Here is a 134,270-nt window from a genome sequence, read left to right on the forward strand (position 1 = left end):
ACGTGAGGGAGAACAGAGCCTGCAACCGAGCCTGCAAAGGGTTTTGGGAAGTAAAATTAACTACAGAAGGATTAGACAAAAATCAATCCAGAGGGCTTGAAAACCTTGAAACATGTTATCAGCCTGGCTTCTTCTTGAAGTCCCCATTATATCTGAAGGCCTGTTCTTTATCTTGAAGTCCTAAGAGGCAAGGACAAGAGCTTAGCTGAAAGGCAACAATCCCTTCACCCCATTCAGGAGTACCTTACATCCCCCACACTCATCCTACTGCTATAGGGAAGATATGGACACCCCATTCTTGGCTGTTGCAATTACTCATAAAAAATAAGTCTCCTACTTGCATAGGTGGGCTTATCCAGACGTCGCAAACCTATCAGCACTGAGCCTTCCTCCCTGCTTTGTCGGAGAGGCTGACTCCTAAGTAGATCATTTCACTCAACACAATTTTGTCCTTTTCTGGGCCATTTCTATGATGGCAGTCCAACCTGAGCAGCTCTCATCTCCTCTACTGCACTTAAAGCCAAGCAGGATATATGGGCAGCTGCTCTGTGCTGTTCTTTTTTGGGTGCTTCTTCAATGCAATTCTAACCATGATCAAGTGTGCAGGCAGAACCAAAGTTGAAAGCATAGAAAACCCAGAAAAAACATCCAATTGCATAAAACAAGCTGGAGAAGTGATAGCAGCAACGATATGGTGGCAAGAAGACTTAGGGAAAGCTGAAGGAACAGCACCACCATCGCGAGAGAAACCATTAGCCCCCATCCTCACCTTAGAGCAAGTCCATTACTTATGCACTTATGCACTCCTTGACATTTATCTCAATATTTCATTTTGTGACAAGAAACTCCACCACTCCTGCATGAAAGCCAGTCTGCAGCGAGGGTGCTGGCGACCTCGGAAGCGATCTCTTGTGAAGCAGCAGTCATCTGCCTGCAACTCAGCCTCGGGGCTTGCTGTCATGAATATGTGTCCGTAGGCACTTTGAAATCCACCCTGAGCTCTTGGGTGTGATGGAAAAATGTTCTCTGTGGTCAATATTTTCACGGGAGCCAATGCCAGCTGCAGACCCCAGGATTAGTCCTCCGTACATAAGGCCTCCAGGTAGACTGAAGCGGAACTGGGGAATCTGCTGCAGCTGAGGGACAGCTGGTGTGTTAGATGCCTACATGCAAAGGGGGTCCTCGACTTCAGTGATTTCATCATGAATCTCCCCTCCTTTCCTGGGAGCAACAGCTCCACCAACACCCTGAAGACACCGGTCCTGGGGGCAGCTGGGCTGCAGTCACCAGACCCAAGCCAAGAAGGCAGCAGACCAGACGGAGGCTAATATTACTCTTCCCAGAGGTTCAGTAGGTCACTGCTTCATCTGCTTCAATTGTTTATATTGGCTACTTGTATGAATGCTGGGGAAAAAAAAAAAGAAAAAAGGGCATTATGGGACTTCTGTTCTTTAATTCCAAAAAGAAATCAAACATGTCTAGACTGCTGCATGCATGTGGCTTTCTTCCAGGCTTCTCCCACCTGGAGCAATAAGCAGGCTGGAAACTCTCCACAAAAGAGTTTTCAACACCCATTTTAAAATGCTCTCACTCTGTGCACACTAGCCAGTACCGACCAGCCAAATCCTATTCGGAGGCAACGTCAGATAGGGAAGGTGCTTTCAGGCGCAGGTTGCAGAAAGCCTTGGTGGTTTCCTTGCTCCGTTTCCACACAGGGAGACTGAGGAACCAGCTAGCAGCTCGCCCAGGGCTGGGGCACAGGCACAGGCATCGCGCGGGGACGTGGCCGCCTGCTCTCCTGCAGGGAGGCTGTGGGAGCAGCACCCACAGACCCACCCCACTGCAGCACACACTGCCCCCCCAGCCACAGATCTGTCCCCAGGGACTCACCCCTGCATCAGACCACGGGAAACAGGGCTGCAGTTCAGGCGGAGGTGGGGGGGGGGGTTGTTGTTGTTGTTATCTGGTGAACTTGAAATTGCTGCTGACAAGACATGTCAGAGCTAGTTGTGAAGAAAACATTTTCCCTGTATCTAGGAAACCTCCCCAGCTTAGGCTTAATTCACATCAGCTCACCGAGGAGCCGTGATGGCAGAGGTGGGGGAGGACCAGCAGCTGGGGAACTGGTGTCCTGCCTTGGCAGCCTCTCCAGTCCATCCTCTTTGGTAAGAGTTTCAGACTTCGGTAAGTCTGAAAGCTGGGGAGATAGGAGGGTTGTGGGAAACAGGTAGCAGAAGGGACAAGGGAATTGCCATGCTGACTGAAGCCTGAGGACTACCTCACCTGGCAGCAGCCCCAGCAAGGCAGTTCAGAGGGAAGAGGAGAACCACGTGGTCAGGCAGACATGATGAGACTGTCACATAACTTAAGTCAGTCCTGACCTTTTGTGAGGTTTCCTGCATCTCACAACAGTGAAGCTCAATCTACCATGACCTATGTTGTGTTCAGTCTTCTTCCCAAGGTTACCAATCCCAGACTTTTCATTGTTCCCTCCTGTATTGAAGGCAAGGTCCTTCTTAACCCAGCGCTGTAGACATTTGTCCAGCAGAGGCTGAGGTGAGACACCAAAGTACCTGCATAACCAGTCAGAGATGGGAACAGCCATAGGAGCTGGCTCTGGAAAGCCCCAGGGCCCCTTTCCCTCCCTTTTCTTAGCAGATCTCCAGAGCTACCTTTGACTGGTTTCCCTGCATGTCCTCACTCACAAAGCTTTGATGCTTTGCCATCATCACCATCATCCAGCCTTTCCAGAGCTATCAGGGATATGGTTAGTGTGTTTAGCCTGGTGTGGAGAAGAGGGCTAGGGAAACAGGCAGGGGCCTTCACACTTCTCCAGTCCAAAAATGTCCAGATCATGTAACTTTCTGGACATGATGCCAAAGACAAATATTTGAGAGAGGTTTTGAGAGACCTGCGCCCACAATGGTGAAGAGCTTCTGGACTCAGACAGCAAGTTTGGTCCCTGTTTGAAATATTGCTTTGTGCTGATGGAATTTTACTACACAGCAGTGGTGTGTAAGTAAGTCTAGATCATCAGATGGGAATCCTTCTGAAGCTGTAAATCTTGAAATAAACAGAGAGTTGAGGTCAGACTAGGTCAGTTCCCCAGGCCTGGGGACTACAAAATAAGAGCCCCCTGCTCAGGAAGGGGGTGCTGAGCCCATCTGCTGGCAGCGTGCCCTGCCTGACCCTGTGGGGAGCTGCGGTTGGTCTGCACAGCAGAGGGCCCTGGCCCTGCAGGTAGGTTGGGCAGCCCTAGTCCTGCACATACACTTTATAGAATCACAGAATCATAGAACCATTTTGGTTGGAAGAGACCCTCAAGGTTATCAAGTCCAACCATTAACCTAACACTGTCACTAAAACATGTCCCTAAGAACCTCATCTACATGTATTTTAAACATCTCCAGGAATGAATTATGGACCTGCTAGCAGCTTTTCGCAAGGAATGAAGGTAGATGAGATCTCTATTTGCTGGGTTTTGGATCTTTGTTCTTGACTGCATCCACTTCAGACGGGTGAGAGAGGGGTTTGAACCATGCCCATGTTCTGTGCCCAGGGTCCACCTCCACAAGACAAGGACCACCCCTGCCTGCTTCACCACAAACCCTGTTTTAATGTCCCCAGGCTCAACCCTTGGCCAGCAAGGTTTTATCTCCCAAGAGAGTCTGTGTGCTCCAGCCTGAGCGCAGAGCCCTTCACCCCTCGGCTGGCTGCGGTGGGCGCTGGGGGGTGAGGGGGGCTGCCCGCACACGGGTCAGCACCTGCCCAAACGCTGACATAATGGTCAGGGAACAAGAGCTGCTGCTGCCAGGCTGCCAAGGGAAGGAAAGGACCATCACTGCTCACCCGGCATCGTGCAGGGGCTGGTGTGGCGCGTGCTGGCTCCACTCCTCCTGCCACCGATCTGCCACGCTGCTGGTCTGCATCCTCCCACCCTTGAATTCTGGAGCTGCTTAAAAGCACAAGCAGCCACCTCTCTGCAGGCCCCAGCCAGATCTCTACTGTGGGGCAGCCAGGAGCCATCCTCCCCAGCTACCTGTGACCTCGGTGGTGCAAGAGCTGCCCTGCCACAGGTCCCTGCTGCTCTGGGGGTGTCACCTACCCCCAGGGCCAGTGTCTTCCTAAACACCAGGCGAGGCTGGCCAGGGCAGGAGGGAGGGGAGCCCTTTCTCCCCCATGGGCTGCTCATGCCTGAGCTTTTCCTTTTACAGCAGGGCCAGCTCTCTGCTGGGACAGAGACCAACCCCATTTAGCAGCAATGGGGATCTCTGACACAGGAGGAAGACACAGGCCACAGATGGGCTGTGCGGGACCAGACGTTTTCCATCTGGTGGAGCTGACAGCTCTTAGGCAGATGGATAACACTGTGGTTATACAGACATGCTATGTCCAATCAGCTAGTCATATATAATTCAAGATGTATGTGGTGACATGCTTCAAGCCCTGCACAAGAATCCAAGATATGTATGAGATTACCAAGTATTTACTTTGACTAGTTACCCCAGCCCATTGCCTCGGGGGATCCTCGTGCTCAGCACCAGCCACATCCCTCCATCCAGCATCGCCCCTCCACCACTGTGATTTTCCACAGCTAGCAACAACCTGGACAGAACAAGGCAAGGAGCAAGTAATTATCATCATCATCTCAAAATTATTTCTTTGGGAAGCTGAGTAATTTAATCAGATACTTCTCTCTTCATCTACCAACTACCCAGGCCTAGCACACTGCTTTCTTCACCAGCAGGACATTGTCTTGTTAACATTACATGAGTTATAAAAGGATGATGAGTGATACCTATAATTTTATTCCATTTCCTGCATGGAAAAAAAAATAATTAGATTTAGTTAAGAAACAAAGAACAACTGAGATAGATATTATTCATCACTGAGTGCTCCACTGGGAAATGTTACAGAGCTAAGGAGAGAAAGCTGGGCCCCAGAGTCAGCTCTTTGAGTTTAAAGTAATAAAATTTCTCCGGGACCATTCATAGATCTCTCACTAATGCTAATTCAGCCTCTTCCTCTGTTTATGCAATGAAGGATTCTCTGACTGATTAAATCAGCTCCCCCATCATACTTTTCATGAGAAGGGAACTTAAATCAGCTCGATTTGCTGAAGGTAGTGAAGTATCACCTTAAACACAATCCAAGTTTTTGGAGAAAAATCCTCACTTTTCACAGATGAACTGATAACAAAGGACTGTTCAGTGAATTAGGTTACTATATTTCAAAGAGCTTGAATGCTACTGTGCAAGTATAACACAGAACAGATTCTGCAGTCAAGATATCTATATATCCCATCCTTCCTCAGCCTGTCACCATATAGAACTGGATGCCTCCACGGGTTATTCTCCATAGAGCTGAGTTGACAGGTTTGAAAACGACAATTAAAGATTGGACTAACAAGGAACAGCATGGTCTCAGTACAGGGCTCCAAGGGGGCCCCCAGAGACGGGATTTGATGATAAGATCCAATTTGCAATATTACCCCTCTGTTTCCCATCTCCTCGTCTGGTCATCGTTTAGCACTGGTGAAACTCTTGTTGCCCTCTCGCAGGGTGCTGCCAGCACAGCTGGCTCCAGCTGCACGCTCTGCAGAGCACGGGCTGAGCAGCATGAGGGGTGGGGGAACAGCAGGGAAAAACTGCAAAAGAGAAGAGGCATAACCCCCCTTAGTAAGGAAATGGGCTGAGAGGGGCTGTTGTCTTTGTAATGCAAGGCAAACACGGCTTTCTTATTCACCTGGGAAGCATCCAACGGGACCAGCCAGCTGCAGTGCCTTAGGAATGGCTCATGTGGGTTTAAAGTGGCTTCTGCTGGATGCATGCAGCCTTTTTACTTGAAATGACATGTGAAATGCTTTTTCAGGAGTTCCTCTCTCTGCTTGACTCACCAGCACCTCAGGCAGGTGCAGGTTCACCTCTGCCGAGCGTTATGCGTTGCACCATTAACTTCCAGCAGGAAATTGGGCTGTTTAATACAAGATTTACAGGGACGAATGTCTGTACTGCTAACACCTCTGTGGTACAGCCACAGAAGAGTCAGCATCACACAGGCACCCAGCCACAGCGCTGCAAGGAAACTTTTCCTTCTGTGAGAAACCCCCAGGTTTGACTTGTGCCACAGCAGACAAGGTGATCAACAGCACGCCAACTAGACATACAAGTCGCTGAAACTGCTCAGAGTCTGGTTTTATCTGATTATCCCAAAAAATGTTAGGAAAAGGTAACATCAAGTTGCTTGTTTTGTACCCCCAAGTGATAAAAAGTCCTGCTTTTCTGGCTCTGTCCTTCCCACACCCAAGTCCCCAAGGTCTGCCTTTCCCCTTCCCATGCTTATTCCAGTCATGACTTGAGATCCGTATTTTATGTCTCCCACTTCCCACACCAGCTCGTCCCCAGCCCCACACCACTTTGCTAAGGGGAGGAGACCCCTGTGGGCTGTCGGCACAGTGAGGCAGGTGCATTTGTCCCCGCAAAGTCAGAAGATAGGGTGAAGTGAGGCGTGGTGTTCCATATCCAGCTACCAGCAGCTGGGGCCGTCTCAGGACTCGCACATTTCCTCTTGCAGACGCCTGCTAAGAAGCCAGCACAAGTGGTAGGTGAGCGCAAAGAGAAAAAGCCTCGTGATTTATCTTTTGTCTAACAGCTGTTCTTTTGTCGAGAAATAGGCCCAGGTTTGGCCTAAATGAGCACTTATCTGGTCCATGATTAACAAGCAACACTGAGGTTCTTCAACATCAAAGATGCTTTCTTTTGCCTGCATCAGCCCTATTTTCATTTCACTGGTCCTGCCCAGCCTACCAGGAGGCTGCTCCCATTTGTGCTGCCTTGAGAGTCACCACTGCATTGTACAAACTAGCTATTTAATCTTTGACAGGCCAAGCCTTCCAAATATAGGATCCTTTTATTAGGTCCAGGATGTAAAGGATCAGGGCTCCCGCACCCTGTGAGACAGCTTGCAAGCGCAGTAGTAAAGCTTTTCCATATGCTTCGGTTTAGCGTGTGAGGACGGCTCTGCTCTCATTGCTGCAAACAGGCAGCAGCTTCGGGGTTTCACCAATACTGCCAGAGCAAGCAAGTTTAAACCGTGTGTGTGCGTAAATGTATAGCCATATATCTTCATAAAATATAAACATATGCGGGCAAATGAAAACTAATTGAGTCACTTGAATAGGTAGAACTTTTTTTTCACTTTTTCTTTCCCTGAGGAGGGCTGAGGGCTTGTGCTGTGCTCAAGTCCCTCACGTTAGGCACTGTCCTGGGGGTCAGCAAGGACACAGCTCCTGGTGCAGAGCCTCATGCACGGTCAGTCCCTCCACCCTGCTCTCAGCATCCAGCCCCACACCCTGGCAGTGACCTGAAACCTGGCCTGGCTGGGAGGGCGAGGGCCCCACCTGGGCAGCCTTGTGAGATATAATGGGATCTACGTGTGGCGGTGGCCATCATCTGAGGACCAGAACTAGCAAGACCAAACCTTTGCAAGGCTGAGCCTGGCTTCTGATGGCACCTCTGGGTCTTCAGCGCTGGTTCACCGCCCCAGTGCCATTTTCTCAGGTGATGCTCTTGGGTTGTTAAGCATCTGTGTCTAAGTGGTATGTAGAAATACCCAAGTGTTTTGCTCAGTTCTCATATGGACCCATGAATACCCAGATGGTCTGTGGGGTGCTCCAGGCAATAGAGCCTGATCCAGGGTGGGCTGCTGGGCATGACAGAGCCCCATCCTTTTCACTGTGTACCTTGTCTGTGGCAATACAGGCTGCAAAGTACATAGTTATGCTTGTGTGTGTTGCTAAATTATTAATAAAGATATTAATAAAGGTATCAATAATAAAGATATCAGAAATAAAGATATCAGAAGCTATTTCAGGCCCTGCTGTCAATTAAAAGTGTCTCTAGTGATTCCATGCTTGGGGTTAATGTTGGAAACCTACTTCTAAGCCAACACTGAACACACTGAATGTATGTTGTTCCGCTTTAGTAGATAATGCCTGGATGTTTCAGCACTAAAAACACCCCTCTGGAGGCTCAAGCGTTATGGCAACTTCTATATTTATCAACGGAACTTGAAGTCTCATAGAATACGCTTAGCTCAACACAGGCCATTTTCTATGCCATTTTCTATCAGTTTACACTATTAATTAGCCACAATGATATTTTCTTGCTACTTTTTTAGCTCTTGTCCCATATCAAACCTTCCAGCATTCCGATAGCGCTGAAAGCAAGCCGACAGGACTGGAATGAGGTCATCCTGCTTCCACGGCTGCTTCCCAGTCCCCTAGATATCCCCTGAACTCCAAGCCTTATTAACAAAACCCCTCCTACATTAGCACCGCAGAGACGTCTCTGTGGGCTTAGTTGAAAAATCCTGATTGCAAACTATCTGCTGCTCACTGGTGTTCCTGCGGCAGGGGCATCTCACCCAGGGATGCTGCCCACTCTGCATTACTGCAAACAAACTGCACTTTCAGCTAATCCTGGGCAAACAACAGGTTCCTTCTGATCTGGATTTAATGGAACGCTCCTTTTGGCCCTTTATTATTTTTTTTTTTTCCTTAGGACCTTTGTGTCTCTCGTAACTTGGCCACATTTCCTCATTTCTAATTCATATTTACTGCAGTGAACTTCCCCTTCTCACTGTTTGCCAATTATAAACACGTACTTTATTACTGCATTTGCTGTCCCTGAACCTAAGCTCATTTGCAAACCACCACCAACCAACTCTCTTGGTGTGGCTTTTGGACTTTCGAGGAAAACGTCCTACAACTGTTTTAAGTCAGGGCTGGAGGGAAAGAAGCCACAGCTACATTATATCCTGCCACTGGCAGCAGTGAAGTGGGATTCTCACATCCTGAAATGAAAAGCAAGAGCATCATTTCGAGTGGTCTTGGCGAGGGAGGGGAATGGAGTTCTAGTGACTATCTTCCCCTCCTTCCCCAGTAAATCACCCCTCAGCAGGGCAACACTTCCCAGTGATGGTGGGAGGCAGAGCACCCCCCTTCCAGCCTGGCTCCCACCAAATGCTCCTGCTGCTCCTCCTGGGGTTTTCACAGAAAGGTTTGGGTTGGAAGGGCCGTCTGGAGATGGTCTAGTTCCTTGTGAGCGCACAAACACGCTAACCCAGGAGAAACCTCTCAGTTTTCCACCAGCTTTGGAAGGTGAACCAGTTCCCAGGGGAAGCCCAAGAGTGCAGGGCAGTGAGCCCCTCCCCAGAGAAGATGATTCCCTTCTGCAGCAGTTCCGTGCTAACAGATCTCAGCTGCTCATGAAACCATTCTTTATTTCCAGCTGTCCACATGAAATCCTTTCTTTTAGGCAGCACAACTGTTGTAGAGTAAGATCACCTGAGGATTTAATTTGTTTAAACTTCACAAATGTAATCAGCTCAGCAATACACTCACTTTAAGTTCTGTAATAATTTTAATCTGGCAAGAGTAAGGCTAAAGTAGATTTGCCCTTGGGCTGGAAACAAACACTGACTTTGGAAACTACAGGATAAAATTATAGAAACATCAAAGGTATTTTAGGTCCAGCAGCAGGAGACCTCAAGATGTGTCACTCAGACTGAAACCTTCCAATGTTTGTGCAGATTTTCAACTTAAGAGCATAGCGAAGTGATTAACGAGCCATTACTCCTGCTGTCTGCTGCAATTTGTGTATCTCTAGCAAGGCGATCTACTGTCCCAACATGTTCTTTAACTGCTGGGAAGCTGGGCCACAGAAGATCTGTATCGCTCACATCTATATCATTAGTGGAAGGAATGAGAAAATACGCCCTCCCTGGCCAAATACATGGAAGATGAAAGATGAAGAGCCCTCGTGTTGGGTGACAAACTGCAAACGTTTTGACTTTAAAAGTATGTGAAAGTAGATAAAAATCTCCATCTAAGGCTTCAAATTGCTCTCACTGCCGCTCAGACAGATTATTCTAGACGGTCAGCCATTTAGGAATTCAAAACATTGCTACAGACTTTCCCAGCTTAAAAATAAGCCTTCCACATCATCAGAAACATGTATGAGCTAAAAAAAGCTTCTTAATGGAAAGACTAGAGATCTGCCCCATAGGACATAGTGAATCAATTCCCAGCTCTCGTGTTACAGAGACACAAAGGACGGCTGCTGCTGTCGCTGTGGGCAGGTAAGTGCATAGTCCGGCTCAGCCAGCGTGTGGGGAAGGCAAACCTGAGGAATAGAGTGTTTAGAGAGGGCTTACAAACAGCTCCAAGCACGTACTTCCTTACTTTCTAAGCCTGTTAAAGCCCAGATCATCTTTCTTTTCTTTCCCTCCAAAGCTTAGATAGGTGGGAAGCAGAGTTTCCTTGTGCTTTGGAGAAAAATGTATTTGAAAATATAATCCAAGTCAGGAAGTGCCAGATCAGCTGTAATACACTGGAAATGTCATTGAAGCAAAGAGCATGGCAACAGCTTGAATTGGAGGCAGTTTCATTTTTACTTTCTGGGCACCCAACACAGCAAGTGTGTCTAGATCCCAGAGGGAATTACAAGGTACAGGGCTCCTTGAGGAGATGTAGAAACCTCAGGAAGGGAAGAATGAGTTAGTAGAGACTCTTTCCTTGGAGTTCTCTGTTCCCCCGCCAAGGATCCATTAGTTTTCATTAATTATTTTAACAGGCTGCATAAAGATCACCCTGAAATGAAGACCGAAAACTTCCTTCCAGTCTCCGAAGGCAAACATCAACTGAAAAAATGAAGTGCTTTCCTCCAGGGATCTTTCTTCAGCAAGTCCCCAGTGCTCTGATGCTAAACCAGGCAGCTGTACAACAAAAGAGACAGAATTGGCTGATCCAAAATCAGGGACAAGCTTGCTGCTAACAACCACTTGTCTCATCCTGTGCCGGCCGCAGCCCGAAGCAGTGATCCCTGCAGGGTCCCTGTGGCACATCCGCAGTGTGCAGTGACGCACGGCTGGGTCTGCTCGGTGACCTCCAGTTGCCCAGGCCCAGGTGTGAGAAGTCACTTCTGTTAACATGCTGCTTGGGCTTGCAGAAACCAGCTGTAGAAGCAGGTGATGGACTTTTATTCAGAACCTAATTGGTATTTAGGGTGTGGATGTTTTTCTGTTTGCTTGTTTTAAATACATTTCAACTTCTTTGCCCTTCCCTGACAGAATTCAGTTCTGAAGATCATGCTGTTTCTCCTTCTGCCATACATCCACATTTTTAAAAGTTCAAAAATGTATCTCATGAGTATTTAACATTAAATGCTGCGCTAAAGCCAAAGCTCTTTGAAAACATGGATCAGGCTTTCCCTGAAGCAAGTTTTGTTTCAGAGAAGCAGAACTTGACCTTTTTAGTCTTTGTTCTAGAAGCAGGACACTTACACACAAGACTTTCCCAAAGAACATATGGTGTGAACATTTTGAAGTGACCAGAATGCAAACCCTGTAAGTACGTAGCAGCTGGTGGTTTCAGATGTTAATACTGCTAAAAGTAACCATGGTTTGTGAAGTAAAATGCTGCAGACCACTGCTCATAGTAATGTGGTCCCAGGGGTAGATTCTACCTAGAAACAAGCAACTCCCATAGCATCTGATCATGAAAGTACTAGGTATATGTCTAGAGGCATTGTATGGCTGTGAAGGATCTGGTCCCCACCAAAAGTTCAAATTCAGGTGGTTTTTTTTGCCTATTTGTAGGAACGTACAAAATGTTTTCGCTCATTCACACCACCTATTTCCAAAAAGCCAGTGTGCAAATGGCAGCTTCAGCAAAGGGGTGACTCTAATCAGTTCTAAAAGCAACAACAAAGCCAAGCTACATCTGTGCAGCAGCTCCTGTGCCGCGTAGGTGGTGGCCAATACTCGAGACTAGAACTGAACAGAAGAATATTCATGAGATAGAAAAGCTGAGCCTGCCAGCCATAGCCCAGAATAAACAGCTCACTGGCTTGGGCACTCATTTAGGAAGGTGGTATTAAATGTCTACAGGGAAATAATACAAAAAAATAATACACACCCTGCCCGATTTGGAAAGGACAATTCTCCCATGTTCAAGAAAAACAGGATGCATACAAGGCTGGGCCAGCATCTCCCTCTTGCTCTCTGGACCAAAGAAGATCACATGAGGTGGGGAAGGGAAAAAGAGAATCCTCTGGTCTTCTCTTAGCGAACTATAAACCAACAGAGAGAGGCTCAAGGGCTAGCTCCAATATTTGGGGAACTGGCTCCATTTCCTTTCCCCTTTTTTTGCATTTCAGACAAAAGAACAAAGCCCACTCCTGAATAATGCATTAGGCTGATGCTCAGGTTGCTCAGGATGCTACAGTGAAAGGCAGGAGACCCAGGTCCTTGACCTGAGTCAGGCAGAGTACAAACATCAAATTCAGATTATTTCCTATGACAAGAAAACGCACTGACATACCTCTTGAGATTTCACTGCTTTTGAGCTGCAGAACTACTGAAGAAACCTTTGGCAAACACAGCACCTGCCACAACCTCTTAAGTTTGTGCACTGGGTCGTAACCCCTCTAAAGAATTGCCATTTTCTAAGTCGATGTTTGAAACAGTTCTTGTTCATGCTGGTACAGCATTAGCTGGGATAATAAGGGCACCCCGACACAGCTGCAGGAGCCTGCTGTGTTTTATAAATTATGTGCTAAAATAAGCTTATTTAAAAAATTCCTGAAGACCTATGTGCATATGCACACAGTAATTCAGTTGTTGCAGCTATTTGCTTTGCTCCTTGCTACTCCACAGAGCCTGCGGCATAGCACTGAGCTTCCCAGGTACAGCAAAGACATTTGGAGAATCCGAGTGGGTGAAAATAAGAGAAAGCATCAGGTATAAAGGGTCATCTCTCCACAGCACTGACTGTAAAAAGAGATGAAAGCTCACTAACATGGAGCATTTTAACTCAATGAAGAAATAACAAAGATCCTGACTTGCTCTTGTCCACTAACAGCAAAGTATATTATAACTGCAAATGAAAGCATCCAAGGCCGTAGTAATATGAAGCCACATCTGTTTCTGCTGGCTGCAGTAAGAGATGTCTGTCAGTTCACTAGGATGTGACAATGCAGTAAAGTACAAGACCTGAGAAGCAGACCTAGCTGCACTTATTTCCTTGAAATTTCACTTTATGAAGAGTGATTCTGCAGCTACCAGGTGACATGGCTTTATAAACAGAAATCAGGTCCAAGTTTCAATCACTAAAAGAGTGGTTCTATTATGACACTTACAGGTAAAAAAATCCACTGCAATTTTTTGAGAAGATTCTGAAATAAGCTGTCCTCAATTATTCCTCCAGCTGGGACAGGCTGGATTTCAGAACACATTGCAATTGACTGGTACACCCATGGTCAAAACCCCGTGCTCTTCCCAAGGCAGCTGTATCCTCCTGTACGCGCTTTGCCTGTGAGAGCCACGCAACAGCAAAGCGTCATCTCCACTGGCCGACTCACCTCAGGGAAGACTCGCCAGCTTTGGTAAGAGGATCACTTGAGAGCTAAGAAACCCCAGCAGGACTTTGGGTGATAGATCTCATATCCTCCTGTGTCTTTGAAAGCAGTTAGCACCCCAGCCCAGAGAAGCTTGCCTGCTTCAGAGGAAAAGACAACTTTGTCTCAGTTAAGATGCTAAACATATTGGTTTGGTGTTAATGCTTTAAACAGAGAAAGCTGAAATGCTCAAATATGTAGCTTGTGAGATTATAGGAACATCAAAAAGTATTTCTTTAATGTCTCTGTCCAAAGCGTTATGAAGACACATCAGGGAGAGTTTTTCTTTCGTGCTGATAAGGTTTGCTGGAGATGAACTGTACAACCTGGCCCAGCAAAGGCCTGGCCAGCAATGATCCCGAACACACAGCAACACTGGGATCATGTGGCCCAGGGCGCTGCCCACACATTGTGGGGGCAGAAGCCTCATGGAGGGGAGCGCCAGCGGATGCACGGGATTGATGACAAGCAAAGCAACCCACCAAGAGCAGCTCCTGGCATTGCTGGCTGCCTGCAGCAGATATGCTGCTGCTTGCTTCTTTTTTATTTTGGTCTTTTCCAGATAATGTAGCTGCCTGGTGCTGGAAACATTTATTCACGTGAGAAGGTGAACCCACTGATTTAGAAGCTATGGTTCTGTGCAGGGAAACTTCCTGTGAACAAAAGGTTAAGATCACAGCCCACCTTTCTCCTCTTGCTTGACAGACACTAGAAATAACAAGCATACAGACAGCACGGGAGCAAACCTTTCTGCCTAGAGCCTGCAGAGAGCATTAACATCAACCCCAGGATCTTTTATTCTGCTTTTGGAAACAAACAAAAGAACCAGAAAGTGAGACCACAAGGCATTTGAGAAAATACTGAGAAAAGATGGCCATGTCAAAGGAGAGTGGATATGCTCATTCACCAGCAATCCAGGCTTTCTTCAGAAGAGGGCTGAAGAAGTCACAGCTGAGAAAATATTTACAATGTAAAGAACTCTTAAAAAATAAAATAAATTAAATAAAATAAAGTAAGTAGTTTAGACTCAGCAACCTCAAGATTTTGGCTAAAAAATCAGCATTTACAATAAGTTGTTTACACAACCAAGGAGAACACTCCTATAGTGATCTTGATCACAGTGGTCTAAAATCAGATCAGTACAGAACAATTTTTTCAATAAGGTAACAATGTATCAGCTTGTTCTTATGCCCCTTTCACTTGTGTTTGAAAACATCCCTTTCCATTTTAGCCATCTTACACACTTTTGAAATACTACATCATCTCTTATTCCATAAGTTCTCACTTAGCAAAGCTGACCAAGCGTGGGCAAACAGCGTATGGAACCAGTAATTTTAAGAAAATTTTTCAGCTTGTGTTCTTCACTCTCCCTCCCATCATCCCTCCCGCAGTGCTCCTTGCTTCTTTACTTTCATCAAGTTTTAACAGGGCATCTTGCTCCTTCTCCCAGGTACCATATAGCTGTGCATATAATTACTGTGACAGCAGTGCTCTATAGCAGCGTACTGCCAGAATCACATCGAAAGCAAAAATCTCCTACGGTTTAACATAATCTAGCCCTTCCTCATCACAGGGCTTGAAAGCCTGTGACAATTACTGGCGTCAAAAGAAGCCTCTTTTTCCGTTGTCAGCACCGCAAGGCACAAACACATAGCTTTCCTGTCCTTTATAAGTGTTTATTTTCCTTTCACGAACTGACTTCTCCTTTCTTGTTGTGAGGGAAGCCAAGTGCAATTCTGCCAATTCCAGCATGCCAGAACTGAGAGGACTCACTAGATACTCCATTAAAACCGGAGCCAGGCAAGAGAGGATGCCGTCCACCTGAACAGTCGCCAGTTCGTGGCAGCCAGAGCACGTGCCAGCTCGAGTTCCGCCTGCCAAGCTCAGAGTCCCAGCATCCCCACACATGGGGACATTTCTCGGAAGCTCTCCCATGCACACGGAACACCTGTGAATCCATCTACTCATCTGCAGTTTTAAACATTTGCAGCACTGTGGTAGAAAATCAACCCAAATCGCCAACGACAACCTATTTTGAGCTTTGGGCCAAGAAAACTGCTAAAAATGCAGTTTTCAGACTTTACTAAGTGTTGCTGTTAATATGCATTAGTTGCATTATCCATTCTTCTGCTATTTTTTCTTTGGCCTATTGCGTCCCGTAAGTAAGTACAAAGGGGAAGGGGAGGGCACAGTCAAGATATATCCCAACACTAAGAGCCATATTCTTAATAAATAATAACAATAATAATCTTAATGTCGTAAGCTCACAGAAAGGCATGTTTCAATGCCCGATTTTTAATAGCCCTTGGTCAGAGTGAGGTCTACAGCGTAACACCTTCCTCCTGCCAAACAATCACATTTTAGTATAGTGGTAATACTGTGTTATTCAGTTATTTCCTTTAAAAAAAAAACCTCAGAAACTTGAATGTCACCATGGGAACAGTCTAAAGTTGATTTTGGAAGTAGGCTCATTTCCTATAGCTTTTCTGTTGGCATAAAAATAATGTCACTCAATTGTATTAGAAGCAAATGCGTTATGAAGTATCATCTCTAAAGGTACCATTAGTTCTGAAAATATCCTAATAGTTGCATTTCTTTAGTTTCTGAAGCAGAATAAAGGATCCAGAAAGGTTTTTTTCCCTGTTTTTCTCAACAAGAAACACATCCCAAGCTACCACCAGTGTGACCTAATTCAATCATTCTTCAGCCTGAAATGTGTAATAAGTGTCAGTATGGAAAAATTCCTTCTTAGAAGAACAATTAAAACTTAAAGGAGTCATCCTGCTTGGCTGGCTGAACAAAAGACACATGTTCACACAAGAATAATTCAGTCAACCGTCTTAATAAGGATTTACTTTCAACAGAACCTTGTATGGGTACACTAGACTCAGTCTCATTAAGAAGTTGGATTTTTATACAACACGAACCATTGGCAAACTAAAACAGACCCACTGAAGAACGGAATGGAGAATCAAACGCAATGTTTCAGACCCAAGCTCTATGTGCCTTTAATACTTTCCTTTCTTTTTTTTTTTTTTGAGAGTGCACACTATGACATACATTTGCATTTATCATGTTTTTAACTTCTTTTCTAAGGATGAACTCTCTGAATCCGCATCTTCCAGCTCCGCTCTGTGTCTTTTTAGTCCTCCAAAAGATTGAGTACTCTCAGTGCCTGCACGATACAAGTCGGCAGTATCCTCCCTTGTGCTCACATCGTAGCTGTTGGAGTCCACTTCTGACAGGCAGCAGTCTTTGTGCAAGCTCACACCCATCTGTACAAGGCTGCCTTTATCGGCATTTGAGTGCACCTGTAGTCCTTGTGTCACAGTCTCCTGCTCTCCAAAACTCTGTCCATTGTTGAAGCATGAAGGGCGAAGATGCAAGTGGCCATTATTGTGGTTAATGCAGGCGGTATCAAGGCTCCTCTCCTCACTGTCATCAGCCTGGGTTTTGGAGCAGTGACCTGACGTGCTACGGATGGCAACAGTGGAGAATGGAGGGACCAGTGAGTGATGGCTTGAGGCTGGTTGACAGTTCTGACTATTTTTCTGTTCCACCAGTCCTGCAGTCTGAATGCATGGTTCTTCAGTACAACTACTTAGCCCTTTGCACTTAGCTTTTCCATTTAGCTTTTTAGCCTCAAAGGAATGCTCTATACCTCCAATGCTAGTGTCTTCAGATGTGTTTTCTTGACCCTCCATCCGCCGCTGATTGTCACATTCATGAATTTGACCATTCCTAGAATTTTCTATTGAGCCACATTCTTTCAAAGTTTCTTTGTTGTGGCTTTCGGTAGAAAGAGCTGGGGAGCCCTGAGGAACTACTGAACTCAAGCTCCTAGCGTCGTCCTTATTTAGCAAGTGTGCTGTACTGTCCCTTCCACTAGTTCCTGGTTTCCCTTCATCATTCTCCCCATCTTCTCTGGAGGACTCGCCATCTTTATTAGCTGAATATGATATGTAAGAATAATGAAGCCATTTGTATGCTTTGTAAATCTTTCTCTCCACTGATTCACTGTCAGAACAAGGAGACGTCCTTTCTTTGAGAACTTCTTTGTTGGCTGAACTCCTTTCTGGTGAAGAAGCTGGAGAAGAAGACAGATCATCTACTTTGATCTGGGGGTAATCATAGATATCCTCACCTATGTAGTGAGTGACATTCTCCGTGTTAGTACTAGTCCTTTCCTCCTTTTGCACCTTCTGTCGACGCCTCAGTGTATTGCGTTGCCTCATAGATGTGCGTCGTTCATTCAACTCCTCTTCATCTTCTGTACTGCTGCTGCTGCTGGAACTGCTGGATTCGTTCTCCTCTGGACTTGGGGACCGTGGCCGTGGGAACAGGTCTGTTTCTAGTTCTGCCTCGCAGGTATTGTCATCAGAATCAGACTCATTGGAAAGGGCCAGGAGACGTTTATCTTGATACTTTCTCAGTGCAGAGAGCCTCTGTTGACGGGAAGCCACGTCTTCTCTGGCTGAGGGGGATTCGGTTGACCTTAAGGCCCTTAAGTTATAGGCAGTTTCATCAGATTCTTCAGCCACATGGGGTGGTGGGGAGTGATGCAAAGAGGCAGAGGACTCGGACTCGCTGTAAGCAGAGCGTTCACTGACGCCTGCGTGGAGCTGCAGGATTGTACTCTCACTGAGGTCACTGTCTGAGTCAGAACTCCAGCCCTCAATCTCCCGGCGCACCAGAGAGTCAAAAAAGGCCATCATCCGTGGATCTTCCTGGACTGACTGGTTGGCATAATCGTGGGACAAACCACTACCACTATTCAACACAAGACTGATGTACTCTTCATGAGTGTAGAGGCAACGCGAATCATCCTCAATCCTGCCATCCAGATCCCCTGTGCAATCAGGCTGTTTGTAAGGACTCCAGATCTGTAATGAAAAAAGAATACGTATGTCTTTGAGTTCATAAACGACTACAAGTGTTCGAAATAGAACCGTAGTACACACACCCAACACAACTGCAAGTTGCAAATAGTTTTTATTAACTGTCACCCCTCAGACCCATACTTACAAGTATTCCAGAGATGTGGGTTTTTTTCCTCCCCCTTCGCAAGCTTTTTTTCCTGCATCTACTTCACCTATGCAGAAGTTAAAAGCTCTCACACTGCAGATTATCCCTCATTTCAATATTTCAGTGTGTAATAATTTCTCCCAAATTGCAGGGCTCTATTTTTATGTAATAGGGGATGCTTACTCACTAATGGTAAGAATAGTTTGTTGCCTACAATACAGCCTTAGCACTAATGAAGGCACTTGTTTCCCAGGAAACTGGAGTTGCTTGTGCCAGCGATGAAAAGTATCAGTCACAGCTGATGAGCAGGCAGGGAGCTGAAGGCATGGAGGGGAGCAGCAGGCCTGCACTACTCCCTTCAGGGAACAGTCCTGAAGGAAAGAAAGCATTCAGCATCCAAGATACAGCAGCAGTTTTAGTTAGTGGGGAAAGGCAAAAAAGAGTTCTACTGAAAACTACTTTTGATGTGGAGAGAAGTAGTAACCCTGCAAAGTGTAATGATATAAGCAATAGCAACAGCCTTGACTGTGCTATCCAATCTAGCCTTCCCTCAGCTTTCCTGGTGTGGAAGGGAAAAAAAAGCCCCAAAGAAGATCCACCAATGTCCCTAAGAAACTGGCAATCCATAGCAAACATAATAGTTGGATCTCCTCACCTTTCTCAGTTATACTCGCAGATTCAGGGGCAATATGATCATGGCACTCATTGGACAACCACTATCACTTTATTCTAGATTGATGGTTAATGGAATGCACACCACTTACTGTAAGCAGAGCCACTATGTAGCTTATCCACAATACTGCCTTAACTTTCTGCTTATAAAATGTCTCATTTCAGTCATGCTTTGTTTTTACCATGCTAATGAACTCAGGGAAGAAAATTCTATGCCAGCTCTCTATACCAGATTGGCCTTTTGGGATAGACTTTGGCAAACACATCTAACTCTTCTCCCAATAGAATTCAGTCAAGTTTTGTTCCAAGTAGACAAAATCACTATCAAAACGCATGTTTTGCCTGGGTAAATGGGATAATCAGTACTCATCTCACAGATGTGTAGTTAACACATGCAACATAATCTGATAGTACTATGACAAACACTATAAAAAAATCCCACAAGACTGCCAGCAATTCTGTATTCACAGAGATTTTCAACAGTGTGCAGTAAGAGCTTGCACCTTTAATATTGGAAGTAAACCAAAATAAATTATTATTTGAAGTGAAACAAAATAAATTAATTACTAGTACCTGTTCAGCACAGCCAAATTTAAGATGTACAGGTAACCTTTATTCTGGAATTCTCCCAAACCTGAAGGCCTTTACTTTGCATCTTCTGTAATTTATGGTTTGTATTTAAGGAGCACAAACCTTAGTGTAATGCTTCATACTCTACACCTGGACAGGCAGGCTGGCATGACCCTTCCTCAAACAATCTTAACAGTGTTAGATTGATTAATAGATTTATAATTTTTTTTAAGCAAGAGAATCAGAAAACTCTTAGATTCTGTATGAACCAATATAAATGGAGGAGAGGTAGTCTGCTCTGAAGTTTCTCCAGGAAGGTCTGTTTTATAAAGAAAAGTCATCTAAAAAGGTACAAAAAGTGTGTACAGAGAGATTTCATATCCTTGTTTGTGCTACCAGGTCCTTCTGCTCACTCTGCAGGCATCAGAGAAAATACAGCAATGTAAATATGGAAAAGATAGCTACAAAGAGTTGATAGCGAGGCTTTTCCCTTTCTGAGACAGACTTGCTCACAGAGAAAGAGTAAGTAATCAAGAGAAGTCAAGGGAATTCAGGATGAAAACCTGTTTGTGCAGGATCAGATGTCCCTGGAGATTGATAGCCCCGCTTCTTAGACATTTGCTATGAGAGAGTGTGAGGGCCTATCAGAGTCCCAGAAAGAAATCAGACTAAGAATCTATCCCCAGCAGAACTGGGAACTCTTTAAATTGGCAGCAACTGGTCCAGTGCTCTCTGTGGTGTCTGAAATGGGCTTCTGTGTAAATGGAATGCCTTTGCCTTTTTCTCATTCTCTGACTGATGCCATGTCAAGGAAGAATGTGAGCAAACTGGAGAAATCATCCCACTGAGGCAACAATCTATGAAGAAGTTCTTTCTCTGTTAGAGGATTAAGGAGCTGAACATTACTCACTGATGCCCCGAGTACAGATATAAAAACTGGAATGATAACAGAAAAGAGGAGTACAAAACTGGTTCTCTACTTCAGCTGAGATGCTTCAGAAAGCATCTTTAAATTGCTTGTATTCCATGGTGGCAAACCCCCAAATTTTAAAACAAAAAGGTACTTATGCCCATAGTGTGAGAATAATTAAAACCAGATCTATTAGATTATCTGATTAGGCAGAGGCAGCTAGCCACAATGACATTAATCTGTCACCATAGCAACATGGGCAAATAGACCTTGCTATCTTTGATATGCTGATGATTTTTAAACAAATGGGCCTTACAACAGTTGTGCTCAGTTACAGCATTCCATTTCCAATACAAAACAGTACTGATTTCTGTAAATCTTTATGCACTTTATCTATTTTATCTTTCTGGAACTATCTTCTAACTGCATAACTGATGGTGGCCCTCCTCTAAGCCCCACACATCAGAGGGAATGCCTCATTTTTTTTTCTGCAATGTAATTAATTTTTCTGGCAGCACATCCCAATGTCTCACACACTTAGCTGAGGAGAAAGTAGTATTTTTCTATTTTATATTGCTTTAGCCCTCATGGTGAATGCTTGTTGCAAATGATAATTTTAGTTCACAGCTGTGCTTTTCCACACAATTATATTGAGGTTCAGGTTTCTGAAATGGAGGGCAATGAGCAATTCATCTGGATTGATGCATCCAACATGCACTGTCTGGGGTCAAGGCTTCTAGTGTCCTTTATTAATGAGCTTGTTGAGTCTTATTTTAGGTTTCAGAAACCTCCTCACCTGAATATTCACACTCCCCTCCCCATCTTGGCCATTGTATTCTCAGTCCTAGCAGAAATCAAACCCTAAACCACTGAGCTACTGAAATACATTCTCGCAGGTGCTTTGCAACAAAGTAAAACAAAAGCAAAAAAAGCATAAAGACAAAGGTCAAAATCATTCTTGTGAAGACTATTCATTTCAGCAGGACTAGGTCTGAGAATAATTTGTATCTCATTTGCAATCTGCATTAAAATAGCAAGTGTGTTGGCAGAAGCACGTGGAATTATTGAATGGTTTGTCTGTATCATGCCTTGATGCTGGTGCTATCAGTTCCTTACTTCTCAAGTACTAAATTTAGGCTAGCTAGTCTAAAAATTAAAAGCTCAGACAACTACTTGCATCCACATCTTTAATTCATCACAGAGTTTCTATAATCGAGGGAATGGAATAGCAGCCAACCACAGTGACGTTATCTTCCGTGATTTAATTCCAGAAAGATTTTTGGAAGACACTTGAAGGACAGCAAAAGGAAGGACACTTTCTAAGGAACTGATTGAAACAAACAAACAAAACCCAACAAAACAAGAAAACAAAACCCACCAAGTACAATTTTTATTTATGGCTCTTCCTCTTGTAATCTCAACTTCGAACAAGTACATCAAGCATGTACATGGGGGAAAGAAAGCCATGCAAGGGAAGGGCATGTATTCCCAGATGATTTTAATGCAGTAAACAGTCCCTCAGAACTGCTGGTGTTGTTTTTAGTGCTTTGCCCTTCTGCTAGTGGCAGTTACAACCTCCAGCCTATCTGCAGAAGTAACTGGAATTAAGAAGAAACTACCATTGTCTGGTTACCTGCAAACTGCTAAGACAGTACCTTTAAAGAGTGAAGTGAGGCAGATCAGACAAGCTATGAGTCTTTAACCAATCTGATCTCCAAACAACGCACATTACAAGCTGAGACAAAATGACACACAACAAAAGGGTAAGAACTTCTGGCTCGTTAATAAACTTAATACATTAAACACCTTTCCCTTAATTTGTTTCTGGCTTGCAATGTTTGGGGAATTCAGTTTCTTCAAAGCAGTGACACGAGCTCCACTGCACATACTGTGACACAACAGGTGTTCTCTTCTAAGGAAGCATTCAAGCAGAGGTGTCTTTGAAAGAGTTACACAACCTGTGACTGAGGCCTTAATCGCACTAACCTTTTAATCACTAGGAAAAAAAAAAACAACTCCAAAAACTCCCAAACCTCAGCAGAAGTACACAAAAGCAACACAGGGGATTGTTTATACCAATGCTAATCCAACAGTCTAAGTACACTCATGCAGGAAGGATTCATAGGGTGAAGGGTCAGCAGATCTAAAACCCAAAAGGGAGAATTCAAGCCGCATGAATCAAGATCTGAAAGCAAAATATGCCTCTGGCAAAAGTGTTGTTAAAACAGTGGCAGTTCAACTGCTTGGAAATGGAAAAATTGGTGAGCTTCTAGGACTGCTCAGTGCATTTTTGTTCAAAGTCTGTATTTGACAGATTTGTGATCAAAACTGTTAAAAGGGCACGCACGAAATAAAAAAGTAGAAAAGCAAAGTAAAGTACCAGTGCAAGATGGAAGGAAAGCTGAACTACAATCAGAACTCAAATGCTGATAGTAGCTGTAATGCAAGTGATGAAGCTGGGCACTGGTCCAGTACCCAGGTTTTGGGCCAGTTCTGGTCCGTAAGTTTCAGACCACTAAAACATGGTAGCATAATCCTCAGCCTCCCTACCCTCAACCTCGCCTATTAGAAATGACAAAAAAGTTTCTGCCTTGCTCCCACAATACTAGCTATTTTTCCTTAAGGAAAGAAAGTTTCAGAACCTAACAAAGTTTGTTACCTCTTTCCATGGCACACAAAAAGGCACAAACTTTCTAAAAATACTGTACATTGTTAGGGGATTCAGAAAAGACATTTGTGGAAGGTATTAAGAGTCCTGTTTCCTCTGGAAGCTACAGAAAGGTATGTGGAATTGATTCAATGCGGAAATATGTACAAAAATTATAGAAGGGCTCCTGAGGCAGTATTTGGGCCAAAGTCAGCTAAGTCAGGCTATGCTAAGGCTCAGCAATACTCTTTTTTGAGAAATTTTTATTACATTTCAGCCCAAAGCATCAGAAGTCTTAAGAGATCATGTTACAGCTGTGGCCCAACTCATCCGAGAATGACTATTTGTGTGATACTTTGGTTATGTATGGAATGAAACTGGAAAAAAAAAAAAAGGCATTTTTCAAGGTACAAATCCAGGAATTTCTGATCTTGTCCCTTTTCTCTAAAACCTTAAAAACTGAAATGAAATTTCAAGTTGAAATGGTCAATTCAAAATTTGTATCAGTTTAGCCAGCAAATGAGACACACCTCTTTAGAGCAAAATAAGATAAGAAGACAGGATGTATGTGGAAAAGAATGATGCTGAGCAAAACAAAGCACTTCTTCCTGAAATACTGAAAGAATACATTTTCTGATAATTAGTCTTACCTTTATAATCTTTTCAACGCCAGAAGAACAGATCATGTAAGTGTGAGGATTAAAACGGACTTGGTTTACAATTGACCGATGACCTTTCAATACCATAAAAGCACCATTGACGACCCTGCCAATGCCACCTACGGGAAGAACAAGCACACACTGAAATGAATAATTAAATCTTCACATTGCTTTGATCATAATAATTTAAAGTCATGTTATATTTGAAAATGCGCTTCAGCTTTATTTTGCAATATTTTAAGGCCTATGTTGGCTAGAGAATTTCAATTTTATGAGCAATGCCCCTATGAAAAGCTGCAAGTTTGATGAAAAGCATCCTTCCTGCAAATTAAGACTTGGTAGGGTAGCTTTAGTTCAACTGTCTAAACAAACAATGAAGGTTTTTGATATAATATGACAAATATGTGAATAAGAACAACATACGTACCCAAATAAATCACCAGTACACCAGAGTGCTAAGGCATGACACTACTCACAGTTTGTAAATTTGAAGCAGAGAAAAATAAAGAGGTTGACTTTCTAAATAGCTATAGTATTTTTTAAATTTATTTTTTAAATCAGCAATCCATTACTGTCCCAGTTGACTCTAATCCAATGGGTAAGAACTTAAAGGAGGCAATCTTCAAGGCTCCTGAGTTACTACATTACAGTTTGACACTACAGCCTACCCTAGATTGGGATCTGTAACAACTCATATTTCTGTTAATCAAGCTCAAAGAGGGACCTGAAATAACACATTTAAACAGTGGGTTTTATAATGCTTTTTCACAAGGTTGGGAACTAGCTGAAGTGGAATGCTTTTGTGCTAATGGTAAAACTCAAAACAGAATCCAGACAACTTTTCTGCATTATCGTTGACTCTTAATAAGTCTATACATCAAAGCAAGAAACTGTCACACAGTAATTTTTTATATTTGTAGATTCACATAATTAAAACCATAAATTTGCTAAGAAGCATACCCCTGTATCTGAATAAACAAGTGTCAATCAACATGCTTTGATAACATCTTCAATAAAAGAAACCAAAACTCTTGAAAGAGAGGAAGTAAAAACTGAAAACCCGTTCAGAGGAAAACGGTCTTGCTATTTAAAATTTCAAAAGTCATAAACAAACCTTACAGTAAATTAAAGTAATTTCATTAGATTCTGTGCTACTTGTGTTAACACCGAACAAGTAAACTTTATGTTCTTGCTAAAGATGTTTCATGCTCAACAGGAGCTCTTTAAGCTGAAAGAGCTGCTGGTTTAAACCTTAAGCTCAATGTTGAAAAACTTGTCTTCTAAAACAGAGGGTCAGAGTTCTTCTGCAATACATGTTTCCTAAAGAAAAACTCGCATTAACACTCAGGAGCAGCAAGATAGAAGGGTCAAGGAGGAAAAAAAAAAGGCATTCCTGCATCACCTTCCATTTGTTAGGTTACATGACTGATACAGGACTGCAGCTAGTGAGCTTGTGTTCAGCCCTTCTCTTCTTCAAAAAATGTGCTCTATCCCTTCCAGTCATTATAACCACACTCTGGAGATCAGACTGATGGTGGACAAACCACAATAAAGATTTAGAAATGAGGAGTAATCCAACTCCTAAAAATCTGCAGACAACTCTTTTTACTGGAAACTGTTATTTTAGTACAAATCAATTTTTGCAGACCAAATTGCAGTCTTATGGCACTGTGGGATAGAAGATAACCTGCCTGAAGAAGGGAAAAGATGGCAAGTAACTCCAAGGACCAGAACAGACGGTCATTATAAAGACTTTGTATATAGAATGAAGGCTTGTTTAAAATCAAGAAAACTTGAAAGGGAGACTATCACTCCAGTTAACTTCTAAATATGTTCATTGAAAATGCACAGAGATTGAGCTACCTGGAATGGCTCTCCTATTTGGGTACACTTGTATTTTCTGTAAAGGTTTAGAGATAAGTTTTGCCTTCAACCATTGAAGCACGACTTCACCAGGGTAAGCAAAGATGACTGAAGTACCTGATGGAGAGCAAGTAAATTAAATGCCAAATTGGGCTCTTTTGATTTCCTTTGCCATTTTATGAGATTCCTCATATATTTTCATCCTGCTCACCCTACTAGACATTCTTGATCACATTCACGGCTGATGGCAACTTGCCCTACTCCCACAACATTCCTTCCCGCCAAATCACACTTGTCAATCCAATTGTATATATCAAGCCAACAGTAGATGGCTACATCAAGTCCAGTTCTCAATGTATTTATCTTGACCTAGCAGACAAATGTTCCAGGAAAGAGGGCCTCAGGAATGAAGAGACAATGTGCTTAGGAAATCTTTCCTAGTCTGTAAGTAATGTCTAAAACAAGCTTTAACTATCCATGGACTCTAGCTGCCTGGATTCAGTACAAACCAATAAATATGCTCTATGAAACACTTAGGAAAGAGTCAGAAATTAAGAGAGACAATGACCAAAGAAGGAATTATGATGGACACGAAATACAGATTTAGGGAGCCAATATCATGGGCTGCATTCCCAAGTTAGTCGTTGGCCATTTGTGGCACTGTCCACAGTGTGAATTAACCTGTGGTTATCTTCCTAGTAAAAAAGTGATAAGAGTTACTTAATGCCAGAACTGTCTTCTGACATTAAACTTTAAATGTTTATCAATACACTAAGAGCACGGGATGAAGAGTGCACAGCATGCCATGTGTGGAACACAGCTCTCCCTAGGCCATAGTCAGATTCAGACAGTGTGTGAAGCTCAGAAAGTCAGCTGTACCCTGGGCTGCATCAAAAGGACTGTGGTCAGCAGGTTGCGGGAGGTGATTCTGCCCCTCTGCTCTGCTCTGGTGAGACCCCAGCTGGAGTCCTGTGTCCAGCCCTGGAGCCCTCAGCACAGGGAAGACATGGACCTGTTGGAGAGGGGCCAGAGGAGGTCACAAAGATGATCAGAGGGCTGGAACAGCTCTGCTGTGAGGACAGGCTGAGAGATTTGGGGTTGTTCAGCCTGGAGAACAGAAGGCTCCGGGGAGACCTTATTGTGGCCTTTCAACTGAGCAGACTTACAAAAAAGACAGAGACATTTTACCAAGGCCTGTAATGACAGGAGAAGGGGCAACAGTATTTAGCTGAAAGAGCATAGATTTATATTGGATATAAGAAAGACATTTTTTACAATGAGGGTGGTGAGGCACTAGAACAGGTTGGCCAGAGAAGCTGTGGATGCCTCCTCCCTGGAACTCTCCAACATCACGCTGGACAGGGCTTTGAGCAACCTGATCTAGTTGAAGATGTCCCTGTCCTTGACAGGGGGGTTGGACTAGATGATCTTTAAAGGGTCCCTTCCAACCCAAACCATTCTGTGATTCTATGATTCTATGTAGGAACTCCAAAGCTTTCTGCTTTAATATCGAAGTTCTCTAAATCCCTTTTAAGCTGTGAATAGTAATATCAGAGGAAGCATAGCACTAGAACATACTTCACTCCTCTTAAAGTGAACTTCCCTACAAAGCCCCTTAAAACAACTGACTGCCCAATTAGAGGAAAAGTCCCCAAAGAGCAGATTACTGTAATCACAAATCCCAGCAGTCAGCTTCTACCTTGGTAGTACCATACGTTTTAACCATTTAAACCAAAAAGTATTGACTTCAGCAATAGACTCATGTTTGGACAGCCCCTTGCCTGATGCAATGTTAGTCTACCAACTCCTATGTACTTAAGCGATGCCTCTAAGTAAGCAGAGCGTTCTGCACCCTTATCTTGACAGTGGTCCCTTCATTTCATAGTGGCCCAGGAGAGTTGGTATCATATATCATGAGTATCTGTAGGTCAGACATATGTCTGTGTCCAGACTTGTCTGGAATCCCCTATGTCTCTCAGCAGAGGTTCAGCTGCAGCCACGCAGCTTCCAGCCATTTCACAGTGTGAGTTAAGTTTGGTCATGTCTGCTGGCAAAATAAAGTGTATCTGTACATTAAGTGGAGGTTGGCCATAAACTGCTGAAATTCCTAAGGCCATCTTCCTTTTTTTGCATGTAATAATTTTTATTTCTTTTTGCTGTCTTCACCTGAACTGGTATTTTTATTTGTATCATTACACCAGAATCAACCTCCGCTATCCCAACAAAACTCAAATTTTGTTTCTGAGGTTTGAAGGTTTTTTTGGGGGGATAGAGGTGTTGTTTGTTTGCTTTTGAATGTAGTGGCATGCACAGGTCCTGCAACTGGTTTAGCATGGCAGCTTTTATATTCTTAGTTACCACATGTATAAGTAGTCTTTGTACAGAAGCCATTAGCTTACAAACATTAATTATTTATATATATATATATCTATAAAGAGTCCTAAAGTCTTCAGAGGCTGATTATGCTGCTTTCAGAAGGTTTTTAACTTTCTAACCTCTAACTAGTGGAGGGAGAGGATGGTGATATACTAGTTGGTTTTGCAATAGTTTCCAAAAATTGCTATGCTTAATGACAGTTCTGAGCAGTGGTTTAGTGTTCTAGCTGTGCGGGTTGATGTTTTTTGGTCTGCTTTTATTTGATACACAAAGTGAAGTGTCAAGAAAATCTTTCTTCCTCTACAGTCTGCAAATAAGCGATCCAAAGAGGAGCAATACAAAGTCTCAGAAAATTCCTTAAATAACATCCTACTACAATTATCTGACCAGCCAGAAGAAATGAACTTATAAAAAGCTAAATCTGAAGTGTACATTTTAAAACAAATTTCCTCTACAAATGTTTGACAAGAATATCATGGCAGCACAAGGGACATCTACAGGCTCTGATACAGACAGAAGGAAGGAATAATGCAATGCTTTGCAGTAGTAGATGTCTCCTAAGTTGCCAAAGTAATTACTTCTTGGTTTGCTTTATTATTTTATGTTTTAAATATTATGCTAATGAAATCCCTGTTAATTATGGAGTTTTGTAAATATTTATGCAAACGACTTGACATTTCACATATTGAGAAGCTGCTGAATGGTACATACCAACACATTTAAAATAACGAAGGAGAGTGAGATATTTGGACAGCAATCTGACTTCCTGTGTAAGAGTTCCACAACACATAGCGGTGTTTAAAAAAACAAATAAACAAACAAAACCCATACAATAAAAAACCCCAAGAAGAATGAATTATTCAAAGGCTAAAGAAAAAAAGGGAAGTGATAGATTATTAGGAAAAGTGCCATAGGGCAGAAATCCTGTAAGAATGTAGAAGGGTCTCCAAACTAATGGAAGCTGCACTGTTCTAAACATTTAAAGAACTGTTGAAGCGCTAGAGAACTTGCTGGGATAAGGAACAATCCTCAACTGGCTCTGTAACAGAGGAATTAGATGACCTCATTAAGAAGAAGTCTCTTCTATCCAGGACACTGAAAAAGAAGTCCTGCTGGTTGTTCATATAAGGTAGAAAGACGTTCCACAGACTAAAGCATAACTTCATACAAGCCTTGTGAATTACTCAAAGTGCTGAAAACTCCTGAGAAGAACCAGATATTTGCAGCCGCTGGCAGTGTGCCATAGCATACCATTCCACCGGAGAACTTGGCACTACAGCAGAAAGCTACTTTAAAATTAATTTAGTTTTCATTAATAATAATCCCGGACACATTTAAACCACAGGCCACCACCCTGCATTTGAATCCCATGAGGTCATGATGCGCAAAAGGAAGAGAGATAGCATAGTTTGAAAAGCAAATGCACAGCACAATGAAAGCAAATACGCATAGCATATAGGGCCTCTGCCTTCAGTGCAGCAGATTATATTTAGACTCCTTAAAAAGTCTCTGGTCACTCACACACCTGTATTTGTTTCATACAGTGCATGTCAGCAGATGGCTTTGCTCCTCAGAGACCCCTCTCCAGAGAAGCGAGATTCAAACACAAGCGCTCTTGCCCTGAGGGCACAGGGCCATGCAGCATCCCTCCCAGTGGGATCAGGAATCTGATCAGCTTCGAGGTTTCTCAGCAGCACAGGCAAAACTGTCTTGGGTCACATCAAATATGGGGTGAGAACAGCAAGGCCAAGATCCTTTCACTTCCTGGTGTGGTTAAGAGAACACAGTTTGGAGGAAGCACCAGGAGACTGTGGCTTAGCACTTCTGCCACTACAAGAGAAAGCAAAAGGCAGTGTCTTCTCCTGAGAAAGCAGCTCCCACTCCATCTGCAGTCTGCTTCCTTTATCATTTTCAAACCCTCCCTCTACCTCCCTGGCCAGGTGAAAGGATCAGTGTGGCCTTACAGAGCTTTAGGTGAGCACAGGGAGCAATGGACTGGTGTCAGCACCTCCCTCAGGCAACCTGCTCATCCAGGCCCATCACCCACTTTGCAGAGCTTATGTCTAGAACTGGCCCCGTGGTGGTCTTACACTTCTGCAGATGTTCCAAAAGCTGAAGTAAAATTCGTATTTAAACACCTAAAGAAAATGCAGAAAGCTGTAGTGGTAATGGCTATTTTTGGATGCCTGTTTTCTTCCTTCTTTTTTTTTGGTGCTAAATATCTGCCACATCTATCTATGCCTTAACTATACCAACCCTCCCACTGCTGAACAACAATATGAAAGCTAAGAAAAAATTACTATAGAGATAAACTTTGGCACACCTTTTCTATTCTGTCTCCTCTCCCAGTCTGAGAGGGATTGCTGCTTCAATATGTTTAACGGCATAGGTTCAATGGTGTTTACAACATTATTGGAACCATGCGAATCACCACCACCAACTACGCTTTCTGAACATCAAGGGCATAAAATAAGTTAAATGATCACACAACTGACAGCTTTTTTTTTAAAATGGAGGTGTGAAAACTGTTTGACTGTGCATTTATTTTATACTGGTAGCTGCAAACATGTTCAATACAATAAAGTACAATTAGATGTTGCTGGGGGCTAAGGCTTCTCCAGCCTCTCCCAGTGCTCAGTGTTATCTTCAGCTTTCTAGTGCTAAATGAGATATTAGACATGCTAAGGGCAGTGAGAGAAACACTCATGGATGCTGAATCTTCTTCCGCTTGGATACTGCACTACAAACCACCCAACATTGCCTTGTTTTCTGATAGATGCCATCTACCCAGGACCTTTCAATGGGTTTCTCATATTACAATCCACATGACATGGACACCAGTCTAAATTCCACTCAATACAAGAACCTCTTCAACACTGCCCCACCACTTACTTGCTCTGATAAACAAACAACTGTTCTATAGCACACTGTGGTCAACACCAAAGGAAGAGACAAACTGAAGTGCTAAAAGTAAAACAGTTTAGATCCCAAGAACCCGACCTCAGAAAAAAATAAATTAAAAAAAAAATACAAACCTTCCAGGGCATGCTCCCCATTGGGCCAGACGACTTCCCCTCCCCGCCCACCCGCCTCAACTGGTATGTATATATTAGTATGTGCATGTATATAAAAATCTCTAAAAAATAGGTAAAGAAACACTTAGTTTTCTATTATGTATCTTCACTAATCAGCCTGGAACTTCGAGAGCTCAAACCACAAGCTGTTTCCAATGAGTTAACCCTGTCTGAGTGTTGTGAAAAGATCTGTTACTGAATACTTTGAGCCTAAAGAGATGTCTACATTTACAACGACCAATGAGGAGAAAAAAGGGGAATAAAAATTGCAACAGTTCCACTGGTGCAATTGGTTTAGTAACTGGGCCACAGTGACAGGGACTTTCTCGCTAGCAGTTACGAAGATGGAATTAAACAGATTTTGAAATGCAGTTTGCTGTTCTGATTTAGTGAAATTTTTCAGAAGTCTGGTGACAGCCTGCTCACACAAACTGAAGGACCCCCAACTGTCTTCTCAATTGCAAATAAAGATGTTATGTGAGGGATATGATATTTGAGCAGTATTTCAAGAGACAAGCTCCGAGTTGCAAAGATGATTCAGAGTAGTGGGTGAGGAATGTAAACTCCTTTTTGCAAAGCGTTTGGTCTGCTAAGCCCTTTATTACCCCACAAGACATGTCCGGTTCTGTCTTGAACAAGAATTCTTTACCAGCTAAGAGACCATGTTTATAGGAGTTAGGTTTAAATACTGCCTGCAGTGCCTATATGTTAACACTCTTGCTGGGCAGGTCATGTAGGGCTGATGTCTCTTCTCACTTCTAGCTTGCCTTGGAGTGAAGTAAAAGCTGTGGAAACTGGGGACTGCTTTTCTTCTGCCAGGCTAATGTTCTAATTTTGCTAGAAACTCTGCCTCTGAAGAAAACTGAGATATATACTTTAAAGAGGAAATCGGTTAACAAATTTGCCAAACAATCGGCAATTACTTCTCAAGCACAGTGGAAAGCTGGGGAGTACTTGGATGGAGAAGAAAGAGGAAAAGCAAGCAAACTATTCCAGCTTCAAGAAAGGACAAAAGGTGGCAAAAAAGCAACCAACCTTCTAGCATAGGAAATCCTGGCCTATTCAGAATAATCTAAGATTGTGGAGGGAGACAGCCAATAAAACTCTGCAACAGAATAGCTTCCTGAGCAATTTAGGAAATAGCTTTTTTCACAGACCTCCCCACCCTGAAGTAAATCCTGTCTAATAGCTGGATTGAACAAAACAGTTTCCAGCTGAGAGGGGATGACTCAATGCAGCCTACTGGGAGGATACCTCTAAATTATCATTATTTGCAAAAGACAGCAGAATTTGTTCCATTTTCCTGGCAAAATACCAACACAGGTAACCGCATTCCTCCAACTTGAAATATGTTTGCAATTGTCTGACTGGTGTATTCCTGCCCACTTTTCTTCATCTTTTGTGTAGTAATGTTGCTAACCATTCAACAGCTAGTACTTGCTGCACCTGTACTTGAAAAAAAATAATCTATTTCAGAGCTATTGTTAAGGATGCAGCTCTGTAAAAAGATCTATGATTGCAAAAAAAGTTGCTATTTACGAATAGCTGATATAATCAAAGAGAGTAGTATAATAAATATTTATAGCAACACAATGTCTGAATTCGACTAGAAGGTAGAAATTGGTTAGAGAGACATTTTTATTTAAAATACCAACCAACAGTACAGGACATTACATCATCCTGTCCACTTCATACAACATTCCACCCCCTCAGATCACAGACCCAGACATTCCTGTTTTAAGCTAGGACATGAGAACAAGGAGTTTTCCATTGAAGCTGAAGCTTTCTGAGGTCTCTGCATCCCTACACCAAGACTTTCCCTGAGAAGGACGCACAGGAACCTCTCTAGCAGAACAATTATTCTGAATCACACTATAAGATTTAAGAAAGGATGTTTCATCACATTCAAAACAGGCACCACCCTTCATGAAGAGCTGAATGAGGAAGAGTTTCAATAAGCCCATTACCACAGGTGATTTGGATGGCCAATGAGTCATTAGCTACAGAAGCTGAATCTTTAGGTCTAACAAAACAAAGCTGGTGAGTTCCATTACAATGTTTCAATAAGGGAACTGCTCAAGTTACAAGAGACTAAGACATACACAGTCCTACTACAGGACCTTCTGATGCCATTAAGCAATCACTGAGGGCAATTGACATGAAGCAATTGGTTTTGTAACTGAAATGTTGCAAGTTTACCGACACCCTTCCTCAAGTTACAAGAACCAGAAACAAGTAAGCTGACCAAAACATAGATGACATTGTTTAGTGGCAATTCTAGCTATCCCTCTTTGTGTAAAGGTCTCAGATAAAAGGTTTGTCATCTGCAGCTGCCTGGGAAAAAAAGCTGTCAAGAGCATCACGGCTAGATAAACACAAAATCCCAAATCCAGAATTTATAAATGGAGTCAGGACAAGTACCGTGACATGCACAAAATGTAATTCTACAGTCCACATGTAAAAACTTACAGATGAAGAACTAATTTAAATGTATGTAACCTTTGTTTTAAGTAAGAGGAAATTCCATAAGCAGTGGTAAACCAGTGTCAGATGTAAAAGGAAATCACACAAATTAAAAGGAAAGCAGGCAGAAGTCGCTATAAACCCTACACAAGGACAGAAGGCCGAGGTACTGGTATATTTAGCAGGACCATCTTCAGGACTTCTGGACTGCAGCATCGAATGTGGGCTAAATAAGTAATCCAAAATTAGAATGGCATGTTCCTCAAAACCCTGCCATTAACCAAATCTTTTAGAGGCTAGTCATCCTCTCACCTGTGGATTACACAGCTGTGATTAACAGCCTCTGAAAATGAAACAAAATATTTTCATTTTACCTCTAACACAGCTTGTAATTTGCTCTCACTACTGCTAGAGCACCTGAGACCACAGGATAGCACTCAGTTGTACTTATTACCACTAAAATGTATAGTTTAAACTGTCAGAGCCATTAAAAACACAAACAGTAGTACCTTCCCTGAAATCTTGAGTCTTTCAGTCAAGATTCAACACCCTTCTACAACAGCACAGCCATCTGTTTCAACAGAAGAGATATGCTGATGGTGTGTGGCTTAGTGTCCTCTTGCCAAGCCCTACACAGTACTAGATCAAATTAGGCACTGACGAACAGTGGCACCTACGCCACTACTGTTAGATCCCATGCATATTGCTGCTTTTCTTTAACATCCCTCTCCTATATTTCCACACAGAGTTGAGCTTGTGCTACTTGCTTAGCATGCCTTCCCCATCATGGGAAAATGTCAGAAGTGAGCTAGAAGTGGTCATTTTCCACCAGCTGATAGTGCTCCTCCACCCAGAAATGAGAGAGAGTAACTGCTCTACATTAGAAATCAGCAGGAAGGTTTTGGTCTAAGAGGAAACAATAAGGGGAAGAGAGGCAAATGCACTGGAGCTGTAAGGAGCAGCCTGTGAACCCAGCACCATTTTATGCTGCAAGCTTCATTATGAAATGAAATTTCTTAGTAACAGATCCTAAGTTCTTCAGTGAATTTAGAAGCTGGGAGACAAGAGGCAGGAAAAACACACCCTGCTCTAGCCGCCGCTCTTCATCAGCTCATCTAGAATATTTAAATGACCATTATATGAGAAGAGAAAGACAATCAGTATGATAAAATATTCAAATGGCCTTGTACACTGTTATCCAGGGACAGTATTAGGAATTTGTACACTCTCCCCAGCTTTCAACAGATTTAGTCTAGATTCAAAGGCTGAACGAGAAGAACAATTTTTCAAACAACACAAATGAGCATTTGTCAGAGACCTACCTTCCCCCTCTCCCAAATTCCAAAACAACAAAACTTACCTGCTTCTGGATCTGGAGGAATCCTCCACATATACAAATTGAAGTCATCAGAGCCCGAAAGGATATACTGTTAGGAATAAAAAGAAAAGCAATTTACCATAAAGTATCACCTGAATTATCTTATTTTATTGTTGATCTAGTTTCTCCAAACCAAAATTGAGAGAAAAAGAAATGTATTCATTCTTTCCACCTTGCTAATCAACTTGCCCTTAAATGGGCGTGAGGTATGAGCACAAAAATGTTGCACGCATATAAATGGACCAAAATTCAAAAGTACGCTTCATGTACCTAAAGTTTTCTGACTAAAGGGTATGTTTGCTTTGCTAGATATAGCTATGGATTTTGGTTGGCTCTAATACAAGCATGTCTAGATCAAACTCTCATATCTTGCAGACTGCAACTCTGGTCTTTTTTTTTTAACGGCAAAGTCTCTCATCCTTTTTTCTCATCTCCTGAACTACTAAGGAAAACTCCATCAAACACATACCTAAGAAGAGAGCTAGCATGTCCATTAACACAAGCACCACATGCCTGGCTCATCAGTCTACTAAAACCATCAAAGGTCAGTTACTGAGAATAATCTCGAACACTGAGCAAAACCAAAGCTGGACAGTCACTGTCAGCAAGTCTCAAGTAGTTTAAAAAACCACATTTATCACACTGTTCATTTTTTTCCTGGTTATAGTTACTCTGAAGAGATGGAAGGCTGCCCTTTTTCAACAGTGCATAAACAATAAGCAATCTCTTTATTGCACAGAAGTTTAGGCAATATGCAATTCAAAGTAGCTTAATACACTACAAACATGCACTGAAATGACAGGTGACATTTGACAGGGTAAAAAGCTTATGAGACGCCACAAACTCTGCCTTGTCTCCAAATATCTCTTCTCCAATAAACTGTACTCCCTGCCATTTACTTCTCTCCCAAATTAGAGATGAGATGGCACATAGTGGAACCAAGGGCAGATTCCAATTCCAGTTACATTGCTGTAGACAGTGTAAATCTCTAGCCCTCAAGTGACTTAAGGCTTGTACTTCATCAATATAGTCCAGAAGTTAGGGTTTGCATTTTAGTGTAGAGAGAAGGGAGAAAAGGAAATAAATTGAGCGAGTTTGTCCCTTTTATAACCTTTGATAAGAGACAAATTCTGTTTTGTTTGGCTCAAATATAACTGGTTCCTGTCTTTCATTCTCCAGGGATACATAAACTCATCAGGCAAAGTAACATCAACCAATGAGGAGACAAGTACTGGAATAACACAGGACTGAGAAGCAAATAAACAAAAAATATACCCTAACAAAGAGAAAACGGCCATAAATTTGCATACATTCTGTTTGCAATACTAATTACATCCGTGCAGTGTTTGGATGTTTCCAGCCACAAAAATGCCATAACCAACCACTAAAATCCCTTCTCTGGTTTCCTACCATGACAATTCAACCATTCTTTTTTCTCTTATTTTTAAGGACGCAGGATGTGAGTAAGCACTTATGAATGCAACTCTGCTCATTTTGACAGATAAGCAGCACTGATCAAACAAGAGTTCCTTTAAAAACTTGTGTATGCTAGTTCTGCAGCACTCACAGACCCATCCTTTCCAAGCCAGAAAGTTATTTCTACAAGCCAACATGTTCCAGCACTTAGGCAGCTCACCTCTGCCAAAGTGACCTGTCAGTGCCAGGAATATGTACTTCCCTTTCATTTGGCTGCTCATAAATGTGAGCCCACAGCAGGCAGAGCCACTGTGCCAAAACTGCACAAATTAGGGCTCACATAGGCAACCTCCCAGCAATCAGAAAGAAAACACCTCTAATGTGTTTTGTTACACAAGAAATGCTACATGGGAAAAAAAAAAAAGTCTTGTTTAAAGTTATAAAGATGTTGCCAAGTATTAGTATTTATTACCAAATTGTGCAGTTGAAGCAGCAGCTAGTTTGCCTAGGACATGGGGAAAACTGGAGACTTCTGAAACAGGTAAAAAACTCAGTATCTTTAATTTATTACAATAATGCGATGCGACCCCTTCTTCCCCCGCCTCCTTTTTTTTAAACCAAAAAAGTTCTAATGACTCCTCAATATGAGAGTCATTTACCACTTTATGTGATAAATCAAACAAACCTATAAACAATGACAGGCCCGAAGTGGCAGACTTTAGATATCCTGCACCAGACACACAACACAGAAAAAAACACATTACGTACGTGCAGGGAATGAAGTGTCTGTGAGACTCTTCAAACCAGCAAATTGATTTGCAGAGGAACACGCTTTTCCTGTAAGACTCAATGGCCAGTTGTTGAGGAAATCTGACAAACCATTGCCCACCAAACAAGAACGTACTACCCGCCAAGAGTGCTGATCTAAGTACGCTCCACCTTGCTTTGGTGACAGCAAAATTTAGAGTGCCCTTGCAGTGACATGGACTAATGGCAATCTGACTGCGCTTTCAAAAGCGTAACCAGGAGATCAAGGCAAGTGATTATTTTCCTTATGTGGCACTTTTGAGGCCACATCTGGAGAATTGTGTCTGGTTTGGGTCCCCCGACGCAAGAGTGACACTAATGGATCAGGCAGAGAGTGGAGGAGGGCTGGTGAGGCTAAAGGGACATGACCTGAGAGGAAAAGCAAAGGGAACTGGCCTTGTTTAGCCAGAAGAAGAGAAAGTGAAGGGACAGAGTGGACCTCAACAGTCTCCCACAGTCTGAAGGTGCTCACAATTTAGAGAATTTAAAGAAAAAAATTGGCAAAGTATCTTAAAGATGTTCACCGAATCATGGAATGCCTGAGGCTAGAAGGGACATCCAAAGATGATCAGGTCCAACCACCCTGCTCAAGTAGGGTCACTTAGAGCCGACTACCAAGGACCATGTCCCAGTGGCTTTTAAATATCTCCAATGGTAGAGATACTGAGTCCAGCTACCTCCAGCTGAGATAGTTCTAACCTACTTAAAAGCACCATGAACTCATTCATGTCATTACTGTTTTCTAGCCCAATGACATTTGCACCAATCAAAGACACTTGGCCAAAGTATTCTGGAGAAAATTAAGATAAAATAGGCAGGAATGAATAAAATATCTGCATTACAATTTATGTCTACTCACAGAGCGAAGCGAAGCTCAGGATCTGAGCTGTTCTGAAGAAGTACTTAGGGGCTTAATCTTGCAACTGAGACAGCCATCAGTAAGTGCCAAAAGCATTACTTGATATGGTCACATACACAAGTTTGATGTTATGAGCAATGGGCTACGAGTTGTGAACTTTAATATAAATTTAAATCTTATTTTGTTCACTAGCTCTGTCAGTAATCATCAGCAATAGATCGCATTCCACAAAATATCCAACTATTTGGTATCTCTGCCATTCCATTGCCACCATTGTACCAGCCAGTATTGTTTTCCAATGTCTTTCCCTGTTTGGATACCTCTGGGCTGCATGCTTCCATGCTGTTCTCACAATATAGGATTGAATCCCCAAATGCATTCCTTTTATCCTTTTCTGTAAGGTGACAGAGGTCTGAGAAGTAGAATGTGGCTTTTCAGACAGAGACCAAGAGACTGTCAGAAGCACTTCATGACTGAAGCTACTGCAAGAAAGAGATGCCAGCTGAAGCTTCAAGAGCAGACAGCCAAGCTGCTAAAGCCAGAAACACGCCTCTTCCATGACATTTGAAAAAGAAACTCAATTCCAACTAGTACCCTCTGCACCAGACAGTGGGAACCCAAGGTCTCTGGAGAGCACAGCTGAACTGACGTTACTAGGACATTTACACGACCATCTGTGAAAATCTCTCTTTGATATGTTCATTATTAGTATAGCAATAAGCCAGTACTTTTCCACACTAGTTGAATAAGTTGGAGAATAAAGATTGAGAAAACACAAAAGTCAGTCCATATTACCAGAAAACTAAAATAAATAATTGCTATGAAGTGTGCCAAGCCCTAGTCAATAAGGCTGCAATCCTGAGGGAATGGAGTAGACTTTTTAAAAGGAAGGAACATAAAGGAAAGAAAAATAAGGGGTTGGGGTGCGGTAGATGAAAGAATGTCATGCTGCATACGCTTAGACTCTAACTGTGGCCACGGATTTTTGGTCATGAGGGGATGTGCAAAAAACAGTAATTCCTAGCAGAGTACCTTGTAGTCACTTACTTCAAGAAGAAAAGCCCAGCTAATAGAATCACAGAGGCAAGCCAGTGAGAGGCAAAACCATTCACAGAAACAAGTAAATGTCTCAGACAGTGTCCACTCTCCCTCCTGACCCCCTCCCCCTGAAAGACGAACTCCAAGCAGAGCACAGCCCCAAGAACCAGTGCGGTGCTGCATTCTGAATCAGACCAGACACTGCACAAGGAGCTCGGATGCTCAGATGTCTGGGGGGAAGAGACCAATATTAAAACGACCTGTTTCATTGTCTGCATTTTTGCTGCTGTATCTGACCAGAACTTCGGAAATCAACATTCATAATATTCACATGAACATGAGATTACACAGAAAAACAGTTGCTAATAATTAATATTGGACTTTTTTTAGAAGGGAGAAATCAGCTTCTATGTCTAGCTGTTAGCAACAATGACAGGAAAAGGCTTCCAGATGACTACAAGCTGCTGATTCAGAAGTTTGCCTTAGAAGGAAGAAAACTCTCAGGCGTGGTTAGAGTCCGCTGCTGGAGAAAACAGAAATTCAGTCTGAGCTTCGAGTATGCATAAAATGCTTAAAATGAACTACCATCAGGAATCTGGCAGAATCATTTCAGACTAGTGCTCCCCGCTCGTTCCACTGTAACTCTTCTCATTTTCTCTCTCCCCAAGGAAATTACAGCAGTTGATATAAATAAATGGAGATCTAATCTGCTGCTGCTATGGTCTTGTAACAGTAGCATTAGCATTGCATTTTGCAGAGTACTACCACTCCGGGGAATTTATTTTTGTTCTTACCACTGCCAGTTTGAAAGCTTTCAAAATCCCACAAGCTACATTACCTCAGGTGCTACTGAATATAGAGTATTTCAATACAATTGTATCTAAATCAAACCTTATTTTATAGTTTCCGACGTCCAAATTTCCTGTTTCCATAAAATTTGCTCTTACTACGTTTTTAAGCTTTTGGCCCTAGAAAAGGGACCAGCAGACATGGATCATATTTCAAAAAGTATCAGCAAGTCTTCTGAAAGGCCTTACTAATGTAGTGGAGAACAAGAAAATGTACAAGAATTTGTCTTAAAAGCACAAACCAAAAAGTGCCATAACCATGTAATTGTACATGGACAAATGAGACCATGGGTAATTGTACAGAGATGAGAACCATTTGAAAAGTGATTGCTGTGAAGTTATTAACAGGAAAATGCTTTTCAGAGAGACTCAAGTTCCATGCTGCTGCTTACAGCTTTACAAACAGGTCAGCTCTGAAGGAGACTAAACTTCCTAAATCTCAGTTCCCGCTCAAGCATGTCTGTCCTTTCCTCAGAAGGGCCAATGAAACTTGAGGCAGAAAAGATCAGAGTAGACAGAATTTTTCTCAGGCTTTTAGCTAGCTGTCCCTTAGCTTCTTGAAGTAATGCAAAATCCACATGCTGAGGAAGAAGCACAGAGGCATCCAAATTTGAAACAGCTCTGCTGCTTCCTTGCACAGCTCCTTTAAGAGGTAGGATGTACAGTCCCTCCGTATATTGCCTGTAACATAATATAACTCATGGGTGAGGAGTAGGCTTTTGCTTTTCTCCTATAACAACAGATAAAGAATCTGGACTGGTGGCTGTGTGCTAGGCTCAAGTTTGAACTCCTCATGGGGTTATGATAAGAGCTGCCTTGCACATCTTCTCTGTGGTGCGATACGCATGAGAAAACCACAGTTTGACATGAAACACCACTGAAGTCTGAAAAACAGTGATTATTTGTCTGAAAGAGATTGAAATTCATAGCAATCAGCACTTTGGAGAAGGAATCCACTTACATGAAGAACAGAAAAACTGTGTATTTTCCCAAGGAGGAAAGGTTTCCTAAGGAAACAGGGCTTATGCTATTTTGTTCTTCATGGCATCTCTTTCTCTCCAAGAACTTTAAAGCATAGTGGCCAATTTCAACTTTGATAGAGGACCTATGCGTTCCAGAATTATGAGCTGCCTAGAAACATTTTTTTACCAACAGGCAGCCAGAGAGAGAGAGAGAGACCCTGTAAGTAGTCACTGAGAGCAAAGCAGTACCTTAATTACAACTCCCTACTAAACATGAGGAAACCCATATGGGAACTCAACCTTGAACCCAACAAAATCCCAGGGATATCACCACAATCTGCTTCTCATGGAACTATTTCAAAGGGTCTAAGAGAGCAAGCTATAAATAAAAGCAAGAAGAAAGGTCACCTTACATATACATTTGTGTGTGTGTTTGTATGTGTGTATATATATGTGTGTGTGTGTATATATATATATGTATATGTATTTTTTATTTATATATATATATATAATATCACAACCATGAACACAGGTCTTGCTGTACATTACATATTTTGTGTGAAAAATGTTTGACAGAATACAACAAGAATTTTTTTATAGCTGCTTCCAGGCCTTCTGTGATGCCAAGATTGCTCTACACATCTTCCTTATAAGGCTTCCCTTGCTATTTTCTCCATTTTAAAAATATGACTGATGCTTAATTTACCATTGGAACAGAATTTAGTGTTAATTCTGCATTCCCTGCAGGTAGAAAACCCACAGATCTGTTTTCAAATCATCTTTCTATTGTTAGAGTAGCAACTGACCAGAGGGTAAACAAGGTAAGGACACATCTAGGGAGGAGGAGAAGATTAATTACTATTCAAAAGCAGCAAGAAGCAAGCAAACAAGGAATCAGCAAGATAATACAGCTTTTTTGAGATGGACAACACCAGTGGAATAAAAGAAAAAAACAGGATCTCCCACAGAGCAAAGCACTCCTTTCCTTTCCTTAAACAATTAAGAAATAAACAACAGTCAGTCAATTGGTGGAGAAATTCCATCTCTGCAATTCCTGACCTTTCTGTCGGCTTTTACCTTTCTGCTGCTGAATCTAGGCTTTTAGTATAAAGTTCCCACTGAGTATAGCTTGAAAAGCTGCTCTAATGAACATCTGCTGACCTCCTCAGCAGGTATGTTCCTACCTACATCCCTTGTGCCAACATCAATGCTCCTGACATAGCAGTGGTTGAGTTCAGTAAAATCCCTTACAAATCGCAACCAGTCATTCAATACCTTTCTCTTCATTTATGTATTTCAACCAGCTTCTACAGGGGTCAGGTGGGTGCCAGTAGAGCCCAAGTAAAGCCTAGGACCTCCCCTCTCAAAGGTATACTGTCTTGTTTTTACCCTCAGACTGCAACCCTGGTGGCTGCCTCTTCTTTTAGAAGCTCTCACTGTTACCAGTCAAGAAGTTCCTCTCCCCAAGGCAGCTACCCAGGGTGTAGGGTCAAGAAGACGTGAAGAGTAGTCACCTGTGCAGGCTGTTAACCTCTTGTTGCTGTCTCTCAATGACAAAGCCTAAAGAAGAGGCATACCTGGGAAAGCTATTTCTGAAATGTGTTTTGGAAAACTTACGGTTAAAAAAATAATTTACCTACAAGAAAGGACACCTATAAATTATTTAATCTTCTGCTTTTTAATAAATTCTGGGGTGCAAATAATATCTTTTGTGCAATATTTAAAAAATTTAAAGAGTAATCTCCAACTAGGGTTCACAGCACTGTGGTATTAAGAAACAAGTTTGTTTTGGAAACATGTCATTTTTTTATATTAGCAGGCACAGCAGTTTGCAACCTGTGCTATGAGACTGTTTTTCAGGAAGGTTGAAACTGGCACAAAAAAGAGCTTAAAAGTTTTCCATCTTGGCCTAAGAATCAAGCAGGTACATCCAAAAGGTTTTTTTACAACAGAAACTTTGGTCCTCAGTTAAGAAGCATGCCTATCTCATGAACTGGAAAAAGAAAAGCTGTGACATGGCAGACTAGAGAAGCACAAATTGCTCCTAGTACATTAAATTCAAAGCCAAAAATTTGTATTTGCATTCCTTAAATCCTGAATCTTGTAAGCAGCCAGCTCTGTGTGGCAGTTTTAAATGCTTACAGAAGCATCATCAGAAACAATCCATCAACATTTTTACAGCTGCCTTTTTGCCATGCAGAAAGGCCATAACAGTAATTTTATTCACGAACAAATGCAACTTGGAAACCCTTACTGCAGATTTCCATAGCAGGGAAAATATTCCTATTACATTCCAAAGAAAGCAACAACCAGTTTATCTGAGCGTATGAAGGGCACTCTTCTGTACATGGCTGAAACTGCATGTATCCCAATTGCTCTCTTCTGTTTTCTTCAGCCATCTGTTACTTTACTTTTTCAAATACACATTAAATCAAATATTGTATTAGTCAACATCCTCCAGAATTCATAGTCGCTTTTTCAGTATCTAGACTAGGCCTAGTTTAAACAGCTTAACAAGAAACACCGTCAGTGTAGCACCCATTGCATGTCGTTTTTTGCAGCACACTCCTGCTCGCTCTCCCTTCCCTCTCCCTAGGTGTGCAAGGGATGCAGCTGAACCGCAGGTCTCCTGTCATGCACCTATAAAGAGCACGAAACCTGCAAACCTCGAAGTCTCCTGAGTAAGGGCTCCACTCCACCAGCATTTGGCTTCAGGACGGGTTGCTTTGGGTTAATGCACCACTGTTCCAGGGGCTTACAGAATGTGGGAGAGAAGGGAGAGGGGAAACAGAGCAGGAGGGACACCTCAGGGAGCAGGGAAGAGAATAAGAAGGGTAAAGAAAACTCCCAGCTCCCTCTGCCAAGAGCCTGACTCTGAAGAGCCATTTTCAGTATGACCTTCCCACATCAATTACCAAAAAAGATGGGGAGTAAATAAATTAAAAAAAAAAAACATTTAATAGCCAGATAAATTACTCATGTGTTTTATATGTGTGTAAAGCTATGCATACAGCTAGGATTTAAACTGTCATTTAGATACAGTAAAAAACAAACTACAATCCCATCAGTAATTCTTGGAAGAGGCCAATTGAAGACAGAGGAAGACTTTTTTTTTAGTCCAAGCACAACATATTTGCACACTGAGTGCTTTTCATATATTAAGAAATACTGACTGCAGTACGCTACTATTCATTAAGAAATCTTCTATCCACAGGAAGCTCTCCATATATTCCTTAGAAGAATAAATCCCTTTCTTCTTTTTAGTTTTTAAAGTTAGGCACTGGTAAGTACTACTTCTCGAGATAAATGTCCTTTACATTAGATGACACAAAGAAGAACAGTTCTGCTTCTTTACAAAGGCAATGCACAACCATATCAGACTCCTGGCACCTATACAGCTAATCCTGTTCTTGGAAGGGTTACATTCATGTAATAAGTCTGTCCTGCTAAAAACTGGGCTACCCCTAACCAGGGCTATTTAGCACACAGACTCCAACACTAGGAAGCCTGTAACTTTATAGGGAGTTGGAGCAGTCGGCAGTACCGTGAGTGGTGCATTCCTGAAACTCTCCTATACCAGTGTAATGTCAACAGAAAAGGCTAAGCGGTGATGTAATGTCTGAGGGCATGCCAGAGTCAAGACACTTTTTGTTCGATTCACAGGGTACAAGTTATTTCTCCCTACCCCCACCTTTTTTAAAGCAGGCAATAAGCAGTTGATTTTACAGCTACAAGCATCACAGAACTGCACATTATCTGCATAGTGAAAAGCAAGGAATAAGCTGATAGCATTCATCATTGTGACACAGGCAACCATTTTTAAACAAGAAAAGCTTTTGGTCTATTTTAGTTTGAGGGTTTTTTTGTGTTCAGCATTTTTTGTGGGGCTTTTTTGCTGCTGCCTATCACCATGGCCTCTGAGGCTCCTACACTTAAAAATGCATTTTGTTACCTGAAGCCCTTTAATAGTTCCTATATCCTCAGAATCAAGAAGATACTTTCCGTATCACAGTATCACAGTATGTTTGGGATTGGAAGGGACCTCAAAAGATCATCTAGTCCAATCCCCCTGCTGGAGCAGGAACGCCTAGGTGAGGTCGCACAGGAACATGTCCAGGTAGGTTTTGAATGTCTCCAGAGAAGGAGACTCCACAACCCCCCTGGGCAGCCTGTTCCAATGCTCTGTCACCCTCACTAAGTTTTTTCTCAAATTTAAGTGGAACCTCTTGTGTTCCAGCTTGATCCCATTACCCCTTGTCCTATCATTGGTTGCCACTGAGAAGAGCCTGGCTCCATCCTCGTGGCACTCACCCTTAATATATTTATAAACATTAATACGGTCACCCCTCAGTCTCCTCTTCTCCAAACTACCTCAGTCTCTTCTCCAAACTAAAGAGACTCAGCTCCCTCAGCCTTTCTTCATAAGGGAGGTGCTCCACTCCCTTCATCATCTTTGTTGCCCTACGCTGGACCCTCTCCAGCAGTTCCTTGTCCTTCTGGAACTGAGGGGCCCAGAACTGGACACAATATTCCAGATGTGGTCTCACCAGGGCGGAGTAGAGGGGAAGGAGAACCTCTCTCGATCTACTAACCACCCCCCTTGTAATACACCCCAGGATGCCACTGGCCTTCCTGGCCACAAGGGCACAGTGCTGGCTCATGGTCATCCTGTTGTCCACCAGGACCCCCAGGTCCCTTTCCCCTACACTGCTCTCTAATACGTAATTTCCCAACCTATACTGGAACCTGGGGTTGTTCCTGCCCAGATGCAGGACTCTACACTTTCCCTTGTTAAATTTCATTAGGTTATTCCCTGCCCAACTCTCCAGCCTGTCCAGGTCTCGCTGGATGGCAGCACAGCCTTCTGGCGTGTCAGCCACTCCTCCCAGCTTAGTGTCATCAGCAAACTTGCTGATAGTACACTCTATTCCCTCGTCTAAATCGTTAATGAATATATTGAATAATACTGGCCCCAGTATTGACCCCCGAGGCACTCCACTAGATACTGGCCTCCAACTAGACTCCGCACCATTGACTACCACTCTCTGGCTTCTCTCCTTAAGCCAGTTTGCAACCCACCTCACTACTCTATTGTCTAGACCACACCTCTTCAACTTAGCTGTGAGGATGCTGTGGGAGACTGTGTCAAAGGCTTTATTGAAGTCAGGGTAGACCACATCCACCGCTCTGCCATCATCCATCCACCTTGTCACATTCTCATAAAAGGCAATGAGGTTGGTCAAGCATGACTTACCCTTGGTAAAGCCATGCTGACTGTCCCTAATAACCCTCTTATCCTTGATATGCCTTGAGATGGCACCAAGGATAAGCTGTTCCATTACTTTCCCAGGGACAGAGGTGAGGCTGACCGGTCTATAGTTACCCGGGTCCTCCTTCTTGTCCTTTTTGAAGACTGGAATGACATTTGCTTTCCTCCAATCCTCAGGCACCTCTCCCGTTTCCCAAGACTTGGCAAAGATGATGGAGAGCGGTCTAGCAATTACTTCAGCCAGCTCCCTCAGCACCCACGGATGCATCCCATCTGGACCCATGGATTTATGGATGTCCAGACTATTTAACTGCTCCCTAACCCAGTCCTTATCGACTAAAGCAAACTCCTCCATTGACCCGGCTTCATCCGGGGTCTCAGGGGTACAGGGCTCCCCAGGACAGCCTCCGGCAGAGCAGACAGAGACAAAGAAGGCATTCAGTAATTCTGCCTTCTCTGTATCTTCTACCACCAGGGCACCCACCCTATTCATCAGTGGGCCTACATTGCCTCTGGTATTAGTTTTATCTGCTATGTATTTGAAAAAGTTCTTTTTGCTGTCCTTGACCCCTCTCGCCAGCTGTAACTCTAAGGAGGCCTTGGCTATCCTAGCTGCCTTCCTACATCCTCTAACAGCAGCCTTATATTCCTCCCAAGTGGCCAGCCCCTGCTTCCATGACCTGTAAACTCTCCTCTTCTGCTTGAGCACACCCAACAGATCCCTATTCAACCACGCAGGCCTCCTGGCTCCCTTCCTTGACTTCCTACGTGTGGAGATGCTCTGATCCTGAGCGTGGAAGAAGCAATCTCTGAATGCAATCCAGCTATCTTGGGCCCCTTTTTCTTCAAGCAGTCTTGCCCATGGGATTTCCCCCAGCAATTGCTTGAAAAGGCCAAAGTTAGCCCTGCTAAAGTCCAGGGTTGCAATTCTCCTTGCTATTCTGTTCCTGCCACACAAGATGCTGAACTCCACCATCTCGTGGTCACTGCAACCCAGGCAGCCCTCAATCTTCACCACTTCGACCAGACCCTCCTTGTTAGTGAGGATGAGATCCAGCAGTGCACCTCTCCTAGTCGGCTCCTCCACCATCTGCATGAGGAAGTTATCATCAATGCACTGGAGGAACCTCCTGGACTGTGGCTGGCTGGCTGAATGGTCCTCCCAGCAAACATCAGGGAAGTTAAAATCACCCACAACAACCAGGGCCTGTGACTGTGAGGCCACTCCCAGCTGCCCATAGAAGGCCTCATCAACTTCCTCAGCCTGATGTGGTGGCCTGTAATAGACGCCCAGAACAGTGTCATCCCTGCCAGCCTGCCTCTTGATCCTGACCCATACACTCTCAACTCGCTCGTCATCCGCTCCTGGGCAGAATTTAGTACGTTGTAGTTGCTCTCTCACATAGAGAGCAACTCCACCACCACGCCTGGCTGGCCTGTCTTTCCTGAAAAGGGCATAGCCATCCATGACCACATTGCAGTCATGTGAACTGTCCCACCATGTCTCCGTAATTGCCACCAGATCATAATCTCCCGACCGAACACAGGATTCTAACTCCTGCTTATTTCCCCATGCTGCGCGCATTGGTGTACAGGCATTTCAGGGAGCGAGCTGAGCACACCCATTTCTCCCTAGGGGCATAGGAGGCCAGCCGGTCCTCATCAGTTTTAGAATGCTGCCCCACTGGGACAAGCCCAGCTACAAACCCATCCCCCTTCGAGCCTAGTTTAAATCTCTCCAAATGAGCCCAGCTAATTCCTGCTCCAGCATCCTTTTGCCCCTGTGAGATAAACCTTTCCCGCGTAACAGTGTCCGGACTGGTGTCTTGTAAAACCAACCATTATAAAATAATCCAAAGCCCTGCCTGTAGCACCGGTCTTGGAGCCAACCATTTAGAGACTGAATTTTCCTATTCCATCCCACATCATCACTTGAAGATGGAAGGAGTGAAGAGAAGATCACTTGAGCCCCTGAGTCTTTCACCATCCTTCCCAAGACCTTAAAATCGTTCTTCATTCCCCTCAGACTACGGGAAGCAGCTTCCTCCCCATCTGTCTGGAAGACCAGCAGCGGGTAGTAGTCTGTCGGGTGCACCAGTTTGGGGAGCTCTCTAGTGATATCCTTGATCTGGGCTCCAGGAAGACTACAAACTTCCCTACAATGAGGGTCAACTCTGCATATTGGGCACTCTGTTCCTTTCAGAAGGGAATTTCCTATTACAATCACCCTTCTTTCTTTCTTGTCAGAGGCAGTCTTAAGTTGTGAAGTCAACCACCTCTTCCTATGTGATCTTGTAGGCAGGCTTGGCACCACCTCCTCACCTACCTCTTCTTCAAGATCCAGGGCCTCAAACCCATTACGGAGGGGCACCTGGGGAGGCAAAGCAGGCAGGGAGGGGGGCTGCCCGTGACACCGAACCGGAATACACTTCCAACCCTTGTCGTCTTTTAGGTCCCCTACCTCTGCCCGACAGCAACAAGGGTGGGGCTGTCTCAGGACTTCTGCCTCTGTCCGAGAGGGCAGGGGGTCCATCTCCTTTTGGGGGGTACCTCCCTGGGGCCTTTCCAACTGGCACGTCAGGGTGTTACTCCACCAGTCGATCTCCCTTTCGCACTCCAGCAACTTAATATCTTTATATTTAAATAACATTTCCCAAATTCTAATGCTGATAAAAAGAACAGAAACTCCTCCAGTACCATGACACAACCTGAGATTCTCACATATTTAAGATTTGTATGTAAACAAACACTTGTGCACAATAAAGCCAGTGGGAGTTAGGTACATAAATAAAATGCCTTTAAAATTCTGGACCTGGATGTCTGTACCATAAGAATGGGTGGATTATGCTCTTACATAAATATAGCCAACAGAGGGAGTGGCAGCTGAGAGTCACGCTTGATCCATCTTGCCTATCTTATCCTTCCTCCCTTCCACAGCTGTATGACTCAAGCCAGCTCCTGGATAATGCAAATGGCATACAATTTTGAAAGTGTTTATCTACCAACATCAGTGCTCGCCTACAAAGAAAAGAAAAATCAGTGGCTTGTGAATGAGGTCATTACACTCATGACACGGAGAAAAGACAGAGTTCTGAGAGGAGGAAATAAAGGCAATTATAAATAGGTGCAAATAAAACACCAGCTAAACACTGCCTCTCAAGCTTTGGTAGACGTAAGAAACGTGAAGAGTCTAACTGTGGCATTTCTAGGAAAAATGCCTGCATATACCATTCAATGATTTTCAAATCAGGTTCCCAACGACCAAGGCAATAATGCTTTTGTAGAAAAACAACAGTTTGCAAGGACACAAAAAGAAGCAAAGCTGTTCATCCTCAAAGATCCCTGTCACTTAGCTTGTGCTACAACCCACATGCCAAAAATACCTGCAGCAACTCAAAACCATCTAAGCACTTCAGAATGTTTTCTTTTAAACTTAGGAAAAAAAAATCATTTGGGTTAACAGGTAAATATTTCTGAGTTTTGTTCCTTAAAGCATTAATTGTATTTCGTTCTTTGTTAAGAGGTTTCAATCTACTTGTACCACGGATGCTCAAATAAAAGGAGCTGATGTGCGGATCACCGCACACCAGCTGGTAGCAGGCTCCCGCCTAGAGTGACAACTCAAGAGCTGTAGATTCAAGACATGATGACTACCTGTCACAATTTGTGGGCACTGAAAAGATGATACTGAGACAAGGTTAGTACATACAGCCTAACTGCCATCAACAGACAAACCAATAAAACTGTTCCCCAACTAGTAGTCTGTGTTTTATTTGTACAAAGAAGTTGTATTAATCTAACACACATACCTTGTCAAAGTAAGAATAACACATCTGATCATTATGGGAACTTAATTATTTAATTTCTTAAAACATAAGAGTGATCTCTAAGAGAATTAAACTGTGTGCCTGCAGCTTGGTATCTGTTCATTTTTGCCATGTTAAAATCCAACAGCTCCATATAGAACACGGCGTTATTTACCTTCTCTGTAAATTTTCCTGACTGCATTACAGAAAACTTCCAAAGCAAGTAATAAGGTACTAACAGTAAGGGTTTTTTTAACCCTGATGGTCATGATTTATAGGAAAACTTCCTGCAAGCAAACCATTTTCCATGTGCAAACTTCATAGAAAGATCAGCAAAGGCTGTAGTTTTTTCTGTGAGGAGCTGAGTGTCACAGTGCTGAAAGGCCACCTCTCCATCTCCCACCTACCCTCCGATTCCTTCCTTATATTGAATTCAAACACTTGCCAGAGCCCTCTGAGAGTCAATATAAGTCATTAATTGGGAAAAAGAAGTAAATGCTTCTGTCAGGTTATTAGGAAGCTGGATCAGTGAAAGGTCACATCCGCTGGATAAGAAAGGCCTCCCCCTTTCAACAGTTCACTTTTTTCCAATGCAACTGTATTCTAAGCACTGATGAGATAACGATATCCCTTTCTTGTTAGGGTTAAAATACAGAATTGAAATGCAACTTAATCTGATGAACTAACTGTGCAGACAACACATAATAGTTTTTGAAGACATGAAAGTCACATTTTTGAATTACTAGGCTTTGTCTATATGAAGTATTAAAACCTAAATATTTAAGACGGCTGAAAAGAGAAAAAAAAAAAACAGACTGAGTCAGTTTAATAATGATGAAAAGAAAAAAATTGAAGACAAAGAAATCAGAGGTGCAATGAGAGAAATTTTCTGAAGAAGCCTTCCTACCACAAATTCCACTCATAATCTGAACACAACTTTCTTATCCTTATATCCCTTCAAATGAGCTGTAGCCCACACAAAGTTTTGATCCTACAAGGAAATACAAGCAAGGAATTCAATGAAGCTAACTTTGCATGGATCTCAAATGAAAGATGTTCTTTATTAAGGCAAAGGACAGCAGTATTAAATGGGAGAAGGGCTTGAAACCACATTAATTAGAAACAGATTAATTTCTTTTTTTGGCAAATTCTGATTTGTGTGAGGAGTTTTGTATACATTATTTCATACTCAGAAAACTCACCAAAAAGCAAAAGCATACTGCTTGTATAAAAGGGCAAAATCTGAAAAACGCTGTGAATTTTTTTATTCATCTTGTGTATCTTAGAATAGGTTCCAACTCTAACCTTCTTTTCTAGATATACTTGGAACTGGAATTGGGTTCTCTGTAAAAAGCAGTCCCTAAGGACTACCCATAGCTATAACAATCTCAGTCAGCTGAATTTGAGCATTACTGGGTAGTATCAGACATATACAGTTGGACCACACATTGGCATTTTCTGTGACTCGGTTATCTTTTTCCCTTCCAGTTAGAGGATGAGTATAAGCAGTTATCTAAATGTCAAATTCCACATCTCTCTAATATTCTGTATTAAATGTCATCTTCCCTATTAGCTCCTTATAGCATTTATGAGGGAATAAAAATGTCTTTTGTTCTGAGTTCCAACTGGTTAGTAGTGTTAAGTGCTACTTATCTGAACAGAAAGTCCATCAAGCCAAAAGAATACAAAATTTTTAAAAAGTGCAGACTTCTGAAGAACTGCATCAACCTGAGACAAAACAGCCATGTTCTTCCCACTAAAATAACACCACACCCATACGAAGACGGCTTAAAAAGCAAAACAACTAACACTAAGGCTTTTATCTGTATCTATAGTAACAGATGAGAAGCTAAACTATTTATCAGAATGTACACAGGTCTGCTCTGACTTCCAGAGAAGAGTGTCATCTTTAGGCTAAATAACAGACCAAATATCATCAGCAGTTTTCTTCTTGAAGAATACATTTGCTGATTCTTTATAGTAAACCACTCTATTGTTTTAAGATTATTTTATTAGTGCATTTTCACACTCTTTCTGCCAAAAACTACGTAAAACTCAGAAACACTGCTCAAGTTCAGTGACATAAATCTATTTCCTACTTGCACTCTGAAAGAAGCTCAACTCTGCCTCCTGCGGCAGCAGCAATAGAATTAACGACCAAAGTCTGACTGCAGGACTTTTAAGATGACAGCAAAGAAATGTTCACACCTTAGTTCTATACTATCATGGTTTGAAAACAACTTTTTTGCCCTTAAACACTACTAGTAGTTATCAAATACAGCTGTCCAAAGAGAATATCCAGCTCTAGAAAGATACAAACTGCTGTTAGTCACTAAATGTGTGTCCTATTGCTTTGTGATTAGTAGTAGGGATAAAGTCCTACCTCAGTCAAGTAACAAACTATTCCTTCCTAACCACCCACCATAATAACTTACAGAACACTGTAAAGACCTATAATCTGATCCAGTAGTATAGTATTAAAGGAGAAACACTATGATTTTAAATAAGAATCAATGACTATAAATCCACAATATTTACATTTTGTGGGATCACCTCTACTGCACTCAGTGGCAATATTGAAAGGAAAGGAAGATGCTTCCTTATCATATGTAGATAACATAGTCTACTCATGGTTCTAAAATCATTTAAATTCGACCCAGAAAGCCTCTGCAAATATTTTTCTTGTGAATATCACCTCCTGGGTAAGTATTATACCACATCAAAAAAGAGGTAAAATTTATCATGTGCTTTTGTACGCATTTTTCTTCTTTCAGAGCCTATGCTACAAAACAGCTCTGAGGTAAGCCTACATGTCTCCTGTCTCCTGTTATATCTCCTGAATCAGAAAAAACCCCAACTCTAGAGAGGTGTTTTCAAACTCAAGACAGTATTGCTTGCTTATTACCTGATCACGATCACCTGCAAAACAGCAGCTCTTCATAGTACATGAGTTGAAGTACCCTTGGTTGTCAAACTGGAAGACAGGCAGCCGGCAGTGGATGTCATAGAGGACGGGGGGAAGGCGCCGACGCAGTGCCAGCAGCTGGGTTCCATTGCTGTTGAACCGGACACTCATGGCACTCTGCAGGGAGAGGTTTCCACCATAGCGGAGCAGCGAACTGGGAAAAGACAGAGGAAACAAGTGAGATGGGCCACACACTTGAAGGAAACTACTTGAAGATGGAACTCTCTCTTTAATCTTACTGAGTCATTTCCAACAAATTAGCCCAGTAAAGTATAATCTTATTTAGTTTCTGCTTCAAAGCATCAATTCCTCAGCAAACTTGATTCAAAACCCGAACGACAAACTACCAAAATGCTAAGACTACAAAGTCCTCATAAGAATAAAGACTGTGAGTAGTTTTGCTAGCAACAAATACATTTCCTGCATAGGAACAAAGTCTCACAGAGTGGTCTTAACCTTAAAAAGGCTGTTCTTGCACTTCTGGGATATCTACATGTTAGAGACTGACTCTACCACCACTCAGCTCTTTTTTTTTTTTAATTCCCAGCTGGTGACTACATTCAGCCAGCCCAAATTTTATTTTTGCTCTGCCCTGGCACCAGATGGCATTTTTTCCATTTGTGGATATTTTGACCATTATCTCACTTCTGCTTCTATTTATACTTCCATAGGGCATCAGAGGATGTTTGAACTCTACAATCAGTTCCAGCTGTCTCAAATAAAAAGCCACTTTACTAACAAGTTATTGCAAGAAATGCTAAAATAAGTCATTTAGCTGATCTCAAACTTGCTTCATCTGAAAATATTGCCAAGTAGGCAAGACTATTAGATAATTATGCTACCACATGACGCTATTACCTAAAACTCTCACATGGTTGAATCAGCCAGCTTCCTTGGCCCTTAAAAGGCTGTATGATCAGAGCTGGAGTATTTGTATCAGCTCTTATCTATGTGTACAAGACAAAAACAAGGCGTCACAAGCTTCCAGGTTCTATCGTTAAAAGAAAAACATAATACGGAATTTGTTCCATCCAGCAACTTAAAGATAATCAAAGCATACCTGAAATTCAACTTGCATTGTATGGTTTTTCTGTTGTGGTTTCTTTCTTTTTCCAAAGACTTAATTCAAGCCCTGTACTTGAGATGATTGTGTGCATGGAAAGGGAGGTAAAGATGGACGACATTTTATTCCTTTTTTGTTCAGTGATCACTGAAACCTCCTTAAGCAGTATCAGAGCTCGACTTTTTTGTTAACATGTTTTGAGCAATCCCCAGACCAAACAAGGCATGCCAGCACAGAATTTGCAGATGCTAGATGGAAGTTTGTTCACAGATTTTAATGCATTATACTTTCTGATGTAGCCCTATGCCCCAACATTTGTGAAAAATGAGTCATTCTGTATGGATAAGAAGCCACATTCCATGCAGGTTGAAGCATGCATCATTACGTGACATATTGTAAAGTTAAAAATCTATTGTTCCTAAGCCAGAGTTAAACAAAACAAAACACAAAAGAAGACTCCACATAATAAATGCACTAGAAATACACTGCTCTTACACACATGCACTTCGTGAACTGAACAGTCAAAGCCACGGTTCCACAAAGGAACCCAAAGCCACATTTTCAAAGCCAACCAGTAGAGCTTCAAGCTGGGCACCAAGACTCCTGAACACCTGTATCACCACGAAGAGTCCTGCTCTCTCACGTGTGCACGTTCTCCTCCTCTCACGCAAAGCTGCTGAGCTTCTCTGAATAGTGTTTATGGATTTTAATAAAAACATGAGGAAGTCTAATATTAGAAACTATAACCTTAGAGACAAGGATTTAGGATCCCCCATCAGTCTTAGTTTCTGTTCAAGATCAATAAAATACTCAGGTAGCTCAAAATACTTGGGCATAAACCAACACAACCAACATAAATATAAAACAACAAACATAAACCAGCCAAACAAAAAAATCTCCAAAACCACCACACCAATAAAAAATCCCATAACCCCAAACATATGCAACATTTTTTCCCATCCCTCTCTAGCAATAGGTTTGTGTAAGCAAAAAATTTTTTCTATAGAAGTTCCCACTTCCTTAAAAAAAAATCCACAAAAAATAAAACCAACCAAACAAACCCCCAACAACCCAAAAAACACATAAAAGAAACAAACCTAGATTTTTTTGGCTAAGAAATTTCAATTTTTCCATAAAAATACAGGAGTTCTCCACCATGCAGCAACTAGACTTAATGTTAAGGTGCAGCCACTGCTGCACCAAGACTATGCCTCCCTCCTCGTTAACAGTTTTCTTTCCTACTCTAAACCACAACCCAGAATTCCCTCCTGCCTACAGGTGAGCAAGCCCAGCAGATGCCCCATCCTTTCAAATCTTCAAGCAAAGTTTCCGTGGTTATTATTATTATGCCCTGTCTCAAATATTTTGAGATTATGTTTTGTCACACTAAACTAGCTTCCATTCTGCTTACAGATGTTTTCATTAGGGTCCTATAGCAGTCAAAGCTATCAAAGAAAACACCCCTCAGAGCTGAATTCTGTATTGTGTTTCAGTAACTTTAGTGTAACAAAGCTCTAGAAGAACATTTACTTCAGACACTAAATGAAGTAAGAAAGACTAGAATTTCAGAAATTATGATCATATACACACATAAGAAGTCTAGAATTAAGGAGCTGCACAGTTAAGAGCCCTCAAAAGATCAATAGCTTTTCCTATCTCACACCCTCACTCCACACAATTCAGCCACATGTCAAACGGAAATACAGTTTGTGTTGCAGTTCCTTGAACAAGACATCTGGCTCAGAGGAAAAACAAAAGAACAAAAATCAAAACAACAACAACAACAAAAACCCACAACGAACCAATAAAACCAAACTCCACACTAATAAAAAAGGCAGTGGATTAAGTTTGGCTGAATCGAGAAATAAATGCTAAAATAGCCATTTTCCATCCACATAAGAGCGATGTGCCAACGACTTTCCCCATTCGCCTCTATGGTCTCCCCAAAAATCAGATTCTGCAGTTCCAAGTGCAGCATTTTGCTATACTAATCACAGAACAGTGGTTTTGCGATTTCCTCACCCACGTGCAGCCTGTTTGCTTCTGTCTGCCTCTTGGAAATGCTGCACAGTGCTTTCCTTTAACAAGCTATGAAGAGAGACAGCAGGTAGTCAGGTGGGGATGACAAACTGACACCAAAAGCCCCCAACCATCCAACTCCTGACCCAAACAGAGTAGAAATATTTGCTCTCTTTCTACTCCTAAGAGAGGACATCTGAAAGATACAGTCAGAAATATGATGGAAGGGGCAGGTAAATGGAGCGGGTACAGCTCATGGCTCCATGTTGGTGGCAAAGCTAGGAACTGAGCTAACAGAGGACATAAAGGATCTGACAAATCTCTCCTCCTCTGCCTCCTCCTGCAGGCAGTGCACATGTTAGCAGTGTTTAGAACTGAGGAACTGCAGGACTTCAGTATCTTCCTTTATAGAAGTTGATTACAGAACAACTATGCTGGCTTTAGGGAAAAACTAATTGCCCAAGATGGCTTTTAGAGTATTCCATCTCCATCAAAATTGCAGGAGAAAAAAAAAGAAAAGTCAGCCATCTCCAAGAAAGGAGCTGGAGGAAGTTATGCTACAGTATTAAACCACTACGAATACTCGGTACTAAAGAGGATGCCTGAATCAAGAAGCTTAAAAAAAAATAAAATAAAATAAAATAATCTTCAAACTAATCAGACCCAGAGCTTTTGCTCTCCTTTTTTTTGGGTGTAGGGAGGGAAGAGAAAGGGGAGAGCTGTGTTTAAGCATGTTCAGTGTTCAAATGACTGTGTCCACTTTCCCAGTTGCATCACAGTGCTGCTCTGTACCTTTTGTCAGTGCTACTTTTGTATTTTTTCACACAGAATTATGTGGGGCAGTGGAGACATGTTTGGATATGTTGCTCATGTTAGAACTGCCACTTCTGCCTACTCCTTATTTCATGCTGTAGCAAAGGAATTCAGAAGGAACACCTTCTTGCAGCTACTAAAAACATTCACTAATGCATCAGACTGAAAACAATACCCTGTCTCAAAGACCCAGACCATGACAGCTAGTGAGAAATTGGAAGACAACCCTAAAAGGGCACCTCAGATCAAGATGGGGGACCCTTCTGCCAGAGGCACTGTCTTTCTGAACCCAGACCCAGACTACTCCGGGATTTAGTGTGCTTCCAAATTTGGCTCATCCAGCCAGCCGCAGAATGCTGATGTTGCCTACCAGCTCTGGAAGCAATACAGAGAGACACATGCACTTCTGAGTTATTTAAAAAGTCATCTTGTATGATTAAGAGAAATATTTAGTCCACAGATGGAACATTACAAGCCAAAAACACATGCTGGAGCTGGAGGGAATCTGAGGAGGGGGAGAAGGGGCAGTTATGTGCAATATGGTCATTTCCGTAGCTGGATATGCTGCACACAGGCAGCATACAAGTGTTAACTAAATACCAGCTCAGCCAAACAATAGAAGGCTTTCAATCCAAGAGCAGCACCACTAACATAAATAAATCCATTTCTACTGGCAGCTAGTGGGGTGAGGGAAGAAGCAGTCTCATTGCACTCAGAATTTGCAGGAAAAGTCTATACGTGAAACAAGCATTTCTCTCTCCTCCTCTCCCCTTTTCTAAACACAGCAGTTGTTTCATCTTTTTTTGAAGAGTCGACTGCCTGAGCAATAACATAACCTTAACCCAGGCTATTCAAAAGTTAGCTTGGCAACAGACAGTGGACATTAAACTGAGAGAACAGTGCCTTGGCAGAAATCAAATAACAAAAATAAAAGCAGCATGCATGACAGCATTAAATAGAACCATTAAATAAAATAATCTAATAGCTCGTCTTGATAAGCTACAATAAGCTGCAATATAGACACTGTCCTTGGCATATGAGTGTCATTTAAGAGGGACAAGGAAGGAAGGAAGGAAGGGAGAAAGCGTTGATATCATAAACAGCAGTGAGTGAAACTAACTTGATGGAAGAATGACCTTAAAAGGAAAAAATTAATTGAATGCTTGTAACCAATACACACCACTGCATACAACTGTGTTTGTCAGCATTTCTGTAACCACAAAACTGAGGAACTTCTAACTATGCAAAAAGAACTGGAATGAAACCTGGCAAATAGAATCTCGGCCTGGAAAACTGCAGAAAAGTTTGGGGTTTTATTTGGAAGAAAGTTATTCCGTGTGTGCAAAAACACACACAAATCTTACATAGACTGGAGCAAACACTCAGCAAGAGCCAAATTAACCACCAATAGAAAATCAAGCATAAGATCAATTAACATGCATACTTTATTTTTTGAAGTGGATTACAAAGTTCACAGACATCTCAATATAGTTTATTTGAAAAACAGATAAGTCAAGTCAACGTGTATGGAGCTTCAGAAGTGTTAACAAGTATGAAGGAATTCCCTCAGTGCCTTAAGATTCTAGAAGTACACAAGCCATACTCAGGATTTTATTATTTCTCAGTAACATGCTCATTTTTCTAGATTCCATCATCACTATTTCTGATTATCTCACTACCTCTATAAGAACTACCTTCAAGAACTACATGCCTCCGAATCTTTAATAGGAAGGAAGGGGGATTTGCTTGGACTTCAAAAAACAACCAAATAAAACAAAGGCTGTGTGTTGTTAGCAAAACTAAATAACTTTGCTTTCCTTCTAAAAGAATATGCAAGTAAAATCAATCGCATGCACCAAGACTGGAAAAGCAGGGAATTTAGGGTGAAGATTCTGCATGTTCAAGAACACATCATCCCTTCTGCTCTTTACAGTTTGGGTCAGGAACATGTAAATTAGTATAAAAATGAACATGGCATCATTAATAAACTTCCACGCACGGCAAGCTCTAAGGTGAACAGAAGCATCACCCTTACATCCAAAACAAGAGGGCAACAATGTTGTGGGGTTTTTTGTTTTGTTTTAAAAAAAGAGAGATTCTTATCAGATAACTGTCTTCAGAAGCTGGAGCCTTAAGAATATTAAACATCACCAGATTTACATACCCAGAGGAGCCACACCTCCTAACAGCAAAGGCTTGGGTCTTTGGCCCTTATGATCTAATTGAGTACTGAATGCTAAAGGTGCTTCGCCAGTGATCTCAGGCAGTTCTCCAGAAAGCATTATGTTTTCCTTTACTCTGCCTTTGTTCACAGGAAGAACATACAGAATTTCAGTATTTTCAGGAAGATGACAAGAGCAAACGTATAACATATACTAAACTTTCCCCCTCATCTGTATTACTTTTATCCTTTCAGGCCTTATGGCTTACCTTTGCCATTACAGTGATTAAACAGTAGCAAATGACAACAACGAAACCCTATTTGTTTGAATGTTTCACATCCTTCTCCAGCTTTATTCAAGATTTGTTTTGGTTCACAAACATTCTCCCTCTCCTAGGCCTGCCCTCTCTACAGATCAGCAATCAGCAGGCACAAGTCCTATTCTCAATCTCTGCTTCAATCATCTAGGTGTTACTGTAATGTAAGTAATAAATGAGTTCTAGTAGTCAGTAAAATAGAACAAAACAAAAAACCCAAAACATTTAGCCAAATTAAAAAAAGAAAGTAGACAATAAAAAGTAAGGAACAACTATCCAACAACCAGAAGCAAACTAGCTAAATTACCTGATCATTTTCCTCCTTTTCTAATCCCTAAATTTTTCAGTCAGAGTCCCTTATTCAGCCTGATCAGAAATAGTATCTCGTAGGATGGAGTACAAACTGTGAGAAAGAGAACCGCTCAGCTGAATCCAGCCAAACACAAACGAGTAGGTTCCACCAGATAACCAGACAGAGAAGATGCAAATGAAGCCAGACATGGCATGGGAAGATGACCTTTAGGCCAAAGGAAAGAACAGGAGCTGTCTCCAAAACAAAGCGCACACCAAAGCCAGTCTAACACAAAGAACACAGATACCAGAGAATGTTACCTCAGAAAAATAATCTGAGTGTAAAAGCTGAAAAGTACAACCATTTTCACACCTTGGTGTCTATGCAAAAGGAGACATGAATCAATATTGCAAGTCCTACAAAGCATTTTTTCTACATGTTTCTGTGCTGTGATTCTTGTATTTCATTAGGGAAGCTGAGTAACATCAGTCACAGATTTGTTCTCGCATCTAGTAATATTTGTATATATATATATATATATACATACACACACACTCAAGCCCCCCCCCTTTTTTTCTCTAGCAAATTTGCATGAATTTTTAATTTATCCAATCTACAAAAGCTGAAATTAAAGAGCAGCAACAAGAAAACAGGCCTTTCTTTTGGAAAAGCAGCAAGATCCAAGATGCTCCTGTAGGAGCACAGTCAAGTCTTCAGTAAGTAAAGCTTTTGGCTCTAATAGGTACAAGATGAATAAAAATTATCATGTAAAGCTAACTGATCACAACTGCACACACACTTTTGGTCTCACCAAATTGGTTCCACCACAGTTTCCCATGGATTGATGTTTCAAAGACTAATTCCCTTGTCTTAAAAAGGGTTGAACTAACATTTCAGATGTTCTCCCAGTAAATGCATTAAGACTACTTCTCCCTTGTATTCAGTCACCATTAAAATAAATAAATAAATAAACCAATCCTTGTTTTAGAAAGAAAAAAAATGTATCTCTTTTAATTCCTTTCCCCATTTTAATTCCTACCTCATTGAAATGAGGCATAAAGGTGATAAGGGCAAAGCTTCTATGGTCACAGACCCATTTCCTTAAGAAAGCAAACTACAAAACCACATTAAATCAGAGCTTCTTTTGAACAACTGATTACAATTTTATACTTTCAAAATTTATATTGCAAGGACAATACTTTGCACTTGAAATTTTTGCTTTAGAAAGATCTGTGTCTTAGAAAATTTCAAAACAAAAAGACTAAGCATAATGAGGCTTTTAAAGTAGGCAGTATTCCCATTCCTTGATCCAGGAAAAACTGAGGGCAAGAGAGGTCAATCGACAGACCGGCCCAACACTGTGAAACAAACCCAGGTTTCCTGACTTCTTGTTTACTGCATGAAGCTACATATATTCTAGAAAATTATAAACGTGAATACCATCACTGCTTCTGGGAGCAGGCTGGATCCCAAAGAGCAGAGGGACAGTACTGACCTTAAAGCGTCTGGCCAGAACCAAACCAGGCCTAGTGTGGGCATGCTGGTAAGTGTGAAAAAGCTTCATCTTTGAATCAGAAATTCCCCACGAATATGATGGAGGGCTGTCTGCAAGAGACAGTGTGATTTAACTAATGAAGGTTTGAGAAAACTACTAAATCAAGACAGGAAAAACTGAACAGACAGAGTCACTGTAGCCCTATCTGAGAACAATAAAGAATTCAAAGCTGAACTACTAACAATACACATTTTTATGATACAATTTGAACCTCAGTACTTCGAAACTCAGTTATGTGTCTGATCAACAAATCTAGGGATGGCAGAGGAAAGTAAGAAAATCTTTCCTTCTGTCATTGAAAAAAAACCTTAAAAGATCTTCAGTTTGCACATCAGTGGACTAACCTGGATACACTCCACTACAGGAAGGATACCAGCCTAAACACAGAGAAAGCTAAGGTAAACCCTCTATCCCAAGAGAGTCTGACAAGGTCAGGCATAAAGCAGAACTGCAGATGAGATAAGGAATGTGTACATATGAAACAGAAGCTAAGTGAGACAGCCTTTCCTATGGTATTGTCCTAGTTAATTCTGCAATAAGGACAAGACATAAAGGTGGGAAAAAGACACTATAGCACCCGCTTCACACACTTGAATACCAGGCAGTATTCACCAGACTTGCACGCACACTTACTGAAGTATTTCTAGCCTATCTATTAGTCGGTGCTCACATCAGCAACAGAAAAGACCACTTGCTTCAGAGTAAAAATATCTAGCAATAAATTCACTGATTTACATATTTTGCAACTTTAGCACAGCGCTTCTGTCATCAAAAAAAGGGAAAAAGAAAAAAATCATCAACTGGCTGAAATTGGCAGCCACAAAAAAGGAGTACATATGCAGGACAGTGCTCTTTCCAGCAGAAATACCACTTAAGCCATCAGCATGACTAAAGCCTTAATGATTGTCACCATCTCTCTTTGCCCAGTCAAAAAGGCTTATTTGCAAGTACTCCCTTTTTAATTCAGTGGCCCCCTACTAGAAAGGCAGAGGAAACTACCTTAGATGTTTCTAACACTAAAAAACTCCTTTGATTTTGGCTAAACCTTTGGCAAGCAGTTTGGAGATTTATGGTTACAATGAGAAAAGTAAGCCCAAAGAACATCTCAAAAAATACCACCCCCAGATGCCATTACCATTCAAAAGCTCCTTCAACACATCCCAGAGATTTCCAGAAAAGCATAATTCAATCCCCATGAACTCTGGCAACAATCAGAGCACCTTCTATGACATTAAAATGAGCTTTTAAGAAATAATGGAAAATAAATGGAGGTGGGGGGTGGGAATAGGGGTGGGGAGAAAAAAAAATATCTAAGTTTAGGTTCTGTGTTATTTGAGGCAAATATGCCAAGTTGGACCTGGTTGGGAGAGCTTCAAATTCTAAGTTGAGACAAACAGAGCAGCTGAGCTGCCTCGGTAGTAAACAAGCGAAACAGATGAGGATGGTACATGTGTTGGATGAGTTGTATTTCCTGAACTGCAGGAGAGGACAAATAGTTATTTGAACTACTTGAGGCAGCATGGTTGACCCACACTGGTGTGCACCTAAACTTCACATTTGTTATACTGTAACCTACCAAAATAAATCATTTTAAGCAGCATAAAGTTAGTCAAAATTCACAACAAATGGTTCAACTGAGAAGGGAAAGAACTTAACTGATAAGCTTGACAATGAAAAAGTGGTTGCCAAGATACACTCATTTTTCCTGTATTCATTAATATAGTGCTCTGCTCAGGGCAGGACTGACAAAGGTCTCCAAACAGAAACATGCAGTACACTTTCATTGCACTGAAATAATTTAAACATGTAGCTGTTTCAGTGATGTAGATGGACTCCTCCATCTGCAAGGGCTTTGGCAATCCCAAAGAACACGCATTAGAAGTGACTAGAATCACAAGCTTCTTTCCTTCACATGCAGGGTCAAAATACAAAACAGTCAAAGAAAAAACTCCACATGCTATTCCTGCAATGCCACTCCTGTAGCCATCATGTACCATTTTATTAAAAACCTGTAAGGAAAAAACAATTAAAACCAAAGATACTGATTTGAAAGAAAATTCCCAAACTACCAGTTCCAGCCTCTAAAGAGCCCTGAACCTCACTAAATTCATTGTCAGAAGTAAACCCTGTGGTTATCCCCAGAATTAATATTCCCTGCAACACAACTATCAACAATACTGATCCCACACTTGCACTTCCAGAAGCTCAGTATATTTCAGCCAACATACCAGCCTCCTTGGTAACACACAGATAAAATGAAGCAACAGCTACTTTTTGGAGTGAGCTCAGAAAGGTAAGCTAAAAAGGATAACACTCAGCATGCATATGGATGTTTCACAGAAAATAACTGCTTTATCTCTTCCTCTGGTATGATTTTAAGGATCAAATTCCTTGAAGGTATGAGCCTAGAAACTAAAATTGGCAACCGTTGGAGACCTGTATCTATGGACTTGGACTCGGTTACAATGCTGGATTTATGGCCTTAGAATACCTTCTGCATCACCACACAGGTTTTTTTAAAGCCCTCCTGTGCAACAGGTTATAAGTATCAGCTGTGGTACAGAGCTGCAAATACTCATCATCTCCCTTTCCTCCCCTCTCCTTGTACTCCCACCCATCAACAAAAAACCCTCAACAAAACAAACCATGCTTCTATTAGAGGTAATACCTAGCCTCTTCTTGCAAAGATGGTCTATTTGACATGCGTCAAACTAAACTCGGAAGAACTGTTCTCAAACTGAGTGTAGTTCTGGCAGCTACCACTTGTATTTCAGAAGTGACAAAGGACTTGTGAACCTGAAACCTAGCTCTTTCAACTACATGTCAGCATGTCAATCTAACATAAACCACATGCAAGACTTCTGTGTCCTTAGATTATAACGAGTACGGATATATTCCATACCCCTCTTGTCATCAGACCATTACACTGATCCAGAAACAACAAGGTAATACTCATCAGGTCTTTAAATTTGGATCAGAAGTTATGCAATCAGTACATAGTTTTAAGAGTTGGATTGTGTTTTCTTGCAGCACAAGGACTTAAGCCTAACACCTAGTAAAAAGCTCTGTTCAAGACAAAGACTTCAGAGAACACACTGTCAGTTGGAGACAAGGAACACAGTACAGTCACAACCTTCAAAGTCCTCCATACATTGGCAAGATAAACATGCCTTGACATTCATAACCATGAACATAAACTCAAGAAGAGTCCTCCCTCAAGATCCTCCTGAACCTAAGTAGTCTATTACACTTACTATTTAGTTACCTAATCACTAGGTGATACACTGATACCTAAAAAAAGGTATTCTTCATCCACAGTTTGGGAGTTTGCTTCCTCTGAATTCCCAGCACAGGAGGCAAATATGAGGTTAGTCTCAAGTGCATTAAGAGAGCCTTCTTGACTGCTATTTGAGACACAAATATTCATTTAATGTGAGCTAAAATTAAAAAGGCTCTGAACTGCAGTTACTTCTCAGCCAAGACAAAGAAAGAAATCAAGGTTGAATTAATGTTCCTGTTTGGCTTTGTATGTAAAGCATTGATGGAAAACACCAAAACTGACACTTCTTTAACTTCGGCTTGATATGACCTGTATTATCAAGTTAGCTTTTAAAATATGCCATAGAGTTTACAGTCACTAAGGGATATCAGGTTTGCCCTGATGGTCAAGGATTGTTTTTAACTCACCATCAGGCCACTTGAGTACATTGACTTGTAACTACCTTACAGCACAGGACGCCTGAACTTTCAGAAGAATCTTAAAAAGGTTTATCACATATAAGAATTTCTACCTCACTCAGAGTTTGAAACCAGCATTGAGTTCTGGGAACACTTTTGTTCCCAGAACTCAACACTCAAGACCAGTGTCCTGGAACACTATGTTGTATTGCAGGGATATAAACAGACAAGTGTCAAGCAGAAACAACCTCTCTCTGCTTGTAGTTGATTCTTATGAAACAGGCAGCCTTGGAAGGTAAATCACCTCCAACTTTGGTTATTTTTCACCTCTTCTATCTAAAAAGCCACTAGGAATGCTTGTGAAGAACATGCTGATGAGACAAGGGGAAGGTTAGTATAGCAAAAGAAAATCAGTAATGCCACAAATAGCTCAATAAATCTAATAGTTCACTGCTCCTCAAATGAAGAAGGTCTTGCTTCCTCCTTATTTCCTGTTCTCAGCCCTACAGGCCTTCCTCTGTCTTCTCTATCACCTGTGCTGTTTACTGGGCCATCCCTGAACCCAGTTCAACTTGCTAGGCCATAAGAAAGCAACAAAGCTTCTCCATAAGTTTTCTGACTTCTAAGCATGACGATTTGGCTCAAAAAATATCAAACGCAGAACTAGTGCACTGGACATAGCAGGAACAAGGGCCTGGGAGCTTTTGGATAAGCCCTCCCAGGCTGACAAAAATGCCCTGAGACATATATTTCTGATAGTGACCCAAGGTTTACCATTTTAACCCTTGAACTGGACACACAAATTGATCCCACTGTGTAAAAAGCACAGGCTCAACACTCCCATTACAAGCAGAACACACTCCTGTGAACAGCCTTTTTGTAGTATGAAAACCAGTTTAAAAGTACGAGATGCTCATTAATAGGACAAGCCAATAACCATTTTCATCTCAAAAACTTTCAGATTAGTTGATAGAAGGGGGGATCATAGGAAAATAAAGAAGTAAGGGGATAACTATATTATTTTCTTAGGGGGAAAAAAGCAGCCTTTTGATTCCAGTAAAAAGAAGGAAATAGGCAGGGGGCTGCATGGAAAAAGCAAAGAAGGGAGAACATGAATACCTAAAAATAGCTAGACTTACATGCTTGAAATATATGTGCAAACTGACTTGATGAGTTGCCCCCAGCAATTCTGCAACAATACATACTTGGAATACGGATTTAAGTTGCAGAGACTTGACTTTTTCGATTTTCTTAAAAAAGGCACAGCTTCCAGACCCCATCTAGTGGTGGGAGTGCCTTACAACAGCGTCATTAAACAAGTCCACATTTAAGATTTCCAGTGCACTGGAACAATACAGTTTATTTCAGTTTAACACTCACCTGAAAGAATGGCAATTTTCACACGTTCTAAAAATAGAAAAATAAGATTTCGAGAACTACTAGTCAACTTGTAATCATGCTGGACTTATATTGGTTCTGTTTTAACAGTAATTTATTTGCTATTTTGAGGAACCAGCCCATCACATTCAGATCTTATTAGTATACTGGGGGAGGAAGGGGGAATCTCAATTGCAGCACTGATTCTGAGACAGAAGAAGTATCAAGCTGCGAAAGAACTTTGGGAAAAAGCAAAATGAATCTGCCTCTGTATCCTGACTCAGTCAGCAAGACTAATCAAATTATGACTATTTGAAGCGAGCTAAACTTTTCACAATTCAGAGCTGTGCAACTGTCTCTCAATTTTGCTATGCATGCCAAGAAATTCTGGCCTTTCAATTACTTTTTTCACCGTAATAGCCAAGCATAAAGCACTCCCAGCTTCCCATCAGAAAGTTAACCAATTTCACAATACATGAATAAACTCTACTCATAATCAGAATTTTTTTTCTAAGCATAAAAATATTTTCTTTTTAATTTGTAGAGGTGTTTAGTGTTGCCTGATTAAGAAGCAGATAAAACCAACTCTCCTGGCTGAAGGTATGTAACAGCAAGCTAGAAGACAGATTTTCCTATAACCCAATCGGAGAAGAGCCGTATACTTTGGAGAAAAATACTCTGGTGTAAAAATCATCAGCTTTTCCAGATAAATAAGTAGATGCAGCTCACTTGTTTCTGGCCAACAGAGGAATCTACATATGAATTCTCTAATCTATTAATAATTCAAGATTTTTAAAATTTAGAGCTATTCGTTTAAAACTGCACAATTAGCCATATTCCACTGACTGCCACACAAGTTTACAAGTTAAAAGCAAATCACCCCCTTCTCTGACAGTGCATCATTAAGCTGAACAAAGTTAAAGAAAAAAATATACCTCACCTGAGGAGCCTCTGCTGATTAAAACCAGAAATTCAGCATTAAGCCTGTTCCCCTTCAAGTGAGTGAAGGCCAGCTGAATCCTGTGGGCTTATCAAACCTCACCTATATCTGTAAGGAGAATTAGTACAGCAGTGCTGTTGGCCATAACACGTTATGTGAAGGTATTGCTATAGCTACAGTACTGCCGATGACCACAAACAGCTAGTCTTCGGAATTCCAAGGTTTTCATTTGCTTTCTGGATTTCGCAGGGGAGCAGCAGCAGGATTCCCAAGAACAGTCTCCAGTTATGAAGCAAACCAAGTAGTGGCTGCATCAGTTTAACTCTGCTTCCATCTGAGAACTGACAGAGAACAGGACAGTAGTTGGGGCAATGAGTTTTACATGAAGTGTTATATTAGAAGCAAATTATTAACTACTTATAACCATTTCACCTTTCCTGTATTGCAGGAGTGCTCCAGCCCTGCTTACCCACTGGAGGTTATTATTTTGGCAATCCACAGCAAACATTTGAAAGTATCTACACTTCTTCCCCTTCTTTCTACTCATCCAATGCCTAATCAAAACCCAACTACCACAGATTGTGACATAACAGCTAAAGCTTACCTGATCTAGTAATTTCTGCTAGCACCACAGGTGGAATTATAGGGCTGAATAACTCCCATGATGGCCACAGCATTGTGAAGGATAACATCAATACTGAAGGAAAGGAGGAATTTCCCTTGACAGCTTAGGCCATAAGAAGTCCCTCTCAAGTGAATCTCATGTGAAACAATGGAAATAAAAAGGTAGGCTAGGGAAGGAGTAGACAGATCTAGCAATTTCTGCCACAATTATATATTCTGCTATTCAACAATCCCACCAAGTTAATACTTTTACATCATGTTCCCCAACAGCCTCTACTCCCTCATCCTTCCCACACCTCAGGCAGTGTTATATTTTCTTGGATACTGATGACAATATATAAGACAGCTATAACCTGTAGGGAAGCAAGGTTTTCCACCATTAGCAGACTTTTTGACAATGAGAAAAGCAGCTGATGGAGTAGCCCTTCTTTGCAGTGCTAGTGTTCTGGCACACAAGTTACACGGGCAGCTTCCTGTTTATCCCTAGATTACAGCGAGCTTCCTGGCTATTTAACCCACCCTGCCTATAAAATTCATCATCCAAAACACTTCTGGTACACATCTTACCTGAAACTACGCTTTGTGTCCTTTATTATTAATAAGAATATGGAAAATATACACAAACTGCCTTACATACCAACTTCATTCTATACGAAGTGTACCGCAAATACTTACAGCATTATGTGGATTACTTTATCCTTAACAAAAAAGGGGTTTTTTCCCGATAATTAAGTTCTCAGTGTATTTTCCCTTTAAGAGACTAACAAACATTCCCCAGATTAGAGCCTAAATTCTGGCTTCCATTTCCACATGGAAGCGAGGATTACATTTTAACTGACCTACAAATCAATAAAATTGTTTCCTCATAAGGCAAAGTGATTCGGCTCCACATATGTGTCCTAGTTTCAGCTCGGACAGAGTTAATTTTCTGCCTAGCAGCTGATATAGTGCTGTGTTTTGGATTTATTATGAGAATACTGTTGATAGAACACTAATGTTCTGGTTGTTGTTATGTAGTCAAGGCCCTTCCAGCTTCTCATCCTGGCCTGCCAACAAGAAGGCTGGGGATGTACAACAGGTTGGAAGGAGACACAGCCAGGAGAGCTGACTTGAAGTGACCAAAGCGATACCTCACACCATATGACATCATGCTCAGTATATAAAGCTGAGGGGAGAAGAAGGAAGGGGGGGATGTTTGCAGTGATGGTGTTTATCTTCCCAAGTAACCATTAGGTGTTATGGAGCCTGATTTTCCTGGAGATGGCTGAACATCTGCCTGCTGATGGGAAGCAGGGAATGAATTCCTCGTTTTGCTTTGTTTGTGTGCGTGGCTTTTGTTTTACTTATTAAACTGTCTTTATCTCAGCCCACAAGTTGTTTCACTTTTACTTTTCTGATTCTCCCATTCCAGCAGGAAGGAGTGAGTGAGCAGCCGGGTCATGCTTAGCTGCTGGCTAGTGTTAGACAACACGTTGTAAATCAAGTTCCATATTTCTAGATTAGCAAGACAGATCTGCAGAGACCAGTGGGAGTTTTGGCAAATGCTCTGTTAATTTAATAAAAACTAAAAATCCACTATAATTTATTTAAATATGAGGGACTCTGGCTTTGGCAACCCACTAGCAGGACACAGCTCACTCTGAAGAGTCTCCTCCCCTGAGAGTTTCCTAGGAACAAACTGCAATGGCAGTCAAATGCTTTAGGCCATTTTCAGCCAAACACACCCTTCTCACCATGTTTTGGGCACATCGCTGATCAAGCAAAAGAAGAAGCTGATGGCTGTCCCAGAAAAATGGCAGCTGAAAGTAGACTTATCACCTGCATTCATGTAAGCTATAGTTTGCTGTCCAAGTCCAAGTCTGAGGCTCTAATATCAGCCAGCAGCATTTACTCTGTGAGGAGCAGCCTGTCTCTTACTATTCACTTTCCTGGTTCCAAGTCCTCTGGGAGGAATAGGCTGCATGTAGGAAACATGCATATTTTACACAATGCACCCCACCGAGCAGTTGCAAATAGTTTAAATTCAGTGCTTAAGGGAACAGCTGCACAGTATATACAGTGTATGTCCAGTTGTACAAAAAGGATGTTGCACACGTTCCCCTATGCAGGAAAAAGTGGTATGACTTACCCACCTCCTCATTTCAGCACTGTAGTTGCAAGGTATGTTTAACCATCACCATTTAGCTTTTTAATTTGAAAGATTTACTTTGTTCCGATTACCACTAGAAAAGGGTAGCTCTTGTCCACCAGACATAAGCATACAAGCTTCTATCAATTTAATTTATTAATTTATTCAAGCCCTTCAGGGCAACCCACAGGTTATAACATAAGGCACCCTTTCCCCACACATAATTCAAAAAAAGACCATAGAATTCAGCTTTGTCACACTGGCGCTATACCTGGAGAAATACAATTACTTGCCAAGAAGCATTAACAATTAAATTCCATTATAGCTATTTTATATTTGGCATTATAAAGTACAATGCCACAATACAGCCAAAACTGCATGTCCTTAAATGTGTGAGCACAGACTGTTATCCCATAAACACAGAGCAGCCCCCAATAAGCACTTTGCCTTGTGGTTAAGACTGAGGAAGAAGGCAGGAGAGCATCTACATGGTAGATCTTCTGAGCTGCTGTGACTTAATAGCTGCTACCACCCTGAGCAATAGCTCATCAACACTTCTATATGTAGACTGAGAAACTATCGGAGATCAAAGTCTTAATAAGAATAGCTAACAAAAATAGAAAGGTACTATTTCTGCTATTAAAAGGCAGCTGTTAAAATTTGTGAGAAGAGAATTCCTAACTCAAGTAAACTGCTCCTGCATTTATCATGGTCAATGCTCAAATCCTTAGTGATATTTCCTCTCTCTGTTCCTGTTAGCCTTGTACAACCTTTCAAGGGCTGATCCCATTTCACTTTGCTACCCAAGTGAAAGACTTCATGCAAATTTTGCATCCATATAGAATTTCTGTTGACATAAGCTATACCAACATAATTCCTTTTATATTCACACTCTGAGAAAAAAATGCCTAAAGAGATAAATGTTTTTGTGTAACTTCCTTTTGAAAACAACACCAACTCAGCCTGTGCAAGTTCTTAAATCACAAAATTGAGGTAGAAGCTGAAAAAAACAAAGAATCCTGCAAAACCAAAGTCAGGTCAGCTGGCTTGGCTTAGAGGAAGCCAACTTTGTCCATATTAGTTCACAAGGAAAAACTAGGCACGAACTGAAGTTAAAAAGACAGAAATATTTGGGGGGGTGAGGGAAACAAAACAAAACAAAAAGGAAAAAAAACAAAAAACAAGAAACATGATTTGTAAGAGCAAAATAACTCTGATGTCTTGTACTTCTCTCTACCCAGCAAATGCTTAAGTTAGTTTGATGTTAGAAAATTACTTACTAACACTTAGACATGAAGAGCTTGACAAGGATAAGAGAAGATAGCTTAGGCAACTTCCCAACCCCCTTTCCAATTAAATTTTATCAAACCTAAACTTAATAGCAAATTGTACAACAGCTGTCAGTAAGGGCTCTGGCAAACTATACAAGTGTGAGCAAGCTCTAGAGCCACCAGCATCAGCATGCAAATACGGCTTCGAGCTTAAAAAAAAAAAAAATATATATATATATATATATTCAAGTCACTAATGTTTATAATTTAAGAATAATAAACCCTCCTGAAACCATGACTTTGCTGCTATTGTAACAGATCTCTAAACATTTTAGATTTTTTTAAGCCAGTTATGACTAACTTCATATGAAGTTGCTTTTTCTCTCTGTACAGTACAAACCCAAAAATAATTTTTAGTGATGTGCACTTCTAGATATTCCAAAAATTTCACCAATAAGGAGAGAGTCAAGCGTATGCTATGGAAGATTTTAAATAACTGAGGCTACTGCACGGTAAAACACGTACCACTTATTTCTCCCTCTTTTCAATTTTTTTGACATTATCCTTTCTACATTTACACTTGTAACTGGAAACATGTAAACATAAAAGTAGGGGGGGTATGGGAGAAGTGTTTACTTGAGTTGCTCAAATTGTTTTTCTGATTATTATGATAAAAAAGGAATTACTTTCAAAGTCTGAAAGATTTTAAAAGACTTCAACAGGAGCTTAATCTCTCAGGCATGTTAAACTCCAGTATCAGACATTGCATACGTTCACTTTAGAATCCAGTCTAACCACACTTCATATTGCAAACTTATTCCCTTCATTTGTTTTAAATCCTCTGCAAATCTGGAAACACATTATGCAACCAAATTGATTATCCAGGTGTCCAGGAAGTCATAAAAAAACCTCTTTAGCATTGAGTAAGAAGCTGCCTTGACCACAATTTCTAGTCAACAACTGGAAACTGAGTTGGGCAGGAAAAAAACACCTGTAAGCCAGATAGTTTCTACCATGGCTTCTTCCAGTATTAGCAAGCCAGCGATAAATATCATGATGTGAACTTTACACAACAATCTGAGTTAATATGCAGGAGGCCAGGCAGGCTTCCAAAAAATCACTTACCTTAACGCTGAAGATATAGCCCCATTTTAAATCAAATCAGATCATACGTATAAAGAACAATGAAAATTATGCAAAATAATTTAATTCAGCATTACTAACATTGCTCTTAACTTTGTTCTGCATCATTTCTTACCATGGTATATTCTGACTTAAAAGGAAAAAAAAAAAAAAAAAGAATAGTATGCCATCACCTCTCAAGGGAAAGAAATAGTACGGCGTAAAACAAGGACAGCCAGATCTTACCTCTGAGGTTTACGAATATCCCAGAGTCCTACGCCTTCCTTAGAGTTGGCAGTGGCCAGTAATCTGGGTTCTACTGGATTAAACATCACACTGTGAAAGGCTGATGGGTAGTGTGCCAAGCAGAAGGGCTCTGTTGAAGAAGTTGAGATTTCAGACATAAGAACAAACAGTGCATACAACTGTTTGATGCAATGAGTTTGGCAGCTTAATACGGAAATAGGATGACAAGATCTAAAGATATGGAGACATATTCAAACCATTTCTCAAGCTGACACATCCAAAGCAATATAAAAACTGAGGTTTTAAAATCCACGCACGTATACATTAGCTTTGTCTAAAGATGGAAAAGGACAGATACTGGATTTCAAGACACCATTTTGCTTATCAGAGTTTATAACCAGCCACTTAAAGATCAAGTATGTGAATCTTCTTAAGGTTCATGACCAAACAGTCACCTAATAAGCACTACACATTCGAGGCTTCAGAAAGTTTCCTAGCAATACGTACCTGGAAGCTTCCGCAGCCGTTAATGATCATCCAAACTGTAAACGTAGCAGCAATTGCTTATATGGGAGAACGGTACTAGAAAGAGCAAAATAAGTCTGCATGGAACTCAGCTCAAAGAAAGCTGCCAACCCTGGGGAAAAGAGGCCTGTCACCTCTTAGAGTGCTGCACAAGTAGACAAGAAGGGTATTCCTCTTTCACACACAGAGTTAAAAACAGGCTCATCCAGACCATTTCCCTCTCATCTTGATCGGTGCAACAAGACTGTGTTTGGCCTGCTACTCTGCCCTATTCATGCCATCAAAATGCTGCCTCCATGAAGAATGGGAAAAAGTGTTGACTGTCATCCTTGCCTGTATTCTTTTGCTAGCTTTATGGCTTTAAGCACAGTCTACTTCTCTTTGTCGTGTACACCTTTTGTGGCATGCTGCCACTCTTTCACTCAACTATGAAACCAGAATCAATGCCTATTTTGAGCCAGGGATTATGGTAGACTTTTCGATTAGCTGTTTGATTCGATGCAACCACTGTGTTGCTCATGTGCTTGGGAGACTCTCTTGCTGCCCTTATTAAGAGCCACTGTGTGCAGGCATCTTCAGCCCCATGAGCACCTCCAAAAGTATTTCACTTTCTTTCCTCGTATCCCTCATTAAAGATATATAAAACATAGTCAAACAGATAACCCTCTCAAATTCCCAATATCTTCTGAAACTATTGCCCATGAAGCAATTGAGACAGAATTAATGTTTACTTGCCTTGCCCCATCTGTATCCTCCTCTTATTACAAGCTTTGTGACCCAGGGACTTTCCTTTGTTAGCATTCATTTAGCAGTGATAAAAACAAAGGTCTCTGACCATGGCTGAAGCTTCCTGGTGCTATTAATTGTCACAGGAGGCAGAGGTAAAGGGAAGAACAGGAGCAAGTTTTGTTCTGTCAGCAGCCCCCAAGGCTTTAGAGATTATTGGGCTGCCAGCAGCTTCAAATAAGGTTTAACACCAAAACTGACCTTCTACATTTGCATCATCACATCAGATCCCTGCTGGGACAGAAAAGCCTGTGTTTCTAAAATGCAAGCCCCCACTGAGAAGCAATGGCCCGCATTAGCTGAGTAGAAAGACAACATTAGATTGCCAAATAAAGGAGTTGTTTGTTTAAAAAAAATGTAATTTCTGTAGATTTATTTAGTCAAGTCATTGTCTCTAAATACTGGCTTTTACTTCACTCCTCTATTATAAATAGCCTGGCCTGGTACCACAGTTTTCTTGTAAAATATCAAAAATTCCCCTTCAGTCTGTCAAATTAAAGAAAGATTGCAGGAGCTAAACTAATGAGGCACTAAGTCATTTTAATGAAAAGTATGAGGATTATTTTTTTATTGTTCTTTATGCTCATTCACAATTGAGTTCTTATACACTGGAACATGAACATGTTTCTCAAGAGAGTAGCTCAACACCATCTCTAACAAAAACTAAAAGTGGGTTTATAAAAATTACTGTGTAAATCACTCAGCAGTAAAAGACAGGGAGAAATAGAAGGGGAATGAAACTCCTTTTCCAGCTTCTTCTAATGCACTCTTTTAAACTAGGAGGTTATTTGCAAGATTTTAATGAGGTGGCCACTCAGGGTAACTAACTAACTATACTTGGCGCTGGCAGGCATAGCACCTATCCCCATGACAATACAATTGCAGACAAAGGGATTACCCCAGTGACAAGTATTATATTGTAGTAACCATTGGCAGGGTTCACATAGAAATGCTGACTCAGGACGCCTATACAAGCATGCAAAAGCCCTTCATTAAAAATTCAGAGAACCTAAGACACTACTCAAAAAAGCCATAAATGTATCACAGACAACACTCCTTCACTCCATTTTCCCTGGTATAGCCTTCTCATTCAGACTTGCAGCAACAGTAAAAGCAGTAGCAAGGTTCAGCTACACCAAAGAAGGACAAACTTCATTTCATACCATTTCAGAAACTCCAATCAGATTGGACTTTATTTTATGATACTAAGCAGCTTCATATGGATGCGTTTAGGCACCCAGTCCCACCCACTGCTGACATCCACTGTCAGCAACAGGTAGTTCTCCTAACAGAGACAGATCCTTATGGTGTAGAGTTCAGGAGAAGGGAATAAGGAGCATTTCAGCATTTCTAATTTGGAAGCCATATTCAGTGTCTGGCCCTCTCGCTTAGATATTATGAAAACAGAAAAACAGGAATAGTAAGGGACTTCTGAGCAAAAGGAAGGTTGTTAATGAGTTTCTCAAAGTCTGATTCAGAGAAGAGACATTATTTTTATTAAAGTCTGTGACGTACATATGCTGTGTGCATTGTTTTTCAGAATGTTTTAATAAAATTACCAGATGGGAAAGAGATAAGGGGTATCAGGATTGCATAAGAGAATCAGAATTCACAGTAAGAATCAGACTACTGAAAACTAAATGCAGCGCTAGTATATTTAATTTTTATTTATACAAAGGCAATATGCCTGGGGCAGTGAGGGCATCAATAAGCAATCTACTCTGAGTATTCTGGTCAGGCTTATCAAGAAAGACCTAATTGTGGTTACTTATGTTCAATAAAGTCCTCATGATACTAAGGACTCTAGAAGATTCCCACATGAGATTATAAAGTATGTCTTGTTTCAGCTTTCATTTCCTAGTCAAAGGGGGAAAGTCATTTCCTAGTCAAAAGTCTAGAAAAAATATCAAATTCACTAGGTATGGAAAAAGCTAATTCAGTTAAACAGCAACTTTGACCCAACAACGTGTACAAATTGCCACAAAATACATAAGCTGGATTTCAGTGGCATAAACAACTTTACTGGGAGACCAGTAGAAATTATGTGTTGAGGCAATCGCTCTTAATAAGCTTACAAAAAAAGATGAAAGTTTATTTAACTATGAAGGGAACCAAATTCTGTATTCCTGCAGATTGCCAAGTTTTAAATTCTTAGCTTTGTGTTCTTTAAGATGAGGAAAACTCACAACTTCATTTACTGAAGTACTACTTAAGTATTTGTATATTGAAGTATCTCTCTTCAAATTTATATAACTACCATTCTAAACTGAGATTCTTCAGCCTTAAAATTGCATCTGTAAAAATACAGATTGCAGTGTTTTGAGAAGCTGCAGGTTTGTTACATTAATCAACGGTATTCAATTCTGTTTTAGAAAACAAAGATTGAAGTAATAATTCCGCTTTCCTCTTATCACATAAGGGCGCTAAGTTTCCCTACAAACAGAAAACATGCGTAAGAACAATTCTCAGTGTCACAGGGAAGTATATAAATAGCTTTGGAAAACTATTCAAATCAAAATAACAGCTTTCTAAGTATCCAAAAATTTTTTATCCCAGGCTATAGACAGAAACAGAAAAAAAATCCATATTCCCAATTGATTTCAAGTTTAGCGAGACATTTTTAACGAAGAAACATGTCCTTCACTGCTGCTTTATTCAAATTAAAACCTATTCATACCAAGTTCCATGCCAGCCTGCACTATTCACTGGTACTTTATGAAGTCATTTAGGACAATAACACTGAACTATAGAGATCAGGGCTTGCCTTATCACCAGCTGCAAGAATTATGCCTCACTTTCACCCTTCTCCAACACTCCCTGTCCCGACTGTCACAGAAAAGCATAACTTTCCCCTTCCCTGCCTTGCCCAAATTCTTCCTAAATCAACAATCTTTTCCATCTAGGGATCTCACCTCCATGGGAAGATTCTCGGATGTCCCAGATAAGAACCTGGCCATCATCTGACGAACTGGCAAAGATGTTGTCATTTACTGGGCTCACTGAAAGGCCATACACTGCATCCTCATGGGCGAACACATCCAAGGTCTCAGTGCTGGGGAAAAGACACACCATATTATCACTCTTCCTTCTTTTGCCGTTGTTTTAAAAAGCAAAGTATTTACAGCTTTATCTACCTAATAATACTTAGCAACAAGGTTTATATAACTTCATAAGAAGATACCTGTGTTTAATTAGAGTAAAGAAAAAAAAAAAAAGCCCACATAGAGTGACCAAGATGTCTTGCTGTGAGGGAAAAAACCTGCAGACCAAAACCCACATATTAAAAACTTCAGAAACTGCAAGATGCTATGGAAATCGTATTGTATTAGATTACGCTTGGCAGGAGGTAATGTGAAAGGAAAAGAGGTCTTGGGACCTGTGGACAAATTTTTTCTTACTTAATGTAAAAAGAAAACAAGATGTAAGCTCATTCTTTAATACAGGCTGCTGTATCATCTACAAGTTCAGTTGAAGCTCACAGAAGAGTAACTTTCCAGCTGGCTTTTAAAATGAGCTTTCTTAGATCTCCAGGGTAGAACCAGACCTATATTTTTTTCCATCTAGAAAAAGCAGTGAAAGTAACAAAATTAAAGTAAGCATCCTGAAAGTACCTAGATTTCAGCCATTCTACAGCTATTAAAAAACAAACAAACAAACAAACAACCCATTCTCCGTTCTTTTCCCAACTTTTAAAATCATTTAAAAAGGAGGAAACAGTGGCATGGAGAGGCCAAAAGCTAAAATACTAAAACAGAAGGTCCTGGGGCTGTTTTATTTCTTTGGCAAAACCCCTTTATTGCTGTACACACTTTGTATATAATCCCTATACCTCATGGAAACTCCACCAAAGCATTCCCATGTAAAAGAGGTGTTTTGCTCACATGGCAATTGATGTTCTTAGTAATTGATCTGCTAATTCTGTCTCACGGACCATTAACAGAAAGGCCAAAAAACAGTAAACGAAAAAGCCATTTAGAAATATGAAAAAGCAGTTGATAGATCAAGCATTATCATTCAAAAAGACAGAGTAACTTTCTACAGAAGTCAGTTAGAACACAGTATGTCAGACTAGTAAGGTTTCTTTCAGAAGATCACACAAATAGCCTTAGAGGAATGAATTCTATACACATTACAACTGGACTTGGCATACCTAAAATAAAAAACCCGATAACAAAAGCACATTAAAAATACATACATACCAAAAAGACCTTTTACAACATCTAAGCAAGACATAGCAGGAAAAAAATGTTTTATATAGAAAATTGTCCAGAACAAAGATCTTGCCTTGCATGAAAAGTCAAAACACAACACCAGTATCTAAAATTTTGACATTTCCACACTTAACTAAAACAAAAATCCAACAAAAAATCAAAATGCCAAACAAAAAACAACCCTCCCAAAAACAAACACCCTTCCAAACCAAACAAAAATGCACAAAAAACACACAGTAAAAAAAAAGGGTAAAACAAACAAACAAACACACACAACAAAACACTCAAACAACATAATATTCCTGAGAAAGCATTTGAAAAGCAAGAGAAAGTTACTTCTGCCCAGCTCTCATGCAAGATTTACACAAGAGACAGATATACGGTATGATGACAGGCAGACGTACACTGATCAGTTTGATGTAAACGGTTTTGGACAAACTCAGCAAGAAATATGTCCATACTACTTTAAACAGGATTCAGGCAACTCAAAAAGATTTAAAGTTTTATATTTCTCTGTCCTAACATAGATCTGTTTCCACTTTTTCTTTATACTTGATTTTTTGAATTCATGTTATTTAAATGGTCATTGTTTAAATCTGTAGAAGTTATTAGTACAGTTCAAAATTTTAACTTTATAGTTCTTCTACTTTAAGAGCAGTAAGCTCAAAAGACATTATATGTTATCTGGAGAAGCCAAATTTAATATATAACCACTACTGTATTAATTATATTTTTACTAACAATCTAATGCTGATGCAGCACAACAAAGCCTAATTCCCAACTTCTTTGCAGTTTCGGTATAAACTATCAAAATAAATATTCTTCACATTAGCGTGAACAATCAGGCAGCTGCAGCCAAAGTTTTAAAAGGCAGTTAGGTAGGCCAAGCAGTAGCTATCTTAAATACAAATCAGATGAGCATTTTGGGAAACAAACAAACAAAAACAAAAACAAAAACACACACACACACAAAACAACAAAACAAAGAAAAACAAAACACACCGAAGAGCCCATATGTGCCACAATACTTGTATATGTGCCAGAATAATCTGGCCATGAATCTACTCGTAACCGACTATGCTTCCTATAGGAACACATATGTATCTAATAACCAGTCTTTCCCAAGGTTGAAACAATGCAGAACCCAAATGCTTAAAAAAATGCAGTGATAGGGAATACTTCATTTCAGATATGAATTTAGATAAATAAAAAGCATGTTTCATGATTAAAATACTGTGCTCTTCTCCCAGACCATTAATTTAAAACAAAAAGCGTATCCGGTTAGTTGACAGTAAGGGAGCGCTTGAAGCAGAGGAAACAGTGTATTTACCTTTCAACATCATGGAGTATAACTTGCTCATCATTGCCTATAAAGAGAAATATAAACACTTAACATCAGGTTCCAGTGGTGAAAAAGCACAAAACCCAATAATTTTTAAAAATTTATTTTCTATTTTGAAAACAAAACTGAAGCAGAGAGAGCAGTTCAGTTGCCAAGTGGTCAGCTCAGTTATGCAAAAGGCTCCACGTGACATTTCCAGTCATGATCAAATGCACCAATCCATTCCATCTGCTACTGCTTAACAAATAATTCTACTTAACTGTGTTACTGATCATTCTTCATTCAGTTTGAGCTCGAGTTTTAGGACATTGGCAGTAAGAGAAGTGCATTATATGAAGCTGCAGAACACTTTTAACTCTCACGTGAACACACCTTTCTTCCTGCTCAGAGGATTTCAATAAAAAGATAATGGAAGACAAAGAGATACCAGGAGCAAAACACACTGGGCACTCAGCTCAAATGCCACCAGTTCACACTGTCAGCATTCAGGGTTTTGCAACCATTGAAAAGGCATGAACGTGACAGCCAGTGTAATTTCTTTTGTATTAACAAAAGCCAAACCAAGTAATGAGACAATCATGTCACTTTTCTTTGATCACATCCATTGAATACAATGGAAACTAACTACATGCATGCAGACAAAGAGGGTCACAGCTACAAAGTAATTCCACTGGTTCATGCAGGGTTGTTCAAGCTATAGCAACAGAGTATTTTTCAGTCTCTGCACTGAATATTAGTTTATCTAATTGGACACCTCCACTTTAGAAATATTTAAGGAGACACATTTATATTAAACAAACAAACAAACCAACCCCAAACCCACAAACAAACAACAAAGAGAAGGCCCAAAGAGTCATATTTTTATGCCCAGTGTGTCTTTGTAGTTGCAATTATCAAGTTGTGAAGCTTTCCTAATGTACACCAAAGCCAAGGGTTCAGAAGGAGCAAGGTTTCATGTTATGATTCTGAAGTGTTCAAATCTCTCCATTTTCATTTATCCCATGCACATTCTGTCCCAAAAGAAGAAAGATAAGAAAGTTTCTCTTTGACTAATAAGGTGTGAGATTTTTCTACATCCACTTACTCTTTGCACAGATTCCTAGTTCAATCATGCCAACCTTAGATTATTGGAGTAGCTCATTGTTTCCACACTACAATAAACAAGCCACTTATGTCTAAGTGTCCTTTGATCATTAATTGCAATGGCAACATTACAGGTAAGGTTTATACCTAGTAAAACTGCTCTAGTGCCTATGTATTTCACCAGTGATAAATGTAGCCTAGTTTCTCCAGTGACAAAATTTCCTCCAGCAGACACTGCTGCTCCTCACTCTCCATACAGTATGAACACAAGAATCATTCTAGATGCCTGGCTTCAGGCCTCTAATCATGATGGGATCAACCGTCTCTTCCATCGCAAGCTCCAAAATGGGAAAGAATGAACAAAAGAAGGTGTGTGGAAAAAACACGGCTTCTCTCTGATTTGTGTGTGGGAGGAGAAGGTGGTGACAAAAATCCAACCACAAACTGCTTGGTTGCTTCTGGTAGAGATTCATCCCTGCCCAAAACGTCGCTGTTCAGCCCCGTAGGGTTCTCACTTAACAGTGTTTAACACAGGAGAGTTCATTTTTCATTGAGAATAACTGGGTTGTAATTGTATACGCAACTCTCCCATTTCCCAATCTCACTTGTGTTGATAACTGCAGTTACAACAATCCGAAAGACAATAAGTCTTTGCCATTCTCTTCAATTACACTTGTGAGGATGAAATGCTGCAGAGCACATACAGAGCAGCACAGTTAAGGTGGCCTAAACCCCTATCTGTCACATCAGGTGTCTACAGAAACAAATTCAGCTCCCTGTAGGTTTATTTCAGCTTTTCAACTACATAACATACAATGCAAAAAAAAGAAAAGTCCAGACCAAGTTCATACCAAGAGGGGACCTTTCATTTCAAATGCTGCTCTACTCTCAGTGTGTGGACAAAGAATGGCAACAGTATTCTTCAGGGATGGGAACTGCTTTGGTATCTTGAGACAGGTTTTGTCCAGAGATTACATGTAAAACACTGTCCACTCAGTTCCTTCCTTCTGTGTCTGTAATGGCTACGTGTGGTGCATGCTACACATGTGCCCCTTCAAAGCAAAGAGCTTTGAAATTCCTTGGATGCAATTCAGTTTCTACTGACGTGGAAAATCCTTTTTTCCTCTGCTATCAAGAGCTGCTATAGGGAAAGGTCATCAGATCCTAAGTCATCAGTTACTGGCAGCTTTATTTACAGAATGAATTGAGTTCTGTGTGCCTTGTGTTTGTTTCCATACTCTAATTTTTAGGGGTTTTTTGAGCATTCTGACTTCAGTGATTTGAATACAACTCCAACTTCAGTAGTGAGGGGGATGATGACCAATAGATCTCAGGACTCACGATTCTTTCAGACCTTTTACGAATCTCCCAGAACACTGTTGAGTGGATAAATACAGTTAGTCCCATTTTACCAACGGAGAAAAAACAGATGGTACTTCTAGGCCATGCAGCAAAATGACTCTTTACAAGGGATCCAAGAGTCAGACTCACAGCCCTTGCAGACAAGCTCTGTGAATCTTGGTGGAGCAGCTGAAAGAGTTCCTGACTCCTCCAATGGAAATAATTTCTGGCAGAGGCACAGCATGTTTATGCAAACTGGAGGAGGAAAAAGAGATGAGAGCGGCCAGTTTGTCTGTGCATCAGCTGTCACAGCGCATCTAACCTGGCATCTTTGCAAAAGTCCACCATAACCAATGACGTAAATCTTTAACTGCAGGTGTTAACTGCGGTGGCAAGGTACAGTCAAACCACTCGGCTGCCCTTCCTGTGAAATCTGCGCCTCTGACAGCAGCACCCAATGGGCAGAAGGTTGAGCTGGAAATGTGAAAATCCCATTACAGCTGCTCCGGCAAGATTTGGCACAGTACATTCCTTGAATATTCATGTAAGGCTCCATTTGTCGGAATTTAAACTAAAGTAAAACAGACTCCAGCCGAAAATTTCATTGGACTCACTCATGCAGATACATTCATTCGGAGACAGTGTGGACTGCTGTCTTTCTCACAAAACAAACAGCAGTCCCCAGAATCAGAAGACAGGCATCACTATTTCACATTTTCAGGATTTTCTCCACCTAAGAAGTACCTGTGAATCCTTTCATCCTTAAAATTTGACACCATCTTAAGCTTTGTCATGCCTTTTATTCTAAGGGTTGTTATAGTTTTTGACATAAGAGCTGAAGGACGGGAAGCTTCCACCATTCACATGCACTTAGAATCAATTTATAGCATTTATTTGCAGTTCACAAATCTTGGTTCAGAAAGGTAATGAAGGGCTTTGACCAAGTAGCTTCATAATATCCTAAAATAAGTCTAACTGTATGTTAATGGACATACTGATGAAAGATACAAATTCCTGCCCATTCCATTATCACATCAGAGAGGAAATAAAATACAGCAGAAAATGACACTGACTGCATTTTGACAGTCTTGTGCCTTTTTCTTCTCAATTCAATTTTCCTCCCTGCCTCAACACTTCAAAAAACAAGTGGTGAAATGAACCAAAATACTAGGGATTATTATCCCATAACAAGTATATGTCCAGTTGCCTTATATTAGTTTTACGGCTGAATTAAACTTTGCTAGAAAGTGGATTTATATTAGAAAAATATGAAGAATATCAAGGCCAGTTAGAGCCCAATGTGCCAATGGTTCTAAAAGTCTGACACTTATCTAGTGAGAACTGAAGAGAGGTCTGAGAAGAAGCGATCTATCAATAGATGGCACAGCCCTTCATTAGCCATTTAACGGTGCATTAAAATCAGCCAGTAGCAGCAGAGATTTTCAATCATCGGGCTTGAACAACAGAGAAGATGCAGAGTTTGCTCTCACTATAGGTAAGAGTGAATAACAAAACCCATGTTCCACAGTCTGTAGCAGAAGTAGCTTCAGACTGGATCCAGGATTCTCATGGTAGCTCAAGACACAATGCACTTACACCAGGGCTTGGGAAAAGGAGAAGCATGACAAAACTGAAAATGTTGTTCTACCTAAAGAATTTCCTGTCCTCAAGGAACCTTCAGCTGTCAATTAATGACACCTTTCAGATCCTTAGGGGACCATGGAAAAGATCTTTCATGTGGGGCAGGATCTTGCTCATGGCTTCTACTCTAGGACATTTACAGTTCAAACTCCTGTGAAATCAGAGTGCTCTTTTCATTCCTTACCTCCAGAGAACACTTTTGTGTTGCCACTGTTGAAAGCAAGGCAGAAGATATTAGAGTGATGCTCCCCTTTCAGCTGAACTGGTTTGACTCTTGAGTGGATGGCTTCTTCCATATGCCAAAGTAAGACTCGGCGGTCATCCCCTCCTAGAAGAAAAAAAGGAAACGTGCATTACTGCCTGAGCCATGTACAAACTCATGACAGACAAGTTATTCAACTCTGTGGTAATTCATAAAAGGCTTTGCTGAAACCCTAATTAGCATTAAAAAAATTATACCTCACGATGGTTCAGACATATAGACATGCGTTTACATTAAGATGCCATGCAGTCAGATATTCAATTAATATTAATGGAAACAGAGTAATCATCAGGAAAAGTATGGATTAAACAGCTGCCATTCTGTTAACACACAGTGACAACCTACAGTAACCTGGAGACTCCAAATTTTACCAGTATGTAAAATACTGTAGCAAGCTGTAGATGAATTATACGCCAAACTAACATAGGCATGTTGGCAAAAGGCTTCTACATCAGGTCCTTGTTGCCAGGATCACTTATGTTATTCATGAAACAGGAACTCTTTTTCCCCTTCCACTGACAACTGTATCTCCTCTAGCAGTCTTTGCAAAGCCTTCATAGGGCAGGTTTGCTATAGGACTGACATGTGGCCATAAAAAGATTTTACTGAAGCATTCAAAAGTCTTCAGCTTGTACAGTTATGGAATGCTTCTAGATTTGTAAAGGTTAAGACGGACATTCCTGAGGTGAACTCCTGACAAACAGAATAACTGGGGAAAAGAAGTTCAACTCTCTCTTGCTTTACAGCTTGCTGTATTTCCTCTAATTGTTTGCCTAGGTGCGGTTCTCAGTTAAGAGCTCTATGCACAAATATACTGAAGTGCCTTCCTTCTCTGTCTGGTAAACAGATACAAAATATTAGACTCTGTTCATGCTTCAATTGCATTAAATTATTGTTTATTAGGAAGAAGAAAAAAATTCAAGATACTACTGTGTTGGACAGCACTCTCAACACCAATTTTGGATGCCTATAAAAATCAGAATAAAGCTTCTTTAAGTCAGACTCAAAATACTTTTGGGATCTGTCTTTAATAACAAACAAAAGAGAATGGCATCACAAGTCAGAAGTACCACTAGAAACATGATAATTTCAGTTAAAACATTTTACTGCTTCTTTGCACAATCACAAGTATAAACTCAGCACCTTCTGAGCTGCTATCCAGAAGAAAAAAGGCATGAAACAGAGACAAAAGGAAACTGAAATTAATTGGTCTGTGGTTTACTTCAAGAAGAAGTAAATGTATAAATAGAATGTATGACTACTGTTAATCAGATTTCTTAAAAATTTTCACATCATATGATGCTATTAAAAGTTTTCCCATAGAATTAAGTTATGTCGAACATCCTTAACAGTCTCTCAGCCTTTAGGTCTCCTAACAGATTTTATGACAATCATTTTGACAGACAGTACAGCTGCATGTTATGCTTAACCGTGCTTCATGAAACTAATTTTGCATTCCTCCTCCTGATTTTATACTTTACAGAGCAAACAAGAATACATGATAAAAAGATTTGTGATGCATTTGTTAACTTCTGGGAATAAGAGTCAAATGTGATGAGTCCAGAAAAACCCGCAGTAATGTATGGTCAACTAAACTGATAGGAGCTTAGATTCCTTTTTGTCTGGAAATAGGGGAGAAAGTTGTATTGAGATGTATTTGCACGCTAGTGATTGCTGATGAGCTAGTAATAAGGAGACGTAGAAATATGACGGCTGAAGCGTATGACCACGTTACTCTAAAATCAAGAAGCTATTGTGACACTTAAAGTGGTTACTTTCCAAAGCTGCCAACAGCCAGGTCTTAATGTTATCACTACCTAACAAACAATTTAATTAACACTTAAGTCTGGTGAACACCAACATTGCTCCTATCAGACCACATCTATTGTCTTTCAAAACTGTAAAGACATTTCAGGGCAAAACATAGTAACATGCTATTGCTAATTGTTACCACAGCAAACCAATTTCTAAAACCACTGCAGTTAAGTCTACACATCGTCCGATCTGATAGCACTAGCATCTAGGTGTCTCACTTTTAACACCAAAATCATATTCATTTCCACTACCCACCTAGTCCAGATACAAACAAAAATAATGAAGACATCCCAAGACAACAAACATGACTGTGGTTTCCAGCACACATACAGTATGGTAGGAGCGGGATAAACTGCAACCTGTGCAGAAAAGTCTGTGACAGTGTTAGAAGTTGCCACTACCTTCTTTTTTTATAAGTTTCTATACCTTAATGCCTGTTTCTTCTGTCTTCAGCTTAGAAACAATTCTTCCTACTGAATCCAGAGGTCCCTCTCTTCCCAGACACTGAGATCTCCATAAGACTTTAGTACAAAGGGCCTCACTATTGAGTATCCAACACTACAGCAATCTGAGAACTATGTTTGCCTTTGTGCTGGCACATGTTCCACAGTTGAGGATGCTCTCCACACTCATACAATTCTGTCCTTTCTCCATCTATGTATTGTCTTGCACATACTTGACTTCGAGAACTTCTACACCCGTTTCATGCCTCATTTTCATTTCTCTCATATCCCACTGAGACAGAAATGTTTTATAAAACGTTAATGTTAACTGGTTTGGAAGTGTGTTCCCTTCTAACTCCAATTCAGCTATTCCAGACATACTTCTGACTGAAGGCCAGTTCCACCAGAAAGAAAAAGCCTTACCAATGTGTCCAGTCACAGAGCAGGATTTGTGGCCGAAAGACACTTTACCAGTCTCTATATCCTCACACAAGAAAATTAGAAGTGTTAAGTCAAAAGCAAATATATACTAGAAAAGGTAAGTGTTATATGACTGACACCAGCAGAGGTACAGACCAGCAATGCTACCTCCACCACCAAAACGTGATTCTTAGAGGGAAGAAAGGAGGGAGGCACACGTGTATGGACAGGTATACAGGGAGAGAGCAAGAAAATGTGAACATACAGAGCTTTTAGACTCTGTAGAAAGGAACAATGATTCATCAGACACAAATTGCATACACATTATGCAACATAAGTTACAAGTCTGAGAATTATAGGAAACTCCAGACCTGTAGTGTTTTTTCTGTACAGTTGATAAGTGAATACAGATTAATTAAGATGCTTTCAAATTACAGTGGATCTATTGTGCACACATACCAGTTCTACATCATGTGAAGCAGAAGCCACTCAACACTTCTCAAAAAGCACTGGACTCACTGCACAAACTTGTGATAACTCCACAATGCTCCCCAAAAGACAACTGTGTATGGCAAGGGTATGTTCTTGACATGATACAGAACATATATCAACAGCAGCACACATCTGGGAAACCTGGATATATGGCCTCATTTGAAAATACTTTAGCCACGAGGGCTCCACATGTGGATTTTCTAGAAATTAAAGCCCCATATAAAGTCTTTAATCTGTAACTTTTCAGATAGTGTGTCAGAAATAATAAGTTTAACATCTACAAAGTGAAAATAGCTTCAGTTTCATCTTATTTTGTTGATTCTGTTTAGGACTGCATGACTGACATTTGAACAGCAAAAGTTTGTGTGACCCAGCCAAGAATTGTACAGTGCCACTCTGCAGTTTCTTTTCAGAAAGGAACCGCGTTTTTAAAGATTTAGATAGTGTCCTGGTTTGGCTGGGACAGACTTAATTTTCTCCCTAGGACCTGGTATAGTGCTGTGTTTTGGATTTAATATGAGAAGAATGTTGATAATACCCTGATAGTTTGGTTGTTGCCAAGCAATGTTTATACCAAGTCAAGGCAATAAGGCTGCAGGTGCACAAGAAGCCATGAGGGAGCACAACCAGGACAGCTGATCCAGACTGGTCAAGGGAATACTCCATACCATATGACATCATGCCCAGTACATAAAATTAGGGGAAGAAGAAGGAAGGAGGGGATGCTTGGAGTGAAGATGTTTGTCTTCCCAAGTAACCATTAGGTGTGGTGGAGCTCAGCTTTCCTGGAGGTGGCTGAATAGCCACCTGCCAATGGGAAGCAGGGAATTAATTCCTTGATTTGCTTCACTTGTGCGCATGGCTTTTGCTTGACCTATTAAACTTCCTTTATCTCAGCCCATGAATTTCCTCACTTTTATTTTTCTGATTCTGTCCCCCACCCCACCAGGGGGGTGAGTGAGCAAGCTGTGTGGTGCTTAGTTGCTGGCTGGGGTTAAACCACAACAATTAGTCAAGTACTTTGGGGCTCATTATGGGTCCAACCTCCTTCTACATTCAAAATCAAAGCGAGAGGGGAAAAGAGGTCAGACCAAAGAAGTATCTGTGGTCAGAGATGCTGGAATTTTATTGCCTTCCCATGTTACTCTTGATGTAGAGGAGAGCAGTATTCCTTTTTTAAATTTTATTTATTTTTTTTTGTTAACAAGCACACATGAACAGAAAATACATAAGACACACGTTTCTTTCCTGCCCTAATTTACTGGAATACTTCGTTAATGCTTTGGGCCTTCTGACTAATGTTGATGAGAGATTCAGGCAGGATTAAGGAATTCTACTCAGAAGATACACAAGAGAAGCTTGCATTTCAACTCCTGAGATAGTTATCCTGAAATAGATTCTTAAGTCGACAAACATTTTGTGTTCACCCTTGACAATCTTCTAGCTCATGCAGAACCAAAGTTGACCTCCCAGAAGAATTAAAAGTGCCTTCTCTTCTTCACAGTTTGCCTGCTTCAGAATGGTTTGTGCATGCTGCTTAGCCCATGATGTAGAGTGGGGGTGGGCAGAGCAGAAAGGGCTCCTGCAAAAAAGTTATTTGTTTTGGCTTTTTTTTTTTTCCCAAGTAGTGTAGACAAACACTATAGGTTGAATATGCCTATTCTAGGCAACTGAACATGTCCCAACTGACTCAGCATGGCATATATTTCAGCACAAAGAGTTCACTGCCTCCACAGTTCCTAAACCAAAGCATTCTAGTTTTGCCCTGCTTTTGGACTAGCTCTTCCAAAAAACATTTCCTAATCTAGTTATCTTCTAAATAGGTAACCATGGCATTTCTGCACAATTAAGTTTCTACGAAGAGTATACCTCACAGTAACAGTAGTCTATCTGTAGTCCAGGGCTGCTCTTATTAGTCCTAAAATGGTTCAAAGGGGGCCAGAACACAGCCTTGCCAAAAGCAAATCTAGTCTCAACAGTATCCGCATAGCTCATGAAACACACTTGAACTCTTGTGTACTAACAGAAGGACTTCAACGTCATAGCAGCCAGGACTTAAAAACTGCAGTTTTAAAGTGCATTAACCGTGCTGATTGTGGACAAAGCTCACGAGCACTACTCGTCTTTGTCTTCCATATACCAGGGCAACACTTCTAAATCATAACATAAAATATTAATCTTATTGCTTGTATCTACTCAAGAAGTTTCATAAATCACAGAATGTGAGATCAGACAGTATTTCAAGAATTTGATAACTTAGTTAACCCCAGCCATGGGCAAAAGGGCAGACTGTGCCAGAATTACTCCCCATAGATGTGTGTCTAGTTTGTTCTCAAAAGAAAACACCACAGAGGTAGATTTCATACCCTCTTTTAGGCAGCATATTTCTGTGCTTCGTAATCCCTGCCATTAGGCAGATTATCCTAATATCTAGCCCAAGGGTGCAGTTTGACACATAATCCCACTCCCCCTTGCCATGTGCTCCTGCTATTTTCCCTCCCATTGAATTCAGTGGTGATGCAGCCAGAGGGTGACTAAGTTAAAGAAGCTGACCTGTCAGAAAATCAACTGTCAGACAAACAACCTCTCCCTCCCTATTCCTTCCCCCGTTCACATGCTTCCATCATACCAGTTTATTACTTTAAGCTATAGAAGTGCCATATGATAACCAATGGACAAGAAAAGCTAATGAACTACAGGATGAAAGGGAAGTGTAAGATCAAATAACATCTTAAAATATTTCTTCCTATAATTTAAGACCATTTCTTTATTCTATACCCAGTGTACAGAGAAGAGTTCACAACTTCATATAATAATTAAAAACACTTCCATGAATCTTAAGACTTGCACCTCTACTCAGCTGATAATTCTTCATACCCTCTTCTGAACTTCCTCTAGTTTGGCCATCACTTTCTTGAATTACAGAGCCCAAAATTGAGCACAGATCTCCATCCAATGCCCCAACAGCACCAAATAAAGCAGGATTACTTCACATGCTTTATCAAGTGTGATTATACTTATGATGTGATCTACTATCACATTTGGATCCTCTTCTACATTACTATGGTCTAGTCTTCATAATGTATTTGTAGATTTGACCATTTTTATTCACATGCTGTAGTTTGCACTTGTCCATATCAAAGCACATGACATTTTTTTTTCAGGTAATGTCTCTTAATTAACTTTAAATTCAACTCCTGGCCTCTCAAATTATCGCTGTCTTTCCTGGTGTCATGTTTAAATTCCATAATTTCTCAGCCATTAATGAAAACATAATGTAGTAACTGGACCTAAGATACCTCCTCACACAGAATTCTGCTTCATACAAGGAGACTAAGATCGAGACTGTCCCTCTTTAAAACATACTTGATACACAATCCCCTTTCTTCAGATGTGATATTCCACTGCCTCTCCTAAAGTCACCTCATTCTCCTGTATTAGGCTCATACTCCTTCAGATTTACATGGCAATCAAATGACGGATGACTTTCCAGTACTTTCTTGCATCACTACAAATTTACAATCATAGAAGAGCTACTAATTTTTGCATTATCTGGTAAAGGAAAATGAAGCTGAGAAAAAAAGAACATATGTATGGATTAAGTAAGCCTGAGATCGCAGTACTTCCCAGAAGTTATCTTGAAAGTGCAGTTTGAAGTAGGGAAAAAAAGTGGGAGGTTCTGATAATGATACTCCTGTTTGTAAGAGATAGCAGGCATGAAAATGACAGTCAGATAAACAAACAGGAAAACATATCCACTAAACTTGAGGATGGGAGAAAGAAAGCCTATTACATAGACTAAATAAAGATGAGTTTTAAGAAGTTAAATTGCAGAAGGAGATGGTTGGCATATCTGAGGGAAGAAGTTAGTTGCATATCATTGCCTAGTTAATTTCCATAAACAGTCAGTCATGTGTTTCTCCAAGTGTTAACAGAAAATTACCACCACCTAGGATAAAAAGTGTTGCAAAGACATTATTTTGTCCAATGAAATCTTTCAACTCCACCCAGCAACTAGTTTTAACAAATTTCAACCCACTTACACATTTCTTACATGTTAAGCCTTCCTCTTTCCTTGTGTTGTTCTACAGATAGGTCTTTTCTACTTGTCACATTGCATCTTCTCTTACGTATCTACCTCCTCCTTGCATTTCTCTCAATTTCCTTGAATTCTTGTCCTTATGTCTGTCTGTTCTTCTAGTTCTCCTGCCCCAAAACATTAGTGTCTTTCTCTGCACCTTGCTAAAGCGACACTGTTGAGTTCTACACAAGTACAGCAAAATCCTACAGACTGGCCCTCCATCCAACTTGCTGACCTCAACTTTTTTTACTTGAAAACATGGTTAGGAACAAAATTAATTACTATTAAATGTGTAATCTCCAATGCAAAGTTTAAAGAATTTAAGACACCAAAATGTTTCAAAAATGCTTTAAAAAGGCCTGCTGAGGCTTGTCTACACTTAAGTTCTCTCCAAAATCCTAACAGGAAAAGTATCTGGAACTGTAATATAAAGTAGTTTGAAATGTTTACTGAAACAGTAATCATTAGCCTTACGGACTTGCATCTGGAAAATACATTTCCCACCCCACCCCCTCCCCAAAAAACAAAAACAAAAACAAAACCCACCAAAAAAAAAGGGACACATAGCCCAGAAAAACATTCCAGCCAATACTGATGTGAACAGCACTAATTTGGATGCAGGTTACCATTTGATTGGCATCAGTATAGCCACTACAAATGCACTGTCTCAGCTGTACTTAAAACAGCTTTAGCAATGTTTAAGTTGTTAACAAGTCAATTAGCTGAAGCAGAGTTCTCTTGGTTAAGAATATACATATTACTTAAAACTGAACAACTGAGAAGACTGCTTGCACTCTCCCTTTTCACACACTCCAATGTCGCCGTTAACTTTCTTAGCTGCTATAAGCGCAGATGGAAGCATCTAACATCTCATCCTTACCTCAGCACACTGACTATTTTGAGAGAGGAGAGACCCACATGCCATCTATTCTAAGGCTTTATCTGCATTTGGAAGTCTTCTGAAGCAACTCTTCTAGAAAACTTCAGAATAGAGGCAGCTTGTACCCTTCCTTTATCTTTCGTCTGAGCTCTCCTTCTCGCTGTTGTTTCCTGCTTTTGCTATTTCTCAGAGTTTCAACATTAGTATGACCTTAAAAAAGGCGTGTTCTGACTGTAATTTGAATGAAGCCTGGGCTTATAATGGCAGGAAATTAAACAGAGTATCCATAAATCTTTTGCCTTTTAATTTCTTATTCTTGACTGAAGAACAAAGCATCTGCTTGCTATTACTGTGTCACATAAAGCATTCTAGAGCTTATGGTCACAGATAACACAAAACTTTGTTAAAAACAGGTACCATAATTAGAGCTCTTCATTTTCTGAGGGCATCAATACAAGGTCAGACTTAAGGTAGCCTGCTCCTAATTACCCCAAATTTATGCACCGCTAACACATGTAACTTTGGCATTCTCTTGCCACCACCACCTCTTTTTTTTTTAAATGACACTTGCTTCCTAGTCATTTCATGACATTTAGGCGAGTAGAAATCTAGTACCATTTATCTCCTACATACAGAGCACAAATTTACCCCCTTTAAATATTCTGTAGCTTTTTGACAAGTTAGGAAAATGAAAACTGGACATGGTTTGAAAGTGTTCCTTTTATCTATGTTTCTTTAGACATCTACTTGACAGGAAATCTGCCTCCATTCTCTCACTGTATCTACCTTGACTTAGGCAGTTTGGACAAAATCAATTCTTAAAAAGTCCCTTCCAACCCTCAGCTTTTCATGCTTCTACCTAAAGAAGGGATGGCAACATAGGTAAGTGCCGTCGACGATATGACAAGACCTAAAGTGTGTCCTGTGGCTTTCTTGAGCAAAAAGAACAGAAAATACTGAGAGTATTTCCATCACTTACTATGGAAAATAAAAAAGCAACAACAGATGCACCTGAGCTCTCTGTAGCATTTTATAACTTGAAGTACATAGTTCTCCTTACTGGAGAAGGACCAGTACAAATGAGTATGCTGATTCTAGCACATTTGGAAGCTTCAGAATAGATGAATCAGCATTTCCTCCCAACACATATACATGTATATACATACATGTGTGTGCATAAATACATATATATTCAGAATGAATAGATAAGAGACAGTAACTCTAGGATCCTTCATGGACACTTATTTCAGAGATCGCTGGACTTATGCTCCTAAGTTTCTTCCAATAAGAATGATAAATTTAGATAGGTCTCAGTGTATCAGCTTCTATTTTATGTCTACGGGGTGTTTTTATTCTGCCCTTGCTTAAAGGTAACCAAACAGCCATAATAACTTTCTACTGAATCCCTGTGTTATGCCTGGAGTTATTACTGATACTTTCGTGTGACAGAGACCACCTCTGTCCAGCCAGCCAGCCAGCCAGCACACCAAGGCAGCAGGCAGCCCGCTCAGCCGTGGCCCCCTATCACCTTCCTCAGTAGCCCCTGTCGCTACTTAAAGCCCACCAGAGGGCAGCCAGGCAAATCCGAGACCCTCTCGCCCCTCCTCCACTCTGGGCTGCTAACCAGGCCGTTACCCCCCAGACCCCTCTCAACAAAGCTGCTCCGCTTTTATGCCAAGGAGCTCTACAATACCCCCGAGGGCCGTTGCCCCACATGACAGGGAACGGGCCCTCCCCGCTGCAGCGCAGCCCCAGCCCGCGGGCGGGCAGGGGAAGGAAAGGAGAGCCGTTCTCCCCTGCCCGCTTCCCCCGAGGGCGTCGGGCGGCCGGGACACGACCCCCCTCGCCCGTGGCCTGCAATGGACACCGCGCTCAGCGGCCAGGCTGTCCCCGGGGCGGCGCGGCAAGGGCAGCCCCCTCCCCGTCCCTCCGAAGGGCTCATGCCCCCGTGCAGCGGGGCACAAGGTCCCCCGGCTCGGCGGGAGAGAAGCGTCGCGGCCCCTCAAGGCCCGAGCCCTCGGGGCGCCGCGCCGTGCCCCCGCGGGCGGGATAGGCCCTCGATTCCCCGGCCTGTCGCTAAGAGCCGCCCGAGGAGAGCGCGGCCTGCAGCGCCCGGTCAGGCCCCGGCCTGAAGTTGCCTCCTTCCTCCGCCGCCCCTCCGAGCCCGGAGGCGGGGAAGGAGGGAGAGGCACCTGCGCCAAGCGCTGCTGGGGTGTGGGGAGGTGGGCAGCCGGCCGCCGAGCCCCGCAGCCCCTCCCCGCTGGGGAGAAGGGGGTGCAGAGCCTTTCCCCGTACTCGGTGTCGCAGCCAATATCAAGCCCGCGCCTCCCTCCTACCTGACAGCGTCCCCCCATCCGCATGGTTCCCTCAGCCCCGGGCAAGCAACAGGGGGGCCGTGAACCCAAAAAACATCTAATCCCCCCCTCCCCAAATGTGCCCTGCAAGGGGAAGAAGAAGGAACGAAACAAAACCCTACTTCGCTCCCCCAAAAGAAGATGGGAGGGGGTGGTCCCAAAGTGACCAGTCCCTAAATGAAACCCATCCAGTTCCTCGACCAACAGGAGCGGGACATCAGTCCCCCCGCCCCTCCGAACTCCGGCCCGCCGCTCGCCCCGGCAGCGGCCGCTGACCCCCGCCCGTCCCCTGGGGGGCCGGGGCACGGCGCTGATAAATGTCACCCGGCGCCCACAATGCACGCCGCGGGTTTGTTTCCCCTCCGTCGTCGCCCCTCCCGCCCCGAAATAATAAAATCCCCTTTCAAAGGGCAAAACAGGCGACCCAAGAAATAAAGGGGCACCCCCAGCTTCCACCCCCGGGGCCCTGCAAACACTCTGCTAAAAACTTTTGTCGAGGGTTCTCCCGCCCCTTCCCATAATAGTAGAATTTAAAACCTGTCAACCATTTTAGATCTCTACTTGGGAAACATTATTCCCGGGCACCAGTAGGTTTGAGAAATGACTCTGAGCGCCGCCGCAGCTCCCCTCCCCCCGGGCCGGGGGGGAGGCGGCTGAGGAGGAGGAAGATGCTTTTTGGGAAGGGGGCGAGGGACGGGGAGCGTTCGCTTTACCTGAGACCAGCCACTGGCCTCCATTGTTGGAGAATTCGATGGCATTGACACAGCCGAAGTGGCCCAGGAGGTCCTTCTTGTAGAGGTTCCTGCAGCCCCGCAGGCGTCTCCGCTGGAAGTCCTGGGTGAGCAGGGGGTCCCCCTCCAAGCCCCGCTGGGACAGGAACCCCACCACCGACCGCATGCCGTCCCCCCGGCCGCCTCTCCTCTTCATGCTGCCGCCTGCGCCGCTCCCCGCCGCTCCTTCCCCCGCCGCCGCCGCCTCCCCTCCCCCGCTTCCCCCCTTGTTATGGTTATGATGATTTTTCTTTAGCCAGCCATGGCAGAGAGGTGTTAGACACTCCGCCGCTTCCTGATCCCGCTGGCTCCTCCCCGCTCTCCTCAGCAGCTGATCCTCAGCTGCAGCCCGCGCCTCCCCGCCGCTGCCGGCCCGGCTCTAACGTCGCGCCGCCGCTTTTTAACTCGCGCCTGTAACGGCGCGGCGGGGACGGGTGAGTCTCCAACTCCGAGGACCTGCGGGAGGACGTTTCCCGCCGCTGCTCGCGGCCGCGGTGCGTCGCTTGCAGGACCGCCCGGCCCGCCTGAGGGGCTCGCTGCCGCCAACGGCCCGGAGCCGCCGGTGGGCGGGCAGGTGCTGCCGCGGGCGGGCGTCGCCCCCGATCGAGGGGAAGGGAAAGGGATGTGACCTCTCTGGAGCCGCGGGCGGCCCGCTGTGGGATCCTGCGGGCAGCTCAACGGCGGGAGGATGAGGGAAAAATAGTGCTCGCTGTTCACAGCGGGGACTGATGAGCGGTCTTTGTGGGATTTCCAAATGTTTAGAATATTGTTAATTTTTTTTTTCTTTAAGGCAGTGTTTACAGGGCTCTCTGAGGTTTTATTGTTTGCTCTCTCCTGCTCCTACATGAGCAGCACAGCAAATAGGAGGGTTGCCTCCTCCACATGGAGTAAGTAGACTGCTCTGCACTTAGCCCCAGAAGATCATCAGAAATACTGTTGGATTTTCTCTGTTTACCCTTCAATACCAACAAAACATCAAAATCCAGCTGGCTAAGCAGGTGTAACTGATCTGTGTTGTACTTCACTGTTTTGTGACATCCTAACCTGTGTGTTTGTGGGGAAAAATATTTTTCATGTTCCATGGGACCCCGTCCCCTGCATGTAAAGCCCGATACTGTGTAAGACACAGAAGTGTAGTTCAAAGAGCAATAGCCCTGAGCTGCAGTATGTAGCCCCCAGTCTCACCTTGCAGAGCCTGACCAAGTACCCCCAGTGCACAAGGTGAGTGGTCCCAGACCTGCAGCTTGAATCTTCTAGATCTGTATTTCCCCACGGGTGCAGGTGAACTGGCACCAGTGCCAGATGTAGTTTTCAGAAGGTGAGGATTACCCTGACAGTCCTGGCCTTCTCTGTGCGGAACTGCACCTGCTGGGAATTAGGAGACTCCAAACTTTAAAACAAGCAAACAAAAAAAGTCCTTCCTGACATAAACCGTGGTGTGGCAGCATTACTGGGTAGTGTTAGACTGCTGCTACGTCCCAGTGACAGCTTTTCAGTAGAAACTGAAATTATTTTATTATAGAAAGTCAGTTAATTGCTTCAGGATTCTTCTTGGCTAAGATTATAGAAAGAATGTGAAATCCTGTGCTTTTTAGCTGACAACACTATAGCCTTACTTTTAACATATAACAAAATAACAAACTTTTCACTTCAATTAGAATAAGAAGAATGTAAGAAAATGTAAAAAAAAAAAAAAAAAGTAAGAATGTGTCTTACATTTGAACTTACATATAATTTTTTTTCTAGATGTGTTGTCAACAGGTAAATATATCAGAACTTAATTAAAGGTATAATAATAATAATTTGAGACGAATATCCAGACACAGTCTGTTAACTGTTTTCTGTTAGAATTATAATTAACAGTGTTAATATTGACATGAAAACCAAGAGTGCTTAATTTCTCCTGCATCTGAGCTATATGAAGGTTTTGTTCTACTTACGGCTGTCAATGGCCGGCTATTGCTATGTTGCATGTCTAGCAAACCTCAGGATAGGGATGCAAAGGCCCTGTCAGTCATAATTTGTGTTTATTACGTTAGCTTCAGAGACAGGTAAGTTGCACTGGTATAAATAATATTTTATAGCTCTTTTGCTTGCATGCCATGAAATTCTGTGCCATTACAATTATATCAGAAACTGTTGCTTACATCTGAATTCCCAACATAGGCAGTGGCATTACATTTTTCTACCTATAGACTCTAAGCTGATTCCATCAGTTTGTATTCCATTCTCTCCTCTATAATTTTCATACAGGTTACATCATTGTATTATCTGAGAGCCTTCCAGAAATACATTATGGAATCACAGAATGGTTTGGGTTGGAAGGAACCTTAAAGATCCTCTAGTTCCAACTCCCCTGCCATTGGCATGGACATCTTCCACTAGATGAGGTTACTCAAAGCCTCATCCAACCTGGCCTTGAACACTGCAGATGTCACTTTTGGCACATGTGGTTCATTTTCTCCTCTTTCTAAAGTATTATTCAGGTTGCATATCTTTGGTTTCTATATTGAAATAAATAGGTGTAGGATCCTTCCATTTGAAATGCAACACAATAAAATCTCCAGTGCTTTTTCTCCATGTTCTGGATCCAGTTTCTAGGAAAGCTATATCCTTACATAGACAAATGGAAATAAAATTATTTCCTAAACACAGGATTTTCAGGAAGGATTATACTGGTTTTCTTTTTAAATCACATTTGTAAGCAGTCAGGAAGAAGATATGTTGTTAGAATTTGAAAGAAAAATAATAGGAGACTGCCAGATTTTTCTGCTAAATTCAATACTCTCTCACATGAACATATAGGTTTAAAAGTGTTAGTAAGCATTCTTTTCACTTTCTGATTCCTTTGTTTGAATTAATTTTGAACTATATAACACCTAAGGAAACTAGCATGACCTATACCAATAACATTTTCATTTGAAAATAATGTGTTGCTGTGTTAATAATGCCAGAGTGCTGTAATCTCTTCAGAACACAAACACTAGTGGCCTGATTCATGCTGAAGTACCATCAAAGAAACATCTTTTTCTACTTCAATGAGAGCCTTCTGCAGCTCGGAATGCAAGTGAGGTATGGACAGTACTTAGTCAACCAATTGGACTTCATTGAGCTACTGTTTTGTTGGCCGTGTTGGCATGCAGGGTGCTGGGCTGAGACTGAATGGCACAGACTGAGCTGGAATGAGCCTGGTCAGACTCATGGGCAGCGTAAGTCAGGGTCTATATGCACTGCCTGAGCAACTTTATTCTGTTAATGGCTGTTTATTCTCACCACCATGTCTCAAAACCAGCACGAGATAAGGCACAAAATGTTTTTATTGGAATTTCAACAAGTGGGCAATAGAGGGGAGGAGTCAACTGGAAAGATAATGAACAGGGTGGTGACTTTCTGTGAAGGCTCTTGGGAACTAAGATGAGTAAATAATGTTTGATGCAGTACAGAAGAGGGAACTAGCAGAATGCTTCAAACAGAAGTGATGTGGTCATAGTAATGATCTACATAAACAGTGTTGGGTTGTGGTTTCAGAGTTGCTAACTCCAGTGCTGTGCAGAGCCCACTCTCCCTGCCTGGATCAGGTGTGGCCATGCTGTCGCACCACTCTCACATTAGCTTCTGCCTGCGCTACAGAATTTTTCTGCTGCCTCTGGAAAGACTGACAATACCTCATCTGGTTTTAAGGTCTGCTGGTACAAAATTAACCCTTCAACATTTTTTATGAACAAATTTGAATTGGCAGAATGAGTGAAATTGCATTAGTGGTTTCCACTTGATGGCTGTGGCATATTTGATCATTAATAGGAGGACTGAAGTCAGCTTTAATGTGTTGTCAGATCATGGTGTTTATACCTGTCATGGCTGTTGTGTTACAAGAAGGTGGTTAATGCTGGAGGGAGAGGTATTTGGGCAGTCTCAATATGGAGGCAAGAGACCTAAACAAGGGTCGTCTTTGCATGGATAGATCAAAGGACTGTCTGAGAGATGCCATATAGAGGACCTCTAAAATTTAGATGGACCCTGGATGCTAGGATCTACAAAGAGCTTTCAGTCAGATCTGACAGTTGACGTACAAGCTCGAGTGGCAGTAGACTGGTGATGTTATCCATAGATATGCACCAAGTTAATAAGAGGCCTTTCAGAGATGAGAAAGAACCATGTTCTAGCTCTTTGTACCTACAAGAGCAATGAAAGAGTTGGCAATTAATAAAGAAATATGTTGTTGATGATGAATATTAACATAACTCATCCTCGTGGGATCAGTCTGGCAGCTCACACCTCTGACAGCAGTTTTTTTCAGGTTCTTTGCAAAACCTGCACACTCTGGCAGATCCTACAGTGAATTACTGCTGATTCATATTTTGGCTTGGATGTAGTTTCACTGAGGTCTGGCTCATGGTAAGTTAGTTCAAGGTATTTGGTTTTGGCTGTGCTACCTTTCTGCTTGCTTAAATCCTTGAACCAAACAGACACTGGTGTTTGCAGAAGTGAAGCAGTAGAATAATGCCTACAGGTAGAATGGGAAAGCAGAATTGCCTTTTCAACAGGAGCTAAACCTTCTATCCGCCTTGTTACAGTGTGAAGCTCCACCTCTAGGATGTGGCTTCACAGTTGATTGAAACTGATCTCATTCTGAGTTTTTGATGGAAGAAGCGCTCCTACTGGCTCCCTGGTATCAGCCCTGTTAAAACAAACCCTGCTCAAAATGACTTGTTTGAATATGTAGTCATGGGGTTACTAGCATGGACATGAGGAAGATAAAACACATTAGGAGTTGAAATGAGAGTTTGGCTTTCTTCTGTATCTTGGGATGTGGCCCCAAATAGTGTTAGTAATGAGCTAGTGGGGACTACACGCAGCTCTCTCCTCATTGTCTGCTAGCAGCAATTTAAGTCTTGGCTAGAGCCTCTTTCCTTTGATATTCCACTATCATTGATTTTCCTTTGAACACTGAATCATTTATCCTAGTCTTCTCCCTGTTAAAGGATGAGCTAATGTAATTTTATATATATATTTTTTTTTAATTTTTTTTTTTTTTCTGTGATCAGCAGAACAAGTGAAGCCTCATTTCTTATGGACTTGTCCTGATGTGGCACTGCTGTGTGGATTCTCTTTATGTATATTAAGCAGTGTCTGCACATGCTTGCCATTTTATCAGAGACAGCTTTATTAGGATTTGTTTCATCAATTTGGCTTTGCATTTCACAGAAGTTACCTTTGTACAAATTTAGATGGAATGGGGCAATGGCTTAAACATGCTTTTCTGGCGAAGAAAGGGGACCCACAGGCAGAAACACCAACAGACAGTGTAATTGCATAAGGCTTCTTTTCTTAGGAAATCAGGCTAAAAAATTAGTCTTTTGACAGAGACGTCTGCAGAAATCTCAGATCATGCTACAGAGACAGGAAGAAAACTGAATCTTGCTGCTTACTATGTAAAGGCTTCCAGATACGTGCTGAAACAGATTTCTCATAAGTAAGGCTAAGCCAGCAGTTGGTATTTACTCACTTGGTTACCTATCTTCAGCAATGTCCTCATCAGGCTTTAGGAACTTGTTTTTTTTGCTAGAGTGCACTCATGCATCAATTGCTTTCATTTATTTTTAATTTAACCTTTATACTTGAATAAATGGCTATGTAGGTAGTAAGACAAGCTCTTAAAGACTTAGGATTTACAGGACTCTGTTTATGTCAGTGATGCCATGAAAAATAACGGCTTTGAAGGCAGCCAAGGATACAATCCTGTTATTGTAGAAAAGCTAGACTTGAGGGGTTCCATTACATAGCATCTTCTCTGTGAGACTTTTACTGTGTAATAAATGCTGGGGTATCTTATTGTTTTCCCCTCTCTTTTGTAACTTTACACTTAAGCTTCCATTGCCTTAGAAACTAAAATAAACAATTTGTGAAAAGAAGAACTGGCATATTTCAGTTTTCTTGGTGGATGCCAGTTTATTACGAATGGGTCCAGCTACAATCAAACTTAGCAGATTTATTCAGATTTGGTCATTATCCTGAGCTCATCTTGAGCTCTGAGAGAGTTCTCTTACAAATGTCTTGCCTACCCCATAAAAGGGCAGCAGGATCCTGGAGCCCAGCCACTTCAGCTTCTTGGGTCTCCTTCCAGTCATTTGGGCCTTGAAATAAGTCTGTGGTGCCACTAGATAGTAACTTTTTTCCTTGAACTAGTTTACAGCTGGATCAATTCCCTGATACTCTGACACTGTCATTACAGAAATGCTGGAGCAAGGGAGCAGGGAGGGAGCAGTCAGTCAGGTTGAACAGGAAACATGGGGCTACCCTTCCAAGGGACCATCCAGGTTTATACAAGATGACCATGACCCTGTAGAAAGCGTTATATATTGAGGGGTGTGAAGGGAAGAGGGAGGGAAAGAAGGAGGGAGAACATGTCTATCTGACTGTGGGAACTCAGTTACGGTCAGACCCCCATCCATCTTTTTCTCCTGAGCATGAGTCTCATGATGAGCTTCTGAGTAGTGCTGGCTCCTGCTCTGTGATCTCCATTTCAGCTGGTCACTGTGTCTGGTGCATCGGATTGCAGGAGATGGACAGAGAAGCCGTGGCGGGATCATGACTGTAAGGGAGACACAGATCTTCCCCATGGAAGAGAATGATCCAGAGACAAGGTGTGTGAGTTACTGCAGTGTGTGAGATGGAATTGCTTTGTAACCCCCTGGGAAGAAACATAAAAATGGATAAAAATTTCTTCACTGTAGAGTGACTGAGGGTTTTTTGCAGAAAGGCTGATTATCCAGAAGCTGTAACTATCGGGCATAAAGCACTTGTAAATTCAAAATACAAGTCAATGAAAAATAAACTTTCCTGATGTGACCCCGCCACCTGTGAGACCTGACATGATTGCACCATCCTGGGCTTAGAGCAGGTCCTTGGAATAACCAGCTGTTTAAGCTTTAATGGCCTGGGCATCTTATTTCTGACACAGAGAGGACCTTATTTGCTCAGAGAAGTGTTCTTCTGGAAACCAACTGTGATCCTTGTTTCCTATCAATCCATCTCTACCTCATTAGTGAGTTTAAAACAAAAACAAAACCATATAAGTGAGCTTTCACCTCCAGACAGAAAAAAATTTGCTTCTATAGAGATTTTCCCTGTCGACAGCAATTAGCTGCCTTGTTGCACCCCTCCAACAACTTGTTTGCCAAATACCAGGTCTCTGGTAAGGAGATCCTCCTACCCTGATGATTAGTGTCAAAGTACAAGTGTCAAAGTAAAACCAAAATGAAATTTGGCACAGACTGTCAAATTGTCAAAGCAATTTAAAGCAGTATTTCCCATGGTTTCAGTGTCCCCTTCAAACAGATGCAACTAGCTGGGTTTCTAACAGCACAAGAATTGGTAAATAATAATAATATGAATAGCAAGGGAATTGGAAAAAATTGGATGCTCAGATCCCTTTCATTTGCAGTGGAATTTGGGCTAGGAACTTATTTGTTTTTTTGACAATCGTGGTCTCAAGACTCGATGCACACAGCAGCTGGCTCTATAGTAGTTGTCCACGTTTTGTGGGGTCCCAGTTCTCATGTCCACATTTGTTCCCCACACGTTAGCTTTGCCATAAGAACTCCTCTGCTAAGCTTTTCATCCCTTCCACTTGATTTTTCCCTTTTTGTTTTCTTCCAGTTCGCCACTCTGGATATGGCCACGGTTCTCTTTTGGTTTCCCCCGTCTTGGGGCCGCCACCCCGAGCACAGCGCCGGAGCCCCCAGCCGGGTCCTGCCGCCTCGGCAGCGGCGAGACAACCACACAGCCGCTCCACAGCTACGGGGCCCGAAGCGATCGAGCCCCCTCTCCTCTGTGCGGAGGATCCGGGCACGGCAGCCCGGTGCTGCACGCCGGGCCGGTACCGACAGACGCCGCGCACCCCGCCTCAGCTGCCCGGCCAGTAGCTGCCGTACAACATGGCGGCGCCCACCGTCCGCTCGCACGGGCGGGAAAGAGGAAGCGTCCGCCACTCTAAGCCTCCCGGTGTCCGTGACGACTACCCCGCAGGGAGTTCCTGCAGCTGGAGACAAGGGTTTCGCGGAGACGCAGGTAGCGGGCGGGCCGGTGCGCAACCCGACGGGGCGTCTGTGGGCCGGGCGGCGGGGGCTGGGAGGTTGCTGCGCGCACCCCGGGGGCGGGCCGCGCCGGCAGGTGTCCCGCCCGCGCACGCTGGTGGGCTCGCGGTTTCTCTGGCCGGGCCCTCGGCGCCTCCTACCTGCCCGCTTCCCGCGGGGCGGCACCCCCCGGGAGAACTACGGCCAAGCCTAAATCGGGCAGCGCCTTCGCCCTACTGCTAAGGGGTGCTGCGGCCCGTCCCTAGCTGCCCCGATCCCGCCGGGCCTGCGAGGAGGCCCAGAGGAGCGCTCGCTGCAGTTTCCGAGGGGGCCAGGCCCACCCCCGGTCCGCGGCCTGACCCCGGGCCGCTGCCGGCCGCGCAGCTCCCCATGGCGGGCAGCCTGGGCCTCCTCGGCTCGGCCCGCGGCCCCCCCCGCGCTGGTGCTGGTGCTGGGCTGGGGGCGGTGTGTCTCATCGGAGCGTCTCCTGCCGGGGCGGGGTGTGCTTGCGCCCCCCGGTTCCCGAAGGAGTTGGCGGTAGGTAGCAGCTGTTGGGCCTCATCGCTTTCAGTCTTTCAGTTTAAGAAGCGAGAGTAAATTACCTGCCGGTCCACGAGCGTTCGGGCAGGTGCCCATGTCCCCTCCCCGAATGCTGTTAGGGGCTGTAGCAGCACCCACACCACAGCTTCTGCCGGTGCGTAAGGGCAGACCTTTAGAGCATGTGGTGCGCTGTGGAGATGGGGGTGCAGGGACAGGACTGATTTCGGTCAGGGAGCTCAGCTCTTTTGTGGTAGAGGCAAAGCTGTGTTATAAGTAGGTGTTGCTTTTTTAGGGCTTTTCAATGTCTGAAGAGCCATTTGACCTTAATATGGATGTGAATGTAATGGACAATGCCTATTTTTCACTAAAGCATTAGTAGATGTGCTTATTCTGCAGTAATATAATCTTGTCTAGGTTGATATAGTTTCAAACTGAGCTAAAATATGTTGATGATATCCCTGACTATTTTATTATTATTTTTTTTTTAAACACAAGAGTTTGGGGAAGCATCTAGTTGCAGCAGTATAAATCAGTGGATTGCCTTTAAGTTTTCTGATGGTGTGATGAACAGCGGCATTCAGTCTCCTGTACTGCCCCGTCCACCGCTGCAGCAGTCTGTCTGCTGAACCCCAGTCTTTCAAAGTGACACTCGGTCCTTCTTCCATCAGGATTGTGAGTTGTGGCTAGAACCTTGATATGATACCAGTGGGTGTATTTAGTACCTCTAAACATGTATAATTAAGTTGTATTTAATTTCTACCTCCTTTTTCTTTGCAGGCTATGATAAAATCTTACAATGCCATTTTGAGTGGATGAAGTGAAGGGAGGAAAAGTGGGATAAAAAAAATGCCCAAGCAAACAGCAGTGACAATTACTTTGGCAACCCTGCTTGGTGTTGCAGTGGGAGGCCTGGTTTTGTGGAAAGCAGCCCAGCGTCGGAAAGGAAAATCATGCTCTAGTAGTCAGCGAGAGGAAGCAGCTATAAACTCAGGAGAAGAGAAATTGATTAAGACAGAGGATAAGGAGGTGCTTCCCTTCTTCAGATCTCCCACCTTTTCCTGGGTAGCGAGGACCCTTGGTGCAGACATAGCAATAGTTTCAGAGCAGGAGGAATGGGATCGTGTTGAACCTTTGCTGAAGAAGGAGCTGGAGCAGTGGCCAGTGCTTGGAATTGATTGTGAGTGGGTGAGTGATGAAGCAATGTCTCTCCTTTAGGTTCCAAATTGCCATGAGAAGTCACCTGGGGAGGAGTGATTCCTTTACTTGAATGGATACGACAGGACTGACTATTGAAAATTGTATTCATTTGCTGAGCTCCTGTGATTAATCAACTCTACTGTGGTGCTTTAACCCCAGCAGGCAACTAGGACCATGGCAACTGCTCCCTCACTCTCACCTCCCCTCTTGCAAGTGGAATGAGAGAGAATTGAAAGGGAAGGGGGAAACACTTGGGCTGAGATAAAAACAGTTTAATGAGACAGATTAATGATAATAATAATTTATATAGAATAAGTGATGCACAAGGCAGTTGCTCACGTACACTGGTCACATGCAGCTGATCCCAGAAAAGCAGAGATTCAGACAGCAGTTTGTGCTCAAACATGATCACAGTTAACAGCCAGTCCCAGAAAAGAAAGCGCCCTGATCACGAACAGCTGATCCTGAAAAGAGAGCAAAAAGGCAAAAGAACAAAATGCCAAAAACTGAATGGCAAAAGGCTGAACTAACAAACTAACACAGAACTAATGAGCCGGAAAAACTGGCTCCAGCTATATATAGAGCATGCAGCTAATGACAGGGAATAATCTCATTGGCCAGCCTGGATGTCAATCTGGGTGCTCTCCTGTCTATGCTCCGTCCTAGCTTCTATGTGCATCTGCAGCTGTAAAGGTGAAAAAAGTCCTTGGTCTCCTTGGCAACAGCCAAAACATCAGTGAGTCCTCACCTTCTCTCCATACCAACTCCAAAACACAACCTGGCTACTGGAAGGAAGAGCATGGGAAGTTCCATGTGTTGTCACATTCTTTTCATATTAAATCCAAAACGAAAGACTGTGCTAGCTACTATAAAGAAAAGATTCTAACTACTTTGAAGAAAAATTAACTCAATCCCAGCACAACCAGCACATGTACTAAACATAGTGATTGTGTTTATAGCCATAGTGATAGTGTGGCTAAATATAGCATTATGTGATTTGTATAATATCTCTTTAAAGGTGATTTACTAGAAGTAGCTTGGGTTTATACTGTTTTAAATCCAGCTACATACTTAAAGAAAAAAGTTCTTAAGAATAATAAACCCAAAAAGGATAACAATGATAGGTAGAAATACATGGTGTTTCAAAAATATAGTGATTTCAAATTGGGTCCATCTTTTTTAAATACCCCATAACTCACTGGGACTACTGGAAAGCAAAGGTTGTCTTCCACTTGTACATTTGCCTGTGTGGACTCTGAAAACAGGCTTGAGTAATTTATAAATCCTGGCTTTGCCATTATTTTAGCTGGAAATTTATTACTTATTACTGTTTTACTAATTACTATTTATTACTGGAAATTTATTCACAGTCATTTGTATAAGCCCCAGTTAAACAATGTGTTTGCCATAAACATTTATGTAGTGGGTGGCTTTGTGCCACTTTATATGGATTAAGAAATGTGTCTGATTTCTTCCACCAGCTCAGCTATGAGGGGGAAGGGTGACAAGGGAAAGGTTTCTGTTGTGGGAGTGTGGCAAGAAGTAGCTGGGGGACAGTAACACTGAAACAGATGATGTAATTTGCTGTACAAATTAGTACAAAGACGTAACAATAATTGACTGTATGAATTGATAGGTATTTATTGTCTTCAGTGGTCTCTTTTGCAATTTGTTTCAGCTCCAGTATTGCTAATAACATTGTAAACCAGACTCTGTTTTTTGTCTTTATTTTAGGTATCTGTGGAGGGAAAAGCAAATCCTGTATCTCTCCTACAGATGGCTTCTTTCAGTGGCTTCTGCGTTCTTGTTCGGTTGTCTAGGCTTGTTGCCAGTGGACAAACTATCCCAAAGACCCTGTTGGACATCATGGCAGATAGTGCCGTGTTGAAAGTTGGGGTAGGATGCTGGGAAGATGCTTGCAAGTTACTTCATGATTACGGTCTTCCAGTCAAAGGGAGCATGGATCTTCGGTATTTAGCCATGAGACAGCGGTGAGTGTCTGAAAACAGAGGCATCATTTGAGTGGAAGTATTTTAGAAGTAATTTGCATATGCTGAATGATACCTGGCAGGTGTGTCTGGAGTTCTCAGGGTGGTTTTAGAGCATCAGTATTGATAGCTACAGCCCAAGAACATGTCATGGTTCTGTTCTATGGTCTTAACAGAAATGAAATCTTCATGAAGATTTCATGTGCTAATTGTGTCTGTTAGTCTTCTCATGCAATATCCATATGGATTTTGCTGAATATGATGCTTCAGCTTGTAAGAAACCCAGGCACAATGATGTAATGCAGTAAGAGTGATCACCATGTCAACAGATGTTTAAATACACTGCCTAGAAGTGTGGGGTAAATGTGCCAGGGTACATAAGTGGAACTGTTGAATTACACAATTTCTTGAAAAAATGACTAAAATCAGCTCTAATTTTTTCTTTTAATAGCAATACTTCCATTAAAAGGTTACAATTATGAAGCCTTTTTCTCATCATTATTCCTAAAATAAAATTATTTACTTGGGAATATTCTTCACATACAGTATATGTGTGCCTGGATGTAGTGTTAGTGGTCTGGGCATGGATTTGCTGACCTGATTGTGCCTTTTTAGCACTGAGGATGGACTTCTTGTCTCTAGTGGCCAGGATTCCTTTGGGTCATTCCTGGCTCTCATGCTTGTGATGAACCCCTGGGGCAGGCGATCCGTCACACTATGATAAACCTCTGTATTTCAGAAATGGGTAGCTCAGAGCCAAACACTTCAGCCTTAAATGTTACCAACACCCAGCCTTGAATGTTACCAACTCCCGGCCTTGCTTGTTTTGCATATTGCAGGCACTAGATAATTGCTAAATCTAAAAGTGACATTTTAGCAGAGGGGAGGGAAGGGGCCCGTAAAGCTGACAGGCTGCTGTGTGATGTTTGAGTTGCATTGTATTCTGGCAGGTTCAGGGTGTATGAGACCATTTGAACTTGCATGGTCATATAGTTTTGTTTTTAATATGTTTGTTTCATTTTTCTTGTTAAACTGAAGGAAGGATCTACTTCACAACTGCCTTAGCCTGAAGTCTTTAGCTGAAAAAGTCCTGAACTGCCCGCTTGACAAGTCTCCTCATGTGCGTTGCAGCAATTGGGAGGCAGAAGAACTGACACCAGATCAGGTGTGTCTTCAACTTCATGTTTGGGGAGGAAAAGCAACCATCTTAGTAGAGAAGAGGCATTAACACAGGGAGATCTGAGCCTGCTTTGAATTCTGCCTCAAAACCTTATGTGTGACTCTGTACCTGCATTTCCCTCATTTTCCATGAAGATCATTATCAGGTGTTCTCACTGCATTCTTGACCCTTGTTTTCCTTTAGTCCTGAAAGTCTACAAGGCAAGATCACTTGAAGAAGTGTTTGTGCACCCAAAACCTCACCTTTTTATTATTTTTTTCCCCTTCAATCTATAGAAGTCAGTGCAATATTAGAGAGAGGCCCTGGAAACCTTCATTTTTAGACCTTTATGATTTCCTTGATTGCTCACTTTCTTTAGTCATGCTGCAGATGTCTACAAAATCAGTGACCAGTAGAGGGAGTGACAGGATAAATAACCACACTGAATATTTGTAGACAATGTGTCAGAAGGCAGCATTTTATTAGTTAAGGGAGAGCTTGATGGGCCAGGAGGGCATTTAAGGCCTGGCTGACCTTAATTTTTTTCAGTCCTTTGAGGTTCTTAGGGTCACCTGTGAGTATTTAAAGTCTGACTGACCCTAAAAATGTGGCTTGTGGTAATGTTATGAAGGTGTCACTCAACTGCCAGAACTTTGCATGATCTTCAGAAGGAAATAAATCCAGCTTCTGGCTTTACTGTACCAAGTATGTAAGACTGATAATGGTTGGGAGTGTTTGCTGTTTTTCAGTGTCTTGATGTCTATGCTTTTCTGCAGGTTCTCTATGCTGCCAGGGATGCCCAGGTCTCAGTGGCTCTGTTCCTTCATTTGCTGGGACTTGCCAGCCTCCCTGCTACATCTGAAGTTGAAAACTCTGCCACTTTGTGGGAGAAAGCACTGGGTAAATGCCGGGGCTTGGTGGATATCCCATTTAGAGGAAGGAAGAGTGGCAGCACCGGAGAGGGACGCTCCCCTCACAAAACAAAGAATCGGAAATCTTCTGTGAGCGGCCAGCCCTCTGGCAGTCAGCAAGTGAGAGATCCCCGGAGGCAGAAGCGAAAGCCTCTGGGCGTGGGATATTCTGCACGGTAAGTCTATGAGCACATTTTACTCTTTGTAGCGCGGAAAGAAATCTTTGAATGATGCCTCATTCTCTGTTCGTTAAACAAAGTGGATAACATGAGCTGGGAAAGGAAACACAGGCCCTAACAGTCATGGGAGCCTGATCCTCTTTCTATTTTCCCATTTCCCCTCTAGGTGATATTGAAAGTGGGGGCAGCACTTGGATCTGTTCTAGCTCATGAGCAGTTGGAGGGGTTGTCTGTTGGCATTTACTGCCCACACAGCTGTGCCATGTCTCCTGCATGGAGAAGGTGGCAACTTCATGGGGCTTGTCCTGTGAGCAGGATCTGCCTAGTTGGCTACTGTTTGTACGGTGCTGCCCCAGGTCACTGCAGCCACAGAGATGCCAGGGCGCTTAGCAGAGGTGACAGCTAAGGTTAGGAGAGGTGAGGTGCCAGAGGCAGCCAACAGGCTGTGGCAGCATCAAAGCACTGCGCTTCTGTGTTGGTCAGGAAGAGGGAGGAGTGAGCCGTACTGCTTTGGCCTTGCAAAGGCACCTGTTGCTGCATTCAGGATCTCTGTCGCACAGGCAATTTTGTGGAGCAAATCCTAAATTCTTACAGCCTTTTGCTAATGAGAGTTCGGTTTTTTTTAAACTAAAACAAGTTGGAGAAGTCTCTTTAGCCAAATTGCAATGGAAGGTGTGGAGAGCTCGGATGTTTGGTTTTGTTTGGATACAATCTAATAAAATTTATCACATGGATGTAGGAAATAAAATTGTCTGTAATTACCGTTTGTAAAGAAACCCAGTTATTTTAGTATTTGTTTTCTCATTTCGAAGTTTATTGGCTTAGTGATGGAGGCATTTTAATGTAGTCAATAATGATTTATTTCATTAGCAGTCATTAATGACATTGTGTTGTACACAGCAAGTCCCTCCAAATTTATCTTTTTTGTTTTAATTGGAGCCTGTGTCATACAAAATAGAAGGACTGCCCCTCAGGGGCAGATTAATATTTAAACAAAATTGCATGCCAAGCTAAATTGAGATCTCCTCATGTTTGTTTATTTATTTATTGTTTTTAACTGCACTTGACTTCATGAGAAATCTGTAGACTCTCTTTTTTTTACAGTATCTCAGCAGCGTGTCTCTGATCTGTAATAAGACTGAATGTGATTTCAAGAGTCCTTTTGCACTCTTGCTTTCTATAAGCCTGCTTAGTTCTAAGTTTATTCATTTAGAGTTTGGAAGTACTCAAATTATCATGGTGATTGAGCCGAACTAGTGATGCTCAGTGGAAGGAGACCTTTGATATCGTTGTTATTGTTTTATTGGTTTTTTTTTTTCCTTACATGGACCTCAGAAGAAATTGTTTTGTCAAATTACATAGACTGTGAATCAGCCTTTTTAGCTGGTAGAGCTCTGCTGAGTCCTTACCTATATGAACTTGCTGGAGAGAACACAGGAAACTTTTCCACAGTGTATTGTGATATGTTTTTATCCCTGGCTAGTTCCTCCCACGTACTTCCCAAGCCTAGCCTTTTCTGCTCTTCAGTGTTGTTTGAAGGAGGTTGGCAGAGTAAGGAAATGTTTTATGTAAAACAGAGCCCTTCCAGGCTCTGCCACAAACCCCCAGAGATGTCTCAAGCAAGATTCGTGGCCACCGACTGAGTTGAGGTGCCTATGTTTCAGAGGGCCTCAGTCCAGCTTCACTATTTCCATGGACTCATGTTGTTTGGGTTCCCAGGGCTGCAAGAGCTTTTTTATTGCATTTCTCTTGGATGAATAAAGTAATAGCTGTTCACAATAAGTTTTAGAAGAGTCATCTTAATAAAACATTAAAATACAGGCTTCGGCAGCTGATCCTTGAAACTGCCTTGTCTGTAAGTTGACGCTGCCTTTTAACTTACTCTTAGTTCATCATCCTTCTTGACTTCAGTTCTCTTTTATTTTCTAATTTTATTTTTTTTTAAATACTGTCATCATTGATGGCATCTCTTGGAACCTGTGATTCAGAGTTAATTTCTATTGGCATTGGGAAAGCAAAAATACCTTACAGTCAGTTGGTGAACCCCAGGTAAGTTTTTAGATGTTATGCTTCTATTAACAGCAGCCTGTGCAGTGCTGAGCACTCTTAAGTGTGTGTTTAGGGGCACTCCTGTGGTTTGGAGGAGGCTGCATGTATTTTACTGTGGAACACATTGCTATAGAGAGCTGTTTTTTTGGCATGCTGTTATAGTTGCTGTAATGCTGCCCTTGTTTCATAGAAAATCTCCACTGTATGACAACTGCTTCCTGCATGCACCAGATGGACAGCCTCTGTGCACTTGTGATCGGAAGAAGGCTCAGTGGTATGTTGACAAGGGGATTGGAGGTGAGCATACCAATTTTCCTGTTGGTATTTGAAATATAACTTTTTTTTTTCCTGTTTCTTAGATAATTGGGCATGAATTTTTTGTATCCTTTCTTATTGGAAGCACTATTGGGAATTCACTAGGATGACTGCTGTGTTTTAGCATCTTTATTTTAACTTTCAGATACTTTTCTTTTTCTTGAATATTCTCTATTTTCTTTTACCCTTTCAGAGCTAATTAGCACAGACCCATTTGTTGTGAAGCTGCGGTTTGAGCCTTCAGGACGTCCTGAGTCTCAAGTTGATTATTATCTGACAGTCAAAGAGAACTTGTGTGTTGTGTGTGGCAAGCGAGAATCCTATATCCGGTGAGTTGTTCGGTGGTTTAGGAGAAAAATGCGTGTTTTGAAACAGGACTGAGATCTGCATCTAGTTTGGCATCCAGAAACTTGGTTAGTGGCCTGAAACATCATGCTTGTTCACATCCTGGATGTGTTATCACTGTTTGAATTCTCTGTAGTCGCATGTGTCTGGATAAGTTTGACACTGAACAGGCCAGCCTTTCCTCCTCTTACAGAGACAGGAGGTATCAGTCCTTGGAGAGAACAAAACATATGTAAGCTGTATGTGCTGCAGTTTGAATTACAGGGTGCAGCAGTATGCCAACAGGCTGTTCTAATGGCATTCCCTTCTGAAAATAGCTGTGCTATTCCTTCCACTACTTAGTCCTTATAGTTTCTTAAGGTTTAGGTGAGCCTGAAGTTCATGAGGTCACAAAGGGTGAGATTTTTGTCTTTGCAGCTGCTGCTGTTTAGCTGAGAGGTTGTGTCTCTTAGTGCATTGCTTGCTTTTTTTTTTTTTTAATGGTATGAATTACTTTTTGTAATTGAAAGCAACGAAATTTTGGAAGGCAAAATAAAGAAATGCAGAAAGCTTGTGAAGTACAAATAGATATTTTATAAAAAAAGTTGCAGAACCTATTGCTACACTGAGGGCCTGATCATGGGCGTCTTTGTTTTTCTGGACTTTTAGTACTAGTTGACCCTTTGTGGGCCAGGAAGAGGAGAAACAGGGGAGCAGCAGCTCCAGGCAAATGGAATGAGCTGGCTGGTTTGTCTTCCATAGGAAGAACATTGTTCCTCATGAATACCGAAGACACTTCCCCATCCAGATGAAGGACCACAACTCTCATGATGTGCTGCTACTCTGCACGTCCTGCCATGCCATCTCTAATTACTATGACAACCATCTCAAGCAGCAGCTGGCTGAGGAGTTTGGTGCTCCCATCGGCTCCGAGGAGGGCGTGCGCCTGCTGGAGGACCCTCTGCGCAGGCAGGTGCGCTCAGGGGCCCGAGCCCTGCTGAATGCAGACAGCCTGCCTGACCCCCGAAGGGCAGAGCTTCTGCAAAGTATCAAGGACTTCTTTAACACAGAGGCAGTCACCCCAGAGATGCTCCAGGAAGCAGCTGGTCTGGAAACCAGGTATAACGAGCCCATCCACAAATGTAACATTTTAGTCATTTATGTTAGCACATAAGTTCAACAAAAAGTTGTCTACACACAGAGCATTGGGCAAATTCTTCTGCAGCAAAATAAAAGAAAATCCAGCAGGATTTGCAGAGCTGAGGATCACCTATACTGACTTCCCTCCCCCACCCTCCTCACAGCTTTTTACTGAAAATAAGACAAACCCCATTGCTGGTCTCTTTGGGATATTGATGTATCTTCCCTAAAGTAATGGTGTGTCTGAATTTGAGACTATTAGGAATTGGTCTGCGTAGGAAAAAAGATCCTCCAAAAGCATAACCTTTTCACTTGTATAAGGCTGAATAGTCTGTATTTATAGTATTTTGATGCATTTAACTGGAAAGCAAGGATAGGAAGAAGGTAGTTGTATGTGCTGTAGCCTAAGGCTCTAAGCAAACAACCACACTACATTTCTTACTGTGTTTTTGTTTTTCCCCTTCTCCCCTCAACCCAGTAGTGGTCTGTGAACTGCAGCTCTTGTTGCTTCCCCTTTCCTTTTCTCTTCTAGCAATTTCCTTCAGGTCTTGCTCTCCATCTTCTCCTCTACTATTTTATACTTCTTTTGAAGGACAGATCAGGAAGGGAGACTGAAAGACATTATCAAAACTCTCCTCTCTTCCTCTTTCTCAAAGTCTTTCCAAATATCTTTTCTTAACTAGTATGTGGTCCCTGCATGAAGTCAATGTTTTCTCCTTGTTAAGCTTACTGTTGTTTTTAATGTGCCAATGTCATAACTCTCAGCCTACCTAGGCAGGGAATCCAGTGGCAGGATCAGGGCTCTGGAGTGTCATAAGGGCCTTGCCTTGAGAAATTTGCAGTCTGTCTCCTGAGGAGCTTGTAATGGACCTTGAGAGCCTTGTTAGTGTTGCTATAAAAGAATAACACTCTCTCAGTTGAAGTAAACCAAGTTCCCAGTGTAGCTGTGTTCCAGAAAGCAGTCTGTCATTGAAGCAAAGCTTAAAACTCTCCCTCCTGGTTAGCTTACTGTGTGTCTGTAATTGAATTCCACAGCTGAAATTATCTTCAGTGTCTTGATGTTCATTGCAGGCAAGCCTAGAGTCTGACAGTGGGCTTGTGTGAAAATAAACTCTCTTTGTGTCCTGGCAGGATCTGCAATGAGAGCTACATGCCACATGGACTGAAGGTGGTGCAGTGTTTTGCTAAAGGAGGCCTGCGCTCACTTATGCAGTTGGAGAGACGCTGGCGGCAGCATTTCTTGGACAGCATGCAGCCCAAGCACCTCCCAGAGCAATGGTCAGTGGACCATAACCACATGAAGCTGATCCGAAAGTATGGGGAAGATCTTCAGATTGAGCTGTCATGAAACCAACTTCTTGGACTCTAGATCATAGAATCATAGAATTGTTTTGATTGGAAAAGACCTTTAACAAAATTATGTCCAACCATTAACCTAACACTGTCAAGTCCACCTCTAAACCATGTCCCTTAGAACCTCATCTGTGTGTTTTTTAAACACCTCCAGGGATGGTGACTCAACTACTTTCCTGGGCAGCCTGTTCCAATGCCTGACAAGCCTTTTCTTGAAGAAATTTTTCCAAATATCCAGTCTAAACTTTCCTGGCGCAATTTCAGGTCGTCTCATCTCATCCTGTCGCTTGCTACATGGGAGAAGGGACCAACACTCTCCATGCTACAACCTCCTTTCAGGTAGTTGTAGACAGCGATAAGGTCTCCCCTCAGCCTCCTTTTCTCCAGGCTAAACAAACAGTTTCCTCAGCTGCTCCACACAAGACTTGTTCTCTAGACCCTTTACCAGCCTTGTCACCCTCCTCTGAACTTGCTCCAGCACCTCAGTGTCTTTCCTGTAGCGAGGGGCCCGAAACTGAACACAGTATTCAAGGTGGGGCCTCACCAGTGCTGAGTACAGTGGCACAATCACTTCCTTAGTCCTGCTGGCCACACTATTCCTGATACAAGCCAGGATGCTGTTGGCCTTTTTGGCCACCTGGGCACACTGCTGGCTCATGTTTAGCCAGCTGTCAACCAGCACCCCCCAGATCATTTTCTGCCAGGCAGCTTTCCAGTCACTCTTCCCTGAGCCTGTAGCGCTGCCTGGGGTTGTGACCCAAGTGCAGGACCCAGCACTTGGCCGTGTTGAACCTCATACAATTGGTCTCAGCCCAACGATCCAGCCGGTCCAGATCCCTCTGTATGGCCTTCCTACCCATCAGCAGATCAATACTCCCACCCAACGTGGTGTTGCCTGCAAACTTACTGAGGATGCACTCAATCCCCTCATCCAGATCACTGATACAGATATTAAACAGAACTGGCCCCAACACTGGGTCCTGGGGAACACCACTGGTGACTGGCCGCCAACTGATTTTGGCTCTGTTCACCACAACTCCTTGTGCCTGGCCATCCAGCCAGTTCTTTATCCATTGCAGAGTACACCCATCCAGCCATGAGCTGCCAGGTTCTCCAGGAGAATGCTGTGGGATACGGTGTCAAAGGCTTTACTAAAGTGTAAGTAGACAACATCCACGGCCTTTCCCTCATCCACTGGGCAGGTCACCTCATCAGAGAAGGAGATCAGGTTGGTCAAGCAGAAACTGCATTTCATAAATCTGTGCTGACTGCACCTGATCGCTTTGTTTTCCTGTATGTGCTGTGATGTCACTCAGGATGATCTGTTCCATGACATTCCGCAGCACTGAGGTCAGACTGACAGGCCTGTAATTCCGCACATCCTCCTTTTGGCCCTTTTGTAGATGGGCATCACATTTACCAACTTCCAGTCAACTGGGACCTTCCCAGTTTGCCAAGACTGCTCGTAAATATTTGAAAGTGGCTTGATGATCACCTCCACCAGCTCCCTCTGTACCCTTGGTTGTATCCCATCTGCTCTCATAGACCTGTGTGTGTCCAAGTGGTGTAGCAGGTCATCAACGATTTTCCCTTGGATTATTGGGGCTTCATTCTGCTTCCCATCCCTGTCTTCTGGCTCAGGGATTGGGTACCTGGAGAGCAACTGGTCTTGCTATTAAAGACTGAGGCAGAGAAGGCATTTAGTGCCTCAGCCTTTCCCTCATCCTGTGGTGAGGACAGTGTGTAGTGGACAAATGTAACTGAAGATGGAAGGACTTTTCATTTCTGTTTCTCCACTAACATCTGCGCCTGGGTTTGCAAACAGGCAGCAATGGATTTGCCAGATTTGATATTTCATTGAGTTATATCTGTGGACTTGAATTTTCAGGTGGTTTGGAATTTTTAATCCTAGTCTGTCACTGACTAGTTCAATGCAAGTGACATGCTAAGGGAACTTGTCTTCTCAAAGTGACAATGGAGAGTTATTTTCAACCCCCTGGGATGGCTGGTGCCTCCAGACCATCTCCCTTATCACAAAGCACAATATGTGCACATTACCAGGTTTTCTAACAGATACATGTGCACCCTTAGCTGCACCTTGAGAGTCTCCTGATAAAAGTCTTTGCTCTCAGTGCAGTTGTACTCATATGAGTTCTTCTCAGAGAAGACTCCCTGCCAGAGAGAAATTCCTTGTTTGGAAGTGGCAAAGAAACCTTACTTTTTTTTTTTTTTTTCTCAGATTTGGAGCTGTATCAGCATTGCGTATAGGCCTCAGTGAGTTTCCTGGTGGCAGATGCCTGATGAGAAGCAACACTCTGTGACTCTGACAGTATGGAAGCTCCCATGTCAAGTCTTTCCTTATACAGTTTCCAGCAACACACAGTCTATAAAAACTGTTATTTCCTGCTTCCGTGTGTTTATCCTGAATAGCTCTTGTTGGGTACCTTTTTATATCCAACTCGAATGGGGTCAGGCATCTTAAAAGGGGTGAGAGGAAACAAATTTTATTTAAAGACTACCATCTTTTAAGATGTCAGACCATGTGTGGCAGAAGACTGGAAAATCTGGTGTTCTGTTCGTGGATTTGACATGTGGTAGTGAGCAGGTCATACTCTCTCCATACCTGTATCCCTGTCTCTAAAATGGGACTAATAATACTTGCCTATCTCACAAGGGTGTTGTGAGGCATAATTAATTCATGTGTTTTTTTCTAAATGCTTTGAAAATATAAGCTAGTGTGTGCAAATTATTACTGTTGTTTTTTTTAAAATGTGCTGCTGTCTGACTTTGTTAAATATTCATGTTTTTTGCCTGGTGCTAGACTTTAGTTATATTTAACTTTTTAAAAATACATAACCCTTCCTGTGAAATGACTTCTGATTGTTTTGATTGCATGGGATGAGTGTGCTTGTCCTCAATGAGGAAGCTATGCTCAACTTCTATAGGTCTCTGTAAAGAAGTTTCAGTAAAACCATGAATTCATACCTCATGCTACTGCGTATAGCACATTTGACCCATATTTTATTATAACATTTGGGCACAATTGTGGACCTGCTGTGATCGTGGCTGAAACTCTCCCTTATCAGATAATTCGAGAAATTTCACAGGCCAGGGGTAGAAATCCAGTTTGTAGCAGAGACCGAGTTAAGTAGGAGCCGTGAAGAAATGGTACATTAATGCCATCCCAAGAGGAGCTGCAGTAGCAGCCCAAGGACAAGGAATCAGAGATTAATGACAAATACTACTTAGCACAGAGCTGCAAATAAGACCATTTTCATTATAAGGGCAATTTCTTTCCTTTCCTGTATCACTGACAGGTCTTAACAAAAACTGATCTAGCCAAATGTGTTATGTCTCTGTGCTAATTCACACAGCTGATTGCAATCTCGGCAAGAACCTCCTGTCTGTAGCAGCAGTTTGAATGTAACTATTTATCTCCAAAGCATTTTAAGCATGTGTTCAGATAGTGCTATTTCCTATCTTCAGTGACATCTGATCAGGGTGGCAGACCTCTTTATATGGCTCAGAAATTCCTTTTCAATAATCAAGAGTACAAGGTGCCCATCTTCACTTCTTCATCTTTGTTTTTTCTCCCTTTGTTCTGATACAGGAATTCCTGATAAAGTTGTCCTTGTTTAATGAAACCCAGGTGCTGACCACAAGGCTCTTGTCTTTTCTGTTTGTAAAGTCAATAAAATGATGTCGAGAAAAGAACCAGACTACAGATCCTCTAAATTTAAGGAGTCAGTGGTATCACTAAAGAGGGTTTTTTTTCCAAATAATTTGTTCAGAAATAGAAATTTGCAAGCAAACTTCCTTCATAAATATATGCTTAACTAGGATTCTTTGTTTGTAAGATATCCTTAACCTGCATCATTTTAAATCAACCTTAAAGAGGAGAGGAAATGGTATATTTATTGTGCAGAAAGATTATTTTTATATTATTATGATTTTAAATTTTCGGACAGTCCATAGATAAAACTTTCATGTATATATTTGTCACTAATTGTTAAATTCAAGTAAAAATCTGCTCTTTTACCAGACTTACCACTACTGAAGCTCTTTTTTCCTTCTTTGCATGCGTGCTTTTTATCTTCTTTTCTTGTGTCTCATCCTGTCCTTGCGAGTCTGTCATTCTGTACAGTAACACCTGGACCTGATCCTCTGAGTTTCCCTTTGCAGTGCCTTCCCCGACCCATCTGCAAGAGATCAGCCATGGAAGAGCCCGTGCTGGCAGCAGCACTGGACTTTGGAGTGATGCGATAGCAAGTTTGCTCAGGTAGACTTGAATTTGTTGTTCTAAGGCTTTCAGTGGATTCAGGTGCTGTCCTGTCATGTTGGTCAGTCATGATGGCTACAGATCCACCTTTTTAAAATAAAAACTTTTATTTGCTCAACCTGAGCATTCGTCTAGGTTGCCCCAAGTGCTGTACTGTACTAGGACCCTCCTGCACCAAACCATGCACATGCATTTTGTCTGTGGAGGGAGAGAATTGCCTCTTTGTGTGGGCAGGCTTTCACAACATGGGATTTTTCTTTCCATCACTTGTCACTTTACATTTCTAAGTTTGCCCAAGGTACGTTGCCAGAGATGAGGTAGAGAAGTTTTCGTTTTACCTGGCGCTTGATGTCACCTGCCTCAAACTACTTCTTGCAGGTTGGTGGGGAGCACGCTCCATCTGATGAGGTTCCCAAACCTGTCATAGTTTATGAATTCCCCACAGAACTTGCCTCCATCCTTTTTGGTTCAGACATTACACCCATATGAAATGGATGTGTTTTTCTAAAAATATGACCAGGTACATGTTTCCAGATGCACTCCTCTGAAGCAGGAGCTGCCAACAGCCCAGGTTAGCTTGCCTTTCTCCATGGGCTACAAACTGATTTCTGTCTTCCCAAACACTATAGGTGACCTTTTTCTTGGCTTTGCAGTAACTTAGACATTATCGCAAGGTGCAGGAATTACCAGGTGAGCAGTATTTTTGATAGCCTGGCAATTGGAGGTGCAGTGAGTGCTGCATTTCTGAGTAGACCATACATGACATGTTAATTATGCTGCTGACAGGCTTGGCATTTGGACTGCCTTGGTTTCCCTCCTTGACAGTCTTTAAAGGTCCCAGCTGTCACATCGATGACTGACAGGACTGAAGACAACATATGTCCATGGGCTTCTTGCACTTTTCTCTGGAATTCACTAATGGCAGGGGTGGGAAGCTATCTTCCTGTTGCATTTCTATTGCTCTGGCTCCCTAAGGGGTATTGGAACTTCACACTATCTGTAACGTGATTTTGGCAGGTTTGTTTTTTTTTCAGTCAAGGCAACGTGGTTAGACTTGAAGTACCACATTGTGCTGACCCTGTACCTAAATGCCTTTGAGGAACTGGGCCCTTTTCATGTGTGGAAGGAGTTTTGGTAATAAGCTGTCGCCAGGAGTGCAGTGTCCTGTGCTGATTTAGAGGCACCTTCAGTCTGAAACAGTAGGTCAGTTCCCATCACTGGTCCTTCATCTCTTTCCTTCAGGCCTCCACAGTAGTTTAGACCTGTACTGTCTTCCTCATTTTCAGAGTTTGACACAAACGGTTATCCCCTTGATGTACTTTGGAAATAAGGACCATTTTAAAGCCCTTTCTCTCATTTCTATGCAGTGCTGTGTTATTGACGTAAGAGCTCTCCCCCTGCCTCAGGGGCACATTATTCTGGAGAAGGGAGAGGTAGTTGGAGGTAAGTGCAAAGAAGACACATCCAGCTTTCTCTGTGGGTTATTCAGGGAGCCACAGTGTCCCCTCTTGTGTTAGCCCCACACCAAGGGAGTTCTGTTGAAGGCTTTTACAGGAAGAAGGAGTAATGCAAGAGACAAGATGGTTAAGCTTAGTAGTGGGTAAAAACATGCAAAAAGCCAAATAAACATGCACAGAACATAGTTTCCCATATTCAAAAGAGATTCCTCTCACTGTGAATTCCACCCTGAATGGCAGACAGCTGTGTCAAGGATCATCTGCACCAACCTTAGAGGTGAATCCTCTCCTCCCACTTAACCATCACGGTGCTTGTTCCTGTCCTGAATTAGCCAGTGTGATACTACCTGAGGTCTCAGTGGTGTTGGTCACCAGGAAACAGAGCAAACCCATCTTTTATTATTTTTCTTTGCAAGCTATTGGGTAAGTTCAGTTTCAGAGATGGGGGAAGTGCAGAGAACTGGAAAAAAAAAAAAGAGGATAAAAAGAGGATGGAGGCCTTTATTGTAAAATAGAGAAGTCATCTTCAGATAACAAGAAATTATTTCCTTGTACAGAAAAAACTCTAGTTTCAGCTATAGATGATATAAAATATGGCTTCTGTCTTTCTTTGCTTAAAAAATTGAAAGATTGTGCAGTGGTTAAGGAGCAAAAAAGGGAAGACATTGATATATCTCAGCACAAATGTGACAAATCTGGGAAGAAGATACTAGGCAGCTGTCAGAAATGCAGGCTTAAGAGAAAAACTGCCTGTTGAAACTCCCTCCACAAAAAAACTGCTGCTCTAAGAGGCTGTTTCACATGGTAGTGTGCTCCGTGGGGATCTGACATGTATCTGTTTCACACTGATTAACAGCAAGTCCTTTCCAATTGATTGTCCTTTGAAAAATGCCAAAAAGTACTTTGCATCAGCTGAGATCTGCCAGTCGCTCTCTCCGTTTTCCTCTGTGGCCTGACTCTGACCAGAACATTCAGTCAAAAATAAAAGCAGAGAGACTGACTGCTGGTGGCAAGTTATGGAAATCAGAGTGGGACCTCCTTTCAATGCACTGTGAGTAAAAAATCATTATCCCTACTTGTCTAGCAATGGCTATGGAGAGCCCAAATTATGCTATGTGTATATAGTTTTATGTCAGATTTTTGCTATTCAGATAATGATTTCCATATGTTTTAAAAGTGTTACACCCTCTTCTTTCCCCTTCTATTTCTCCTGTGATACATATTGGTAGCAATAATAGATGCGGGTCAGCTGCACATCTTAAAGCACTGTGCTGATGTCTGAAAGACCAGTTCCATTTTACACATATTTTCCCCACACTAGATAAAGAATCAGTACAAGCTGTAAGATTAGAACTTGAGAAATCCTTACAGAGCCCTGGAAAACATCAGACTAGACTGCCTGTCTCTTGACAGATTGGTTACGGGGGACAAAACTGCCTTCAAGTGCATGTTCTGTGCACGACAGCCATAGGTGACAACTGCCAGATGATGCTGATTGTTAGACCCTCAGAAATACCCAAGTATCTTTTTTTTCCCTCTGCTTTGTAAACGTGCATTAGGACTCTTAATGCATCTGGGCTCTGGCCCCATTAGCTCCATGTGACCCCCGTTCTGCTCCAGTGCTTTCAAGGTTTCCAGTGTGTAGTGAAATATTGGAGGGTGCTTTTGCTACCTGCAGCGTGGAAGCTCTGCTGCAACTTCAGACAAAGAAATCAGTAGGTGGGGTAAGTACAGGTGGAAGTAAGAGCTAAAGAAGTGAATTAGCTTTGTTTCACTTAATTGGAATAATCACCAGTTAAAACCAGAAAGACATGCTGCTAGCCATCGTCCTTTAGCTGGATGTGTTTCACTGCTGGCTGTGGCTAGTCAGTGGGTGGATATCAAAAGCTTATTTCTTATGACAGGCTGCAGTAGGGGATGAGGAAGAGAAATTGCCATAGCTAGCAGGTTTGTACTTGGGTAATCACCCTAGCTGTCTCAGCCTGCCTTGCCCTAACCTTGGAAGGAAAGAAGCTGAGGGAAGCCTGGATGGGTCCTTGTCCTCTTCACTGCCTCTTTTGCTGAGGACCTGCCACTCTAGAAGGTGCGTCCTGTGCTCTGCAGGAGACACCAGGATGTGAATGTGCCTTATGAGCAAAGCCCAGAAGAACAGGGGACAAGGAGATGAATAAGAAAAATGTTGTGGTGCGGAGGAGGGGGATTTTTGAGATCTACTTTCTAGTCTAACTAGAGCAGAAGGTTATGGACTTAAACGTCAACAAAGGAGATTTGGGCTAGTCACAAAGAAAAGCTTCCTTATGGTATGCATTGCTTCATGACATGGATCACATCGCTTCCTCACAAGCACAGTGACTGGCTGCCCAGCTGCAAACCATCTGTGCTGCCCACCGACAAACCTGGAGGTGATAAAAACTGAAATATTTTAGCTAACTCTGCGGCTGTTCTGCTCCCATATGCGCTATGTGCCCTTCAGCCACCCGCTGCCACGACTGACACGCAGCGCTTCTCTCTGAACTGCTTTAATTAATGTGTGCCTGCTCGCGATTTTTATAGCTCTTAAAAACTAGCTGTGAGTGGTATCTTGTATCAGAGAGAGGTTTTATGACCGCTGTGAAGCGTGCCATTGCTACCGCTGAGGAGGTGACCTTGGCACGTGTTCCCTCCCCTTCGCTCCTCGCACTGTGTTAGCACCACACTTTGCTCTTCTGGTCAAATGCTTCTAAAAAGGACAGGAGCCAAATGGGGCTTGTTTTGTTTTTAATGCAACTTCATAGCTTTCCAAAAATCCCTGCTCCCTTAGAGAAGAAATACAAAATACAGATTTCCAGACCTAAACAAACTTTCTCTTGCCAAATAAGCACTCCTTTTTTAAGCCTCAGAACTTCATTTAAAGAAGATGATGGTTGTTTTGCTGTTGTTGTTGTTCAGTGGGTTTTTTTTCCCTCTTGGGAAGTTGGATGGACAAGGAAACAAATTGTACTGGAATCAAGGTGGGAAAATCATGCCAGTAAAAACAGCACGATTTTCTCACTCTGACTTTACAGGGCTGTACTTATATCCCAAACTAAGATGAAGGGGGAAGCCCGGAAAATGCAATCAACTTGAAGGGGATTCCAAAAGCCATGAGGTGCTGTGTTTTAGGCACACACTGCCAAAAAATACCCAAATGATCCACGAAGGCAGCAATGGATGAGGATATAGGAGTTGCTGTGCTGGACTGAAGCAAAAATCTAGTTAGTTCAGGATCATTTCTCTGAACTTAGTGGTCAGTCATGAGAGCTTGGTTCTCCCTTAATAGTTTATTTTTCACACTTTATATTTTCAAGGTGAAAGCCAGTTGATATTTCTTGTGCTAGTTTGAGGAGAGCTAGAAAGAATTTTTCTAGCAAGTCTCCTGTCACCAAGACATGTGGCAGCACCTGCCATGCTGGGGATGAGCTGTATGGTCAGCAGGATTTAATTTCACCTTCCCCTCTCTAAACACCAGACAGTCTGTAAACTCTCAATGAATCAGCTGTCTGAAAAATGTCAGCTAAAGTGGCTGCACGTGTTCCTACCAACAGGAATTCCCAAACTGCATTTAAGGTTTAAAGACAGTGGAGAAATATACTGATTGATATGACACTGCTTCAGTTTGCGTGGCTGAAAGGCTCCTGCACAGAGGGACTGTTGGTTAGTTAATAGGGCATTTTATTGGGAAGAACTTCAAAGTCTTCACATGGATTGACCTTTGAAGTACTCTGTTCTCTAGATGGCTCTCCACTTCTTTTAAGGATGGGAAATGCAGGGAGTAATGGTAAACATAGTAAGGGTGTCTATGGAATGAAGTGTGTGTGTTTAGGCAGATCCTGTGGTAACCTACACAAACTATTTTGCACGTTTTAACAGTAAAGACTTCAATGCTCTAGGTGTGCTTGTTTGATAAGGCAAAAAAGGCTTTTCCGTCATCCTTACTATGTTTGTTGGTGGATTGTGGTGATAGTGACGTGAAAAGATGGAGAGGAACAGCGTCAGAGACACCTAATCTGGCTTCCCAATTACCATGTGTGGCAGAAGAATATCTGCTGCCGTGTACATTTGACATGGAGGGGACAAAGAAGGAATTCAAGTTGCCTTTATTGTCCTTATTGCCTCTGCTGAAGCTGCTTGACCATCAACAGCTGCACTGTGCTAACCAAGCCCTTGTAAGGTAACTTGATGATGAGCCACTGGGGAGAGGGACCATAGTGGCAAGGAGACAAATGAGCAGATATCATCTGTTCAGGCTTGAGGAACACTATGGCTGTGTCTTGAGCAGTGAAGTACTGAAATGCCAATGGTCCTTACTAGCTATGCCTACTAATGCCCACTGAGATGCATCAAGTGACCTATTTTCCAAGCTACCACAGATAGCCTGAAGAGAGCCCTCTGGATGCATCTGTCATGAGAGCCAGAAAATCAGCTCTGGCTTGCATGCTGTTAATTACTATTTTGATTGGGGGTGGATTTTTGGATGGTCTTTTTTGTTTATCTAACCAAGTTTGATCTGATGCTGTCAAGGGGGGTGCGAAGGTCTGTTATGTGATTATAACTCATTCGCCTGGCAATGCAATGCTATAGACACCTTGAATCCTGCAGCTGTGTCCATCCTGAGGGAGCTGCACTGGTTTAACACTGTCAGTATATTAAAGCAGCATTGTTTATGTACCGACAAGCTCCTCTGTCCTTAACAGTGAAAACATGAAGTAATAAACCAACATTTTTTTTCTGACAACAAAGAATAAAAGGTGTTAAATCTGTGTCCCCCCACCTCAGGCTCCCGGTGAGGTGTATTTATGCGCTGCTGGCAGCCTGGACCCCTGCTGCAACCCAGCAGACTTGTAGAAAGGAGCCTGCTGAGGAACTGGGCACTGAGGTGTGAGGCTGTCACAGCAGTGCGGCCAGCCTGTCTCGGGAGCAAAGGAGGAAGAGCCAGTCCTGGGGAACGGAGCTCCTCCAGTTCTCACTTCTGTCATTGCAGACCTCATGATTTCACCTTTGGCTCCTGTCCCCTGTTAAATTCACATCAAGAAGACCCAAAACACACAGGTCAAATGTAGGAAATATGTCAGTGCTCCTTCAGATAGCTCCTGTGGGCAAGTCTGCTCTTGTCATTTTTATAATCTCAGATACCTAGAAAGGGCTGATGGTGCCCCAGTAGCTGAGCTCAAGTTCAGCAGGTGCAGTGGTGGTAGGGTATTGCACCTCAAGTGCAGCTAGCTGGAAATGGTCTAACAGTGCTGGAAAAAATGGTTCCCAAATGCAGCAAAATAGCTTCAGGGAAAAAAAAAAACAAAACCCAACACCAATATAAAAAGAGAGTGAAACTGGGGCTTTTTAAGGAGACCAAGCTTCTGAACAGGATTTCAGAGCTGCAGCTGATTGCTTTTCAGAGAGCAAAGTACTTTCCTTAAAGTGTGTCTATCCGCCCCACTTCTTCATTTCTGACCTCCCTGGCATCCATAATCTACCTTCTGAATCTCACTGTCAAAGCTGTGAACTGCTGACTTCAACAAATCCACAACAAAGCATGACACATGGGCTGAGGTCAAGAAATGACAAAATCACCTGAGGCACAAAATCAAAAGTACCTGCAAACTCTTCTAAATCTTGATGTGCTGGCTGTAGGACATTTATTGACTTCTGCTCGGTCCAGGGCCAAAAAATGGGCATCTGAGTGAATGTGCAGAGTCTGCCTCAGTTCAGCCCATGGAAGACAGTGCCAAGTCACTGGTTCTAGTGTTTTATTAGTGAAAGAGCTGCATCTGAGCCAAAAATGAATTGTGAATTTTGTTATTTATACTATAGTAGCTAGTGGTCTAACTATGCATGGAAATTTGTGTGAGCCCCAGTTCATGATGAATGGTCAATGACCTAATGGTCTGATGCCAGCACAAACAATTTCTGTTGCAGATTATTTAAAACAACTTCATTTTTAGCTAGATATGGTGCTAATGGCACCCCAAATAATAGCCAGATCTTCTATCATCCTTATTCCTCTCCCACAGCACCCCAGATTCAGCAGCCCTCAGTTTTGTCCTGCCTCATTTGCAGTATGAGCAATCCACCTTCTGTTTTCCTTCTTCTTCCTTACCATACACCTAATTTCACTCCCCCTGGTATTTGTGCTCTTTTCTTTTTCCCGCAGGCTTGTCCCAAAGCATCCAGGGCAGTGCTGAGTGTGCCCATGAGAGGAACAGCCTCCTGGCTTTTCCTTGTGATGCATGGGACACCCAGCCAAGGAATTCCTGGCATTCCACGAAATCACTCCTCTGGTGAGCAGTTTCTTCTTGTGGCTCCCTCTGAGACTCTAGGAAGTTGGACTTTAATTTCCAGATCCATCAGACATTTTTCATTGTGATTCCCATTTGTCAGTCTCAGCTTTACTGGCTCAGACCTTTAATTTCCCACTTCCTCACATCACAGAAGGCTGTCAATCTCTGTTATTTAATGACAAGGCTAGTTTTCTGCTAGTGGGCAGAAAACACTTCTTCCACTATTGCACTATTGATTACACTCTCACATTGCTTATTCTTGTGTCTCTCTCCCATTGCCTTGTGCACATACAACTTGCTGAAGAAAACCCACGTGTTTCTGACAGGGTCTCACCTATGCTCTGCAGGGGGATGCACAAGATGGATTTATCATATATAATTTTGTGTTTCGTCACTGTGTGAGCTTGTCACAGGTCAGCGAAGGCCACCTCCAGGTTCAGGTGAATGCTAAGGCTGCAAAGGCAGTGGTGAGATTGTGGCCACACAAATCTGTACTCATTTCAGTCATGGGGCAGCCTTTTGATGCTTTCAAATAAGTTTTAGACATAGCTCAAAGCAAGAGGCTTGAGCTCACTTAAACTATCCTTTAAGCTGCTGTGGGGAAAATGGCATTCAGGCCAGGTCCAGAGGAACAAAGTAAGCTGCACAGAAGCTGACACAGCCACACTGGAGAGTGTCACTGGCCGCGTGTAAAGGATGCCCAACAGCTGCCACCAACCTGCCCGTGCTGTCCCTCTAGCTCCAGCATTCTACCCGGTGGACCATTTGCAGTGAGGTGTGCTCAGAGACAGGCAGCTGCAGCCAGGGCAATTCTTGGTGCACCATGCAGGGTCCATCTCCTGAAGCGCCACTGGAACAGGCAAAAAACATTTGGGGATGTTCCTGCCAGAGGATCTGGCTGAGAGCTGCTGAGAAGGGATCCTGGCCTACGCTTGGCTGAGAACTGCTGCCCCTGTCCTTCAGGATGATCCTCTGCCCCATGCTGTGGGGTCAACCTGCTCCACTCTGGGGTTGTGGGCTTCCCCGCCAAGAGGGGCCAGCACTTGGTGATGATGACAGACCCTCCTGGGCTGCTGCTGGGGGCCTACCTGTGTTAATGAGATAGCCTTCATCTCTACATGGCTGGCAGCACCCTTTCAAATAAATCCTTTTTATTTATTTACACACTTTTAAAGGGAATGTTTGCCTATTTGAGGGCTGATCTCTCTCAGCAAGAAGAGAGACTGAGGAAGAGAGAGCCTGAGACAGAGAAGAGAGTCTGAGGCTGGCCAGGGGCGAAGCCCAATATCGCAAGCTGGATCTCGTGTGTTGTATTGCAGTAATGCACAGTGCTCTGATTCATCACCCCTTTGGATATGTAAAGCACCATGCCTGACAGGGTTCACAATAAACTTGTGCATGGGATGTGATGACTGGACTAAAATATAGGGATAGGTCTGCCTTGGATGAAACGTAACCCATCCTGGACACAGCTGACTGATCTATTCTTCTCCAGCAAGTTAATGTCCATGGAAAAGGTACAGATATGTTCCCAAACCAGAGGGACTCATGGGTGCTGAGACCTCAGGTTTAATCATCTCTCCACATCCCTAACATAGAGGAAAGTTTCACAATTCTACCTTTGTATCTGACCCGTGACTCTGTACTGAGTGAAACCGTACCCTCTTCAATCCCAGATCCAAGCTCCTGCAATGCTCTGGTAAATTTATACCTGGCAGGCCCAGCTTTAGTGTATTAGTTCCTCTGCAAGAAAAAGAAGAGCTGGCAAAGTAGGGGAGAGCAACTGGTTTTCTGATTTACAGATGTTTCTTTCATAAAGCATCTCAAAAATGACAATTTACAAGGGTAGCTTCTGAGAAACAGAACAAACCTCCTTTCCCATCCGCTGGAAATGTCCATTTGTTTCTCCATCTCTTCCCGTGTTTCATTTTATTTATTTATTTATTTTTTTAAATTTAGATGCTCTAAGAATGACAAGCACATTTTTCCTTGGAAATACCAGAAAGATTTAATCTCAGGCCAATATCTCAGGAAAATAATTACCTGCAGCATGCTCTGCCTCAGCAGAGAGGTATGAAATGTGGCTCTTCTCCTTGGCACCCCTGCTCAGAGCAGAGGCTGATGACATTGGATCCTTGCTCTTGAACAACAAGCCATCTTAAATCTGGATCTTGCTCTCACTGCAAACACTTGGAAGAGAAAGAAATGCCCAGAAGGTGCCATAAAGCCTAGATGTGGGAAGTGGATTTTTAAGTTAGGCCTCAAAGCTGACTTTCTGGGGGTGGTGAGAGTGGCCTCTGGTGTGCCAGAGCTTGGAGGGCACAGCTGTCACCACTGAAGTTGGAGTGGCCACCCATCTTTGGACAGAGCAAATCCCAGACACAGTGAGGCTTCTCGTGATGTTTGGAGAGCAGAAGAGAGAAAATAATTTTTAAAAAATAGATAAAACCTAGTTAAAATCTATTTCATCCTGGATTATCCTGGAGGAGTTGCAGAAGTCCCTGAGGGCTGGAAACCTGCCAAAGCAAACTCATCCTTCAGAACTTGGCAAGGACCAAACAGCCCTACGAGACACAGCTGCTCTCCAGGTGAGTTCCTCCCCGCACCTGACGATAAAAGAAACCTGGTGCTTCTTTCTCCCTTTTGCTGTTTGCCTGCTGCCCTCAAGAGCTGCCTCCAGCCCCTGCAGATGTGGCTGCAGGGGCTGCTGCTGCCCAGATAGGGTGGGAATGTGGTGTGTGAGAGCCCAGTGTGTGTTTGAGGTGCTGTGATGGTGGGGCCTGAACTTGCTGAGGCTGTGACAGAGTCTGAGTGGCTGCTTGGAGCAGGAGGGAGCCAGGCGATGCAGCACAAAAGGCCAGTATTGTGCTGATGCACAGTGGCATGATCATCTGCAGGTTGAGATGGCACCCAACTGTACATAGGGCTTTAAAATGTGGGGCTATCGATATGGTTATTTTTGTCTATATAGAATCCACTGTACTAAAATAACCTGTAAGTGTTCTTTGGTATGCCATTAAGCAATATAATTAATTCACCTCCTCTCTGTGGAGAAAAGTATGTTGCAGCAGAGATGTTTGTAGAGGAATTGCATGCACAGGCAGTTGTGTATTTGCAAGAGATGGCATATTGCTTTGACCTTGCTGTGACCTTCAAACAGTAGTGGTCAGGCTTGTGACAGCTCTTAGCTCCAGTGGGAGATATTTTCCTTGTCTTCAGCCAGCACCAGAGAAAGTAGTGTCTGCTGCAAACTTGAGTTAGGCTTGAAAGTAAGCTAAGCATATGAAACTCATGTGCACACATGTATAATATATGCAGGCAGGGATACAGCTTGGCATCTGGAAAAGCTGCAGCGGTGTACTGAGCATCTCTACAGCCATGCGATTGTTCAGATGAAGGAGTACCAGCTCTACTCACAGTAGCTTAAGCAGTTTCTCCTATTTCTCACTCCTTTTTCTGGCTGCTGTGTTCCTGCAGTGACAGCTCTTCACTGCCAAGGCTTGCATTCAGGTATTGAAGACAATTATGAGCAAAAATGAGGGGTCATTTTTTAAATAGTGAAATTTCTTACTTCATAATTCCTATCTCCTATGTGAAACTGTTGAAGGTCATTTTGTTCAGCACTTCTAAAGCATTCACCTTCAGCAGAGAAAAAAATGTTTGTCTTAAAGTGTGAATATTTAAAGAATATGAATCTGACCTTCCCTATCACTATGACAAAGTAATTTCTATTACATACCCTTATGATACTGTGCACATTATAAAAATGGCTTCCTAATGGTGAGGCACCTTGCCTTTCAAGGGGAGACAAAAAGCCTGAGACTCCTCTGTTTGGAGAAGAGAAGACTGGCTGAGAGGGCAAAAATCATGGAGGCAGTGGATAGGGTGGATGGAGAATTGCCAAGCACTGAATCCCACCACTTGAGGACTAGGGACACTTGGATCATGTAGGAGGTTCTTCTATAACACATAAGAGATAATGTGTTGTTGTGCAGCATGTAGTGAAGTGCTGGACCTTGCTGTCACAGGAGGTGGTAGAAGTGGATGCTATTAAGAGATTAAGAAGGCAATTGTCTAAATGTATAGGCTCTATTCCCATAAACAGATCCTATAGGGAATAGCAGGACTGTACCCTCCAGCATCCTGTACAAGATCTCTGGAGAATGTGAGGGGCCACATTTATGAGCTTTCCCTAGACAGCATCTCTTGCAGCTGGTGCTGGAGACAGGGTAATAAATCATTGGTTTCACTCAGCAAAGCATAGCTTATGTTCTTGCTAACTATGTCCCAAATGGTACATTTTCTAGCAATACTTTGGGCTGTCTTGTGATAATAGCCCCAGTGTCAGGAGTGTTTATGGTGGGGCTGTCAGCTCAAGCACCAGCACTGCAGGACTTGGGAGGACAACTCTGCCCTCAGGCTTGTACCTCCAAATTTCCTTCCATTTTGTGGGATCTGATCTGCAGGTCAGGGAGCCCAATGTGTGTGGTACAGGACTTGAAGGGAGGACTTAGAATAGGCTTGGAAGCAGAGAGATACCAAACAGGGATGATATGAACTCAGTTTCCTAAAGAAAATACTCTCAAACCCTTATCTCCTTCAGCTGGAACTAAGTGCTCCCAGCACCTTGCAGCATCAATCTGGTCAGGCAGCTGCCAAGAAGGTTACGTGTACCTGTGTTGAGATCCCAGCTGCCTTCAGGGAGGCAGTTCCTACCAGCTTTTCTCTCTACCGCAACTGTTGTTGCGCTTTTGTGCTTCATTAATTTTGGGTTGCAATATGGTGCAGGTCAGCCTGGCTTTCTCATACTCCTGCGCTGCCTCGGTGCTTAACCGCAATGCAGGAGAGAAACACTGAATGCTCATACTGAAACCCTGACAAAATGAATGAGAAGGGGTTGGTATGTGATACATGGGCTGCTGACCTGTCCCACCACCAGCAGAGGCGGAGGGGCTGGAGCTGTGCAAGGGTTTGATCACCAAGTCTTGCCAGGCAGAACTGTCACTGTTGAGGGTTTCTCTTGCAAAACAACTGGACCTGCATGATCCCAGCACAAGGGGTTTCCATCCTGGATGACTTTATAAAGTCAGGAGAGGACAGAAGCTCCGTTTCTGCAAGAGCTTCAAAAGAAGTTAGTGGTGCATTTGTGGAAGCTTAGCAATACCTGGATTGTTTTTTTAAGCAATCACCATGGAAAGAGGTGCTGCCAGACTCAGTCTGTGTACCTCATTCTTAAATCAGAAGTGGTGTTGTATCAATGGAGTTGTCTGTGAGTTGCCCCATGGAGTGCCCTGGTGTCTTCCAGACCGATGTAACCGCTTGCTGGCCTGCTGCAGGTCATCGGTTTTTATTGGTTGCGGTTCCACCAGGGCTATCGTTTCAATAAATATTCTTGCCATCCTTGAAGCCCCCTTCTCCCACCTCCCCAGGAGTAAAGATGTTCCAATATAATGTAGAAAGAAAAGGCAGAAACTGATCAATTTTTAGCATCGTGTTGATCTGCCTGGATCTTGCTCCTGACATTACAGGGATGCCTGATGTCCTCTGGACGCCAACATCTTCCCTGGCTTTTTTATACTCTCCACTTGCCACCTGGAGACAGAGCTCCATCCCAGCCGGCAGGGATTAGGGGATCAGCAGGGGCATGGCAAGTGCCTCTGGAGTTGACAGATCCGTGGCTCCTATTTCTGGGCTCCCCTCAGCCTGGAGTTTCTCACGCTTAGGGCCAGGGCTGGAATGCTTTGGAAAGTTTTAAAGTAATTGTCTAGGCTATTTTGAGTGATAGAGCTTCAAAAATAAATTCCTTGCTGTGACTTTTAGGGAAGTTAAGCATTTTTCATTGAGTTCAACTCGAACCCAGTCTGGTGTGCAGGGTGCAAACTGTTTTTATGGGATGTGTGAGAAACTGAGTAGGATATTTTTCACCGGTTATTTCCCAGATTGTTGTGTTTGCTCAGGGAATTTCTCTGTAGTGGAAGACAGGAGTTTTATCATTTTGCCAGATGAGTATTTCAAGCTGCTTCTGCTTTGCAGCCAAGAGAACTGTTATGAGCACTAACCTGGTAGATACATTGAGCTGTAAAAGCTTTGAATTTCTATGAGGATTAAATTGCAGTTCAGGTCACAGTCGGCACTGTGCTGGGCTGCCAATAAAGGAGAGCAAATTGTCGTCAGATCGTAATAAAAAGATTTTATTGTTAATTAATTCTGAGCACCAGAAAAAGTACTATGTGATTTACCATAAAGGTGGGAAATAAATCCATGTCCTAGAAAAGATGCAGCAAGGAAGAGAAGCAAATGATTTGGGGTGAGAAAAGGAAATAAGTGGTAGAAGGGAGAGCAAAAATTTGTATCAGGCTCATAAAGTAAATCAGGTTGATTATAAGTGGATCTTCTAATACATTGTACTAATATGTAATTATTACTACTTAAATATTTATCGTATTTATACGCTTTTAAAAGATTGCACAATGGGTGCATGAATCCGGAGCATTTTTTGGTGCTTGTCAATAGCTCCTGCCTGATTCTGCTGTAACTCGGCTCCTCATTAAGGCTGCACCAAGTCTTGTGGTGGCAGACAGGTGGGTCACCTGGCTCAGAGAGGGTTAATGGGACCATCTCACAGGGGAAGAAGGGGGTGTCCTAAATCCTGCTAACCATCTCTGAAGATTTTCCTGGCTCCTCCATGCTGTTAGAAGAGATTAATCTTGCTCCTCTTTGCCTTTCAGCAGATGTTTTTCTCTTTGTACTTGAAGAGCACAAGTGCAACATGTTCATTACAGCTGATTGGGAATTCTTCTCCCTGCTCTCATTTTCATTAAGAAACATGTGCATGAAAATAAGGTTAAGGTTGCAGTGACCTTAAATAGCACTTAAGACAATGTTTATCTGTACAATTTTAAGCAACTTATATCCTAATTTCCAGTTAACTATATACTGTTTGTCTTTACTTGGCCCTGAGTTACTCCCCTCCACTACCTCACTGTTCGCACCCTGGGCAGAAACAATGAACCAGAAGGTATTTCTGTTCTGGTCAACGTATATGCCTCCCTGGGCAGCTTATCTTCTGTTAAATGCAGAAATAATTGTCATCTGCCTTCTGTGCCTATTCTGATTGGGCATCAGGATAAGTCAACGATAGAGCTGCTCCAAGGGACATGATTTGTTTATCTGGGCTTTTTATGGTGCCCATGGCCATGGTGTTGGTGGCAAAGGGCTGGAGATTGGTTGAGCAGCATCCAGCTCCAGGCAGGGCATGATCAGGATGAGCTGTTGAACTTCTGGCACACCTTGTAGTTCCCCAGTGGTGACTGAGGCCAAGGATGTGGAGGGTGATACATGGCCTGAGGTACAGCAACATGGATTTTCAGAAACCCGCACACATACCAATACCCTCTGACCAGCATGGGAAAGCTTTTTCAGAAAAGGAAAGTATTTCAGGCAGTTTAAAAATATGACAAATGTAGATAAGTGATGCAGAGATTTTATTTATTTTCAACAACCACTCGGTGGAGGATGGTGGTACACACTTTGCCATCTTGGGATTATGGTATGGGTAAACATGTCTCAGAGGGTTACAGGGGTATGATTTGGATCTGGATGAAGAGCATAGTGAGATGCTCTGGTCATTAGAGGCCTTTCTTTTCCATTACGTGGAAGAGACTTCAGTTCTTTCTGACCATTGTGACAAACATTCCTCCTTTGTTTTCCTGAATTGAAACCAGGGATGAGTTCTGGGTCCTCTCCCTTCAATAGGTAAACTGCTTTCACCCACTCCTATCCACCTACTCCTGACCTGGCAGCAGATCGTTGACCCTGCTTGGGAAAAGACCCGGAGCTTCATCAGGGAGGGTGAGCGTTCAGCCCAAGGGTGGGCCAGAGGAGGAGGAAGGAGC

The 134,270-nt window shown here is 42.3% G+C and overlaps 2 protein-coding genes across 9 annotated transcripts; one reads left to right on the top strand and one right to left on the bottom strand.

The window, feature by feature from the left end:
- Positions 1-16,440: 16,440 nt before the first annotated feature.
- On the bottom strand, positions 16,441-95,289 carry DCAF5 (DDB1 and CUL4 associated factor 5). The gene is made up of 9 exons (XM_080344707.1): positions 95,060-95,289; positions 83,784-83,927; positions 79,523-79,559; positions 76,894-77,033; positions 72,671-72,800; positions 53,005-53,218; positions 35,077-35,143; positions 23,932-24,059; positions 16,441-18,340 (listed from the first exon to the last, which is right to left on the bottom strand). Exons 1-9 carry the CDS (start codon positions 95,271-95,273, stop codon positions 16,529-16,531), a joined length of 2,886 nt encoding a protein of 961 aa, XP_080200833.1. The 5' UTR covers positions 95,274-95,289; the 3' UTR covers positions 16,441-16,528.
- A 4,083-nt stretch (positions 95,290-99,372) lies between these two features.
- EXD2 (exonuclease 3'-5' domain containing 2) lies at positions 99,373-118,066 on the top strand. 8 transcript variants are annotated; one of them, XM_080345909.1, is made up of 14 exons: positions 99,373-99,511; positions 101,644-101,760; positions 102,776-103,186; positions 104,509-104,916; positions 106,663-106,919; positions 107,955-108,081; positions 108,852-109,162; positions 111,405-111,511; positions 111,723-111,858; positions 112,616-112,972; positions 114,125-114,307; positions 114,611-114,685; positions 115,426-115,504; positions 116,586-118,066. In XM_080345909.1, exons 4-13 carry the CDS (start codon positions 104,578-104,580, stop codon positions 115,499-115,501), a joined length of 1,968 nt encoding a protein of 655 aa, XP_080202035.1. In that variant the 5' UTR covers positions 99,373-99,511; positions 101,644-101,760; positions 102,776-103,186; positions 104,509-104,577; the 3' UTR covers positions 115,502-115,504; positions 116,586-118,066. The 8 variants fall into 8 exon arrangements, 7 of the variants coding, with proteins under 7 accessions (XP_080202035.1, XP_080202038.1, XP_080202039.1 ...); XM_080345912.1 differs by lacking the exon at positions 115,426-115,504 and adding an exon at positions 115,549-115,574; XM_080345913.1 differs by having other exon boundaries at positions 114,125-114,271.
- The last annotated feature ends 16,204 nt before the right edge of the window (positions 118,067-134,270 follow it).

The sequence above is a fragment of the Nesoenas mayeri genome (genome assembly GCF_963082525.1).
Source record: "Nesoenas mayeri genome assembly, chromosome: 5".
NCBI lineage: Eukaryota > Metazoa > Chordata > Aves > Columbiformes > Columbidae > Nesoenas > Nesoenas mayeri.

What these genes read in the sequence shown, in the direction of transcription:
- DCAF5 (XM_080344707.1), bottom strand. Translation starts at nt 95,273, where the DNA reads ATGAAGAGGAGAGGCGGCCGGGGGGACGGCATGCGGTCGGTGGTGGGG. An exon ending in AGGCCAGTGGCTGGTCTCAG is followed by an intron (nt 83,928 to 95,059) that starts GTAAAGCGAACG and finishes TTTTTCTTCTAG; the next exon opens with GAGGGGATGACCGCCGAGTC. An exon ending in CACAAAAGTGTTCTCTGGAG is followed by an intron (nt 79,560 to 83,783) that starts GTAAGGAATGAA and finishes TTCTCTTTATAG; the next exon opens with GCAATGATGAGCAAGTTATA.
- EXD2 (XM_080345909.1), top strand. Translation starts at nt 104,578, where the DNA reads ATGCCCAAGCAAACAGCAGTGACAATTACTTTGGCAACCCTGCTTGGT. An exon ending in TTGGAATTGATTGTGAGTGG is followed by an intron (nt 104,917 to 106,662) that starts GTGAGTGATGAA and finishes TCTTTATTTTAG; the next exon opens with GTATCTGTGGAGGGAAAAGC. An exon ending in ATGCTACAACCTCCTTTCAG is followed by an intron (nt 114,686 to 115,425) that starts GTAGTTGTAGAC and finishes TATCCATTGCAG; the next exon opens with AGTACACCCATCCAGCCATG.